The sequence below is a fragment of the Patagioenas fasciata genome, chromosome 1 (assembly GCF_037038585.1).
Source record: "Patagioenas fasciata isolate bPatFas1 chromosome 1, bPatFas1.hap1, whole genome shotgun sequence".
Lineage (NCBI taxonomy): Eukaryota > Metazoa > Chordata > Aves > Columbiformes > Columbidae > Patagioenas > Patagioenas fasciata.
The window spans coordinates 38163537-38307715 of NC_092520.1; the positions used below are offsets into that span (position 1 = coordinate 38163537).

Here is a 144179-nt window from a genome sequence, read left to right on the forward strand (position 1 = left end):
ACAACAGAGGTTCTCCTACCCCTCTACTCTGCCCTGGTGAGACCACATTTGGAATATTGTGTCCAGTTCTGGGCCCCTCAGTTCAAGAAGGACAGGGAACTGCTGGAGAGAGTCCAGTGCAGGGCAACAAAGATGATTAAGGGAACAGAGCATCTCCCTTATGAGGAAAGGCTGAGGGAGTTGGGGCTCTTTAGCTTGGAGGAGACTGAGGGGTGATCTCATTAATGTTTATAAATATATAAAGGCTGAATGTCACAAGGATGGAGCCAGGCTCTTCTCAGTGACAATCAATGATAAGGTAAGGGGCAATGGGTACAAACTGGAACACAGGAGGTTCCACTTACATATGAGAAGAAACTTCTCAGTGAGTGTGACTGAACACTAGAACAGGCTGCCCTGGGAGGTTGTAGAGTCTCCTTCTCTGGAGACATTCAAAAACTTCCTGGACACATTCCTGTGTAGCCACATCTAGGTGTTCCTGCTCTGGTGTGGGGATTGGACTAGATGATCTTTTGAGGTCCCTTCCAATCCCTAACATTCTGTGATTCTGTGAAAACATGGCAGAAGGAAAAAATGTTCTTTTTTTTTTTTTCTGGACATAAGTTAGACTGTCTTCTTTTGATAGTTACAGTAACTCAGGTTGTATAACATAACTCGGCTTGTATCTCCTATAGCAAATAACTAGATTTTTAAGGCAATTTTTGACCTCTGGGTATAATGAAAATGAAAACTATTAAATAATCCAGGTGGATTAAAAACCCTAATAACATTTCACTTTCAGATCATTTGAATTTACATTTAATTTTTTGAATCTACTGCATAAGAAATTCTACAAAACAAACAAACTGAACCAAACATGATGCATTTAACTTCAGAAGAGAACAGAGAATAGCATTATAAACTAAGGAAATGATTTGTCTCCTTTTGGCTACATGGGGAAGCAAAGGAACATTTAAATCACCCAAGGAAAGCTGTTAAGGTAATTATGAGCTAAAATCTCTGCATTTCATCTTTCTGTGATGTTCCTAGTCAGAAAAACATTAGGCTTCAATATTCTGTGATTTCCTCTAGAAAGCCCTATCTTCTTCACTGGGACTCCTCCTGCTCTGCAGTACTGGGCTCTTCGTCCCTGGAGCTATTCCATCACTTCTGTGGCAGCACACCATGCACATCCCTCAGCCTGCTTACACAACAGATTGCAGTAAATCGTCAATTTAATATCCTAAAACTTTTTTTATGAGGCATAGAAATAAGCTTCCCTTCACTATGTGATACTTGCTCAGTTTCCAAAAGCACAACCTAACTTGAGAAATCTCAAATAAATTGTATGCGTGTTCTATAGAAATCCTCTAAACAAATAAAACAGAGACATTTTATAGCAGTAATAATTTGTTACTTGCAAGTGTTTTAAAAGACTCCCACAGCAGCAGGTGTTAAGGAAATATCCATCTGTTCTTGTTTCTCTGCACAGAGGAATATTGAATAGATAGAGTTTCTAAATGTTCAGGGTTGTCATTAAAATGAGTTAGCTGTGATCGTCACTTAAGGCATTCCTGATATTGAAATTAAAATGAAGACTATCTCTGGTTCTGTTGCAATTTGAGAATGAGATCAGTGGTTCCCTGGAGAAACATCCTGTCAACTGAGTACTTTTAAAATTATGTTCTGAAAACCTCTTCAATATTCCTGTGACTGAACTGGAAATGCTGTATCAGCAGCATTACTGTTCTCTGAAAATATGGATCAAAACCCAGCTGTTGCAGATATGTTAATTGATGAACAAGGTTAAGAGATCCAAAGCCTTTATGCTACACTTGAAACTTATGTTTCTATTTAAATATTGAAGGCTTTTCAGCTCCTCCTCCATTGGGAAGTTCTTTGAGTTACTTGTAAGGAAGGCTTCAGAGTCTCTAACTTGAATACTACAGTATGAAGACTGAAGGTCTGGAGCTTCGTCCATGCAGCGGTGGAACTGGAATGAGAAAGGAGATGCACACAAGCTGAGAAACACAATGCACCAGTATTTGCAGAGGTGGAAGAGAAAACGTAGGGTGGGATTCCTGTGAATGAATCTATGCAACATCTATGAAACTTCCACACACTCCAGGGTGTGTTTGTACCTTCAGTATTTATATTTGGGTTACTATATTGTTGTATATTCAGATCAGAAAATGCATCTTGGAAAATCATGTGAAACTGTTAAGAATCAAAGTTCCATCTTTGCTGTTTAGCATTGTACCCCACTAAACAGGAGGAAACAAAAAAGGGGTTTTGCATGTAGCACATATAACAATTACAATAACTTTAGAATTAAAGCTAAAATTATACTAGCTGTGGTATTAAGGCTTTGTATTAGTTTGTGATTTGCAATGGCTGGTAGCTTCCATCCGAAAAACTGCTAGCAGTACTTTACTTAAAGGCCAAAGTTTGATCTGCCCATTATGTTTTCACTTTTATTTCTGTATTCCTCTGATTCATTGTCCTCTCATACAGGCATGTTTCTTTAAGTGGTAGTCAATGGCGTGGAGTCTAGTTGGAGGCCAGTATCTAGTGGAGTGCCTCAGGGGTCAGTACTGGGGCCAATAATATTCAATATATTCATTAACGATTTGCACGAGGGAATTGAGTGTACTATCAGCAAGTTTGCTGATGACACTAAGCTGGGAGGAGTGGCTGACACGCCAGAAGGCTGTGCTGCCATCCAGCGGGACCTGGACAGGCTGGAGAGTTGGGCGGGGAATAACCTGATGAAATTTAACAAGGGAAAGTGTAGAGTCCTGCATCTGGGCAGGAACAATCCCAGGTTCCAGTATAGGTTGGGAAATTACATATTAGAGAGCAGTGTAGGGGAAAGGGACTTGGGGGTCCTGGTGGACAACAGGATGACCATGAACCAGCGCTGTGCCCTTGTGGCCAGGAAGGCCAATGGCATCCTCGGGTGTATTACAAGGGGCGTGGTTAGTAAATCGAGAGAGGTCCTCCTTCCCCTCTACTCCGCCCTGGTGAGACCCCATCTGGAATATTGTGTCCAGTTCTGGGCCCCTCAGTTCAAGAAGGACAGGGAACTGCTGGAGAGGGTCCAGCGTGGGGCAACAAAGATGATTAAGGGAGTGGAGCACCTCCCTTATGAGGAAAGGCTGAGGGAGCTGGGGTTCTTTAGTTTGGAGAAGAGGAGACTGAGGGGTGACCTTATGAATGTTTACAAATATATAAAGGGTGAGTGCCACGAGGATGGAGCCAGGCTCTTCTCGGTGACAACCAACGGTGGGACAACGGGTAATGGGATCAAGCTGGAACACAGGAGGTTCCACTTAAATTTGAGAAAGAACTTCTTCTCAGCGAGGGTGACAGAGCACTGGAACAGGCTGCCCAGGGAGGTTGTGGAGTCTCCTTCTCTGGAGACGTTCAAAACCCACCTGGACACTTTCCTGTGCGACCTCACCTAGGCGTTCCTGCTCCAGCAGGGGGATTGGACTAGATGATCTTTTGAGGTCCTTTCCAATCCCAAACATACTGTGATACTGTTATATTGTGAAGTTCTATGGAACATTTTTCAATCTGTGTGTGAATGACTTGTTCTGGATACCCGGTAGCCAAATATTTTCATTCCATGATGGAGTAATTCTGCCATTGTCAACCACAACTTTTTACAGCTGAATCTGTAAGGCTTCAGGAACTTACCTTTGAAATCATTAGTTAAAAAATAATAATATGGAGCTTTTGCAGAGCTTTACATCTTCCAAAGAATCCTCTCAAAAAAAGTAACAGCTGGCCAGACTCCAGCTGGTATCACAGTATCACAGTATGGGATTTCCCAGATTGAAAATCCAGCCTTAAATGCAGTTATAACTTTTATGGAAGGCTTTTTTGTTGTTGATGTTGTTATTATAACTAAGATTTTTAGATCTATGAAAATGTGACTGGAAGAAACTGTTGAATTTTTTTTCTTAATTTTCTTTTTTTTTTTTTCTTAGCAATTTTTCAACTGATAAGTGGTTAAAAAAAACAAGCACAGCATTTTTACCCAGAAAAAAAGGCTAAATGAAAGAAAAAAAGAGACAACCAAAAAACCCTCCCATCTTACCATGATCTGGAAAAGAGAGCGTGCAATATCCTAATTTGTTTGATGGAAAAGTATAGACAGTGTGCTAGGATTGTTTCAGTACTAGGCATTGTGCTAAGCCACCTGCCAGGTTAAGCCACTCTAATCACGTAACCATGGTAATACTGCTGGCGTCAGCGTGAAAGACTGATTTGTGCAGGCAGTAGGGATTGGGCACCTTAATGCATTAACTGGAGCTGTTAGGAAATGTTTGGAAATAGATATGTAAAATAGGTATAAAAGGTTCTTTTAGATTGTTCAGTGTTTTGCTTCAGGCAATATTTGTTAACAGCAGGCCACCCTTTTTATAAGGCTAAGCGAACGTGGTTGTGAGCACTGAAATAGATAACAAATTGCTGGTAGACTCTGCTCTGCTGCTTTGCTTTTGTGTGCTTTGATGGAAAACAACTGTTTCGTTTTTAGCAGTAAAAGTGTGTTAGTCCCTGTCTGTATATCTGCTGATGTAAACCTGAGTCTTACAGCAGTAATTGCAGAAAATCTGAAAACAAGACAAACCTAGCAAAACTTGAAAGTTTTAACTAGGTTCTATAAAAAATGGTCAGTGAACTGGCCAAGGTGTTGCTACCACATATTATCCCTCTTCTCTCCATCCATCTGTTGTTTTCCACATGCATTTTCTGTCCCTCTCACATTTGCCTTTCATATGCCCCTCAGTTGTGTGTTCTCCTCACACCTCTAATTTGCAGGTACACTGCTCTGCAAATAATGGGTTTGTTTTTTTCCAGAGAGGCAATGATCTGATGATATACTGTCTCCAGCATCAGTGCTGACTTAATTAATTTCTACATCTATGTCAACACAAATGGTGCAGGACTGTAAGATGAATCAGATCAGAAAAGAGATCTACTTTAAAGTAAAAGCCTTGCCCCCTTTCCTCTCCAGCTTGCCTTTTTTCAGTCAGGTGCCTAGTCCACGCGATAGCCCCACAAGCATAACCATATGTAATCATAGTTAAAGGAATGCCCCAGTGAATTTTACAGAGGGTGAAACAGAGTAATGATTATCTCTGATTTTGTGGCCAGAAAGGGGAAAAAAAAAAAAAACCTTATAAAATCTGTATTCACCCTTCATGCCAAAAGGCAATTTGTATGAGAAGAAAAATAGGAGTCCTTAACAATCTCTCTGTATACTCATTTGTTGTGTTTACTTTGGTTTGCTTAGTAGCAGCATTACTTGATGCATTATTGTTTCATGACAAGAAATTATTTTCATTCATTGCATCTTATTTTACTGGTCTGAATTTCAGTTGACACAGGTAGCCCAAATTGTTGCTCTAGGGTGTGGCCCAGTTGTTGCCAGCTTTTCTTTATTGTCTCATTTCTCTTTTTTTCCCATTTTGCTAATTTTTTGTGATGAGTGTCAGTTCTCAATGGTTCACTAATTTGTCATACAGCTCTGTGCTTTCTGGACGGTCTTTGTGTCCCTCAGGCCATCAACTGTTGGATTCTGCGTAGAGTAGTTGCTGAATTAGTGTGTATATTTGCTTCTGAACCAAATCAGGAGTTTTTTATGGGCTATGGAGAAAGTGAGCTTATGCTTTTGTACTGAATTAAAGGAATTTCAGATTTTTAAACAATTGTGGCAATGGGAACCCACTTGTGGATTAGGAGCAATGCAGCTTTTTCGGTCTCTGAAGCTCTTCCCTTTGCTTTTATGCCATATTGTTGTAGGGACTATATTTGAAATATCTTGGGCACTCAGGATAAATATCCAAGCCAGGGAAGTTCAAAGTGTATATTTGCAAGTAATGAGAAGTTGCTTAGGGCTCTAGCATTTCTGTTTCTTCTCATTCTTCATCTTTGAGAACAGCAGAATTTAACCTAAAAGTTAGCTAGAACACGTAGTTGGAAGAATAATATTTTGCTTTTAATAACTTAAAATATGCAAGGCTGCTTTAAGGATGATTCTATAATTCTGTAATTCCCATCATAGTTCTGCAGCTACTCAGAATATGGGGCCTAATTCTCTACTGAAAGAAGACTAAAAACCTACTATGAAGATCTGTTGATTCTTTCACATTCTTTTGGTTTCTTGTATTTTGCTAACAGGCAGGAAACAAGGAGCACTCAGGGCAGAATAACAACTAAAATCAACAGAGACAGAAAAGATACATATATAAAACCAGGAGAGAAAGGAATTGAATCATTCATAAGTGAAGATCAGCAAATAGCATGTCCAGTTATTGCATTTGATTGTTTCAAGTGTTGGTTTTGCTGCTTCTTGAAAGTTCTTCAGAAATTTAGTGAGTTTTCCAAACTGGTTTGGGCCTGCAGACTACAGGGGAAAAGCAGTGGTAGGCAAAAGCTTCCACGTCTGAATAGGAAAGAAGCATGACAGAGTATATTTTCACTGCCAGGAAATAACACAAACACATACTTGCCTGCTTAGTGTGCATTCAATCATGGATAGAAAGTTAACTGCTTAGCTAGAGCCTGCCATAGATTTCCAATAATTTGCTTTTCCTCAAGCACAAACATACGACAACACTTGTGGAAAACCACAGAGTGAATCTTTTATGATCCAAAAATAATCTTTGTAGATTTCCATGAGAAAACAATATTAATTTATTCAGTCTTTTTCTCTGACCTTGCAATCAAGTCAAGTGCTTGCACAGATTGCTGGATTATTTATGCCCCAAACTGTTCATATAGATATGACATCTTCTGGTATTGTGGATATATAAAATTAAAACTTTATGGCTGTTAATAGTAATAATAACAAAACTAATACACAGATTTACTACAAAGCCATGTATATTGCTGCATAATAGGTAGACACTGTTTTGTTGCACAGCTGTGCTATCGAATATAATCTATTTTTATAGTTAAGGTCATATTCTGTTCGTGTAATATACAGGATGATGATGTCTATGTCTGAGTTGCTCTCTTTGGTTGATCTATGGACTTCCATGAGTGGCAATGTTTGGGGTGTTGCTGCCCTATCATGGAGGAACAGGCTTAGCTTTAACACGGGGGACTTTAACATCAGTGGGACTGGACAGGCAACTCTAAGGTGTTCTATACATGCCCACGCTGCAGACATTTAATGTCACCCTGAGAGCTACCTGACACTGTGAGGCACCTATTTGCACAACACTTATCCCTCAAGGCCTTTAGCACATCTTGGAAGACTCTCCAAGTGCCTTCCCAGCTCAACTACTCCATATATATGCCATGATTTCATCATGCAGCCCTTCACGAGCAGTTCTGCCCAGCAGTGTCAATTAGTATTGACCTTAATTGAGAAAAACTATGCCGAGTTCAATTTGAAAGGCAGGGAAAGCATGAGGGAAGCATAAATCTGCAGAGAGGACCAGACATTCCTTACCTGCTCTCCTATTTGAAGATACTGTTGCTGTCTTCTACATCGAGTGACTGTATGGATAGCAGTTGGCCTTCAGCAGTGTCTCCATTGTTATTGAATTTTGTTCAGTTACACCACGTATATTGATTTCAGACATGAACAGACTGCCAATGGGATACTAATTTCTTGATGTAATAGACCACATTCATAGCTCTGGGGTAGGAGCTCTCAGGAAGCAGCAAGCACAGGCTGCCCCACAAGGGAAGGCAAGCCAGGAGCTGAGGGTGACAGTAAGGCAGGTAGGGCAATGATTCTACCCAGGTGGACACAATCCCAGAGTACCTGAGCAGGTACAGTGCTGGTGAGCAGGGTCAGCCCAATATTCAAGAATACTGGATGTGCCTGCAGAGATGAAACAGGTGCAAGGTCAAGCCAGCTAGTCAAATCAGTGGTTCAGGATCAGCAAGGCACATGGCCAGGCACAGGCATCCCTCAGGCAAGTCTCAGGGATGGAAGCCTGGGCTTCAACACAGTTCCCAAACAAAGGGCAGGAGGGCCCCATGAGGTTTTCCATAGCTCCTTCTCACACAGTACTTTCCTCAACAGCCTGATCCAGGGTTACAGCTGCACCACATCAGAGCTGGACTGGGGCACAGGCAGCCATACTACAAGGGGGGAGGCAGAGGCTGCAAAGTCCCTTGGTGCTCTCACAGCCCTGACAGCAGCATGCTTATTTGAAGATTTCCATCCAGTCCAGAAAGCATCAGTATCTTAAAAGTAATCTTGTTAGAGCTGAGGCACAGCTGTCCAGGGCTGGGATGTTTACTGCAGCCTGGTGGCAGTCTGAAAAGCCGTATGTCATTTGATCCTCTGCTCCCTGGCTATTTACTAATTCAGTGTCCAGAGAAGCAGTAGGTAAAGCTGTTGCAGAATCACTGAAAAACATAAGCCCTTCTGCTGGCCCTTGAGGAAACCCACCAGCATCATAAATATGTGAGATTACATTCATAGAAGCATGAAATCATTTTGGTTAGAAAAAGCCTTTAAGATCATTGAGTCCAACTGTTAGCCTAGCACTGCCAAGTCCACCACTAAACCATATCCCCAGCCACCACATCTAAACATCTTTTAAACACCTCCAGAGATGGTGACTCAACCACTTCCCTGGGCAGCCTGTTCCAACGTCTCACAACCCTTTCCGTGAATAAATGTTTCTTAATATTCGATCTAAACCTCCCCTGGCACAAGTTGAGGCCATTTCCTCTTGTCCTATCACTTGCTACTCAGGGGAAGAGACCAAGACCCTCCATACTACAACCTCCTTTTTGGTAGTTGCAGACAGCAATGAGGTCTCCCCTCTGTCTCCTTTTCTCCAGGCTAAACAGTCCCAGTTCCCTCAGCTGTCCGTAATAAGATTTGTGCTCCAGACCCTTCACCAGTTTTGTTGCCCTTCTCTGAACTGTCTCCAGCACCTCAATGTCTTTCTTGTAGTGAGAGGCACAAAACTGAACACAGTGTTTAAGGTGCAGCCTCATTGGTGCTGAGTACAGTGACATAATCACTTCTCTAGTTCTGCTGGCCACACTATTCCTGATAAAAGCCAGGATGCTGTTGGCCCTCTTGGCCACCTGGGCACACTGCTGGGTCATATTCAGCCAGCTGACAACCAATACCTCCAGATCCTTTTCTCACAGGCAGCTTTCCAGCCACTCTTCCCCCAGCCTGCAGCGCTGCATGGGGTTGTTGTGACGCAAATGCAGGACCCAGCACCTGGCCTTGTTGAACCTCATACAATTGGCCTCAACTCATCAATCCAGCCAGTCCAGATCCTTCTGTAGAACCTTCCTACCCTCCAGCAGATCAACACTCCCACCCAATTCGGTGTTGTCTGCAAGCTCACTGAGGGTGCACCAATATGCTCAAAATGGCCTCCAACCACCACATCTCCCACAAGTCCTTCTGTGTTCACAAATACAGGTCCAGTAGGGTGCCCTGCCTAGTTGGTTCACAGACCAGCTGTGTCAGGAAGTTGTCATCCACACCGTCCATGAACCTCCTGGACTGTTTCCTCTCTGCTGTGTTTTATTTCCAGCAGCCACCTAAGTTGAAGCTGTCCACAAGAACAAGGCCTAGCAACTGTGAGGCTTCACCCAGCTGCTTATAGAACATTTCATCTGCGTCTTAATCCTGGTTGGGTGATCTATAACAAGATACCTGCCTGTGGAATAATTACTGAGGGGCAAATTATTGAAACTAATTATCAAAGATACACTTATTGAGAATAAAGTTATATCCACATCTTCAGCATATAAGGCAGCTGTGCAGCAGGGAAGGAATCTGTTTTGTATTGTTTCACCTCCCTACACCTGGGCTGCATTCTTGGATGGTCATGCATAAGGGAAGCCCAGTGTGGTGGCAGCTAAGAAATATGAGGGAGTGGAGTGAAGACACAGCAGTCAAGCCCTGCGTAAAAAGGCAGGTACAGGAATCAAATGGCATAGCTGTTGTCAATTAAAAAAGACAAGGTATAGCTGCTGTCAATTAAAAAGGTTAAATGTTTAATTCCATTCAAAATGGTAGTTACTGAGCCAGAAGTTTGTCTGGTGGATGAAGTTTGTTCATGATAATCTCATTATAATACCAAAACACACCTCCATCTCAAAAGGATACCTGCCTCCCACACACCCACTATTCACTTTCAAGCATGCTCAGTGAAGTTTTTACCTTAAAAATAGAAGCAAGAGTTTCTACACCAATCAATAACAAAGGTATGTATGACTAGAGTCGCTCAATCTCCATCTAAACATAGAAAATAGTATAAAATACCCAGCAATAGGGGAAGGTTGGGGAAGACACCATCACTGAGAAGTCAAGGGAACAGCATAATAGACTTCTGGCACCAATTGATGAGCTGAGCCCATCTTCTCCAGCCAAAGGGATTCTTTTGGGCAAGATTTGCGCACTTAGTTAAACCAAGGATTTCCCCAGGACACTTAGACGTCAAGCTTGTATTTGTAATCACATTAGTAGTGCTATATAGTCATCTTAGAATTTATATATATTTGGTACCAATACTTATTTCTTGCAACTAATGTGTGTTTTTGCAACTAAAGTGTATTTTGCAACTAAAGTATGTTTTTGAAGACAGTGTATTTTATCAACGGCAATCTAAAAGTACTTGCACCTCTTGCCTTAATAAACTTCATTATTCATGGATCTAGTTTTGAGAATTTCTCATTAAATGTGCTCAGACTTACAGTAAACACCATACTATTTGGGAACCTGTGCCAGCCTGTAAATTCAATGATCATGACTGCCCTGTACTATCAGCAAATCCATAAATCGTGCAAATTCAATGTTACGCTGAACCAACTGTAGAGGGCAATTGGACTTCGAGTGGTGACTTGAGGTTATTTGATGTAATTGGGCATCACTCAGGATTTCAGCCCAGCTGCACCTAGCCCCCAATGCACACACTGAGGACAAGCTAGAACTAGAGGGTCTTAACTTCTGCTAAATTAACCCTCTTAACACAATGCCACCATGATATCTGCCTTGCTAGCCTTCCCTCTGATTCTTATTCATACACACTCAACCCTGTTGTCACCATCATTAAGCTCTAGACATTCAAAATTTTCCCTAACACACAGGGCTGCCCCACCACCTCTCCTTCCTTGCCTGTCCATTCTGAAGAGTTTATAGCCATCCATTCCAACACTTCAGTTGAGTGAGTCATCTCACCATGTTTCCGTGATTGGAACTATATCATATTTTTTCTGCTGTAAACGGCTTCCAGCTCCTCCTGTTTGTTGTCCATGCTGCATGCATTGGTGTAGATGCAATTCAGCTGGGCTGCTGATCCCACCACCTTTCTGGGGAGGAGAAGCCCTAATTTTCCTATGTGACCATTCTCAGGGGCTTCCGTGGTTTTTAACACACCAATAACTCCTGCGTCTTTGCTGCTGCATGGACGTCCATCCTCTGCCTCCTTTAAGTTTCAGCTCCCCAGGTCTGTGAGCCCACTGCTGAACCAAGATGATTTGGGCTAGAGTTGGAAGGAGATCAGGTCAACAAGGATGAATCAAGCCACAGGTTGGAACCTGAAGGCCTGCTGCAAAAATTGGCTTTTGCTATCTTGTCCTGTGCACTAGTTCTGTTTGCTCTCTGCTTCACCAGTGCCCTAATAGAGGTGCTCAAGGAAACCAAACATTTTAGGTACTTGCAATTACAGAGCATTGTGTAAATAACCTCTTTGCTGTAGATTAAGTCGTCCCAGGACCCACAGGCAGCAGTCAAGAACTGCACTTTAGGCACATATTTACGTGGCTGTCATCAGCTGGTACTCCATGGGAGGGGCTACCTCCCTCAGTCACTGGATGACACAGTGTACAGGTTGTGGATTTCGTGAAGACATCACATGATGTAGTTATTCTTTGCTAAAATAAACAACAGGAGCTACTTGCTGCCCCTAAATTAGATTTCTGCTCTCAGCCTCTTGCATTTTGAATGAATAAAGCAGATAAATACAAGAGATGTAAGCAAAGTGATAGTCACAGAGCATTAAGTAGTAATACTTTAAATTTTGTTGGTTAATAATCTGAATGTAATAGAAAAATTAGTTGTATCGCATAGTTAAATATGGCTTAGTAGCAGAGCACAGCACAGATGAGGGGTTCTTACTTCTTACCTTGGTCTTCAGCTATATTATTTGACATAGTTGCATACTTGCAGTTAGCATGCTTAAGATGACATATTAAGCAATTTTTCTCCATTTACCTCCTCTACCTTTTTAAATAGCCAGTCCGTACCTTGAACATATATAATACCTAAAATGTAAATTTAATAGAACTAAAACTTAATGAAACAATCATATTGACTTAGGAAGATCTTCTTAAAATGCAAAAAGTTTCATGCATAGCACCTTGAAGAGATAAAGTACTAGACAGTTCTTTTTTTTTTTTTGGAGGAGAAGACCAATACAGATAATTCTCCAGTTTTCCTTGAAAGCTGAAATCTCTTGTACAAGATGTACCAGAGCAAGTTGTTAAACCTCGTGCCCTGATTTTGGATGATTCAGAGACCTGTTTCTTCTTAGAACACTGAGAAACCCATATTCAGAGACAAATTGTGAATAAATGAGTATGTTGCTCATCAGACCTGTTCACACATTCATAAACCAGCAGAAGTGTCTTTTTCTCATTCTGCTTCTAGGAGGTCAGGTAGCTATGTCAGTGAGCTTAGCTGGCCAAGTGCATGGTCAGTTTTGTTGCAAAGAAGACAAAAGTGAGGCCCTGCCTCTCCTTTCCCCTGCAAGCAATATTTAAACAGTGGCCACAGTGCCAGCCCCTGCCTGGGCTACATCGCAGCTACGTCTGTGTATGGGCTTCTACCTCCTCCATCCTGACCTGGACTCAGACCTGGTTTCCTGGCTGCGCTCAGACCTGTCTTGTCCCAGGGGCTGTGCTGAGTGGTCACCAGGTTGTGTTTGACCCTGGCCACTGTTTCTGGCCCCGATTGTCACCTGAACTTGCCACTCCGCGTCCTGGCTCCTTGTGGTGAGGTTACTGTTCCTGCCTGCTGTGTTGCTGCACCCCACTTCTGGTTTGCTGTCCCTCGAGATACAGCCAGCCCTTCCTGCTCCATGAGATTTCTCTGTGTCATTTGTAGAATAATTGCTTGAGGCATTTTTTAAAATCTAGCATGTCTGATTTATGCATGTAGAATTTTTAAATAGGACTGTCAACCAATCATGCATGGAGGTGTATCTGTGGAAACCACCACAATGACTAAGAACTACTTTTTTTTTTTGGTTTTTTTTTGTGGTTTTTTTTTTTTTGTGTTTTTTTTTTTTTAATTGTTTTGTTTTGTTTTGTTTTTTTTTTTTGTTTTTGGCTGGTATTGACATCTTTCAAAGGTATTACCAAAAGTGATTCTGTATCACAAATTATTCTGAAGCTATATATGAAGCTTAATAGTGTTAGTTGTTCCTCACAGACCTTGTTTTCAACCCCACACTTTTCCATGGCTAACGCTTTGAAACAGATGCTTGGGAAGAGAAATTAGAATGAGGCTTTCAACTTCAGTGAAGTATATCAAACTAGACTATGGTTTGGACAGAGGAGTCCACATGAATTTTGTGAGCAGTGATGTACTGATTCATCTTGAGTAACCTGCATTTTTCAGAGGAAGTTATGGACGCACAGAGCCCCTTATAGGTGTGCTGGAGTCTAACCCCAGGTACTCTGATGCTCATTACATTCAGCAATGTCATTTATTCTAAAGGTGGTGGATATGGAGATGTGCTCTAAGAATGCTTTACTGTTAACAGTTGGCACAGAGGGTCCTATCCCTCTAATTTGTAGTTTTCTTCTGCCTGGCAGGCATTGTATCACCTTCTGTTTCACGATGGTGCTAATTATTTACCCCACTGCAGTACAGCTAACAGCAACAAGAAAGAGCAAAGATCAGGCAGAGCCATCTGAGAGTAGATAAACAAGTACTAATGGGGACTTCTCATGTACAAAAGGATGTGTATGTGTGTATATATATATATATATATCTCAGGTTGCACATAATGAATTTGTTAGAACAGATGCTTACAGACCTTTAAGAAGGATAGTGCTGGATACTACATTTTCTTTATAGATGGTGTTTTGTGCCAAGAGGTGCAACAGCGAGTCATATCCTGATGTAAATTGTTGGTATAATTGCCTGGTGATTTCAATTAAGATTTAAGTGAGCAAAAAGCTCTAGTCTTAAGCTAACACGAGGTAACGCATAAAGTCCGTAATTCTCATTATCTTCTCCTAGGTCATATTCTATCCCTTACTAATTGGCTCTACGGGTACCTCTTTTTGAGTTACGATAACATTTACAACCTTTTATTGATAATCTAATGTGCAACCAGGCCAGACTGCAAGTGCAAAGTGCTTTTATTCCGATTTCTTTTGTTTAAGTGTCTGAACTGGCACTTCACTTCCACCTATCTGCTGGTGCTTTTCTATGTCAGCAGTTGCTACGGTTGTTCATTATGTAACAAGTGTGTGACTCGGCCACTAACATTTCAGCGTGGCTCTTCTGCTTTACTTCAGGGTATTCCTCAGCAGTAACTTAAGAGCTTCTTTGGTACAGACATACAGTAGATCTCTTCCAGGGCTCTTATGTTAGTTCTCCTTGACATTATTCCTTTAGGAGCTCATATATATCTGGAGTCTTCTCAAGATATGGGATTGCACAACCTCTGAAAGTCCCAACAAGTTATATGGTTTTTCAGTCTATGAACTATACGGCTGGCTGGGCTGGCTCAGTTTACTGAACTCCGTGTAGATGACTCTGGCAATTGCTCTCTAATAGCTTGCATAAAAAATGTGGGTTTGCACTTTCCCAGTTAATAATGCTCCCTCTGCTATTCTTTGTAATTGACCAGCACAAGGATTAAAACTTCCCTGAGCGTGATACTTGTTTTTGGATTTTGCTAGCAGAGACCACACATATCAGTCTTCTATTTTAAGTGGAAATTTATTATTTTAGAGCTAGAGTATATTATTTCTGTTAAGACTCCAGATCAGAAAAGCTTCAAAGGTTATTATATGTGTAACATACAAGATTGCTCAGATTAATCTAAACAATATAGGTTTTGTTTCCTTTTTCTATATCAAATGTTTTATAATGACCAATTTAAAACAAGATGTGTAACTTGTTGAAAAACAGCAGCCATGCATGACACCATATGCACTGGTGACAAAACCTTTGTCCTAGAGTATATAAAACATATGCTATGAAAGAGAATGTAATAAATAAACAGAAAAAGAAAAAAAAAAAAAAGGTTGAATACTGCCAGCCAGCACAGCAGAAGTCACAGGTTGTTGTGTATAAAACTCACGAGCAATATCCACTTAGTATATAGCAAAGAGAGGTGTCCAGGTGGATCAAAACGCAAAAACCAAAAACCAACAGGAAATTGTTTTGAAGATGCTGCATGAAAACTGAAACATCCCGATGATGACAATGAACAATGAAGAAAAGTCCATCTTTAATGGACAAACATAGCAGGTAGCTAGGTTTTGAAAACTTGGTGCAGTAAAAGAGAATTAACATTTGGCACCGATGGATTACAGAAGTAGCCAGACCTGACTAATGTGAATTGCCAGTGTTTTCTGGAAGGCAGCTGCCCTCATCTGCAGGCAGAAAACCAGAGCATCAAGGCTCAGGTAGGCATTTACTTAACTCCTGACACACTCACGTTACACTTCTGGCAGTTTCTCTGCCTGCAGCAGCATGGATGAAGCAGGAGGACAGCACTCCAGACAGCACTCCTGCTGTTCATTACTGACACCTGAGGTAACCAGGCACCTACAACAGCAATAACTAAACAGTGCTACTCCTAATTCCTATTTAAAAGGCAGATCACAAACCCCAATATTCATGTCAGTGCTCAGCATTCTAGAAAAAAAGGCATTAAAAAAACCCCAAAACATAAAGATGCTAAAGAAACACAGGAACAGCCTTTTACATCTTGTCACTCTAATTGTTAACCCCCACCCTTCTCATCCACAATAGCTATTTTGAGGGCACAGAGGAAACTCTTTTCCTACACAATATTGTTACCCCTAGCATCATTTATAGATCAAATGTGTTTCAAATCATAGAATGTCCTGAGTTGGAAGGGACCCACAAGGATCATTAAGCCCCACTCCGATCCCTGCATATGACAACCCCACAGTTCACACCGTGTGTCTGAGGGCGTTGTCCAGTCTCTTCTTGAACACTGTCAGGCTTGGGGCTGTGACACCTCCCTGGGGAGCCTGTTCCAGTGCTCCACCACCCTCTGGGTGAAGAACCTTTTCTTAGTGTCCAAACTAAACCACCCCGGCACATCTTCCTGCCATTCCCTCGGCTTGGGTCTTTGGTCACTAAAGAGAAGAGGTCGGCGCCTGCCGCTCCTCCGCATCTCTTCACACTGCTACAAAGAGGCAGAGACCCCTTGAGCGCCGTGTGAGACCCCCCCCCCGCAGAGGGGCCAGCCTGGGGGAGCCCGGGGCCCGCAAGCAGCCGGCAAAGCAGTGCCCGCGCTCCGCCAGCTCTCAGCCTCGCGGCGGTGCCTCCTCCTTCTCCTCCTTTGCCCTCACTCCTTCCCTTCTCCGCCATGGCGGCAACAGCTTCCAGGCAGGCGGCGGGACACCCTCCCCCGCCGCCTCCCTCATCCCCGTAGCAGCTGGTCGCGGGCTTTGTTCGTCTCTCCCTGCGCCGCCTCCGCCCCTTCCTTCCCTCGGCTCAGTTCCTCTCCTCTCCCCTCCCCTCCCTTCCCCGCCGAAGTGCTGGCCGGGCTGTGCGCCCGGAGAGGGCCGAGGGGCGGGGGAACGAGCGGGCCTCGCGTCCCTCCTCCGAGCGCCGAAGCTCCCCGCAGCGCCCGGCCGCCCCGCCCCGGTGGCCCCAAGTTCTGTGGGTGAGCGGCGGCAGGAGGCGCCATGGCCGACAGGACGAAGGCGGCGCTCTCCGAGTCGGGCTGGTAAGTGGGGGCGTCCTCGGCTGCACCGCGGCCTGTCCTGGGGCTGGGCCGCCAGGCTTCGCCGAAGACTGCCCGCCACCCCTGCGGGAGCGGGCCGTGGGCAAGTGCATCTTGGCGGGTAGCCCCGAGTAGCGGTGTGGGCTTTGGGGAGTTCTGCCGTTTTTGAAGCTCTTAACGGTGAGGGGACACCCCCGCCTGAGCTCTGTCTTGGAGCCCGTCGCGGTGCCAGCGGGAAGGGGGTGCCGCCCCCCACCGTGCGTTTGGGGCCTGTCGCTGGAGAGGCTTGTGCTCGTCGCGGGGTAGCAGCTCTCGGCCCCCCTTGGTGGCCCTGCGGAGAGGGGCGCTCCCTGGGCCGCGCACCCCGGGGCAAAGCGGCTGCCGCCGGGGCCGTGAGCCTCCCCGGGGCCGGCGAGGCTGAGGTGCGGCCTGCCCGCTGCTCCTGGCTGCCTTTCCCCGAGGCCTGTCTCGGCTGGGTGTCAGCGATAGCAAATGCCAGGTGGCCTGGAGCTTGGCGATAGTTTTATTGTTCTTCGTTACGCTACACAGCCTTTCAGCAGGGAAGATAAGATGCAAAAAGTGGAGTTAAAGTAGGGTAGATACTCATGTGAGTCTTGAACCCGGGTGTTTGTGTTTTCTAGTCGGCCCTAGTCGTTGGGCACACCACATCTGTTTTGGAACAATGTCTTTCAATGAGTTATGCAAACTCTGTGTCTCACTTGGTAGCCTAGAGGTGTTTAGACTAGAAGTTGATTTTTGTTGTTGTTGGCTTTTTTTAGTCTTTTTTTCCTTAACTACTTACTAGTCTTTCACCAAAACAAAAGTTCACTACTAACTAGCAAAACACAAAATAACTGATTTTGGTTGGAATTGAGAAAAATTGCTCAAATTGCAAGAAGCATAGTTATTTCCAGTGGCATTTTAGGGATATTTCTATTCAGCTGGCTATCTTAGTCCTTCTTCTGGATTGTTATGTATGGCCAAGTCATAAAATATTAAAATGAATGTCATATTGCTTAGAACAGAATAGGTTATTTCAGCTGGAAGGGACCGACAACTATAATCTACTCCAACTGCCTGACCAACTCAGGACTGACCAAGTTAAGCATATTACTAAGGACATTGTCCGAATGCCTCTTAAAAACTGACAGACTTAGGGCATCAGCCACCTCTCTATGAAGTCTGTTCAGGTGTTTGACTGCCCTCTTTCTGAATAAATGCTTCCTAATGTCCAGTTTAAATCCTCCCGACACAGCTTTGAACCATTGCCATGAATCCTATCACTGGATACCAAGGAGAAGAGATCAGCACCTCCCCCTCCACTTCCCCTCCTCAGGAAGCTGTAGAGGGCAATGAGGGTCCCGCAGCCACCTCTTCTCCAAACTAGGCAAACCCAAAGTCCTGGGTTGCTCCTCATAGGACATTCCTGCCAGCCCTTTCACCAGCTTTGTTGCCTTCTTTCTCTGGGTACATTCAAGGACCTTCTTAAATTGTGGGACCCAGAACAGCACACGGTATTCAAGATGAGGCCTCACTAAAACTAAATGCAGCGGTATAGTCACCTGTTTTTGACCAGCTGCTTGTACTTTGTTAACCTAGCTTTTGCAGTGTTACTTTTTGATAATACTAACTAAAGTGGGAAAATTAGTGTCTTTAGGCCTACTTCTTTGATAAATGTACTGTATCTTTCAAAAATACTGTTCTAAGTGGTTCTATATCTCAGAATCCTGTGATTCTGCCTGTTAGTGAACTGAATCGTGACTACTTATGCTACTTCTCATAACATTAGTTTACTTAAAAGGATGTTTTGACTGTAACTTGAAACTCACCCCTCTCTCCTTCTATAGTTATTCCCCTTTGTAAAGGAGAAAGCTTTCAATAAAAGTAATTTTTATTTTCATGGTTTTCTTTTCTTGCTTTCTATTGCCTGTTCAAAATTTTATCACACAGTTTTCTATTCTTAATTATTTTACTACTTAGTTAAATGATTACCATTGGTAAATGGCTTTCAGGTTTTGGCGGTACAAATAGGAGGTGCCTCTGAAAAAATCTGTCTTGCTCAGTGTTTGGCTCTCTCCTTGGGGGCAAATACTCTCAAATGGCTAAAAACACTTCCTATTCTTGCAATATTGCAGGGTGTGAGCCAAAGACAGAGACTGAAAGATGCTTGGGCAAATAGTGGGCTCATTATCAGGTGCATTGGAATTGTGCCTTGACCTAGTTGCATTGGGAAGGTGGTATGAAAGATGGCAAAATGAATGCATATACTTTTGAGGAGCATGAGGTGGAGTAGAAAAATAAATAATGAATCAGAAATCTTGTTTAGCTGTGTTCATGCACTTAAAAAAAATAACCTAGGTGTCTGTGCTTTTAGCCGTTTTGCTGTTGCTCTTATGCTTATGACCTTTCTCATATTAATAGTAGACTTTTAAAGTTATTTAACACATGTATGAGCAAGCCTTCAGTGGTATTTAATGTAATATGTTTCTTGCTGTGCTTTACTACGCTGGTGGTTAAATCATGTTATGTACCAAATTAATTACCACTGTTCCTGTCACCTTACATCAAAATGGTATGTTTTTTTAGTACAAAATGAAGCTGAGTTTTTATGTTAAAATCTGTCGCCACTTAAACTGCAGAACTGTTGGTGTTTCAAACCAGGTAAGAAACCATTGTTCTTCCATAGTTACAAATCTGCTAGCTTGTAAGATACTACCTGTACTGACTGACTTTTACTGTAAGTTTTGTAAATCTGTAAAGGTAAGAATGATTAATGTAGACAGTTGTTTATGTGAGTTTCTGCAATTTTTATTTTTTATAATTCTGGATACAAAGTGAAGTTATTTTTCAAGTAAAGTAGGAATGTGATGTGGTTAATACGGTATAGTAATAATATATATTTTTTTCCAAATAGGTGTTGTAAGAAAGTAATCCATTGTACAAACGCATAGAAACTTGAAGTTACCCTACCTACTAAATGGAACAGTGGTAGCTAATTGCTGAGGTGTGGTGTTTGTTTTCTTTTCTTTTTTTTTTTTTTTTTTTTTTTCTCGGTGGTAGCATTTCATGAAAATGGCTAAAAGACCTCTGGAGTTTGTGTGCAGAATTGTAGTTTTTCTGAAGAGATGCCCTTGCAGCCGTCTTCCAAAGTATGCGTTTTTTGAGGCCGATTCTTTTCGTTACACACTACACTGTGCCTTGGAATCGGATATTGGCTCCAACTTTAGAGATAAGGTGTGTTAGTATTATGTTGCAGTGAAAAAATATTCTGTCTTGGAACAAAAGTTCTGTGTTAAGTTTTAATTTAATTACCAGACATTTATGAGGAGGAAGGCAGAGGGTTAGGGAGAGTTACCTTTTTAATTATTATAGTAACATTCATGAATTTTGGAACTAATTTGCCAGTGCTCCAATTAAAATATAGACCTTAATGGAACCTGAGTTACTGAATCCACTTTTCTTACTGGAAGTGCAGAAGGACTGCAGAATACATCCTTCTTATGTAAACAGTGAATTGTGGAATAGTTTGTGTTGGAAGGGACTTTTGAAGGTCATCTAGTCCACACTCCCGGCAATGAGCAGGAACATCTTCAACTCGATCAGGTTGCTCAGAGCTCCATCCACCCTGGCCTTGGATGTCTCCAGGGATGAGACATCTACCACCTCTCTGGGTGACCTGTGCCAGTGTTTCACCATCCTCACTGTAAATAAAAAATTCTTCCTCATGTTGAGCCTGAATCTCTCCTCTTTTAGTTTACAGAACACCTCTCACTGAGGTGCAACACAATTTTTTGTTTGTTTTGGAAGTCTCCTAGGTGGTATTTCACAAGAGAATATGAAAAGCCAGGATCTCTTCAGTGTCCTAGATCTTTGCAGAACTTGGGAATTAATTGCATGGAAATTCCTATAGGGAGTCTTTGGAAAAAATATATAGTCTAAAACTTTACATATTTTCAAGGTTATGTAGACAATGTTCCAACTGTGAAAATTTCCAGAGATTAAGAGGAATTGTAATTGTACTAGTTGTTTGGAATCAAGAGAGTGGTGCTTAACAATCCATGAGAAAACCCGTATATCTATGTAATTCTGGTTTTATATACTTCGTAAGTGAAAACTATAGAGTTGATGTATACCAGACTATTTTAAACTGAATTTTAGGTGTTTAGGAAGTAATACACTGCATACTGGATAACTTTAGATTTAAAATTGGTCTGTTCAAGCTTGTTCTTTTTATGGCTGGTCATGTGATGTGAACCAGTCTCTAAAGCAAAAGCAGGTACATGCCTGGAAACCCCGGTTGGTGCTCACAGGGAGGAATCTAACACTGCTTTCGAAAAGTGTAGCAGGAATTTGGCAAATTAGTTCTTGAGACTCTTTTTGTGATGAATGTCATTTGGGGAGATGGGTTGGTACCATGAAATCTCAAAGTGCCAGTACAAAGCAAAAAGACACATGGCTGCATTTTTTGCTTGCTCAGTTGTATGCCTTACTGGCTGATCTGATCCTTTTGTATTCTTGCTGGATCATGAATGATGGGTAGTTAGAACCTGCAATTCTTTATGTCATTTTCACTCTAGAGGAGCAGAAAAGGTCCAATGTTTTACCTTCTGTGAAGGGAAACAAGCTCAAGAAAGTAATACAGGTACTATTTTTTTTTAAAGAAGATGCTAGATGGTAAGAAATTAGTGGAATCAGATGGAATCATCCTAACTTTTACAAGAAACTGATTTAGGGCTATAATTAATAGTTTAAAGGGTGCAAAGAAGGATAGCTAAAATAAGGAGATAGAAAGATGTAGGGGGTTAATATGCCTGAAAGGAAAAAAGCTTAGTCTACTGGCAACACATCTAAAGCTGAAGGTCCTTTAAATTGTTACAGACCTTTTTTAACACCCAGCTTTTCAGTGGCCTGACTTTTCTTGTTATATTGTGTCTCAGTTTGATTCTCTCCAATCAATGAGTTTTATAGGAGTGTGTAGCCTTTCCATAGCTAGTCTCCTTTTTGGAGTCCTTGGAGATTTTGAATGTACTGAGTCTTGTTTCATAACTTATTTGCTTATAATTCGTAGGCTTCGGCGCCTTTTTGAGATGCAAGTACTTCGTTAGGACAAGTGTTGCTTAACGTGTTTGACTCAGTGATGCAGCAGATTCTTTCTTTCTGCCTCTCTTTGTCACCAGGCTATTTGATTGACCCAATATTGAACAGTGCACATTATCTCTGAAATGAGAGAGGTCTGCTGAGTTTCATATTTTCTGGGAGTTTGTCTGTTGATAAACTGATATCATCACCTGAACATGTTGAATGGGTGGAGCTTGTTACACAGTTGTGATTGACCACTTTGGGCTAATTTTCCTGTTCCATCCCACAAATTTTTCTTCTAAGTGTACTGTAAGAAGAAAATGTAAAAATGTGATTTTGGTAGATATTTGAGAGAAACACTTGGGCAGGATGAAATAGAAGCATACTTGGTTATTATTTGCCTTTTCCGACGAAGCCAAATGGACTACCCAATGGAAGAGTGAGATACTATTGTCACTGATACTGGTAACAAACTGATATATTCAGCAGGTTTTGACATGTGCATATTTTACTTAAATGTTACTGTTAGATAAAATATAGCTTAATGTAAATGATACATGTAGGAATATGTAGAAGTATGAAGCTGTCTTGAAGCTTTAATTAGATAGAATTACTCTTAGAAACATTGGGTTTTAACTATCCAATACATTGGTTCATTTTTTTTTATAGGTTGCTTAGTCTGTGATGGTCATAAGAATATAATTAAAATAAATTTAAGACTAATTCTCCAAACTGTGCATATTGTTCATAGTTTCAGGACTAGTGCATTTTCTACTTCTTTAGAGCAAAAGGAAGATATTTAATTCCAATAACAATAATTCTAATACAGCTGACAGAAGGAAGGAAAGGCTTTCTGGGGGATGAATCACATATACATGTTTCAAATCACATTTTATGTACTTAAATTCTAACACCTCACAGTTATGTATTACATTAAGAAGACTGGACAGCTCTAGGACTGATGTACAACCTTTGAGAGAGCTACTTTGCACATTTGAGAAAAAAGAAAGTTACTGTTTTAAATAATGTTTGTAGCAGTGGTATTTAAAGCATGATGGGTGTTCTTGCATTGGCATCCTTTTGAGCTCTTCACTTTGAAAAATGTAGCATAGGTATTAGAAACGGGAGTGATGGCATTGACTGACAGCAAGTGAAGACTTTGAGTTAGAGAACAGACTGCTGAAATTGCTTCTTTGTCAGAGAGTGCTGTCTGGTGAGCGTGGTCAAGGCTGGCTTTTTCTTTCCTGTCATTTGTCTCATAGTGCTCCAGGAATGGCTAGGAGCTACTTGTGCTGTGTCTTGTCTGAAACAGAACTGTTGAGGAAAGCCAGAGGAAGAAAAGCCATGTGTGTTCAGACAGCTTCAAGATACTCTAAGTGATGTGGCAGCTGTGTCTTTGGCATGGCCCCAGCCTTAGAGTATTTGTGTTCAGTTAAACAGTTTAGGGTGGCTGCCAATCTTTTCTTGGGGAAATGTGGGTGAGAAACAGTATTCACAACTTGTATATGAGCAGAAAAAAACCAAGAATTTCATTAGGTGAGGAAAGAAAACCCTCATTGTTGTTGCTGTTGTATGTTGAATTGTTGTGGCCTGTTATGAATTGTGGAGTAACAAATCTTCTTGAGGAGCAAAGAATGCAAGAGCTGTTGTCCAGTGCTTTTTGACTGCAGGGGCTGTTTCTAGCATCTGCTGTATTACAGCAGTGCCACTTGCTACAAGCTTATCTTATCAAAGTTGGGAGTTAGTGAGGTTATCTTGGGCACATCTCTGTGTGTTACCTGGAAAAGCTTGACATTTTTGCATTGCAGCTATTACTGCGGGATAACAGTATGTGTACTTATCACTAAATCTTTTCTATTAAGTAGTTGTAGAGACTGATGTTAACATTTTTTTTTTCAGTCTCCTGAAGTTTCACTCTATTATATTCTTTTCCTGTTGTAAGATACAGTGTGTTGTTATTGCAGTATTTAAATACTTACATAGGTGTAAATCGGGTTATACCATATAAAAACATGGGCTAAAAGTGTATGTTATCCAGGACCTTTACCAAGTGCATTAATAACTTTGTTTTCCAATTCTATGAAGATATGAAATAATTTACTTAGCTCTGATATTGATGGTGGTATATTGAATGGGGAAAATACAATTTTCAACAGCTAAATCATCTTGTTATGTGGTATTCCTTAATAAAACAATAAAAACAGAAATTACCATTTATTATGGAAGAACATTTAAATTTCTTTCTTTTGGTTGATGTTACCGTAATTACTGTTAGGGTCATTGTACAGTAGGAGTGGGGAGCATCAGGGCAGTTAAGTTTACTAGGAGATTCCAAGTATGTACTTTTTTATTTGTTAATCTGTGATGCTGTATCTAAGACAATTTTAAATACAAAACAGACATGTTGAATTCTGAATTACTTTTAGAATGGTAACACTAGTAAAGCATTATATTTTTAACTTCTTAGAACACTTTCTGTGTTTTACTTATAAGTAATTGCAAGTACTAAGGTTTTCATTTAACTGTTATTTGGAGGAGAGCTGGGCCGGGGAAAAGTCAATGAAGGAGATATAGAGAAGGTGGCTGATTTTTAGGGGTCGGATTCTGACTGCAGAACAGTGATTTCTGAATGAAACACATTTTGTGTTGAAGTATTGAACTGCTCAGGAATGCTGAGAGGACCCTTATGTTAAAAAAAAAAAAAAAAAAAAAATCCATCAAGCTGCTTTTGTTTCAAAAGAAAGGTTGAATGAGCACAGTCATGAGTCTTGGTTTTAAAAACTTATTCGGGGTTATGTTAATTCAGATGTAACTTACGTATACATCTGTGTAATAAATATAATTATTGATAGACAGCTGACCCCAGGTGACAAAAGGGATATTCCATGCTGTATGACATTATGCTCAGCATAGAAAGCTGGGAGAAGAAGGAGGAAGGGGGGAACATTTGGTTTTATGGCGTTTTGTCTTCCCAAGTAACCATTGCATGTGATGGAGCCCTGATGTCCTAGAGATGGCTGAACTCTGACCTGCCAATGGGAAGCAGTGAATGAATTCCTTATTTTGTTTTGCTTGTGTGTGCAGCTTTTGCTTTACTGATTAAACTGTCTTTATCTCAACCCGTGAATTTTCACACTCTTCCAGTTCTGTCCCCCATCCCACTGGGAGATGAGTGAGTGGCTGCGTGGCGCTTAGCTGCAGACTGAGGTTAAACCACAACAGAAGGATTGGCTAAACTGGAGGAAGGCCCCTATCACAGAAATTTATGATTGATGCTCATTATGATCTTGGACACCTAGCAAAAAAATTCTCTACTGCATGATTTTTAAGATGGAAACAGATTTCCTTGAACAATGTTGCTAAGGGTTTACCAGGGTGCAGCTTTCTCTAAGTATGGAAATGAAGAAGAGAATGGAAGAGGAAACGTCTTTCTAATAATTTCATTACTCACTGTCTGTTTTCTTAGTTTACATTTCAGTTCTGAACCTAACAATGTTGCTGTAATAGAAGTGTGTGTATTTTGAGCATTGATGACCACAGCTGTAAAAGAAATTATTTTTCACTTGGCGTTTCCAGTTGAAACATATACTACTTTGTTTCAGTAATGAGTACTCATCTCTCATCCTTGTCTTCTGAGCAGGTTGTAACTTATTTTTTTGTTTGTTTTTGGTCGATGTGAATATGTAGGAGGGAGGAATGTGCATGATCTGTCTTCAAAATTTTTTTTTATTTCGAACACTAGAACCAGTTCTCTAAGAACAGTACCCACTACAGCAGATATTCGTGGGGACTTTGTGTTGGTGATAAAATTCTGGTTTCAATATTTCAAATAAAATTGAAAGTATTGGCTTAGCAAATTGCTTTGTGAGTCAGCAGACACTGGGAATGTTAAGCTTCTATTATTTCTGAAATTAATATGAAGTGTCTTGAAGTAGAAGTAGTCCAGGTCTTTGACACTGATATGGAAGATAGGCTTTAATAACAAAATACCAATTAATATTGTTTCCAAGTTTCATTTTGTAGTTTTATGATTCAGTGTCATTTCTGTGTGGTAATAAAGCTGGAGTTGAGAAATATTAATAGTCTCCTTCATGAGTGAAGTTGATAAGCTAAATTAGGTGATGAAAAATGATCAAAAATTAGTCTACTAAAAATATAGCCTTTTGATACGTATGTATGAATATTGTATGTTTCGTATTCCAGTCTCAATAGGCCAACTTTTAAGTATCCTTACTGGAAAAATGCACAAAATGTTCCTTTGATAAAGGATTTTAATTTTTTTTAAATTTTTTGTATTTATGTGTTATAAAGAAACCAAGTTTTGCTTTGAGATACTCAAAATAACATTTAAGAAAAAAATAGCTTGGATAACCTCTGGAGAGGTGATACTAGTCCCATCCCTTGCTCTAAGCAGGGCTGACTCCAAAGAGGAATAATATGTCTCTTGATTTGCTGACTACAGTCTTGCTAATGCAGCCCAGTGTGTTGTTAGTTCTTACTACTATATGGACACACTCATTTGAGTTCAAATTATTCTCCACTATGAACCCTCAGAGCTGCTTTCTGTCCAGCCATCTCCCAGCCTCAGTGGTTGCAAGGAGAATGGCTTGGCACTTACCTTCGAGCTCCGTGATGCTCCTTTTGGCCAAGGAACTGCTATGGTGGTGCTTCTTACATGGTTCAGTTTTTACTAGTGTATCATCCCCTGCATTCTAAAAGAAAAAAACGAAAATCAGTTCCATTATATTTTTCTTGTGGAAAGTTGTGTGGCTCTTTTAAACGATGAAGTCATTATGTTGATATATTTTTGACTTGCTTATGCTAGCATAAGCTATGCTGATGGTGGGAAAAACTAATGTGCTACTTGATTATAGAAAATGTGATATGTATATATATATATATAAAGTAACTACCTAATATAAACCATTACTAAAATGCCTTTTTTGGTCTGACTGCTATTTTAACTTCTTATTTCTCAAATTTTATGAACTGGAGTCTAAGATGGAAGGTAAAAGATCTCTTCATTTTATATAGAAGTGGTATTTTGAGTTAACTTTGCTATAGATCCAAGAGTCTAAATCATTCCATTCGCCATGCACATCTTCCCTTGCTCACTCTCTACAGTGGATGGTCTTGCGCTGTCCTTTGCTGTGTTGATCAAAGTTTCTGTCCCAGTATGGTGTCTCTAATCAAGTTCAATAACTGATGTCTGCAAAGAAGGCCGAGAGTGTGACAAATATGCAGAGATGATGTCTCAGCATGTTTCTCCAGCTTTTATATTGTTGGGTTTTTTTGTGTTGTTTTTTTTTTTTTTTTTCAGCAATTTCCTTAGCTGGACCTTTTCTTTCTATTATATTAAATAGACTTCTAGTGAATTTCTTCTGCATGTATCCATGCAGTTGTTTTCTGAACCCCCAAAAAATAGTGAATAGCAACTTCATATACTGTATGAAGCACCCTGTTCCTATGTTTGGTGAATTTCCCAGTTGCTAATTAAGAGACAGGGAACCACCAATCTATTTTTCTCTTCAACATCACTTGCAATGATAGATATGTTAAATCTGTCAGTCGTTTTCATGGTGAAAAAGCCTGTTCTGTGTAGCTAATCTTCGAAAGAAAGGTGTTCTGTATGCTTGATCTGCTTTCTTACTGTCAAGTAAAGAAGGGCAGACAGAAGATGCAGGATCCTGAAAGGAAGTGATCTGGTGAGGAGAAAGGAGCAAAAGGAAGATGAAGTGAGATGCCTTCTAGATAATGTATCATTCAGTCTCTGTCATCGTAAAGGAAAGTGCCAAATGACTGGGAAAATCTGACATGATGCAAATATGGTATTATTCGACTCTCTCCCTTCCTTCCCAAAAGGTTAATTAACAGCTTATTAAGCTAAATATAATGCATGATAAATTACATTCAAGTTTTGATATTGGATGTATGTGGCCTTTGAGTGGTGCCTTTTAGCCCCTCATGTATTTGTGAGTTAGAGTAGAAGAGTGAGCATGGGAGTGTGAACAGTCATTTGCAGCTACAAGAAGTTGGGCTTGACTTGCACAGGCTTCTCTTGAAACTTGGTGGCTGGATGTGGGTGTGTTCGTATGTCATTAAATGTGCAGAATAGAAAGGTTTAGTTTTATCATGCCATCTCTCTCTGTGAAGACAGTATGCCTGTTTTACTACTTGGCAGATGAAGAGTGTCATCAGTTCCTGCTTCTCAGCTGAGATATGATTAATTCTTGAAGTGTCTTATCTCAGCTGGTTCTTGCTTGTCTGCCTGTGTCCACTGGAGTCCTGACCTTATTGTGTGCTGTGAATTAGATTTTTCTATGGAATGCAGAAGTATATTTCACTTTGTACTGTTTAGCTTAATATTACTTCCTAAATGTTGTGACACACACTTGATTTCACTGTTTTTTAACCGGAATATTAGGGCACAAACTTTAACTTGCATTAAAAAAGTAAGTAGTCTGGTTTTGAGCCATATCATTGTGTGATTACTTGGCTCTGTTGATGAAATGAAGAAGAAGCTAAAAACAAGCTTTTGAGAGCTATGGAAATCTGAAGAGTGTGGTTGTCTTAAGGCTTGTGCCCTCTACAATGCTGAGTTTAGTTTTAGGATTAAACTTTCCCCTTGGGCTCTGGTGACCATCTGCTGCAGTGTCCTTGGTGCTCTCTCACACTTGTGTACTCTCATGCCTCCTTTTCCTTCTCAGGATCTGTCTTACCCTGGAACGCATTTGGGTTCCTCTCATGTCCCTCTCCGTTTGGCAAGCACCAGTGTGTGTTATGGCTGGTTTGGAGCTGGGCAAGTGCTTCAGTTGACCAGTTGATTGCTGCAGCTTGGAATGGATGAGAGCCAAGTTCTGTTTCCCTTTTCCACAATGGAACTGCTAATTTGTATGTCTTGCTTCTACCCGGCAGCTGATTTCTGTGAAACTTGAGGGAACTCGGTGTCTCTGAGACCTGGTTTCTCTGTCAAATTTAGCTAAATTTTGTCTGCATGGTTAGAATTCATTGGTGTGACTGGGCTGCTGAACAGACTGCATAGTAGAGAATCATTTGCTGAAAGAAAAATGAAGAAACTAGACTTCATGTGAAACAGTTTATCTATTCAATCTGTGAAGTGTTTGCTATTTGCAAGTATTGAATACAAAAGCAGGAAGGAGAAATTTGTTAAGTGCCTGTCTCGTCCTCGTGCTGGTTAGTTCAGCAGCCAGAGTGTTTCAGTATAAGTGAAATGAATACCAGCTCAGGTCCTGGACATTTCAACCATGTATTCTGCCTCTTGAAGGAGAGTGCTTTATCCATGAATCCTTAATGTACGCTGTGGTGAAACAGTCTGTCTTCTTTGATGCCATTCCACCTTTTACGAATAATCAAACTTCCTTGAGAGTTGCTTCAGTGTCTCAGGTGAATTATCCATTAGCATTAGGCTTAGTGAGACAATCTGTGGTGTGTGTGTGTTTTTTTTTTTCCCCCCTTTATCTCTGTGTGTATTTTAACATTTGGAGAAACTTTTAACAGCTAATAAAGACTCAGATACCTAACACTGAAACTGTGGAGAGATGCTAATATTCATGCAGTGCTATGATTTGAATTATAATTTTTGCACACAATGTTATTTGTTGTATGATTATCTACTGCAGTTATTCTTTGGTAGGAAATGTGCAGCTGTGGTAAAGTGTTTTTAATCCCTTCATGTTTTCAGAAGCAGAAACTAAGCTCATCATTCAAGACAGGTTGGAAGGGACCATTTCCCAAAAGACTTGTGAGGCTGATAAAATTTCAACAGGTGCAGAAAAGATTTTATCAGAATTTGTCCAGAATAAAAAAAGGCTAAGAGGGATGTTCTTCTTTTACATTTTAGTTTATAGGGCATATACAGTTATTCACAGAAAATTATCCTGAAAAGCATAAGAGAATAATTTTTGAAGGCGGTTCTCTTCATAGAAGTCAGATGTTTTACTGTGTCTTGCCTTGATTTGGGCCAATGTCTTCAAAATAAGGAAGACAGAGGTCCTAAGCATGGCTTTGCAAATTTTACTTTTTTACCCCTCTATGATGAGACACCATGACTTGTCCTAACTCTGAGCTAGTAGTGTTGGTCTCTTCCCCATGAGAATCAGAAAGCAGAAGTTGTGAGTTTAACTTTTCTATTTATCCTAACACAGGAATTTTGCTCGCTACCGCCTCCTGCCTTACTTGGCAGAGATTAAAGAACAGGTGTGTACTAAGGTGTTAAACTTCTAATGCTTCAGATGGAAGTAGACTGGAATTTAACTGAAAACAGAAAAGAAAACAAAAAGGAAAACAGAATCTGAAGTAGCTGGCGAGAAGGGAGTACGGTGCTAATGAAGGATGACAGAATAACAGGTAATACTATGTTTTTATTAGTCTGCAATATGCTGAATAGATAACAAGAACATGGGTCTCCTGTCACTGTGTTTCCACATTTGCTAACATATTAACTCCAGTCAAATAACAAAAGCAAGAAGAGACAGGAGAAAAGAATGAACAAACAAAAACAAAACAACAAAACCAAAAAACCCAGCAATTTATGGCTGTCATACTAGTTACCTGTTTATGACATTAAAGATGGACTTCATGTTGCTCTGTTCTTTCTGGATATCCTTTGTGAATACTGCTGAAAGAACATCAGACTGTGTGAAACTGAGTTGTCTCACTTGAAATGATATTAGTAAAAACAGCAGAGGCAAGTTCACTTATTTTGTCATTTTTCCTAGCTTTGTTCTTCATCCTTATATTTCACTTTTGTCGTCCTTTTTGTCTGGGTGCTTTGCATTTCTTCATACTGAAGCTTGCAGTTTTCAGTCATTTGAGCAGTTTAAAGAAATTTTTTTTTGTTTGGTCAGTGTGTAAGTGCTGATGATGGCTGGAACTGACCACCTCAAGTCTTAATCCCCGTACATTCCCCCTCTACACCCCATGGCTTGCTCGCTGATTATCCTGTCTCACATCACTGGTAAACATAGGTGGAGCTATGAATACACTTGTATGTAATGTTATATAAGTTTTGATGATATACTGTCGTGTTGCCTCGAGAAAATGGAGCTGGAATTCAGTTAATTCAGACCCATTAAAATTTTCAGACTTAGGAACAGAATGTGTTAACTAGTTAATCTGAAGGATACTTTGTAATATGCATATTACTGCACAGGTTATTGTGAAGTGATTGCAGTTGTTAGGACGGAGATCACAAATTATATCTCTTCATCAGTCGAACATCAGAGGAGATACAAGTGTCTGACACATGTGCAGTTAGACAGAATGCATAGGAAAGGGTTTGCACAGGCTGTGGAAGACTAAAATGATGTCTGGTTCAGGAAAGAGTCTGTGAGTAAAATGGGAGTTCTTGATCACATTTGTATGGACAAAGCAACTTGATGAGATCAGCACTGTGAGTTATATGGCTGTTTGACCACTCTTGCTGAAAGCCAAATTTTCTGTTGTCAAGACATTAACTTCTCTTAACTTCTCAGTAGTAAATAGCATAATAGTCTTGCCAAGTGCAGGCAGTGACTCCTTATCTTTCTAGGGGTTGTCAGTAATGTCAAAGAGATGAGGGCAGTCATGTTTGTGAAGAGGGATGTGAAAGTGGTCTCATGAAGAACTTTTTTTTTTTTAATTTTATTTTTGAGCAGACATTGGCTAAATCCTTAAATCTGTAAAGACAAAATAAATAGTTGGCCATAAAGGGTAAGCGTAGTCTGAGTGTACAGCAAGACAGAAACCCTCACTAAGTTGTTTAGGTAGGCATTTACAGCTTGTCAGTGGCATCTAGAGAGGGGAAAAGGGAAATAAATGACTTCTGTTTAATCTCTTAGTTGATTATATCAAAAATACTTTCCTGTGTTCAGTGTGAATTAAAGAGGTCTAGTATATAAAAAATATTTCTGAACCTTCAAGGTCATGAGGAAATTTTGTAGTATGTACATCTGAAGTCATTATATTAATAGAATACATGGTGCCAAAGTAGAAAAATGGCAAGCCAGATGCCAGGTTGCTTTATCTGAGGACTCATAGCAAAGTACTCTTTACCTGCCTCTCTGTAGATGTTATTAAGTCTCTGTAACACTTTGCTGATGATCTGCTCGTATTTGGACAGTGACTGGGAGAAGACTGCTTTGCATCAGCTACAGATGGCAGAGAAGTGAAAGGGTGGGAATGTTCACACTAGAGACAGAAGCAGAGCCATGAGGAAAGCTGTAGTCAGGATTTTTGAAATTGCCGACCTTCTGACTATCGTACATTCAGAGCATGCCTCTAAACTCACATGAAAATGGTAGCTGCTCACACAGAAAAGTATAGTTGTTTCAAGCAGGGCATTTAAAGTTAATGCTGGTCTTTCTGGTGCTTTTAACCAAAATCTAACTGCAATTAATTCCATATTGTGTAAGAAAGGTAAAGTCATCTTACCTTACAGAAGCCCTTGAAGGCAGGTTTAATTATTTCATATTGTTCATTTGGGTTCTCTGATGACCGTATCCTAGCAACAATAACAACAGAAAAAAATCGTAATGGTGGAATAACATTATATTCAGTGTGAACTGCAAATAGTAGCTATTGAAGATAAGAATGACTACATATTATGTTTTTGCCTGTACCTGAAGTGGTGCGTGTAAATACACATAAGAAAACTGCTTTTGAAACCCCAGTTTGAACGTTTAATGGTTGTATTTTCTCTCTTTTTATTATTTTTGAAACCTTAGTGTGTCTTTAATATAACTTTTGTATAGTAATACATAGGTTTTGAAAGCAATCTGTAGATTTTCGGTATATTCCGTTGGATAAGTTATTGAGAACTTTATTTTTCTATTCCTGAATTTTCTATCTACATGTGAAAGTACGGTTACAAAAAGAAATTTGAGAAAGTTGTGGGAAGAAATGCAGGGTGAAAGAGGTTTTGTTTTGTTTTGTTTTGTTTTTTTGTGGTGGTCGTAGGATGAAGCAGATAGAGACTGTAAGATTTTGCATTATTGCTACTGTTAACTGGCTACATACCACCTGTGGCAAATTTGATTTACACGAAGTAGAAATTTAGGCTGTTGTCTCTTCAATGAAAAAAAAATAGCAATTTTTTCTGAAAACAGGCACACAGCAGCAGATGCTCAGAGGTATTACAATTATGTGCATTATTTGGTTGTCATGAGTTTCTTTGTCTTTTACTTTCTGGTGATAATGTATCCTGGAATGGACTGTGCAGGCAGTTTACGGCTATACCTGTGGGAGCTGGGGTGCTGTGTGTGGTGGGAGGTGACTGTTTCCAGAAGAGATGTCATTCAGCTGTCCTGACTTAACACTTTCTCCCTTTCGCACACTTTTGCAATCTATTGAGCAGCCATTGATGTTGTAGGTGTAAAAATAACAGTGTTTGAAGTAGCAGTTCCTGGATCAATCCATATCATTTTTGTGAACCAATAAGTTCAGTCATCGATGGAGGATGGTAAAATGATTCATTAACTTCTTGGGCAAGTCCTCTACAAGACTTCATCTGTAATAGCTCTTTCTGTATTCCTGTTAGAGAAAATAGTAGGAAGCACAACTGTAATTCCTCCAAAGAAGGACTTTTTTGTCGATATTTGGGAAACTAGGGACTTTATTTTGATTCTCAGGAGATTTTGATCATGCTATGTTGTTTTGTAACATATTTTTGTTATTTCTGAGGAGGGAATTTTCTTTTCCCTAGTGTTATGGTTCTGTCTATTTTCTAGAAGCTTTATATTGTTTTCTGGCATACTGAAAAGCTATTCTGCGGTTGCATTCAAATATTGGGTAAATCTTAGTCTATGCTTTGGAAAATACAGCTTCTGTCTTGATGCCTATTGTCATGAATGTGTAGTCCAAGAGTTATGCTCCAGCAGTAGACACAAGTTTAATTCTCTGTCCAAATTTACTTGTCTAAAATGTAGATGCTTGTGTTGAGCTAGTTACTCTTAAGTCTCCATTAAACTTACAGAAATAATTACTTCCAGAAGGCCATTCATCTTTTTCTAACCTAGATGTTCAAGATAAGAAAGATAAATTACTGTGGTGATTACAAATGGAGCAGAGTAACTCCTTCAGATTCAAATATCTAGCTTACCCTCTGCAGTGAGGGTCACTGTATCTCATCACAACTGTCGTGGATTACTTCTTTGTGTTTCTAGCTATGGTTATTCATTTGTTTACTTATTTATTTACTGAAGTGTGAATCAACCCTTGCTGTGTGCCTTTGAGGCTCTGGAGGTTTGGATGAGGTACTGCTGTTTGCTTCACCTTTTGGTTCTGTAGGCCCAGTTCAAAGGGTCATTGGTTGTTCAGGAAATGTTCTTTTTCACCTGAGCCATTTTTAAAGGAGTGTTTGTTTTCTGGGTTGTTTAGGCATAGTTAAGATGGACGTATAATACAGTCCAATGATTTTATTTATTTATTTATTTACTGTGGTAGACAATATCAATTGTTTTTTGCTTTTTAATTGTAGCAACAGATGTAATAAATCACTGTATATAAAATAAACATGCTTTTTCTTGTGCCTCCTCTGTGGAGGAAGATAACAGAGGAAGGAATGTATTTGTGTGTGTGGTCGTTGCAGTATTTCTGAACACGAGGTATAATAACCACATTGCTTCCTATGTTTAGTTGTTGGTTAAGAAGACTCCAAATTTGCTTGTAAAAAAACAACCAAACAAAAATAATAATAATAATAAAAAAATCAACTTTTTGTCTCTTGAGTGCTTCCTACCTCAAATTCAATTTTCCCTTCAGAGCTTTTGTGAGGTCGAAAAATGTTGTAATGGCTCTTTTACGGCTGGCTGCCGTTGCAGCAGCTTTGCTGTAGTTGCAGGCACAAAGCGCAGCTGCCCTGGGAGCTGAGCACCAAGTCCTGTGGGGGCTCCAGGACGTTACCTGGACAGGCAAGTGTCTGATACTGGTTGAGACATAGGGCTGGCAGGTGTGACACACGGCTTACAGGAGTCTGGTACGGCATCTGAGTTGGGAGCTGGTACTGTCTCAGGTACCTTAACAAAGAGCCTTTTAAATTGACCACATAAGGATTTCAAGATCACTGTAACTGGAATATTTCAATTTTTGGCGTATTCTTGTAGCATTTGAATCCTCCAGCTTCCTGGGGGAAGTAAAATCTTCACTCTGAACTGAAATTTTTGCATTATTTCATTACCATTAGCTAGTGAATTAATTTAGAGTGGGAAAGTTCTAGAACAAAAGCTATTTATACAGAAAGAAAACATAACTTTTTTTTTTTTTTTCCAAACATAGGCTTTTCTCATTTCTAAAACCTATGCAACATACCCTGTTAAAATTCTTGAGTGTTTTCACTTAAAGTATGATAGCTTGGTGCCAAATTTTTTGTAGTTCACTGTGCTATGAGTTGTCATGAGTGATGTTACACTGTTAAAATAGTAGCAGATGTGTAGGAATAGTAAACTGTAATTTAAATAAATATTCGTGTTAGTGTATTGCAGTTCATTTTCACTGCTTAGTTTTTGATATTTTATTTTCTCTCCTGTAGTTATAGAAGACAATATAAGCCTAAAGTAAATGTGAAGATTTCACTTAAGCAGGTGTGGTTGCACTGGTAAACCTTCTGAATGTATTTACACTGTCAAAGTTTGTAGAGGAAAGTTTTGCTGTGGTTGCGACTATTTCAGAAAATACTAATGGTACTACAAAACCTTAAACTCATAAATCCCGAGAAATCGTAAGTCATCTGTGTTACATTGGGCCAAATACTTGGATGGTGTAGTTCCTATTTTACCCTCTATATGGAGAGACATAAAACAGCAATTCCAAAACTCAGGGTTATTACCTGCACTGGGGTTGTGACAGGTGGAAGCAAGGTCACAACAATGAGCATTTTGTGATAGTTTTCAACTCATACTCTGAATTCTCAGCTGTAATTGTATAAAAATGTATTTAATTTCATATTGAATACTGGACATGAAGCTGGAAGTTATAGTTAGCAGTATTAAAATACCAGAGAAGCATTAGAATCTGAAAAATGTAGTTATTTGAGGTTTTTTGAAACCTGCTCTGGTGCTCGGACATCCATTTGTGTCTCTTCCCCATACTGCAGAATATTTCCAGGGGAACTTGGGTAAATATAAGAGTTGACTTTAATTAAATTTCCAAAAATGTTTTGTTTTCTTGCTAGGAAATACCTAAGATTTTACAGTCTCTGCATTTTCAGGTATCAAGTTTACTGTACCTCCCTTCCTAAAGAGGGGACTATTCTTATGTACTGTCACTGAAAGTTCTTCTTCCTGGCTGTCACGAACAGCAAGGGCCTTTTGCTGTCTAATTGTTTCTTCTGGTATTGGATCCATCCCTGTGAAAGTTCTGACTAGAACAGACCTCTGTGTTTTTTCCTTCATCCTGTATAATTTTTTCTTTTTTAATGCTCTAAAACCTTGTATTTTGTTATCATCCATATATGTGTGTATATATATATATATTCCACTTTGCTTTTTTATCTGTATTAGTGGTAGCCATTGTAGATGTGTTTTCTTATTAGGAGGAATGAACTGTAGAAAGAAATGGAAGTTTCTTCAGCAGCAGTTACAGTATCCTGCAGATGGTAGGAAGGGATCAGCTGTTTATAGTGTTGGCTTCCAGTTGAGGAATCAGCATGTTACTGTCAACCTAAAGACATTTTTGAAAGCTATGGAGGAACTTACCACATGCTTTATGTAATTGTTCGTTGTGACTTCATTTATTTGCAGTATCCATTAATTATTGTTTCGTTGGTCACTTGTAGTCTGCAGCTAGTGTATGTGAAACAATGTTATAGCAGGATTTAAGGTAAGATACATTTAAAAGTACTGTGAGAATCTTTTTTGGAAACAGGTGGTCCATGCAAAAACAAATGTTACAATGTATGCATCACTGTCAAGTGGACTTTTTTGAAAGCGATTCTTTTGTTATCTCTACATTAGTAGTGTTACTGTAGCTATGATGGGCCAAGGATAAAGCAAAGCAAGCTTTATAGGAAGAAACAATTTGGAAAGAGTGAACAAGCTTTTGGGCTTGGAATCCTTTCAGTTTTTAACAATGAGCAAAATGTAAGGTAAACACGGATTAATGTAGATACAGTTTTTCTGGATCAGCAGCTAAGCTTGTATACTTCAGGTCTCTTTGAGTGGAAAAAAAGGCATTTAGCACCCAGTTGACAGCAGGAGGAAAAGGTGGAAACAGGGGCACCCTGTCCTTGAGCATCATGCCTGAGATGTTGAGGTGCGTTATTTCATCTATGAAAAAGGTTTTTCTTGGTGCGTGGGAATTCTGCTAATTGATTGCTTGAATTCCTTTTGTGGCGCGGTTAGCTTAGTTTTGTCTGAGAAGTTTTTCTCTGTATGTTGAGCCTCTCATATGTGAATACTCCTATGCTTAGGGTGTCTCGGCCTTAGGAATCTGATAAATCTTCATGAATGATGCATCTGTATGTAAAATTGGGAAATTGTGTTCTGAAATGTTTTGCCATGGCATGATTTTATCTTGTACTTAGCAGAAGGAGATAAACATCAGCATACAGGTGTGTATCTCCAGCAGTGCAAAGCTGTTGCAGTATGCTGAAAATTAACTTGCTTTTAATTTATTCACTTCCTGGTTTAGTAGAGTGAGAATAGGGACAGCCCTTTGCTCTAACACAGCTTGGGCTAACAAGTGAGTATTTGTCTTCATGGGCTGTAAGAGGGCAGGTTAGAACCAGCATGATTCATACATCTTGATAAAAAGCTTCACAAATATACTTTAAGAAGGTTGTGAAGCCCTGTACTTCTAGTAAAAAACAGTAATCTCCTGGGAGTTTGCAGAAACTGGCATTGGGGAAATGTGCTGAATTGCCTACCAAGTTTACAAAAGTGTTTTTACATGATAAGATATTTTATAGCACAAATACACTGCTTTGTTAAGTGAAGGAAGGAAATAGGTTTACCTTTTGTAGCTGAATGTGGTTGTAGCTGCGTGAACTACCTGCAAGATGCTCCTTTGATGGCAAAGCTTACCACATCTCCATAGAAATGATTGGGACTGCCACTGAGAGGTTCCAGATAATCTTTGTCCTGAATTTCACTACTACAGATAGGCGTAATGTCATTCTTCTCTATTGTACTGGTGCAGCCACACAAATCTGTCAAAACACAAATTTTTCTGTAAGATGCTGCCAGCAACTACTTGGCTGCCATCCTGCAGCAAGAAAGCAAGAATAGTATGCATCCAAGTTCTGGTGGCAAATCATGTGTAGGTTTACCTTTATAACCCATCTCAAATCAGTGCACGTTTTCTCTGGGGAGCAAATCTGGCATATTTATAGGAATACTCTACCTGGATTAGCGTGCATGCAAACTATGCAATTAATGCCTCTAGCAGCTGTTGCTGAGAAGCTTCCCTGCTGTGAGGCAATGTCTGTGAGAAACTACTCTTGTAGAAAGTAAATCCTTTTTTCACCTTAAGATTCCACATGAGTGACTCATTGAATATGGAAGTATCAGTAGGGTTTCTGTCACTGAAATAGTGTCATGTGCAGGAACAAGTTACAGTTCATGTCTTGTTGGCTTTCATCTGACATATGACATGAGTGATAACTGGCAACATTCAAGTGAAAGATGTTGTGACTTGTGATCTGGGATGTCATGTGAAGATTGTAAACACCACAAGGCGTACTGTAAGCTGGCGTCAGTCAAATTTCAGATGCCATGCTTGAATGCTCACACTTAACATAGTGTAAGGGTCCAGCCACTAGCAATTAGCACAGAGGGAAAGTTTAAATGACCAAGTGTTCTCCAAGATTTGAACAGTAGGACACACCTTCTGAGAGAAAAGTTGGTAAATATTTTGTGGCTCTTTTTAGTTCCTTCTGTCCTTCCATCCTTCCTCTAAATTCGCTATCACAAGGAACAGGTTAAGGTAGGGATCTTATTGTATGAAGTACTCATCCTTTCTAATGTTATGTGTTTGAGCTGTTCATCTGGATGATCTCCATCCAGGATAATGTTAAGATTTTTGGCCTGTAGCTGGGTGACAAGATTACCTCCAAAAAACCTGCTTTTGCTATATGTGAAATTGAATGGTTCACACTTTTGTAAATGTAGCAGCAGCAGAAGACTCATAGAAAATATTCACAGGCTTTAGCCATTGTTACTGCTTCTTTAGATTTTATTTCCTGTAAAAATGAGAATCTCAAAACACTTGGGCTAATAATTTTTCAGTGTTTTTATAAACAAATATAATGGGATGGCAGGCAACCACAAACAGAAATTTGAGAAACAAGGCATGACAAGTTTTGACAAGGAAAAAGCAGTACTTCTATCTTTAATGAAGCTTTTTTTTTGGTATTTAAGAGAAAAAGTAGTTTACAGGCAACTGTGTCTGCTGTATATAAATGAGAGATTTCTTATAGTACAAAACAATATCTGACCTGAAGGGTTGCAAGCACTTCAGTGGCAAGTCTTTAGAATTTAAAATGAACTTTGAAAAGAATGCGGAATGGAAGGGAAACAAAGGCAATGTATTTCAATAAGTTTAATGCAGATTGTTTTGTGGGTGTAGGTAGGATTAGTCACCTGCATATCATAAGGATTCGTATGAAGCAGTTCTGCAGAAAAATATTTTGAGAATTTTCTATACTTTATAATACACTATATAGAGTAGGATACAGTATCATTCTGCTGAATGGGGGCATAGAAAGCAACGTTCTGGTTGCTAATTAAGTATGGTGTTTGTAAGATACCTGAAAATGTTCTTTCACCTCGGTCACTGCTGTAAGACATTAGCTGGAGTTGGTGTCCGGTTTGGGTGCAGCACCATATGGAAGTTGTGTGGGTGGGAAGAGAGAGAAAAAGATCTTAAGTAGACAACTAGAGAACAACATGACCTTTTAGTGAAAGGCCGAAAGAGTTGGGATAGTGTAGTTTAAAAAGAGAAGCCTAGGAAATCCAAGACTTTATTTAAAAACTATGCTCTCATCTCATACCCTGTTTCCTCGAAAATAACGCCTAAACTGAAAACAAGCCCTAGCGTGATTTTTCAGAATTTTTGAGGATGCTGAAATGTAAGCCCTATTCCAAAAATAACCCCTAGTTACAGTTAATAAAAAAGTCAATTGAAATTATGTCTAGGCAACCGTACATGTAAAAAAGTAAGCATCTTTTGGAGTAAAATTGTATAAGACCCTGTCTTATTTTCAGGGAAACAGAGTAGCTGTTGATAATGCCTTAAGGGCAGTAATAATCAAAGTGAGGTCAAGGAATGTATGCCTGACTTCTACGATTATTTCTGCATATTTGGGTGAATTTAATTTGCTTGTAGGATTAATGTGTGACCATTATGGAAAATAAAAATAGTCTTGGGTAGATAAATTACTATATGATTTCTAAGCTAACACACACCCCATATATGTGAGTGTAATAATACTGCAGTAACATAGAGAAGGTTGTACTTTCAAGGAAATGTATTTATGTTGTGGATCTTCTCTGAGAGTATTGTGAACTGCCTATTTGAAAGCTGTCTTGTCATATCGGTCATAAAGCTTGATATCTTGCATGCCTTCTTGCATAGTGTTACATGAAATCAGCTTACTTTTTTCTGCAGTCCTTCACTTTGAGAGTAAGAAGTGTTTAGATCCATGGGGAGGAAGAAGATTAGAGAAGGGAAATAAATAGAAATGAACCCTTCTCCTATTAAGAGTGCTATTTATGCTTATCTTACAGCCTCAGTTATTTTAGATAAATGAGGAAACACATCATCCTTGTGGGTTAATTGAAAATGTCGACAAATAATGGATATACTTATCATGTCACTATTTGAAGACAAAATGAGCAAAACAAAGAGGAGCAGTCTAGAAAGCAGAGCATTTACAGAGATCCTTGCCTTTGTAGCTGTCATTGGTAAGGTGAAATCTCAAAACATAAAGTTTTGTGGAAGTTTTTTACCCAGTGTTGATGATAAATTCAATTACTTTCCCTGTATTAGCTTTGAGGTTCAGAAGATTGAAATTAAAACATTGATTTTGATGATTAGGAAGTATTTCTAGAAACTATTCATGGACTTCAATAACAAATACTTTAATGATTATTTTATGAGGGAAAAGATTGGTGATTAACTCATATTTGTGTTTATGTTGGAGCTGCTTTTTCTTTGTCTGAATTTTGATATGGTTAATGGAATTCACTTTTTGCTGCCATGCTTTTTGTTTTTTATGTTTTCTTTTGTTTTGGCAGAGAACTAGTTGTTGTCTGATCGTAGAGTTGGCTTTTCTATGCAGTGGAATGCCAGCCGTCACAGCCTCACTTTCTACCTTGCAATAATAAATTAGCATAAGCACTGTAATTGCTGTATTTACCTTCATTTTATAAGCTGGGAAAACATCATTATAAATTACATGAATTTAGAAGGCAGTAACATCAGTTTGAGTGCAGGAGGAAGAGAGAAACGGTACTAAATTGAGTAAAAAAAAAATGAAATAACCAAGGTCGTTCTGGAACTACATATTGACAAATATTAATATATGCTTATGAAGATGCATCCCAAAATTTGACAGCAACATAATGACTTAAAATTCATGGTATTTTATGCCCAATCAAGTCTTTTTTATGTCATTTCTATGTCATGGGGTTACTGCTTGTAATACTTAATGACTTGATAGCCTTACTATGACCCTTCTCCACATCCTAATTCCAATCCTGCCTGCCTATTGTATCTGTCTGAAAAAGAGAATGGTTTCTGTGGGTGAAGGGTTTGTGTCTGGTCAAGTTTTTCAGTGCTGACATCCAATTAGGGCCATCAAAGATGGTGATTTTAGGGGTGCTCTGTGTCAGCAAACTGCAGGCTTCTGTAATTTAGTCAGCTAAGGGGTGTGCTGATATCTTAACTTTGAATGGCTGAGGGTGTTGGTAGACTGGAATGAATTGCTGTGTTCCTCCCAGGTATTGAGCAAAGCGACCTTAAAAAATCCAGCCAAATAAAATCTCTTAATATCAATTGCAAAATTACATTCCGATTCTTAAAAGTGGTTAGAGAACACTTAGAACTTGTAATTGTGACTGATTTGGGAGTGGGGGGAAGGGGAATGATCAATATTGGTAACACGAAGACTCAATTGCCTACATTTATCTATGCAATAGTTTCTTCCAGATCTGTTTCAGTATTGGAGGCATTATTGATTCTCAACTCCTTCCCAAGTCATTAGTTGATGAAAATATGTACTAAGTTCCTGTACAGTAAATTACCACTTCATTAGTTGTATTGTACGTGCTCAGAACTCGTCTTGGTTAATTCTTGTCTGGCTTTTTATGGAAAGCTGAGCTCTATCATCTGTCATGTCATCAGCTTGGTTACACAGAGGCCACATACCTATCAACTCTTTGCTGTATGTCTTGTAAATATTAGTAAATTAGGACATTAAATTATAAAAATATTGTAACATTTGAAGATATATGCCTTGAACCTTTGCTGAGGCAGCAGTATGAACTACAACACTTCATGCTTTCAGAAAGATGAAAAATGTACCACATAGAGTATTAGATGTATTCTGAACTGGGGTTTGGTATCTTTATCTCTCTTTACCAGTATTAACAACTGACTTTAAATTTCTCTTGTACTTAAATGTAAAATGTATATGTTATTTGCCAAAGGATTACCAAATCAATTTATAGAAGCTAAATAGTGCTTACTTCAATGTACAAAAGAAAACAAACTAACCAAACACTGACCTGAAGGGTTCACAGCACCATCTGTGAAATTGTGGCATAATTCCAGTTGAATTTAAAACCATGGAAATAGAAGTAAATATATATATGTGTGTGTGTGTATGTGTGTATATATATATATACACACACATATATATATATATATGTATATATATATAAAAACCCAACGTGGAAACATGAATAAAATGCAGTGACTGAAGTCAGCATAACTTTAAATTGTATTTTATTATGCAAACATATAGGCTTAGTTTTAAATAAAGTTCAGGTACAGTTGCAAATTGCATTGAGTTCTTGAAATAACAGAAAGGTTGATTGAAAGACATACCTGAAAGTTATCTTAATTAAAGCTTTTGCTCCAAGAAGAACTGTAGATCAGGTCTACTGTAGCTTTGCTGAGCTGTATCTTGAAGATGTTCAAGGCTGGAGGTTCAGCAACTATTCTGGGGAACCTGTTTCTGTGCTGCACTGTATCACTTGTGGTGGAAATCTGTGTTAAAAATTAAATAACTTGGAATTTTCAGCTTTTATAGCTGAAAGTTATGTACAGAATCACTGCTGCTTGGTAATTCTGATTGGATTTTTTTTTTTTTAAATAATGTTCTGCTTTGAAAACAGATCCTAGTATTCTTTGTGTTTTGGGCTGCTGTTGAGCCATGGGTTAATGTCCAGAAAATAACCACAACCACATATTTTTTTTAATGCATGATAACTAAATTAGAGCTCAGGACTCTGCATGTTGTATTATGCTTTTTATCTTCTCCTTATGCAGTACTTTGTCTTTATTAATGTTGAAATTCACCTGATGTCTTATCCAATGGTCACAGAGGTCAGTGAGCTTTAGATTTTGGTGTCATCTAGAACTATGTATCATCACCAGTTGCAACCTTGTTATTCAGTCCTTTGTCTTAATGTTTTGGTACACAGTGCAGAGCAATAAAATACATCCACTGTTAACTAATCCTCTAGGAGAGGGACTGTTGTATTCATACCCTTCTTTTCTCGTGTTTTAATACGTGAGAAAGTATTTCTCGTTCTTGTACCTTAACAATTCAGTTTCTTTACGAACCTTTGGTGAAGGATCTTATCCAAGATACTTCAACAAGTCTTTCTACCCCCTCCTCCCTCTGCTCATTTCTTCACCTTTCAGAGAAGTCTGATAGCTGTGGGTGGGACATCTTGTATCTGCCAGAAGTATCATCTTCACCTAAAACCTCACAGACTTCTCATGAGCCTATGAATTCTGGTCTCTGTTGTAGCTTATATGAGTGTGCTCATAAGGATCTATATAACTGCTAGGATTTAATGTGATTGCTCCTTTTAAAAATCCTGTGTGATGCTTTACCATTTTCCATTCTTCTGGTAGAGGTGTTGATTTAAGGCATGTCAGCAGTTTTGTATTTTGGCTCTTGTAGAGCTCTGGGGTGAATACTCACTGGTGCCAGTGGGTTTTGTTGTCATTGCTGTATTTATTCTAAGACCTTTTATCTTGTAATATCAGTTTGAGAAACTTGCTTAGATACTTATTTCAACAGTAACTTAAGTTTGGAAAGCTTCCGAATATCTGTTGTAGAGATTTTTAGAAGTAAATGGGGAAAAAAAAAAAAAAAAGGCAGTTTGCATATTATAGCTTGCTTTCTTTATCAATTTTTTTGCTGCTTGGTCGTTTATCAGCCTTGTCATCTGTCAGATTTCTTGCATCTGCTTTGAAATGTCTTTTTATCTTCTGGAGTATTTTCGGTCAGTCTTTCTTTTGAAGTTGTTGGTATAATTAACCTCGCTTTTTTCTACGAAGCATGTCCATTAATTTGGGGGTTTTAAAGATACAATTCACTACTCCTTTGTTGTTTTGCCTAGGCCGTCACTAATAATGGCTGTGGAATAAAGTTTTCTGGGAAATCACAGAAACATGAAATGTGTTTTGTTTGTGGTTTTTTAATCTTTTTATCATGAAACAGTAATTCGTCACAGTTTAAAAATATTTTAATAGTATCTTAAGTGACTATTTTTTCCAGAGCTTTTGTCTGTTTTCTTGAACTTCATAGCAGCTCAGTCTCTCTGTGTAAGATCCTGTATGTAACTATCTACACAGTTAAGCAAGAGCTATATACATTTTTAATCTTCACAATCAAAAGGCATTATGCAGCCACAGAAGCAGGATAGAGTTCCCAGTTTGACTCAGACACTCCCAGTCTCACTTATACATGGTGGTGAAATAAGTGATTCCTGGGTCTGCATTTTGATGTGGTTTATATTTACTTCTGGGTTATGGAACTTAGTTGGTTGCTTCCAGTAGAGACAGTTACAGTCTGTGTCTCCTGTGTTCACAAAGGACCGAAGAAGTAGAAATACAGTCACGGGTGAGATGGGCAGAAGTTCCTTCTAGATTGATGCTAAGCAGCTGGCGATTGCAATCATTTATTGGGGGAAAATCCTGTTACTTTTCCTCCTTTCAATCCACTTATTTCTCTACTTTCTATCAAGTCCTTCAGATTTTGACATATTAAATATGAAACATTTATATTTTGTTGGATAATTTTTTAATGTAAAACACTTGTTAACGTACTTATCAGTATAGCTTTTGCAGTTGCTTTAAAGTCAAAAATAAAATGGCTGTTTACTTATGTAAACTTTGAGGGTACTTAGCTTGCATATACTCACAGATAATACCCTAAAAATACAGCTGTGCAATTTATTGAAACCTACCACATGCAGATCTCACAACTTTACTTGTAGCTTTTATCCTGTCCTTCAGTGATTTCTTACTCTGTTCACAGTTGCAAATGAAAAGAGATGAGTGTTACAGCATTCAGTGAAGACTGTTTAATTTGTGCTTTGTTTGAAAGCAAAAAGAAGTAAAATCAGCAGCTGCACAGCTCTTTCAAAGGGTTTACTCCCTAGATGTTCCTTGTTGGTTCAAGTGAGGCTTCTCCACATGCATTCCTCCCTTTCTCAGTTGCTTGCTTGGAGAAGAGCGGAGGGTGTCCCAAAACCAGCCTCTTGTAGAACTGTGTCAGGAAACATTCTCTAATTTCTAGGATTTCTGACTCTTGTTCAGGGCTTATTGGAGATAGGTAATGTGGCTGTAGAGGTGTTATAAGTTTTACATTTGGTTCAAGCACAAAGTTTTTCTTAATTTTTCATTTGCGAAATGCTTGTGGAAGATGTACTGCCTGCCTCATAATATAGTTTTAAACCTTTTTGTGTTTATTTTATTTTTTTTTTAATAAAATTGCATTCCCAGCAGTAGGAATTTTATGGAAGAAAAGAGACTTGCAAAAAGCGTATGTCACACTGCGTCTCACGCTGTGGGATGTGCTACTATAAACACCTCACTAACACAAGTGTTGAAATGGCTTAAAATGCATGTTCTCTGTGGAAGAATTTGATGAAGAATATGCTGTAAACTTGATTTGATAGTTAATTTTTGGAACAGAATAATTTCAGGGAGGCTGGAAAGAGAAAAAACCCAATACATGTGCCAGTAATTAAAAAGAAGAGTGGTGTGTGGGTCTAGGGAGGTGTGTGAGAGAATGATGGACTGTCAGGCTAACCTAATAATAGACTAATACTTCTGTTTGCATGTCAAATTTACTAAAGAATTATTCTAGAACTGTCATTGGTTACTCAAGCTTTTGTATAAAAATAGTCCTTGTCTTTTGGAAATGTATGAGAAGCTGGGTTAGAAAAGGTGACTGAAAAATCATGACACAAATACAAACTTTGAAGCACTTGAAGTATTGAAGGGAGTGCTGGGGTGCCCCCTCTGCCTTTGGTAGCCCCTAGCAGAAGCCTTCTTGCCACCAGGTCCTGTCCCAGGACCTACTGACCCACGTATAAGGCAACTGTCGTCTTTTAGCTGGTGGTGTTGCAGGAGGAGGGAGAAACGCTGCTCATTAGGGAAAGCAGTTACACCCAGACCTTTTGCCTTTGTTGGTAGGAGGGGAAGGAACCAGCTCTGCAGCAAGATCAGAGGGGCTGGGTGGCGAGCAGGAGGTTCCTGAAGGAGCAGCTCAGTGGGTACCCACCTTGGGCTTCACCGTCAGATGCTGGACCAATACCATTTATCGCAATGAAACAATTTTTGTGATGTTCGGTGTTGCATATGTTTAGAACTGTAATATTCTTAAACTATTGGTCGTTATCCCATTCCTCCTTTATGTTTCAGATAAAAGTAGCCTAAGAAGAAGCTAATGCATTTGTCTTATTTAAAACACTGGTTGTTTTCTTTTTGTCTCTTTTTTTTCTTTTTTCTTTCTTTCTTTCTTTCTCTTTTTTTTTTTTTTTTCTATTTTTCCCCTTGGCTCTGAGTATTTGCTGTGCTTTCCTTAGGTCATGATTTGACTGACAAAATAGATTTTACTGCTAGATAATTAACTTACGTTTGCTTCCCACATTTGAAAAAAGGGAGGGGACAGTAATGACAGACATTCTGCTTTTAATATGTAATGCAAAAAAAAATTAATCCCTTTTTTGCTTGCTTTGTTCTAAAAATACATTGGCTTTATTAGCTGGTGTTTTTATTGAAAGTCAAGTGTCATGGACATCTGAGAGAGGTTTAGGCCTTATATTCTGTCAGCTAAACGTGTGAGAACTTGAGCTTGGGAATGTATATTTTATGAATTCCTTTCTGGGGTTTCAGCCTGACCTGGGTTGGAGACAGCACTTAAGGAAGTGGTATATTCCCAGGAGGGAAAAGTTTGGTAGCTGTGATGCAAGCTTAACTGCTCAGCCAACAGAGATGCTGTAGTGGCTGTGTGCCAGTTTTAGGAATGTCAGTAATATGTTTAAAGGTAGACATAAGTACCTCGGTGTCTGTTCATGTAAATGCTTACCTAGTTGGCACCAGAATTTTGTAATTCTCAGTGTGTTTTCTGGATAGTGCAAATAGGTTTTTGCTAGTATAATTCCACTTAAAACTTACTGAGTTTTCAGTAGTGATATAATACAGTACATTGTGTTATTACAGCAACTCAGTTTTGCATTTTTAAGGAGTGAAATAAGGAAGCAGTTTAGATTAAGTTCCTGTAAGCCAACTGTAAAACTGGTTTGACTGTACCAGGAGGAATGGTTACAAATGGTTCACTGTCAAAACCAGAGGTTGCATGAAGGCATCTTCTAGGTCAAGTTTTATTTGATACTGTCATTAAACACCTGGATGATGGAGCATGAAGTGTGAAGCTTAAACACAAGATAAAACTCCTTAGGAATGCAAAGCTGTGAGTGCTCAGGGTGAGAGTTGAAAGTGATGTTAACAAATTGGAGAACCGATAGGAGAGTGAAAATACACTTGGATAGCAATAATCATCAGTGTAAGTAGGAGACGTAGAGGAGGATATACCAGGTGCACAAGATTCAGAGCAAGATGTACAATTTGTAGAAAGTAAGTTTTCAGATGTGATGGCAAAAAGGGGAGGTACAGTCTGTTCTCCACAGATGTGGAGAAAACAAGACTCCAGAGAACGCAATGAAGCGAGGTTAGACATTAGGAAAACCTTTGCTTTTCTGAGTGTGAGAATATTAATAGTAAAATTGCCAAGAATGCCACTGAATCTCCATTTGTTATTCCTTACAGACATTTGCCTTGTGGATAAAGGAACATTTGGTCCTGATTTTGGCAGGGTTTTTCAGTCTTTCTAAAATCTTCTCTGTTCTTTTTCACCCTAATTCCATTGTATTTTGTCTGGTAGTTTGTACAATATTACATTTTTCTTTAAGTGAAATAAGTTGAAGGAAAGAACAGTGTGAGTTGCCTTCCCAGTATTGTTATGTAGATTATAGGATATGATTTTTTGTATTTAGCATGATAATGATTTAATGTATGTGGGGTTTTTTTTTGTGTTGGTGTGTTTTTATTTTTTTTTCTTCTTTTTTTTTTTTTTTTTTAAACACCTCAATAAAATTTGTAACATTGCGGTGTAATTCCTTTAGACAACTGAAATTCGGGAGAGCATTTTGAAACCCTGTTAAGAGTACTCCAAGTTTTCAAAATAGCTAATACAGGAGATATGGTTCTTTTGTTATGGAACAATACTGGCACCCAGTGGTGGTCTTGTACTAGTGCATGCTTTGAAGTTGCACTTTGCTTTTTGCTTAAAATTGCTCTCTCTTCTTTTGTGTTATCAAGCAAGAGAAATTCGAAAGCTCTCTGCAATTTATTTTTACTTTTAAAACCTTATTAGTATGGCATAATTGTCTAAATCTGCTTTCTTGATGAAGTAGTAGAAGAAACATTCTGTTTTCTGTGTACATATACTGAAAATAACTGTAGAAAATTTCCTATAAAACTTCAGCATTTTTTCGTGTGGCTTGCACTGAATTACAAGAAGTACTGTTAGCACGGTTTGTGTTCTGTGCTAGTATCATAGTGACTCTGTGAAGAGTTGTGAATCTGAAATACATACATTTTATAGAGCGTGTTTTTTAGTGTTGATTTCACTTATTTACTTATTTCCTTGAAGAAAGCTTCTGCTTAATAAAATGTTAATTCTAGAGGTGATAGGAAAGAATGACAGAGGATTTCTAGAAAAATGTAATGCAGGATAGAAAAAGGGTGGAAGGCTGAAGATTGGTGTTTGTGCATGAACTGTTAATTAAAAACAGACAAAACATGCTTTTCAGGAAAGCTGCTTATGAAAAATAAATTAAATCTACTGGGTAAACTTATTTCCTAATAATTATAGAGTAAGGCTCTTATTTTAAACCTTTTAAATTGTGTGTGTCTGAACACATGCATGTTTATCTGCAGATTGAGTATTTGATCCAGCAATATAGAGCAGACAAACAAAAATGCATCTTCCTTTGATACTGCCTGTTTCTTCAGTGTTTCAGACATAGGTGGTAATAGTGTAGCGGTAAAGAAATCTGTCTATTTAGGCCACGTCAGGTGTAATCTGTTCTTGATGAAGTAAAGCAGAAGATAAAATGAGATAAGTAGAGTCGCAGGTGAGATTGGTACTACAGAGATACAGCCCTTAGCAATGGGAAGCACCAAAAAGGGGGATGTGCCCCCAGAATGTGCAAAAGAGAGTTATTAAATCGATACCATACTTGATATGAAGAAGCAGTGGGGAAACAGCTCTGCCTGTCACTGATGTAATATATTTTTCTTTCTATTACAAAAGAACAATTACTGAAATCCGTTTTTCATAGAAGCTTATTGGGAACATTATGACAGAAAAATTGCATATTTGGGTTTATATGTGAATGGTTCGTGTAGAAAATGCTGATTCATTACTAATGGCTTTGCTTTAATGTTTCATTTGAAGGTAGGGTAAGAATCTAGGTACTTTCTAGGGGATGTTCTTCTGACAAAAGCTGTTGCTAAGAGGACTGTACTGCTACGTGTCTCAGATGAGTGGAGCTGGGAGTGGCGGGGAGGAATAGATGAGATATCCCTCAGGTTTCAGCAAGCATAATGTGGAAGAATTGCAGTAGAAGCATTTATTTTCCTCTCTTCTGGTCTTCTCTCTCTCGAGAATGCTCCACAAATAACCATTCCAACCATTTGCAGCAGTTTTGTGCCCATTTGGCAGTAAACTGCTGATTTTTTTTTTTTTTTTTTTTTTAAATTTGTATTAATGTTCCAAGGCCACAAAATCCCTATGTGACTCTTGCAGCATTACTTGGTGTAATTCATTTGAAATCAATTGAATTGTCTGCGTTGCTTCAATTTATAACTTTTGAGAGTGACTTAAAATGTGCAAGAAAGAAGTCTAGTGAGTACTGTTTTACTTGGAAATTGAAGATACTTGCAATGTACATTATTGTAGTTACCAATCCTCAAAAACTTCATTGTGCTTTTGTATGTGTGTTGGAGTTTTTCTGAGGTGGTGTTAAACTTTTTTTTTTTTAATTTCCTCAAAAATATAATAATCTCTTTGGGATACTTAAGATTTTGGAGGATAAAGCCAAAAATTAAGCTGCCAATTGGAACATAGTTGCCTCCTTCTAAGTCTTTCAGGCCCGTCTTCCAGAGTAGTATCATATATAAAGGAAATACATTAATTTGTCTCATTGCTGTCAGTTTAAGATGTCAGTTGTCAGCTACTGGCAAGCCTTTGTGTTCTTACAGAGCTTTGTGGAGCTTGACTGCCTCTCTATGCTTCTCACCCGTTTAGTTTACCATTTATTTATTTGCTCCTTAAGCAAAGGTGCATAATTCTGAAATATTTGTTTACTGGAAGGACAAAGGGAAATCTGTTAGCAGCAGCAGCAGCATTTCTGTGTCAGGTTATTCCCCATCCCACCTTGCCTTCTAAAGAAAAGATGGGGACAGCTTGGGATGGAGGGATGGAGACCAAGAATTGCTGAGGACGCTGCTTGTACAGTACTGCCAGGTCCCTTTTGGGGACTGGGAGCTTGTGTGCTGCTTGCAGCAGTGTGGTCTGCTTCATGGGTGGTTTAGGATTGCTTCCTACCCCTTGTGTGGGATTAATGTAATAGGATCACACTGTAGTTCACCTTTTGTTGTCGAAGGTTGTGATAGGTCATAATATTTTGCAAAATGAGCAGAATGGGTAATGTAGATGTTGGGAGGCACTGGAATGAAAATAATAAAGACACAGAGCTGCAGAGCTGTTCTGTTTGACTCTAGAGGAGATTTTTGCTGTCTTTGGTGCTCAGGGTCAGATTTTTTTCTCTCATCTAATACAGAGAACAAAAAGATAGAGTGACCCTATGCTGTAAAGGTCCTACTGCCAGCAAATCACCTCAAACACTGTGTTCAGTTTTAGGCCCCTCAATACAAGGACATCGAGGTGCTGGGAAAAGTTTGGAGAAGGGCAACAAAGCTGGAAAAGAGTCTGGAGCACAAGTCTGAGGAGGAGCAGCTGAAGAAACTGTGGTTGTTCAGACTGGAGAAAAGGAGGCTGAGGGGAGACCTTATGGCTGTCTGCAACTACCTGAAAGGAGGTTGTAGCATGGAGGGTGTCAGTCTACAGAATAGCAAGTGATAGGATGAGAGGAAACAGCTCCAGGTTGTGCCAGGGGAGGTTTAGATTGGATATTAGGAAAAATTTCTTCACAGAAAGGGATACCAGGCATTGGAACAGGCTGCCCAGGGAAGTGGTTGAGTCACCATCCCTGGAGATGTTTAAAAGATGTTTAAATGTGATGGCTAGGGACATGGTTTAGTGGTGGACTTGGCAGTGCTGGGTTAGTAGATAGACTCAATCTTAAAGGTCTTTTCCTACCAAAACGATTCTGTGATTCTATGGTTCTTACTAAGAGCAGATAGAAAAGGGAACTCTGTTTCCTTCAGAGCTTGGAAAAAGAATTTCAGATTTAATAATCTCTATATAGTGGGGGAGGGATTATGTGATCTGGAAAGTTAATTTTGCCAGTTGTAGCTCCCTTTTCATACTAGAGAGGTATAGGTCTATATTTTTCTGTATAAATTTGTTTTAAAACAAAGAATTCCCAAAAATATTGTGGTGGGTTTTTTGTTCTCTTTTTCTTTTTTCTTAAATAATTTGTGAGCCTGTAGCAGGAAATATTCAAAACTAAAACTTTAGTTCTTTTGGGAGACTATACAGACAATGAAGAGAAGATAAAATAGTTTATTTTAAACAAGAACTTTCTGTAAGGTTGTAAAGAAAATCTGAACATGTATTTGGAATACTCATTGCTGCATAAAGTATTTGGTAAAAGAGAGCTATTAGGGCAAAATGGACAAGACTGACTTAATATACTCTAATTCCAAGCTTCTATTAAAGAAGGAGAAATCTGTGCTTTGGCTAATTCTGGTGTACTGTGTTTCCTGATTGTGATTTGTTCCCTGCCCAATTCCTGACCATTTCTGATGAAATCTGCAGTTTTATGTTCTGTTCCACACAAGTAACACCTGATGCTTTACTGGAGAGCTCTGCTGATTTTGTTTTTGTCTGTTGAAATTCTTCAGCATAATTTTGCTGACATACTTGTTGATTTAAGTCTTTTTTCTTGAAAGTAATTTTGATCCTGATTTTACACATTTAAGGGATTTAAACTTTCATGTAATATCTGTAAAAACCAAACCAACCAACCCCAAACTATAAAATATCCCCCACCACTTTGATGTTCACAGATTTTGCTTTTTAGAAGACTCTTTTAATAACTGTGTTAATCAATCAATTTTTTTGCTGAAAAGCTTTAGTGTTTGCTTAAATCAAACTAACAGGTGTCCCCAATGGCATTTCATGGCTTGTGCCTTTATGTTGGCAGAGATTGCAGTCAGGTGGGCAATGTTTTCTGCTAAGTGCTGTTGCTCAAATTAGCACAAGTCAAAAATGAGTCTTTTTCAATGAGTTTCTCTTTATCCTTGTGTCTCAGAAAACCTCCAAAATAATGAGACAAACTCAATTGAAAATTTATATATAAACTTATATATTAAAAAGTTATAAACTGAAAATTTTGACTAAAGCAGAGTGGTATTTTGACAGCTGTGGTTCAGTCTTCACTTTAAAGTGAAAACGTAAAACATTACTCAGCAGTGAATTTTCTGATAGCAGAATTCATCTTGCCTTATGTAGGGAAAATTTAATTCTAGGCCAGACTCTTGTTTATTAATTCTTTAAAATCATTATCTTCTTGCTGGAAAACAGTAGTGCTTCCATCTATTGTGTAGTAGTAGGCTAAGCAACTAAGACCTGCAGTCTTGCTAGCTTCAGTTGAATTGAAGAGTGACTTAATGTACGTTAGAAGCAGAAGATCAGTAATCTTTGCAAGACTTGCCTCACAGTCTAAACTCAGGTTATGGATTTTGCACTCCCCATAAGCCCTGTTGTTGAACTTCTGTTATCTTCAGCGTAAAATTGAACATAAGGCAAACTTGTAGAGTTCATGATACTGCTCTTTCTAGGAAGTCTGTTGGTATAATTAAACCACAGTTGAAGCCTGGAAAGTAGGGTGGTGCCTGTAGGATGTATCTGTTCTAGTTTCCTCTGGCACCGAGTGGGAATGCTGTTCCACTTCACCTTCTGACACCAGCTAATGAGATCTGCTAATTCACAGTGCTTACCTGAATCTTCACAGGTCCCAGTACTGAAGCTCAGAGTCGCTCAGCTGTGAAATCTAGCATTCCTGTGCAAGCCACCAAATATTGCCACCATATTCTTCTTAAGTATCTGCCTTTTATATAAAAAATAGGGTTGTTTCTTCCTGTGTTTTTATATATGCTATTTTTTTTTTCCATTCAGTGCATCTGTGTTTTTGACATTTCTGTGTGGTGTGGTTTGTTTTTGTTTGTGCTTTTTTTTTTTTTTTTCTGGTGATGGTGGTCTAATACCTCAGGATTTGCTGGATGTCAGTGTCTGACCTGAACAGTTGGATCCTATCAAATGTGTGGGTGAGAGCACAGCTGGGATCATTAATTAGTCTGGAAACACTGGCAGGGCTGGAAAGGGTGATGTTAATGTTACCTGGGCTGGAATCAGAAAGGCCTGTCAAGTGTACTTTCCTTCAAATGTTTTGCCTTGTTTATATTTTACACCATGGATGTGATTTTCTTGAAAAACAAGTATTACTTATTTTCAGTATTTCTTAATGTATGTTAAGCTTGTTTTCTTAAATCATTCTTTTATTCCTTGGGGAATGGTGGATTCTGGGTAGTCAGCTATTTAAATGTTATTTGGGCAAGTACTGTTTCAGGCTGAGTATCTAGCAAATATCAATTATTTAATGATTGCTGTGATGTATTTAAATAAAATGAAGAGCTGTGCAGAGAGGGCAGATTGCCCGCTATGTAAAAATTAAAGCTGGGCTTTCAAATAGGAGATAGTAGGGAAAATGAATAAGAAATGTCACAATTTCTGACCGCTCAAGTTTTTTTTAAAGTGTTTCTACGATTAGAATACGTCAGCCCTTTTGAATTCATTAGCTGAATCAGTTTAAAACTTACTTAGTTTCCAGATGAGCAAATGCATTGTATGTGCTCAGAATTTATGCATAAAGATACTGATCTTGGACTGTTACCATGAAGGTCACAAATGCGATTTCTAAATATGATTGTGGAGGTTTTCTGTTTTCTAAAACTTTTTCACCCTATTCGACTATTGATACACTGTAATGTGCTTACAACTTTATCAGTTTCTGTGTATCCCAGACAAGCAAGAATCCATTTTACAGGATGGCAGTGTATTATGTGCCCCGGCCCTCGAAGGCTTGACTGTGTGGTCTTGCTCTTCAGAAACAAATGTTGTTGCATTTTGTGTTGTGTGTGGGATGCAGGTTTTTGTTGTTTTCTTCTTTTCCCCCTCCCCTCCCCTCCCCTCCCCTCCCCTCCCCTCCCCTCCCCTCCCCTCCCCTCCCCTCCCCTCCCCTCCCCTCCCCTCCCCTCCCCTCCCCTCCCCTCCCCTCCCCTCCCCTCCCCTCCCCTCCCCTCCCCTCCCCTCCCCTCCCCTCCCCTCCCCTCCCCTCCCCTCCCCTCCCCTCCCCTCCCCTCTTTTCATTGCAAGTGCACAAGTGAAAGTATCCCGCTTACATCAAGTAAATCCCAAGAGGTTCATATTGAAATTAAGTTCTTATAATTTGGGGAGGCAGGAACTTAGCATTGCACTGTTCCACATAATCATCTGTTGTTTCTTTGTAAGTAGAGTGCACTTTTTTTCTTTGTTTAGAATTATGAAGGAAGAAACCTCTCACTCAATCTCAGTGTAAGGAAGTCTATTACATGTCATGTCAATCGATTCATGTCATTTACAGGAGCTGAGAGAATGTCCTGAGTTGGAAGGGACCCACAAGGGTCATCGAGTCCAGCTCCTGTAAATGACATGAAGTTATTTTCCAAGTACTTTTAAATCTATGCTTCAGCACTACAAAAGATACAAAGACAAGACAATAATCTTATATACAGAAAAAAATATTTGCCTGATAAATCATGTGATATTCTAACATCATTTTTTTCTTTAACAGGTATCTTTCAGATGAAGGAATTGAGGCTTGCATAAGTTCCTCTGAAAAAGTTAATACAAATGACATTATCCTTGTTGCCCTTAATGTAAGTTATGATTGTGAAAACTTTTTTTCTAACGTATTATATTAAAAATGATATATCTAGTGGTTCAAGTATGGGTTTGTGTGGCTAATTAAGTGTACCATTGTCTGCATGATTTATGTAAAGGGCAGAGTACCTGTCTCTCTCCTTGCGTGTTTGAGCTGTGAATTTTATTTGGAAATAAAACCTATTCCAAACTGTGAAACCTGGAGGAGAAAAGTGAACACCATTTGCAGTAGTATTTTAATGTTCATGGAATGTAAATCTAAAATCGAAGTACAAGCAGTAACAAAATAGGAGGTGTTGTGTACTGACAAGGCTATGAAATTGTAGCAGAAAATACTAGTTTGTTGGAATGAATAAAACACCTGTATGTAGTTTGACTTCTGGACATGATACTTGTTAAAGCATATTTAAATGAATGGTCAATTTTCCTGTGATGTGTACATGTTTATATAACTACAAACAGTTTTTTTGATTTACTGTAGAAATTGGAATTAGTAGTCATTAGAGCCACAAAGATGATTAAAGGAGTGGAGCATCTCCCTATGAGGAAAGGCTGAGGGAGCTGGGTTTCTTTAGCTTGGAGGAGACTGAGGAGTGACCTTATTAATGTTTATAAATATATAAAGGGTGAGTGTCACAAGGATGGAGCCAGGCTCTTGTCAGTGACAACCAACGGTAGGACAAGGGGTAATGAGTTCAAACTGGAACACAAGAGGTTCCACTTAAATTTAAGAAGAAACTTATTCTCAGTGAGGGTGACAGCACTGGAACGGGCTGCCTGGGAAGTTGTGGAGTCTTCTTCTCTGGAGACATTCAAAACCCACCTGGACACTTTCCTGTGTAACCTCATCTGGGTGTTCCTGCTCCGGCAGGGGGATTGGACTGAATGATCTTTCATGGTCCCTTCCAATCCCTAACATTCTGTGATTATTCTTGACAACAAATAAATATAAAAATATACCTGATGAAGAAACAACTTGAAAGCAATAAAACTTAATACTTGTGAGGACTCAAGAAAGGTGTGCATGTGAATTCCTATTTTTGAGAATCCTAGTATATACATTATTGGTAAAAATTAGTAAATCTGATCCTTTTCAGAAACAAACAAACAGAAAACAGCTACATAACCCATGTATTTGTTGCTTATTTTTAAGGTATTCTGTGAAAACCATGAGGTAGAGTTTTGACAATTTTACATTTTACTGGTTTAAAACTTAGTAATCCACACTCAGAAGTTTTAAAGCTTGTGCATGCTGTGTATAGATTTATGTAAACTCTGTCCTTTGTAATAACTATGTGTACTTCCAAGGGGAATGTGGTCATGGATGGCTACGCCCTTTTCAGGAAAGACAGGCCAGCCAGGCGTGGTGGTGGAGTTGCTCTCTATGTGAGAGAGCAACTGCAATGTACTAAATTCTGCCCAGGAGCGGATGAGGAACGAGTCGAGAGTGTATGGGTCAGGATCAAGGGACAGGCTGGCAGGGGTGATACGGTTGTAGGTGTCTATTACAGGCCACCAGATCAGACTGAGGAAGTTGATGAGGCCTTCTATGCGCAGCTGAGAGTGGCCTCACAGTCACAGGCCCTGGTTGTTGTGGGTGATTTTAACTTCCCTGATGTTTGCTGGAAGGACCATTCAGCCAGCCAGCCACAGTCCAGGAGGTTCCTCCAGTGCATTGATGATAACTTCCTCATGCAGATGGTGGAGGAGCCGACCAGGAGAGGTGCACTGCTGGATCTCATCCTCACTAACAAAGAGGGTCTGGTTGAAGCAGTAAAGGTCGAGGGCTGCCTGGGTTGCAGTGACCACGAGATGGTGGAGTTCAGCATCTCGTGTGGCAGGAACAGAATAGCAAGTAGAATTGCAACCCTGGACTTTGGCAGGGCTAATTTCGGCCTTTTCAAGCAATTGCTGGGGGAAATCCCATGGGCAAGACTGCTTGAAGGAAAAGGGGCCCAAGAGATCTGGATTGCATTCAGAGATTGCTTCTTCCATGCTCAGGATCAGAGCATCCCCACACGTAGGAAGTCGAAGAAGGGAGCCAGAAGGCCTGCGTGGTTGAATAGGGATCTGTTGGGTATGCTCAAGCAGAAGAGGCGAGTTTACAGGTCATGGAAGCAGGGGCTGGCCACTTGGGAGGAATATAAGGCTGCTGTTAGAGGATGCAGGAGGGCAGCTAGGGTAGCCAAGACCTCCTTAGAATTACAGCTGGCGAGAGGGGTCAAGGACAGCAAGAAGAACTTTTTCAAATACATAGCAGATAAAACTAATACCAGAGGCAATGTAGGCCCACTGATGAATGAGGTGGGTGCCCTGGTGGCAGAAGACACAGAGAAGGCAGAATTGCTGAATGCCGCCTTTGTCTCTGTCTACTCTGCTGAAGGCTGTCCTGGGGAACCCTGTACCCCGAGACCCCAGATGAAGCCAGGTTAATGGAGGAGTTTGCTTTAGTCTATGAGGACTGAGTTAGGGAACAATTAAATAGTCTGGACGTCCATAAATCCATGGGTCCAGATGGGATGCATCCGCAGGTGCTGAGGGAGCTGGCTGAAGTCATTGCTAGACCGCTTCCATCATTTTTGCCAAGTCTTGGGAAACGGGAGAGGTGCCCGAGGATTGGAGGAAAGCAAATGTCACTCCAGTCTTCAAAAAGGGCAAGAAGGAGGACCCGGGTAATTATAGACCGGTCAGCCTCACCTCTGTCCCTGGGAAAGTAATGGAACAGCTTATCCTTGGTGTCATCTCAAGGCACATCAGGGATAAGAGGGTCATAAGGGGCAGTCAGCATGGCTTTACCAAGGGTAAGTCATGCTTGACCAACCTCATAGCCTTTTATGAGAATGTAACAAGGTGGATGGATGATGGCAGAGCGGTGGATGTGGTCTACCTTGACTTCAGTAAAGCCTTTGACACAGTCCCTCACAGCATCCTCACAGCTAAATTGAGGAGGTGTGGTCTAGACAACAGAGTAGTGAGGTGGGTTGCAAACTGGCTTAAAGAGAGAAGCCAGAGAGTGGTGGTCAATGGTGCGGAGTCCAGTTGGAGGCCAGTATCTAGTGGAGTGCCTCAGGGGTCAGTACTGGGGCCAATATTATTCAATATATTCATTAATGATTTAGACGAGGGAATTGAGTGTACTATCAGCAAGTTTGCTGATGACACTAAGCTGGGAGAAGTGGCTGACACGCCAGAAGGCTGTGCTGCCATCCAGCGGGACCTGGACAGGCTGGAGAGTTGGGCGGGGGATAACCTGATGGAATTTAACAAGGGAAAGTGTAGAGTCCTGCATCTGGGCAGGAACAATCCCAAGTTCCAGTATAGGTTGGGGAATGACCTATTAGAGAGCAGTGTAGGGGAAAGGGACCTGGAGGTCCTGGTGGACAACAGGATGACCATGAGCCAGCACTGTGCCCTTGTGGCCAGGAAGGCCAATGGCATCCTTGGGTGTATTACAAGGGGGGTGGTTAGTAGATCGAGAAAGGTCCTCCTTCCCCTCTACTCCGCCCTGGTGAGACCCCATCTGGAATATTGTGTCCAGTTCTGGGCCCCTCAGTTGAAGAAGGACAGGGAACTGCTGGAGAGGGTCCAGCATAGGGCAACAAAGATGATTAAGGGAGTGGAGCACCTCCCTTATGAAGAAAGGCTGAGGGAGCTGGGGCTCTTTAGTTTGGAGAAGAGGAGACTGAGGGGTGACCTTATTAATGTTTATAAATATATAAGGGGTGAGTGCCACGAGGATGGAGTCAGGCTCTTCTCAGTGGCAAACAATGATAGGACAAGGAGCAATGGGATCGAGCTGGAACACAAGAGGTTCCACTTAAATTTGAGAAAGAACTTCTTCTCAGTGAGGGTAACAGAGCACTGGAACAGGCTACCCAGAGAGGTTGTGGAGTCTCCTTCCCTGTAGACATTCAAAGCCCGCCTGGACACATTCCTGTGCGACCTCACCTAGGCGTTCCTGCTCCAGCAGGGGGATTGGACTAGATGATATTTTGATCTTCCAATCCCAAACATACTGTGTTACTGTGATACTCTGAAAAAAATGTCCTTGAAGGTATTCTTTCTTGATGAAATTGTACATGAGAACTGTTAGGAATTATTTTACCCATCTTTGAGATTCAACCTCTACTCATTTAAGATGGTATGCTGACAAGAGTATCCTGTCTGCTCCTTGCATTTATTCTTTGAACTATGTGTTCAGTCATTCTTATGTATAAATGCACCAATTCATGTAATTAATTTGGAAAGGAAATAAAGCAAAATTATAGTGCAAAAATGCAAAGAATATACAACAATACATGGAGAGAATAAGCATTAGGTTTCTGGGTTGTAGTAACATGCACAAATTCGTTTATTGACTGTTAGAGACATGTTTCAGGCAGAAGAAACTAAGAAGTCAACCAACTTTTTCAAATTTGTTTTTTGTATGTGTGAATTGCTTAAAAAAGTATGAAATAGATATAAATGTAGCTTCATTCCTTCAGATGCTTTTATTTTGTATAAGATCTTGCAAAGAGTTTGTAAAAGTTGTCCCCTTCCTGCTGCTGTGATTGCAAAGCATCTTGCTGGAGACTTGTCAATTATCTGGATATGGAACATGCTGGAACAATTTATAGGAGCCTGTGTGCTATTCAGAGATAAATAACTGACAGATGACAGATCACTTCCCTCACGTGGGCTCAGGTTGAAACCTGAATGTATGTTCTTCTCACTTTCTGTGGATCTCTTGTGCAATGGAAAGTGGGTTGAGCGTTTATCTACTAAATAGATACTTGGAGTAAATACACTAAAAGAACGTCAGTACAAGTAGTTTTCTATTTGTAAGGTATCAATGTTTGTCACTGAAAAGTGGAGTGAAACACTTGTTTACAGTGTTTTAGATACTAAAATATTGTGTTGCTCAGTTCTCGATGCTGGAACAATAATCCATTGACGTTGTATTAATAGTAAATTAGTGTACAAGTTCCAGGAATAACTACTTTTAACCCTTCTTCTTTTGCAAGTGCTTATGATCATAATAAATGCAGAAAGTTTTCAGGTTCAGTACAGTAATCTGCACCAGCATGTTCTGTTTAAAACAACATGTTTATTTCAAGCAATGGAGTTTAGAAAACATAGGGTTTTAGGATGCACTACTGTGCTTTATTTTTTTCTTAACAAATGTAAATGGACTAAAAACCTTTACACATTGTAAAGTCTAATTAGTTTTTACTCAATTTCCTAATTTCGTATGCTGCACCTTTTAGCCATCCAGTGCATCCTTTTGTCACACGTCAACCTGATTGCTATGCTTGTCCAAACAACGTTAGGTGGGATAAGTGCTTTTGTGGAGATTTGTTCCTTTGATCATAGGAATTCTTCAGTTGGATGTTGTCAGTTGCCATGCTACACAGTTGCTGAATAATGTTATACAGCTGTCTACCTCAATTCTAAAAGAGGTAATCAGACATTTGAGTTAAGAAGCATTTAGTGGAAGTATGATGTAACCTTTTGCTCCAGGTATAATTACAAAAATCATCCCAAACTTTTATGAAGGATTTGTGCATGTAAAAACACAAAAACTAAAAATGATTTTCTCTAAGTGCCAGATGGAGAGCAAAGAAATTAATTTACCTATATTAAACCTCAGAATTGTGTGAAATAAACATTATTTCGTCATTTTATCTACTAAAGGCATTTTAATAATCTTTGAAAATGTGCTTAAAACAAGAGTATCTTTTAAAAGGCAAAAGAATTTCTTTTGTAAACTCCTTTAGTTGATTTTTTTTTTTCATCATATGCAGTTATAGGGATGGGGGTTTTATAATCTGTAAATAGTTGCCATTGTAGAAGAAATACCCTTCTTTTTAATTTTTTATTATGATTTTTTTTTTAAGCAGGATATTTTAGGTTAATATTTTCTTGTCTTCTGTATTAATTTCAGACAGATTTAAGAACGATTGGCAAGAAATTCCTCCCCAGTGACATCAATGGTGGGAAAGTGGAAAAGGTAGACAATACTTTTATCTCACTTTTTCTATGTTCTGTGATTTCTGTGTGATAACAGCTTTCTATGCTGCACTGGTCTGGTTTTGTCATTATTTCACATACAAAAGAACCCAATATTTGAGTATATTATAGGATAGATATATTAACGTATTGGTTTGTCCACTAGGCTTCCTGCAGAGAGGAGTCTTCTATTTCTCAACTTTGAACTGCTTAAATAAATGTGGACAATTCTAGCAACTTAAGATATCACTCAAAAGTAATTTAACCTGTTTGATTGTGACATGATATCAGAAGTTACTTTTTTCTCCTCCTTTATTTTTGGGCAGACAATCAAAGCAGGTTATGAATAAAGCAAAGCAGCTGTATGATTGTGATATGTGTTGATGCTGTATTACTTTGCTTACCAATCTACAGTATTACAGCTATAGACTTATTGTAATTTTCCTGTGACTATGTATCCTAGAAGTTATGTGGATAAACCACGTTAGATAGATGGTTCTGGAGAAACTTTTCACTGCTGTTGAAATTCCAATAGGGATAAATCATGGAGTGTTGTTTTAAGACAGCAAGACTGATAAGAGAGACTGTTAAGAACAGTTAGAATTTTTTTTTTCTGCTGATGCTATTGTCTAAATGGAACAGTGACTGCTGCAGACGCTTTCTTCTACAAGAACAACAGCAGGAACGTTGTTGTCAGATGCGAAAAGCCCACTTAATAGATAGTGTATTGCAGGATCATAGCTTCTACCCAGGCAGCATTCCGTGCATGCAACACATTGCTTAATAAATTAACTTTCTGGGAAAAGTTTTATTAACTGAACATGGAGCTATGTTTTTGCAGGTATTAGTTAAAAAAAAAATTAAAAAAAATCTGGTTGTTTGCCTGTTTAGGTTTCTGGATAACATGCTGTTCAAGATATTTCAGTGCTTAAATAGTTTTTGTACCACCTACAAAAAATTGATTTAGCTGTTCTTTAAATCTATGATTTTAATATTTTTCTTCCTCTTCAGTAGCCTGTTTCTGAAATACTGAAAACAAGCAAAATAATTGCTTTTTATGCCATGGTTTTATACTGTTTATTTCTCAGTTGCTTCATTGGAGTCTTACTGGTTTGTTTGTTTTTTTTTTTTTTTCATTTCAGATCATTTAATATTCACAGAGTCCAAATTTATTTGGTTAAATGCAATCCTTCAGAGTATGAAGGTTGTATGTGTAGTAATGCCTGCCTTATTTAGTTACGCTGTTGAAACATTATTTTAGTTCTAAGTGGCTGTCATTGAAGTGTGTTTTCAGCGTTTTGCTGCATAATGGTAAAATTTCTTTAGAGGTAGTTGTCCAGTTTTTATTCATCACTTGAGAATATACCTAATAACTTGTCTTTTTCCTTTAGAGAGAATGTTTTCTAAATTTCTGTTGTAATTATGTAGTTCAAGTGGTCAATTAAAGGTAAAAGTGTCATTAATGTCCTAAAATCTTTGATGGACACTATATATGAGAAGCTACTTGCATGCTTTAAAATGTTTGTTTCTAGTTTAACTGTTCAAGTCATCACTTGGGTTTTTCATGTGTCTCAGCTCAAACAAGTGAAGGTGCACTTGCGCCGTTTGTTTCCACAAAATATGAAACCTCTGCAGAAAAATGACATGTGTGCTTGAAAACTGGTGGTTAGTGCTTTGAAATACCTGTGAGATAACAGCTACCCTTTCATGGAAAAAACCTTCTGCACTTGCATACACACAAATACTTCTGTATTTTGTAAAACTGAACATTTCAGAAAATGAAAAAGGTGGAAAGGTGAGGAAAACAATCCAATTCTAGTTTAATTTTCAAGGATCCCTATTAAACTTGCTGCTCTCCCCTCAGAGTATGTTCTGCTTTTTGTTACTGTATGTCCTTTTGAGGGTCCTCGTTTGTCGTACTGACAATACAAAACAGTACATGTGTAAGATTCTAAAGAAAAAGACATGAATGAACTGTTACTGAATAGGGTTTCATAAATTTCTGCATGGGATTGTCTCACAGTTGATGGAGATGGAAGACTGGATAATAGGACTGAATGCTGCAGGAATCCAGTCCTATCCAAACTTTCCTTTTGAAACTTTGTTTGAATCAACGTTTTTCTGTTTCCCAGATTATCCAAAGGTTGAGAGAGATTAGTGCTTACAGACTCCTTCCATTTTTAGCGGTTAAAGAGTGAAAATACAGAGCAAAAGGGTATTTTTTTATTCTTGTATGTAATGACTCCTGACAACAGTAGCAAGAATTGCGAGAAGCTGGAGGAAGCAAGCCAGGACAGAAGGAAAACATGGCCCCTGGTTAACGAGAGATGTTTGTTTAACAAATAGTATTTATTAAATCCTAGGGACTTACATATCAGTATTATCAAGTAGCCAAGATTTTTTTACATGTGAACATATCTTACTTTAATCAACTGTCTTTATTTGGGTCGTACATTGTAGAAAATTATGCTAAAAAAGACCCCAACAAACACCTGCAAACCATTTGCTGCAGGATGATAATCCTCCAAGTTTTGAAAAGAAGTAATGACTGCACAGAAAAAGTCCACGTTTGAGAAAGATTCTTATTTATAGTTTTTAGCCTAGACTTTTAGATAGTGTATTAAATCTTTGCTTTCTTAACTGTAGTGTTTCCTTATTTTTGAGTAACATAAACAAAATCTGGCTACTTAATTACTACTGGTATTTAGCTTGCACTATATACAGACATATTATGTTACAGAAACTATGTGTTTATAAAGGAGAGTATTTGCTTTATATGAGTAAAGGATATGGTTGGGATAGGAGTGACTCCTTAATGTTATCTCTCAGAAAGCAGTCACTTGTGGTTCAGAAACGCCTCAGGAAACAATAGAAATTATATATTACTATTGTTCCTCTCATCCAAGACTAGGATCAGTTTTATTTATGTCTTGAGAACACATGATATATTTCCATCTTGCATAGAAAATAACTTTCATTTTGTAGTGTTAGTGTAATAGGCAAATATTTGCATAAAAGCTGGCATAGAGTCCTGGTGTAAAACAACATGGGTATTTGACCATTATAGATAGTCATCAACTTCAGTCATTAATACACAGAAATGTTTTATTCACTCATTTGTGTCTGTGTTTTGTATGGATTTAAAAAAAAAATAATATTACCAGCCTTAACCACAAGATGGCCACATTTGCATAGTATTTGAAAAAGCTGAACCCTTGTATTTCCATCTAGATGACTATATGCCATAAATATAGGTTAAGTATTTTAATGGAATAAAAATGCAAAGAAGACTGTATAGTTATAATGTATAATTTAGTAATGATGTTATGTTCAAGGCATAACTTGTTTTCTCTTGAGTATTTGCATTCCATTACAGTGGAAGTATTCATTCCATGAGCATTCAGAAAGGATTTCATTTCTGAGCTCTGAGAGTTGCTTTTTGAGTACAGACAGATTGATGGCAAGCAGTTAAAACATGAGTTGCCAGGAATTCTAATTCTTGTTCAGGGTTACTCATATGCTTCCCAACTTCCATCTAATTACTTTACTACAACTAACTGTGCTTTGTTGCCTTTAAATGCCACTTCGTTTGCAGATTTTGGTTTCCTACAGACTTTTTCTTTTTTTCTTAGAAAAGAAAGGGGTGGGGGGTGGGAATGATCAGATATGCTGTTCCAGTTACAACTGATCTGCATTTACTAAAACCACTCCAGTCTTGAGTTGCTCATCTTCACCTTCCAGTGAGAGTGATTGCAACATCAGATCTCCTGATGTAACTGCGTTTGAAACTGCCTGTGTCAAAAATTATCCTACATAATTTTAGCCACTTGCTTTTTTTTTTCCAATTGAGATGATTTTGACAAGACTACCAGTGCAGTAATACTGACAGATCAAACTGAGGCATAGTCTTTTTAGAAACAGCTGTTTGGCAGCTTTATATAACCTGTGGGCCTTGAGCTCTTCACCTCGATCAGTGTTTTGATTGTGTTCTCAGCTCCTTATGCCTAGTTCAGGAGCGCTTAAAAAGGCATGATTACCTCCGTGTTTTTGACGAAAAACTATGTAATGTTAGATATAATAAGCTAAATTTTTGTGAGAGGCTGACTGGTTTTTGGTTTCAGACCAGTTTAAGTGTGTGAAAGCCTCTAGGAAGGCAGTGCCATAGTAGGCTTGAAAAGAGTAGAATATTGTCTAATTGCTGTATTGCAAAACTTGTTGAAAATTATTAGATAGGAATTGGACATGGTTTAAAATTTTATCTCTGTAGGGGTCTGAAGAGATCGGTTTATTATAACATGGAGTACTGTGGTGAGCTCTGAGGCCTACAACATAAGGGGGACATGGACCTGTTGGAGCAGGTCCAGAGGAGGGCCGTGGTGATGGTCAGAGGACTGGAGCAGTTAATCCCTTCCAGTCAGTGTGTGTAGATAATGTTTCATGGTTGTGGGGGTTTTTTGTTTTTGTTTTGGTTTGTTTGTTTGTTTTGAACATGACATAATCTAAGTATTTAGATTAGTTTTTTCATATTGGAGAAGCCTATAGGCTAGCTACACATGAACAAATGATAGGAATGTTGTTTCAATTAATTTCAACTATGTCCAGAAAGACGTGAATAAATTCTATTATATGAGACTGTGGATTTTTGTTTATTTTGGGTTTTTGTTTGTTTGTTGTTTGTTTTTTTTTTTTTGCTTTTTTTCCTCAGAGTAATGTGTGTTCTTGAATTAGTGCTAATAGCCTTTATGGCTAAAGAGGAAAGAGTGGAATGTGGTATGTCTCAGTGATTTTTTATTAAACTTCCATTTCCAGTCATACCTCTTATGCCTTTTTCTGCTCTTTCAGTTTTCAGATTCTGAGTTATCCAGTGGTTTTCCCATACATTAATGTAATACCTACACTGTGAATATTATAATGAAATTATATAGTATAAGATGTTATTATTTTTCACCTTGAAGAAGTAGGCAGAGCATTAATTATGGGGTTAATGATGGATAAAGCTAATCTTCATTCCTCAGCTCGTTTAACCTATGTTCTGTACTCTTATTTTAATCCTTTAAATCAGGAGTGTCCTACTTATTTTCATTGGGGGGTCACATCGGCCTCGCGGTTGCCTTCAAAGGGCCGAATGTCATTATTTATACAGTCCTAAAATGACATTTGGCCCTTTGAAGGCAATCATGAGGCTGATGTGGCTCCCAGTGAGCATGAGTCGGATACCCCCGCTACGGACTCTAAGCACTGAAAGCTGTTTATATTACTACTCTGGCACATAAAATGCAATTTCTTTATTTTTCTACTTCTTTCTCCTCTTTTAGTTTTTTGTTTGTTCTTTTTTAAATTAAAGTCATCTGAATTGCTTTTCATAGCATTCCAGCCTTAATATGTGTGCAGTTGTTTGCCCAATTTGTAAATAACTCCTGGAGAGAACAAGCTACAGCTGTACTGTGTGGAACTTCAGGATGAAGGCATTACCTAAATAAAAATATGGGAATGTATACAACAAAACAGTTAGAAGATCACAGAGTGGTTGAGCATGGAAGGGACGATCATATGGTCCAACATCCCTGCTTAAACAGGATCACCCAGGGCTGGGTGCCCAGAACCATGTCCAGATGGCTTTCCAGTGTCTTCTGAGATGGAGACTCTGCAGCCTCCCTAGGCAGCCTGCTCTAGTGCTCAATTTCAAATAAAAATAATTCTTCAGCTTCTAAGAAATACTTCATCCCAGATACTGTATTTTCATTGGTTTGATTTGAAGTCATAAATGATGTAGATGCCTTCAAATTTTTAATTTATTTGAAGGTGTCAAGAATAAGAAAATTACATAGAAAATTTTGTTTATGTAATTTATTGCCTTAAGGTCACAAAAGCATTTAAGATGTGAACTGTATAGAGTGCTAATTTTGTTCCTGTTAGTGACAGGTTTCTTACTCTTCTTAGTACGAATTCATGTTTTAATGGTATTCCAAAGTATTTTCCTTTCTCTTTTGTTCTCATCCTAAATAAAGTTCATGTTTCCTCATCTTCTAATTTATTTAGTTTTACTGCTTCTGTTCTTTTCTTTATTTATCTCACTCTTCTTTATGTGTATCCACCTCCTGGTTAGTTGCTCTGATTTGATGTTCTTCTGGGCTAACTAGGTCTGTTTCTCAAAGGGAAGACGTTGATGAAGTTGTCACTTTTTCATCTTGTCTACTGTCTTAGATGCTAGAGATCAGCTGAGCTGCTGATTTTATTTCTCAGAAGGTTCAGAATGACTGTGTACTCAGCTATGACCTAAATGTGATGAAGTGTGTTTGTGGGGGGGGTTGTGGTTTTTTTTGTGTGTTTGCACCTGTTTGAAGAAGCTGTGTTACTAGTTAGCTTTTATAAAGCAATTTTACTTTAATTGTAGTCATTGTACTCATTGTAAATGAGACCCTGCAGTACAGCATGTGAAATCTTGTTTGCACTCCATAGTGTGTTCAAAGTGACAATATTTGTGGTTTTGCTTGTTTGCTCCCCTCACTTCATTCCTTTCAGTCTTTTCCATAATTGTTATTGCAGAGATGTATGAAGCATCGCAACTGCTTCCCTGAAAAAGCAATTTTTATCATGCTTTTGAATGTACAGTACATGAGCGACAGAAATTGAACATGACTGCCTGGTCAAATTGAACTTCCCTTTGCCTGGGGCCATCTGTTAGCATGTCTAGATAGTATGGTATGTTTGCTTCATGGTGTTAACAGTTTTGTCTTTTCTGTTTTGCATATGTAGCTGGAAGGGCCATGTGTTCTGCAAATACAGAAAATACGCAATGTTGCTGCACCAAAGGATAACGAAGAATCTCAGGCTGCTCCCAGAATGTTACGTTTACAGATGACCGATGGACACACAAGCTGCACAGCTATAGAATACAGTAGCATGTCAAAAATAAGGTGAAGAACTTTCTTTTCAAAGTTTTGCTTTGATACTTAAATATCCTTAATATAATGGAAGTGTCCTTAGTAATATGTGAAAAAATTGCGTGACAGAACAGGTTTTTTCTTTCTCAGGTTTTATATATAAAGGAGAACCTTAAGTTCAGCATGCAGAGGTGTATACGAATGTAATTTACAATACTGTTTATGCTGAAGTACACAATGGAAGAAGGTGGATTTTTGCAGTCATCTGCTGAGTTGGAGTTTACATCACAGACAGCATTTTGGGTGCATGCAAACTTGAGCCAAATTCCCCGTTTTTGGTAGCAGCAGATCTTCTGTCTGATGCTGGAATATCACAGGCCTGACACACCTAACTTAATGCAACTAGTGCTGCTTCACCATGGGCGAGACTTTAACTTGAACTGAATTAGCAAGTATTTCTTCAGTTAAAAACGAAGGATAAGAGAGCTACTTACTGTTGAATGTGGGGATTTTTTGTGTGTTTGGATATGAAGATGCTGAAAATTATCTCTAGTGTTCAGTTTCTGGATCACAGTATCACAGTATGTTTGGGATTGGAAGGGACCTCAGAAGATCATCTAGTCCAATCCCCCTGCTGGAGCAGGAACGCCTAGGTGAGGTCGCACAGGAATGTGTCCAGGTGGGCTTTGAATGTCTCCAGGGAAGGAGACTCCACAACCTCCCTGGGTAGCCTGTTCCAGTGCTCTGTTACCCTCACTGAGAAGAAGTTCTTTCTCAAATTTAAGTGGAACCTCTTGTGTTCCAGCTTGATCCCATTGCCCCTTGTCCTATCATGGTGTGCTTTGCTCTTCACCCTAGTTCAGTTTACTTTGATTTAAAAAAAAGTCTCCTCTCTGCTAGCTGCAACAGTTAGATATAGATATATACACCTCATTTTTAAATGTCATCTTATACTGTTAAGCTGCTCCTTAGCAGGAGACAGCTTGCAGTTTAGAGTGATGCTGTCTTAAAAGGTTGAACACTCAATCATATTTTAATTTTAGCTTAAACCAGCAGAACTTAGAATGTCATATTGCAACATGAATTTAAAGAGAGCAGAAAAGGAAGGGAAAAAGGCTCCTGTGTAAGTAGATTCTAAATCACAAAATACTTGAATTGAAACACTCAGTGGAATACTTAATTTGAAAGCTTTTAGACAAAAGCTCAAAAATGTCAGAACTCATCACTCTGTACTAATGACGTGAGCTCTTGATTTCAAGTAACACAGTATGAAAAATTAATTTGTGTTGTATGTGGTTGTTTCAGGTTTGAGGTTGGATCATTAACTTGGAATAATACGCTGTTTCAGTACATAGTGTTTCTTTGAAATAAATAAATAAAAATCAGAGTTTTATTTTAAATTAGAATTTCTTCATTATTAGGGTTTCCATTTACCCCTCCACCCCTTTGCATAATTTTTATTTTTTTGCTGTATTTTTTTCTTGCCTGTTTTTTATGATCTCATTTTCTTTACTTTTATCGGAACAGTACCTAAAATCCATTCATATTGCTAAGGTTAATGCCACTAATGCTGAAATTGGCTGACTCCACTGTAAATGTTCCTTACCTTCCTTACTGTGTGGTGTGGTCCTGTGATTGTAGCAATAGCTTTAGCATATTTTAAAGAGGTTCTTGCTGCTAACTCTGACTGTATCTTGTTTCTCACAGGAAAAATAATAGTTTCCAGATTGTTATTCTTATCATACCTTTTAATTACGGGTCGAAGATGTGTGATCTTTTATGCATCTCGTGTTATTTTTCATAGGGTAGATACCTTCTTGTGGGAACTGACCACAAAGAGCATCCTAATGTTTTTAAAGGATGCATGTTTTTTTATATTTGTTCTGGTACAGTCCTGGCTGTTTGTAATATATAGAAAGTTTCTTTTCTAACAGCTCTTCATTTTTTCCCAAGTTAAATGTCTAAAATAAATGAGATGATTAACCATCTGGAGTTCCTCTATTTATTAACTATAAATGAATCCCAGGATGAGGAACTTAGACAACTGACTTTGAGACATCTTCTGTTAGTCTAAACAAATCACATCCGTAGTTTGGTATTGTTAAATTGGATTTTAACCCAACAGACAATTTGCAAACATTCATCTCTGTTAGAATCTAATTTGCAATATGGCATTTTTGTGTAATGAGTAGGAAGTGTTCCAAAAAAGCTATTGAAAAGTACTGTGCATAGTGAAGGAATTATTGCAGAGATTTTTTTTATGTGACTATAGTGGAAGTATAACAAGAGTAGAATTTTATGGTTTTGGTGATGGAATATTAATAAACGTATTTCAAGTATTTGGCTTTGTTTCTAATTCTAGCCTGAACACTCCACCTGGAACAAAAATTAAACTTTCAGGAATTGTCGAAGTGAGAAATGGATTCTTGCTGTTGGATGACGGTAACACAGCAGTTCTTGGAGGTGAAGTGGAGCATCTTATAGAAAAGTGGGAATTACAAAGGGTGAGGTAACACCACTGGAAATACTTGTCTTACAGGATGCATGTTACGTTTAATGACATCAAGCTTAATGTGTTGACTGTAAGCTTTCATATGATAAGCTTTTAGAACTGTGGTGTTCCAGTATCGTTGGGGATGCAGCCAAATACGTGTAAATAGGTCTTATGTATAATGTTGCAAATGAGAAAAATGTATTTAGAATCATAGAAACATTTCTGTTGGAAGAGGTCCCCAGGATCATCAAGTCCAGCCATCATAAGCATAACCTAACCTAGCTGTAGCACTAAACCATGTCCCTGAGAACCTTGTCTAAACACCTTTTAAACACCTCCAGGGATGGTAACACAACCACTTCCCTGGGCAGCCTGTTTCAATGCCTGACAACCCTTTCTGTGAAGAATTTTTTCTTAATATCCAATCTAAACCTCCCCTGGTGCAACTTGAGGCCATTTCTTCTTGTCCTATCACTTGCTACTTGGGAGAAGAGACCAACGCCCTCCATTCTACAACCTCCTGTCAGGTAGTTGTAGAGAGCACTAAGGTCTCCCCTCAGCCTCCTTTTCTCCAGTCTGAACAGCCCCAGTTCCCTCAGCTGCTTCTCATCAGACTTGTGCTCCAGGCCCCTCACCAGCTTTGTCACCCTCCACTGCACTCTCTCTCTAGTACCTCAATGTCCTTCTTATGCTGAGGGGCCCAAGACTGAACGCAGTTCAGTATTCAAGGTGCGATCTCACCAGTGCTGATTACAATTGCACACAATATAAGTGATCTTTGCATGGGTCAAACACATGAAATTTACTTCAGTGCAGTCTTGGGTAGTTGCTTTCCTAAACAGTTTGTTTGGTACCAAAATATAGAATGATGCCTCTTAAAATTGCCATCTGCAGACTCTATTTTTGAGACCAAAAAAAATAGTAATTGTATGGAAAGCGTTGAAGTTGGTAACCATAAATATGAATTCTGTATTGCAGTTTTCGTCAGTGCTTTAGTTAAATTTGTGATTAGAAAGATGAATTGGAGGGTTTAAAATATTTCAACAAGCCGTAATTGCTTGTAAACCCCTTTACTCCATTTTAGTCTTGTTCCTGTCCCAAGAGAACAAAAGTTGGAAGACTTTTTCATACATTTCATCACAAATGAGTGGAAGTTCCTAGGGCAGGAAGTTGTGACCCTTCTACAAACAGTCCCAAATACTTACCAGATCAGCTGTCACTAGTACTGCACGCATACATCTCTACATATTTACATCCACGTCTCTGAAACAGAGTAGCTGCTTATGAACACCATGCTGGTGAAATGTCATTTCTGTTTAAAGTACTTGTTTTATTGTTGCTGATGTGAAGTTTGGCACAGCCGTTATTGTTACGAGTAGCCTTCTTCAGTGTTGTTTGCATTTTTATGAATTTGAGAAACTGGGCCAAAATTTATTTGAAATGTGTCCACTCTAACTTCTGTTTGGCATCATTTCTGTGCTTTTATGGTTGAAAATAGTTTTTAAAAAACCTTTCTGGTTTTAAAGGGAGCTGCCTGTTTGATTAAAAAGAAGATTCTGAGGCCAACAGCAGAATCATCCCATTCTGTTGGGTTTATTCATATTTAGTATGAAGTCTTGTGAGTTTTCTCTGCAGTTAAAAAACACTTAAATTCTGAGATTGTTTGAGGTGGAAAAGAGACAAGTAGATGTAACACGTTGTTAAGAGTGCTGTCTAATTGGTAAGAGAAGGGTCAATAGAATTAATTAGCTTTATTGGTGATAATTTGGACAGTCTGTTTTCGTGTTTCTTCCGTCTGGCCTTCAACAAATGAATGTTGCTTTATGAAAATTTGTTTTTGAGGTCAGTGTCAAGAAATAACTTGGAATGTGTTCTGTTTATAAAAAAGCAAGCCATTTAATAACCATGGTCGTGCTGCTGACTACAAGTTTTAGCACTTCTTTTTAGTCACTTTTGTTGGCTTTATGCGGTGTGTTTAAAAGAGAGGTAACTAAGTTTTCACTGATTTACTCTGGTAAGATAAAATATAGGAAGTTAACTGTTGCCTTTTGCTGTCCCCTCAATTCTCTGGTTCCATCTTGCGATTTCCTAAGGTATCATTTTCTTTTTCTCATTGACCAGCTCACAGCGCACAGTCGGGTTCCCATCATAAATGTGGCCATGTCAGAAAAGCTGTGGGTGACAACAAATCAGTCTGGACAGGTGAACCATGACCACTGGAAATCATAGTTCCAGTTCTATATCCGGACTGACAGCCAGACATAGAGTGCTCAAGCAAGTCTATAGAAGCCAGATGCTACTTTCATAGTAGTGTCCTCATGAACTCGGTGTTTCTGTCCTGTTCAGAAAGCTTTACAGAGGAGAACAGTTGACAGCTAAGCAAGATTGTCAACTCTCAAAGAAACTTAAGTGAGGACATTGCCATTCCTTGTCTAATCTTGCCAGTGAAGCTTAAATAAAATGCTGAACTGTGTTTGCATAAAAAGACAGAAAGCTTGTTATTTGTGCAACTATGTCAAATTACTTGTTTTGAAGACTTTTTTTTCTTCTTTCCACTACAATATCTGAGAAGTGTTAATTTGGCTTTTTTGTGTAGATGATAAACTAAGGATTTTTTTTTATAGTTATTAAAACAGCTAGTGCTATTAAGTCAAATAATATTACAAAATTTTAATTCTGAAGTTATTGTTCCTGTCTTAAATTATTGCCCTTGCACCTCTCTCTCAGCTTGTAGTTGCATAGCTGTGTTACCATTTTGTTTTATTCAGAATGGTGTTTGACATTGCTTTTTGGGAGGAACTGAGTTTTAGTAATGGAAAACTCACACTACTAGTGTAGTGTGTGTGGAATTAATGCAATATTATCACACTACAAATGTAGTTCGCGTGGAATAAATATATACTTTGTAGCATTCAATTTTATTATAAGGTAATTCTTCCATAGAAATTTCTGGTTTTTTTAAGTGTTACTGTTTAAGCGATGGTAAATAAATAAGGAAGGAGTAAATGGGATTGTTACTGTGTAGTCATTTGAAAATATAAGCTAGTGTGTCATGGACTTCTTTAGGTGAGAATACTGTTACAAATAATTACTGTTTCATAGTGTTCCCAGTGTCCTGGTTATGACTGGTGTTTCAATCAGTGAGGATCGGTATCTGCAAGACAATTGCTGGTACCCTTTTTATGAAGGAAGAGTACTTTTTATTGCTGTTAATCAAAACATCGGACCGTCTGTAAGTGAGGGCTGAAGCAAATTTTTCTGAGATGATTGGTGAGACTGTTTAATAGGCCCTTATATTTTTAAAATGCAGAATCTGTCAAATTATGGATCTAAAAGTAAGGTTCTCAAGTATACTTAATGATTATTTTTTGATGAAGGTGAGGCTAAATATTGAGGTTACCTGATGAGGGAATTGGAATAGTTTTATGTATACTTCCAAATTCACATTAGAAATAAATGTGAGGGGATAAGAATATATGATATCTAGGAGTTCAGTGTCATATTGTAAACCTTTGTTTCTTAAGTGATTCCCTAAGGAAATATTTTTTTTAATGTCATATTCCAAATACAGCAGAAAGGGTGAAAACTGCATACTGAATGTATTAACAAAAGAGCTTATTGTAAATGATAGTTACTGCTCTGCTACGAGCAAATTTAATCGTAAGTTAGAAATACTGTTCTTGTTGCCACTTTGCTTTTTATTCAATGCAAAGTGGAATTTAATTTCCAAAGCAGTTGTTCTCACTTCTCAGCAGACAGTGCTACTTGAAAAGAAAGTATCAAGGCTGTTATTTACCATTAGGCAGGGTTCTTTCATTCTGGATAATGATTTTATGCAATAAATTGTTATGATTCAGAACTCATATGGCTAAATGTTAATAAATATGCAGTCAGTTTTTAAGTGCTTCTTCAGCATTTGCTAAATTACATGTTTGAGCAAGTTTGCAGCAGTTTTTTCTTGTATGTGTTTCCGTGAGTCGGTTTTGGGAAAGAAAAAACCCCAAACCCAAGTGAGACATTAATCTTAAGCTTGTTCTTCCTGAGTATAGGACATGAAGAATTAAGTTTGACCAAATGTTAGAGTTCTTAGGCCATCATATCAATATTTTTATTATAATTTGAGTGCTGGAGTTCATTTCAGAATTGGCTACATTTCTCTGGATCCAAAGAAACAACAAAAGTGGAGGATTTGTACCTAAAGCACCTGCCCTGGGGAGGCAAGTGGCTTGGCCATGAGATGCTCTGTGTTCTCTGCTGCTTCAGTTAACAGACACGGGAAGGTGTGAGGGTACTATAGGGATCAGCCTCTTGGTTTGCTCTTGGTTTTAAGGCAGCAGTTGAAGTGAACTAATTGAAAATAAACCAGAAAAAACTCGATTTCCGTGCTTTTAAGTGCTGCCTTAGAATTGCCAATGTAAATTATGTATGTAATCATGAATGACTGTCCCAGTAGCACAAAAAGGGACAATAAGAAATGAAGTTGATAAAACAGATGAATTATAGAAAATACAGTTTTGAAGCATTTTAACAGCATTAAGGACCTATTCTTCGTTTTTCCATGTCTGAAACCATTTATTTCTGTGTAATGTTAAATACCTAACACATAACCAAATGACGATTCCAAAGAATTGCGTTCTCTTGCAGGTTGTTGCTGTTGTCACAATTTGTAAAGAAAGAGGTGTATAAACTGTGAACAGATACTTTAATGCTATGTTTTACAAACACATCTTTTACTCTTGTTGACCACTAGTAATTTGTATTATTTGAGTGTGCTTTGTTTTCAAGCCTAGGTCACTGATTGCCTGATTGTAGCTAAGAGTTTAGAGCACTTCTGTAGATATTACATATCAGTAGTTGTTATGCTTTTTGTGGTCTTCCTGGTCCAAAGATCTGCTGATCAATTTAGCATATGTACTTTACTTTTCATGAGACCACAGCAGGAATTTCCTAGAGGCACAGTGTTTTGTTTCTGAAAGTGGCAAAAGGAGATGGTTTTTAGGGAAAGCATGCAGCCTGAGCTCTCATACAGCCTTGGCGTCCAGAATTGCTGTATTATGTTAATCAGGGGATACAGTCTGAACTAATCCTTTCAGTGTTTGCTTGTACATGGGTTTATGAATTTCACAAAATAGTTGAGGTTGGAGAGGACATCTGGATGTCGTCTGGTCCAACCCCCCGCTCTGCTTAAGCAGGGCCACCTAGAGCCAGTTACCCAGGACCATGTCCAGGCAGCTTTGGAATATCTCCAAAGATAGAGACTCCACAACCTCCCTGAGCAACATGTGCCAGTGCTAGATCACCCTCATGGTAAAAAAGATGTTTTCTGATGTTCAGAGGGAACCTCCTGTGTTCCTGTTTGTGCCTATTGTCTCTTGTCCTGTCACTGGACACCACTGAGAAGAGCCTGTCTCCATCTTTTTTACAGCCTTTCTTCAGGTATTTGTGTAAATTAATAACATGCCCCCTGACTCTTGCCTTATCTAGGCTGAATTGGTCTGATCCCTTTTTACACATGCTGAAGCTGTTTTTGCCTTGACAGCCTCTAGTGGCAGCCAGTTCACTAGGCACTATGGGAAGAAACATCTGCTGCCTATTTGTGTGCTGCTTTGTTCTACTAGTGTAGATTTTGGTATACAACTGAGTTTTCTGCATTTGCTGTATGTTTTGCTTTCATGATTTTGTAAATTTTCATTGTTTTCTGTGTCTCCCTGCCCCTCACCCAATCTTCACTTTAAGTTAAGTACTTTGGGATTTTAAGTATATATAATTATGTATGTTATATTAAGTATATAATTTCTGGTTTTTAGGTTCAAATGTTGATCTTGCAAGTTTCATGTGCTTTCTGCAAAAGAGACATTTATCATATAATCTCTTTTCTTTTTGCAATTTATTAATCAACACTTTTCTTTTACAGAGTTTAGCAAAGCACAATAGGAGTAATATTGGAACGGAAGGTGGGCCTCCCCCTTTTGTACCTTTTGGGCAGGTATAGTGTACTTCTTGTTGTCATTTCATAAGAAAAAGAAAAGTATCGTTATATCTACTGGAACTTGTTCCAGTTAGGTAAAGGCCATCGAAATACTTTAGATCATGATGAGTTGGATCTATAAAATGTGCCTGTTTTTAAAAAAATGCGTTGATCCTGTCACTTTGTTGTGCCAATTTATATTTAACATTTCCCTTTCAATTTCAAACTTAAAATTTTATTTGGTATGTGGAGCCTTTGATTCTTCCGTATAGATCTTGTAAGTGCTAACATGGTTCCTTCTTGAACGCAAGAGGTATTTACAAGAATTATATTACCTACATCATGAACTAAGCTTGAAATGTAGAGGTCATTATTTTTGGCCTTTTTAGAGGACCAGAGAAGTGTCTAGATGTCAAAGACATCTAGATGTCTTAAGTGTAGATTTTTACAGTAGTATTATTTATCCAAAGTTGTGCTGCTTTAATGGATTAAGACTTTATTTTTTTCAGATGAGAGTAGGTAGAAAAGTGAATTAAAATTTTCCTTTGGCTTTTCAGAAATGTGCATCTCACGTGCAAGTGGACAGCAGAGAGCTTGATCGCAGAAAGACTTTGCAAATGACAAATACTGTAAAAACTGTTGTGGAGAATGATGAGTTTGAAAAGCAGAGAACAGCTGCTATTGCCGAAGTAACAAAGAGCAAGGAGGTTAGAATGCATGTGTTGCAACATTTTACTTACTGTGATTATCTTCTTATTTTATGTATTTCTCTCTTAAATGACAAATGCTTTCTGATGTTTGTCTGCTTATAATTCTAGTTGTTTATCTATAAAAAGATGAATCAAACATAGAGTCCTTTTGGATTGATGAGTATGTTCTCATTTTAATAAAGGCAATAAACGTATCATAATATTTTATTGTAGATGTGATTTTGATTTGATACCGCTATGAAAAAATGTGGGGTTTACAATTTAGCTGATGAGATTTAAGTAATAAATGCCTGTTACCAGTTTTTATCAGCTTTTTTCAATTCTGAAAAACACATGATTCCCTGCATTCAGTCTGAAGGAATAACTAGGGAGGTTAGTTCCATCATGTCAGGTTTTTATGTCCTCCCTTGGTTTTCCTTTAAGTTTATTTTTCAAATTTGCTTGGTAAGTCATAAAAACTAGAATTATATGCCCTTTTTACAACATCGTTAGAGCATAGGGGAAAAATACCTATCTAGCAAATTAATCTTTTTTCTGTGTGTAAATTAGTGCTTTATTTCTTAATTTATTTCTTCTCTTATAAAATATACATGCATCAAATTTACTGCACTTTTTCTACTAGCTAAATATTAAGGCTTACTTTCATAAGTTCTGTTTACTGAAATGTTATTTTTGTGTTTATCTAAAGACCAAGACATTTGGAGGAGGTGGTGGTAGTAACAGAAGTAATCTGAGTGTGAGTGCTGGAGGGAATCGAAACAGGGAACTGTTCCAGAAAGAGAAGATAATAACAAAACCTGAGGGAAAGAATGAAGGTGTCTACCGAGAACTGGTAAGGTGAAAGACTTAAATGGAACCTTAAACGTGTAGTATTAAAAAACGAAACAAGCAACTCAAAAGCTATGTAACAAAAATAAACCAGAAGACCCTGACTTAAAAAAAGATACCCTTCCACCCAAACAAACACCCTCACAAATAACAGTAGCAACAAAAAACAAATAAAACCCCCCAGCAAAATAAAACAAACCCTGACAACAACAACAAAAAAGAAACCAAAACATCACCAGAAAAACACCACACAATTTTAATTGGGTAGTTGTTTAAAGTATTGTGTTTTCTGTTTTTCCTGTGGGCTGTGAGAAATGTGCATTACATTGCACTGTAAAAGGGCAGTACTTCCAATTTATCAAAACTTAGTATTATCGCACAGACTTTTAGGGATTGGAAGGGACCTTGAAAGATCAGCTAGTCCAGTCCCCCGTCAGAGCAGGAACACCCAGATGAGGTTACACAGGAATGTGTCCAGGCGGGTTTCGAATGTCTCCAGAGTAGGAGACTCTACAACCCTCCCTGGGCAGCCTGTTCCAGTGCTCTGTCACCCTCACTGAGAAGAAGTTTCTTCTCAAATTTAAGTGGGACCTCTTGTGTTCCAGTTTGAACCCATTACCCCTTCTCCTATCATTGGCTGTCACTGAGAAGAGCCTGGCTCCATCCTTGTGACACTCACCGTTTATATATTTGTAAACATTAATGAGGTCACCCCTCAGTTTCCTCTTCTCCAAGCTAAAGAGACCCAGCTCCCTCAGCCTTTCCTCATAAGGCGGATGCTCCACTCCCTTGATCATCTTCGTTGCCCTGTGCTTATGTCATTTAGTATATGTAGGTGCTGTTCAGAAGCAGCAAATATGAACCCACTAAACCTATATAGAAAGCTTTATTCAGTTAGAAGGAATGGATAATTAATTTGTTTTATCTTTTTAGAACTGTGACATCAAGTAGGTTTGATTGTTGCTCATGTATATTGTTGACTTGTGTGTATATTTAGAAACGGTTAAAGGTTTTTAGACCATTTGGTGTGTTAACTTCTGAGAAACCCAAAATGTCGTATCTTTACCTACAAAGTAAGAAACAAAGCAGCGATTTTTTTTTTTTCTGTTTATTTGTAGACAGACAGTAGATTGTGAAGGTAAGTCATCCTCCTCTATTAATAGTCCTTACAGGCTATGTCCTGCAGTTTTCTTTGTCTTTCCAGTTTTGTGTAGGAAAAGCAAGATTTTTGCTGCGTAAATGAAGTTGGAGGGAGAGGTTTTGACATCTGAAGGTACTTAGGATACTACCTCCTTTCTCAAACAGTCTTTGTGCCTGGGAAATTGCCATTCCCTTGGGTCTCAAATGCTGACGTAGCCAAGATTTTTTTTTTGATTTTTTTTTTTTTTAAATCCATAGCTGGCTGTAGAGGTGTATATGAGTATTCATTTCTTACTGGTCTTTGAACATAGCTGTTGTGCACAGAATTTCCGCTGTCAAAAGGAGATGATGTAGCAGTAAGGGCTACAAGTTCTCTTCTCATTGAAACCAACTGCTTACCTACAAAGGGGAGAAGAGTGAAAGGGATTTGCTGAGGAATTTCTTTTCTCTGTTGGACCCTTGTTACCGTTCTAAGAGAATGCCCCAGAGGAGGAGCTATTAAATTCTGTCATTAAAAATAAGACATTATTTAGCCAACTTGAAGTCAAACTTAATTGAGATGATGATTCCCTGTAGACACTGAGGTCATGTTTCTGTCCCACTGATCTTCAAAGACCTTTTAAATTGCTATTCCTTGACGTAGTCAGTTTGGACAGTTAAATTAAGAGTATTGTTGAGTTGAGGAATGAAGAATGCTATATAATAGCATTGGAGTTAACATTGCTGAGCATGTGGGAGTTGTCACCAAGCACTGCAAAGTCATGTCTGACCCATTACACCATAAAACAGGAAAACAGAGGAGAGGAAGGGTTAAATGTTATTTGTCATAGAACTCTCATACAGTTGTAATTGAAATCATTCTAGCAATAAAAGTTCTTTTAAGCAGTGGGACAGAGAGGGGTTCTGTATCTTAGAGGTTAGATTCCGTTGAGTCTGGGTGGTTTGGGTTTTTTTTCTTGGGGCGGGGGAGAGGGGGTCACAGTATGGCTGTTTTGGAACCTGTAGCCAAAATGTTATGTTCATGAGATTCCAGAATGTATTTGGTTACAGCTACTGAAGTAGGTGGGTAACTGACATTGTTTTGGTTGCATGTGAGATGGGGAAGGACAGATGGCCCAGTCCCATTTCATATTTAGTGCTTGTAGGCCTGTCTGCACTGGAAGAGACAGTTCTCTCTTGACTGTGTTGAAACACAGTGCAGATGTAAGGTTATTTTCTGTACTTAATGTTCTGTGATTCCTGCTTTGCCTTTTTGTTTTCATGCTCTATACAGTTTAGAATAAGAAAGCTTGTATTTCTGTGCAAGTAAATTGTTTGTATTTATTTACTTTCTTCTACAGAACCTTTACTGATTATATTTTCTCCATTTTTAAGAAGTGTATAAATGGGTTTTGTATTGTCTGTAAAAGTTGTGGAAGGGTATCTTTGCCTACGAATAAGAACAGTGGCTAGTTTTTATACGAATGTTATTCTGAGAGATTTGTTTTAGTTTTCATCTTGGAGAAAGTATATTACAGTCTGTCATACTCTTCCAGTGTACAACAAAGAAAGAGGGAGACTAGGGCAATTTGTGCTTGAAACCACATAATATTAGAACTGAAAACTTATTTTAATTAAAATTCGTAATAATATTTTAAAAAACCTGTACTGGCTAATTGTTTGGACCTAAGAGAGATCATATGTGATGATTTTATATAAAACTGATATCGTCAATGAAATATGAAATTCAGTTTCAATTAAAAAATTGAGAAAGGCAAATCTGGTGGTTTTATGGAATCTCTGTTGTATTTTATGATTAGGTCTGTATATCTTTCCTTTCAGGTTGATGAAAAGGCTCTAAAACACATAACAGAGATGGGTTTCAGCAAAGAAGCAGCAAGACAGGCACTTATGGATAACAATAACAGTCTAGAGGCGGCATTAAATTTTCTTCTGAACAGCAGTAAACAGAAAACCGTTCAGGGACCACCACCCAGAGGTAAAACTTGCAAAGAAATTCTTTAAACTGGCATTTCTGAGTGAAGGAATTTGTGTATGGTGGATTGCTAATGTAGTTACAGAAGGGTGTATCTGCATGTTTTTTCTGCCACAAGTTAGAATGCACTGCAAACCTGAAAGCAAATACTTAGAAAAGGCCTCTATGTATTGTATTCTTGTAAAAATTTTTTAACTTGAAGTAACAGATTTGAGTATCCTTAAATGAGAAATATCTGTATCTGTTTTGTCCGTGGTAAAATGTTTTAAAGATAGAAAATACAAACATTTCATAAGTGAAACTTAAAAGTGCATACACTCTTATTTATTGCTCACTCACAAATTACTTTTGATGTTTACAGGTAAAGGGAAGGGCCGAGGCCGAGTACGGCCTGAAGATGAAGAAGAGCTCGGAAACTCCAGACCGTCTGCACCAAGCACACTGTTTGATTTTCTGGAATCCAAAATGGGTACTCTAACAGTAGAGGGTAAGTTATTGAATTTAATGTTTCTGGAACCAAGATTGGACAGTGTTGGTGGAATTGTTTTTCCTAACTTGTCATCTAAAGGTGGTTCCTAAAACTTCTTCCACAGTCAGCTGTAAAAACAAGGAGTGCTAGAGAGCTCTTCCTCTCTTTTGGAGAAACAACAAACAAATCACACCATGGTGCTTTGTACTTCTGTCTTGATTCTGGAATAGCTTAGGGTGTTTGTTTCAGGCTTAGATGTCTAAAAGTCAGTAATTCTGAAATAAGGTGACATAAATCCCAGTTTTTTAGTCTGATTTGATAAATGATCTCTTGACTTTAATGAACTTACATATTGTTCAGAAGTAAAGAAAGAAAAAAGCCTCACAGTCCTCATTCCTCAGTTTATAAACAGCACGTTTTTGCGTGCTGCCCAATTAAGAGTTTAGTAATTGTGGTGACCTTAATTATTTTTGTATTCACTCTCTCTGGAGGGGAAAATAATATATTTGGGGGTGCTCTAAAATATTGAACAACTATTTTCTCCAAGTTTCTCTGTTTAATAACTGTAAGGACTGAGGGAAAAGTTAAGTTTTTTAGAAAGAGGGAAGTCAGTCCCTTAGAATAAATGTGAAAGATGTGGGATTTTTCTTCAAGTTATCTTCTAGTTAATTTCTTAAGAAACCATACAAGAATGTAGTCTGTGCACCAGGGTGTCTCTTTAGATCTAAATCATTCAGTACTTTAACAGGCAGATGCATTAAAAGAAACTCCATACATCCTAAGGTCTGTAGAGGTTGCTGTAATATTAAAGTAAAACCCACTATTAGCTGAGTAATAAATGGAGATAATTTTTTCTTTTGGTGATGGCCTTGGGGGTGTTCCAGTGACCAACATAAAATGAAAATACTTGCTTCCATTATTTTAACATTAAGGTTTTGTGATGGACTTGCAATCTTTTTATCCCTGTAAAAAGACACTTTCCATAAAGGGTGAAATAAGGTCATACTAATTTATGTGAACTGTTTGATATTTTGGAATTTTCTAAGGAATGGCTACATTTGCATGTAATTATCTTTTAACTTCAGTTCCAAAATAGTTTTTGACTGTTAATAGTGGACTCTTGCTTTGTGGAAAAAAAAAAAAGGAGTATGGAAAAGTGGAAAACAAGCTTGTAGTAAATGGCAGTGAACAGGTTACCCTGCTGGGAAAAGTACGAACAGCTGTAATATCAGTAGGCACCTGCATCTGAAATCAAGTAGAACATCCCTATAACTCCGGTTAGTTGAGTGAGACATCTTTTGTTGGTTGTATTATTTTTGTTTGTAGCTTATGTATATTAAAAATGTGTAAATATTTTCCCCTTTTCTGCTATAGCAGTGAATTTAAGGTTAGTTTGGTTTGAGAGTCATTATTGAATTAGTAATGAAAACACAAAGCCATATAGACTCTGTCCATGCATCAAAACCTTAGTTTTCTTTGAGAATTATTAGGATTACTTGCTTTCCATTAAATGCGTGGTGTTTTTTGAAGAGTTATTTTTGTTAGATCTTTTGGAGCTTTGTAGCTGTACATTTACAGTTGCTACTTGCATAAGCAGTGTAGCATTTTGCATTAATATGTTTGCACAATTTTTGCGGCCTGTAGCAACTAAGGGTCAACATGATCAGGTGGATGGAAACACAGTAGTCGAGAAGTTCAGTTTTTGGAGCTGTGTAGCGGGTGCCTTTATCCAAAAAGTGGAGAGGGCAGCAAAGAAAAAGAACACACATTTTGTCTTAGAAAACTTGCCTCTACAGATGAGCTCAGGAGTTAGTGAACCTGCTGGCAACTCCAGGGTTCTTTTGCTGCTGCTGGTAGAGTTAGATGCACTGTGAGCCATTTTAGACTTCACTAAACATTTTTGTGACATGCTAAAGTTTAACCATGAACAGAAAGGCATTTGCTTATAAATGTGATAGCATTTGCTATCCAAAGAACTATAAGCTATGTTGTTGCTGTGCCTAGGCTGCGTTTCGTTGCAACAGTGTCTTTTTTGGCCTGCAACATAAGTGATTTTTAAATAGCTACATATTGGTTTTTTATTTTAGTTGGGTCTAGGTCTTATTGAAACAGTTTGCACAAAGTGAACAAAAAAGTTATAGTAGAGTTTCTTATGTGTGTTGTTTATAGTGAGTAGCCACAATCTTTATGAAGTGCAGCTACTTGTAGATTGAACATTTATACCATCAGTCTCCACTGCATTTGTAAGAAATTTAAAAGAAGATATCTTTCAAATATGTAAGCATTCTGCATTAGCTGATATAATTTTGTAAATTGTTCAGGTAATTAATATAATCACATTTTCAAAAGCACATGTAGGGAATTATGCTTGAGACAGAACTTTCGGCAAATCATTTTGCTTATCAAAAATGAGCTAGGTTTTTACAGTGAACAGAAATGAAAACAATTGTAGTGTTTTTGTTTTACATTATGAACATTGTCAGGTTTTTTGGGTAAGTTTTGTACTTATATTGAGAAATTACTGAAGACATTTAAAGGAAAAATAATAGAAATTATCCCTGTGGGACATATTCCTTTCTTATTGTCGGTAATTTTGTAGTAAGTAAGTAAAAATAATTTACCAAAAATTGTGAAATTAACAAATTGCTTTTTTAAAAATGATATTGCTGAGTAATAGTGTTTGCTTAGGGTAAATTCTGTGATCCTTTGTGTTTAGTACATGTACATAGCCAACATACTGTCATGTAATAAAGCATAGTGCTCTGTGAGCAAAATGAATTGTTAATTAGGATGTAATATGTATATACAGAGAGATTTAATAATTTTCAGTATTGTGTTTTAAAGATAAATACACTTTTTACATATTTTTCCCTTTTAAATAAAAACAGAAAGATTCCATAAATGTCATAGGAAGAAAAACATAATTCTATGAAAGCTTTGTAAAGACTTTGTACTCCTTCAATTGCTAAAAATTCTGGTGTATTTCCTAATATGACACACAGGGTTTCTGGTTTAGTGTGTTTTTACACTGTTGGTTATTTTAGCACTCTCTGGATGATCGATATGCAATGTGATGTGCTATTTCTGAGTCCTGCTATTTCTGAGTCGTGCTTTTCTGAAAGAAAAATTGCTAGCATTTTTGAAGAGGTTGGAAAGTGTTCTAATTTTTTTATTTTCTTTTTTTTTTAAAGAGATTTTTTTAGCATGTCTCTTTTTTCCTTCTGAAGAAATAACAATGAGCGTTCTTGTACTTTCTGTTATTCGGAAGTCAGTGGGCTTTACAGCGGTTGCTCAGTTGAGTTTTGTTAGTCTTTACTTTCCTTACTGAATGTGTGTTGCCCATAGGACTGTGCCTCTGCTTCTGTGACAGGTTTTATTTTTATCTTGCAGAGTCTACTTCAAATGGATTTCTCAAGAAATACATAGGCATACACTGAATTGCAGGCTTTTTGTCTCTTTAAAGTGCGTTTTTTCTTTGACAAGTCTCAGAGAACCTGTGCAGTCTGACAAATTCAAACAAATCTTAAAAATCATTTATTGAAAGTGTTATTTTTCTGGCATTTTTATGCCTTTGTGGTTGAAAATAATCTCATTTAAATTCGTAATGACTAGTTGTCTTATTTTTCTGGCATTTTTATGCCTCTGTGGCTGAAAATAATCTCATTTAAATTTGTAATGACTAGTTGTCTTAAGTTCTATGCAAACTGAAATGATGTGAGTGCTAACAGTGTTAGCAGAGTGATGATGTGTCTGCAGTGATTACCACTTGTGAACTCTTCCATCATGAAGTTTTCCTCCAAGTGTTTGCAGAAAACAGTGTGTGTGTCTGTATATATTACTAGCACCTTTTTAATTTCATTTGGTCTTGTCAGTTGTTACTGGTAAAGACATGTAGTTCTCTTAGTATTGAAAAAGTAGTGATCAGAAATGAAAGACACATCAGGGAAACAGCTAGAAACAACTAAAATATGTAATGTTACATAGCCGAGAATAAGGTCCCTTCATTGATTTTTTTTATTTTTTCCTTCTGTGTAGTAATTAAGGAGGGCTCAGGCAGGCAGGTTTTTCTGCACTTACATGTAGGGTAGTACAGCTTCCATTCAGTATAAAAGATTGATTGTTCTGCAGTATCTCTGGCCCCTTGCTGTCCTATAGTCTATAAAATCCGAGATTGTTTTTCATATATTCAGAGAGATATCATTTGTATAGGGATAGTGGTTTGGAATAGACAAGGACACCCTTGCCCTTACGCTGATGCATATGAACAGGAGCATGTGATTACCTGGAATGGACGTATATATCATTATCGCAAGCACTAAGATTCTGCACCCTTCAGACAGGTTGTCTTCAGACTGAGAGTCTATGTAGAAGCAAAATAAAAAGACACATTTACTGAACTGAGATAAATATTTTTTAATTCTGTGCTATGCCACGTTTTCTTCAAAAACTGCTTATGTGATCTGGAGATAAAGTGGCTGACAAGAGGACTTCTTTTCAAGCATGCAGAAGATTTGTTTGCTTTTCTCAGTGTATCCCTGCTAGTTTTTCTTATTTAGTGTTTCTAATTGCCCCTGAAACCTCAGTACTGTTGAGAATGTCTAAATTCAGTTCTGGGTTTGCAGTAACCAGGCTAGGTGGGTCCATCGGTGAACAGGAACTGCAGAACAGTTGTTTAAGTTGTTATCTTTGATTTTGTACCTTTTCATAGTTGGATTTAGACCAAGTAGAAAAATATTTATGAATTAAAAACCTTCGTGTTTTGTTTAAGAGATACTTCTATTCCTTTCTAGAGATAAGACAGTACATTAAGCTTTCTGTTGTGTTCTTTATATATTTGGTTTTTAAAGAAGTATAAATTAGCTATAAGAAAGTAAAACGTTAGTCTTCGCCCTGTCAGTGCTGTCTTGTGAGGTTTTTTGTGTTATCTCTTTTTTCACAGTTAATGAAAAATGATTTTAAGTACGTACAGCGGTCAAAAGTATTAAATACCTGACTCTGTGGTCTGCTAGTTCTTTAATTATAACACATAGCATATAGTAAACATTATCTAAATGAAATGCAAAGAATTGAAACAAACCTGTAGCTTTACACTGCAGATTTATTTATTGAATTTTAACTGTGAATGGTTGGTGATACCTATGGAAGTGTTCCTGTGTTAAAATTAAGTAGTTTGAGTTCTGGTTGGAGAGAGAAACCTGCTGACTGTGAGAGATAACAAAAATAGTAGTGCTGTCAACTAGCTGCTTTTGCTTGCATTTGGATTATTTCTGCTACTGAACACAGAAGACATTTTCCGTTATTTTTTTTTTCATTATTATTATGAAAAACAATACATCAATCTTTGCCAGCTTAAATAAGCAAGCACAAGGATTATCAGGGAGAGCACAACAGTGCCAAGAGCTCTGACTATAGAATTAAAAAATAATAGACAAAAATTATGGGAACCGGGCATGTTCCAGATACTTTTTCTGTTCAGTTCTTAGAGACTGAGCACAGACTGGTGCTTCCATCTCCTCAACATCCAAAGTCAAAGACATATCTGTGTCTTTGAAAGACACAGGCAAATATAAACTTCTTAATTATTTGTTTATTTATAATTAAAAGGAATAGGTGGTAGGAGACATAGCAATGATTTTGGTTACAGTATTGACTCAGGATGTAGGATGTCAGGACCTTCTGAGTTTCAGATAGTGCAGAATTACCTCTTCAGCCCTCCCAAGAGACAGACTGTACTTGAGGTGGACATTTCATGTTCTTCCTGTTAAAATGAACCTTGCGTGCAACAAACTGGAGGAAAAGCAGGTGTTGAACTCTTCTCTTTAGTGACCAAGGACATAACCCAAGGGAATGGCAGGAAGATGTGCCGGGGAGGTTCAGGTTGGACATTAGGAAAAGGTTCTTCACCCGGAGGGTGGTGGAGCATTGGAACAGGCTCCCCAGGGAGGTGTCACAGCCCCAAGGCTGTCGGTGTTCAAGAAGAGACTGGACAACACCATCAGACACATGGTGTGAACTGTGGGGCTGTCATATGCAGGGACAGGAGTTGGCCTCAATGATCCTTTTGGGTCCCTTCCAACTCAGGACATTCTATGATTCTATGATTAATGAGATCACAGAAAAAGCAAGTGGGAGGTAGCATGTCTGTGTAGTCTGTTAATAGGGCCACTTCAGGAGAAGGGAGAAAGTCAAAGGCTGTAGTCTCTGCTTCTTGCTCCAGTAGTTAGGCTTTGACTGAAATAAAAATTTAGATTTGCAGTTTTGTTTTAAGGGTGGTGAATTATTTCTACTCCAAGGGTAATTGTTTCAGAAATTAAAGATCACCATTCTAAAAAACGCACAATTTTTCATCTCTAACCTGAATTTTCTATACTTGGCATAACATTATACAGCAGTTAGAAGCTTTTCTTGCCATGCAGAGAGCTATAAAAATTTCTTTTTCTAGTAGCTACTTGTAAGACATAATGGAACTGTATTTCATCCATCAGCTGTTAGCTGTGTGGATTGAGCTTTTCTAGCTTCTCATCAGGGACTTTTGACCATAGTGCTTTCTCTGTTTTCTCAACAAACTCATTTATGAGTTATCTTCTTCATATGCATCCCATAAATACAAACCGTACTCTTGTGGTGATTTGAATGATGCTGTATAATATCAGTATCACATCGACTCTTGCCTCTGCTCACTCTACATCTTGAGCATCCCACCTAATTTAGCCACAGTTACCATTCTATTCTCTGTACCAGTGTTGTCTGCAGGACATAAGTAGTAAAACAGGTGCTGGCTCTTGTAGGAGGGTTTGCAAACAATTGCCTTGCACAGAGGATTTCTTACTGTCTCGTGTGAACTCTTCATCCAAATGTCCCTCAGTAGAAATAGGACTTCAGTGGAGAGTAACTGTTTATCACCAGCAGGACACACACCCAAACTCATAGGGACCCAGCCCCAGAGATAAAGGAACGGGGCATTTCTACTTAAATTTGAGAAGAAACTTCTTCTCACTGAGGGTGACAGAGCACTGGAACAGGCTGCCCAGGGAGGTTGTGGAGTCTCTACTCTGGAGACATTCAAAACCCACCTGGACATGTTCCTGTGCAGCCTCACCTAGGCGTTCCTGCTCCAGCAGGGGGATTGGACTAGATGAGCTTTTGAGGTCCCTTCCAATCCCAAACATACTGTGATACTGTGATTTCTGTGCTTTCAGATCTTAATATCTATTTCTCCTCCCACTTTATTGTTTGTGCTTAAGGTAAACCAGAATGTATTATGTGTGGAGTTTTTTTTGTTTTATTTTTATATGTTAACAGATTGTTTGGACATTTTGAAGGCTGGAACATCTTGTCTAATTTTAGCAGTCTTTTTCTTCTTTTAGTCCATTATCATATATATTCCCAAAATAAGTTAAAGGTTCAAAATAAGTTGATGATGCAACATAATATAATTTTTAAAAAATATTTAATTTCTTGTTCAGACAACTTTTAAAAATATCTGGGGGTCAGGGAACTTGGGAGGAAAGAAAGAGTCTGACCTTTTGGAGTTAAAGGGAATCTGTAACATTTGGAATTTACCATTTAGTAACCATGTTTTCAACAAACACAATGCACTATTAACAGTAAGGGATCTGAATTGAGAAATAGTCATGTTTATTATGCAGCTTTACTTCTAAAATTGAATTTCAGTCACTGTAAATTGTGAATATCACGAAAATGAAACTAATTTTTGTTGTATTATGTTAGCATTGGTGACATATTAGGAGACTTTTGGGATTTTTTGTTAATAACATCTCTTTAAACAAGAGGGAAGAATAATAGTAGATCTCATGCATTTAGAGAATAATAATAAAAAAAGCTATTTTTGTTTCAGTCCTTTAATCCTATAAATTCAAGTTTGGAGTGAAAGCAATGGCAGAATGTTTAGGGGGTTTTTGCCCCTTCTTTATTAATATCTAAATCCTCCTCAGCTTGTATTTATTTTGTTTCAACAGAAACATGAGCTCAGGTTCTAGTTCCTCAGTGCTGCTACATTTTAGAAAGAATTATATTGATACTTATGTAACTTGACAAAGCTCTTGAGTAATTGGAATTTCACTCCATGACATTGAAGTGTGTGCAAATGTATTACTAATGTCCTTCTAATTTTTTAATCTTTTGTCTAATACAAGACAGAATATACTCTGGGAGTAGCTGTTTCAAAGATATGCTTCCATAAAGTCAAACAGAAATGTAATTCAAGTTGGAAAAAGAAACTCAAATCATTGCCACCAAATTGGGAAGGTCCGCTGTCTTTGAGTTTAACCACAGTATTAAACATGATAAAATCCATGGGAGAGAGTTATAGGAAACAGCATGACTTAAATTCTATTGTGCATGGAGCAGCGCTTTTCAAATTTCCTTGGCTGTGATTTCTAACTGCAGCAGGTCCTGCCGGTTTCTTGTGAGCAAGAGAATGCAGCTGGTTCTGCAGAGTCTTCTTGGGTCATCACATACAAAAACTAAAAGGAATAAAATAACTGACTGGTGGTTTCAAACTGAGAAATGCTAGTCATCATCTTAAAACTATCCAGCAGATGACAGAAGCCTTTGTCATTAATTTTGAAATGGATTTTTTGCAGACCATGTTCCCAAACACCCAGTTACAATGATGATGACCGGGTTAATGCATCTTGCTGTTTGACAGAATAGTACACCAAATCTTCCTCTTAAATGCAAAATTAATATTTTGTTACTACCCTGCAGGAACTGTTACTTTTCTGGGAACGTTAGCTAGCGGTTTGTTGAAGCTGAGGCAAGAAGTAGAAGCAAGGAACAGCAGCTTCAATAGATAATCTATGAACAACATCCCTCATGGCTTAATTTCTTCAATTAAAGAAGCTTTAGATTCCCTTCAGTTTTTTTAAAGATCAGGCCAGACCGCACAAATTCATCTCTAGGTTTTTTTCATTCACTCCTATTGACAAAGTAACATTTACTGTTATTTGGGCATTTCTATTTATGAAAGGGTTGTGCTTGAATGTTAAACAATTCATTAACAAGTCCTGTGCATTCAAGGCTTTTGCATATGATGCAGTCCCCTAGGAAGGTTTTAGCGGAATAACTGCATCTTCATTGTCACGGAATGCACCCCGAGATTAGTTTAAGGGACAACAGGGACCAAAACAACTTTCATTAAACGGGTGAGAAACAGGGTTTTAGCACTCCGAAAGTGACTTAAATATAGGTTCGGGTATCAGTTGAGGAAAATTATTAAGGGGCAGCAACTAGTACAACAGGAGGTCCACAGTGTGCATGCACATGGCTTCACCCAAAACAATGCTGGAACCACCCCCGAGTCCCAGAGGAGTACACACTTGCCTGAACACGGTGCGGGATTATTCTTAAAGAGATACAGGTAAAGCGTACGCTTGCGATTCCGCGAGGGTAAATTTATAATACACTCGCAATCCTGCGAGGATTAATTTACTTACACGTGCGAATGTGCATGGAGAATACTACACGTGCTTATATGGAAGCATGGGAGGAAAATACACTCACGATTGTGCGAGGAAATAAAGTTACACTCACGATTGTGTGAGGAAATAATTTAAAGTACGTGTGCAAATGTGCACAGAATATAAATACACTCGCGATTGTGCGAGGAAATAATTTTATACGTGCTTGTATTAAGCACGGGAAGTTACACGTGCATATGTGCACGGAAAGGATAAATATACTCGCAATTTTGCGAGAAGTTTTACTCACGCCCGTGGCTGCAAGGCAAGCAGAGTCTCCATCCCGGGGAGAGGGGCTCTCAGCGGCAGCATCTTCAGCTCGCGCTCCGAGAGACCGGCGACAATGGGCCCAGTCTCAACGAGAGAGTCCCGTTTTTATAGGCTGATCAGACCTGACTGTAGGCATTCTAGAAGCTTTTCTGCACCCCCACACTGTGTGTGGGGTGCCCCTGAAGCCTCCAAACATCCCCCACACTGATCACAGGTGCCCAGCGGCTCACTGGTGCCTTGGCAATCCCTTCTCCTAATGGCCCTGGCCAGGGTGCTCTGGGGCCAAACAAAAGAAGCTGTTAACCTCACACAGAGAGAGAGGGGGATGTGCCTACTCCTTCCATGATGAAGGAGGGAGGGGGAGAAAGGGGGGTTTGCATTCTGCCACATTCATAATAGACATCAGTTCACTAGATTTTACATGTCTTAAGGTTAGAGGAGAAAAGTGTCAGGTGTTTTGTGATAAGCTTTTGCATATCACTATAAATAGATCTAGAAAAAAGATGCTTATTGTTTACTCTTCTGAAATTCTCTGGTCTTTTTCTGTGCTATCATTTCGTATTATTTTAGTTTTTCCATACTATTTAAAAAAGTCCTGTAACTGAAAGTTCTGACACACTTTAAAGTCAGTCACTTAAGGTAATTTTGTATCATGATCATATTATGTCGAGTAGAAATAATTTATTTGAACATTCAATATTCCTACTTTTGCAATTGATACATTAGAAAATTTTTGTTAAATGGATCTGCAAAAGATGGCCTTTTCTATTAACATACTACTAAAACTTCTGTTACTTGAAAAAAAAAAAAAAAAAGATATATTCTTCCTAACTACTTTGTTCTTGGTGGAACAATTCAAACCAGTGTTTAAATATGTTGATCTTTTTTCTTAGCAGTTACTCTGTTTAGCTTTGCTTCTTTGTGGAACAGTGGGGTACAACTAAATGAAACTTCTCAACAGTCCTGATTTTTTACAGGTAATTCTTGTTAGGTACGTGAATAGCATTTGAGTTCTGAATTATTTCTTTGTAGATTTTGAAGATTAATATTGCATTTCTAAAGACAGAAAATATTGTCTCACATGAGAATGCTTGTAACTTTTTGTTGGAAAGTAGGTCAAAGAAGGGTAGAAAGAGAAGGTCTCTGCAGCTGTGTGACAGAAGTAGGTTGTTCAGAGTTCTATTATGTCCAGATTTTTTGATTTCTAGTAAAACTAGCTATTTTCGTTAAGGCACATAGACATTAGCTGAAATTGTGTATTACATGCTATGAAATTGAGTAGAAATTTCAGTAATTTTTTCCAATTATAGAAGAACATGTACATATTTCAGTTTTTCCTCAAGGCTTTAACAAAAGTATTGTAACTGCTCTGCATGCTTTGGGGATAAGTCTTGCAGTTGTACAGGGTCCTTGTACGTACCAGGCGCTGTCTCAGTTGACTGCCCATCTCAGCTCAGAAAATGTTTCTTCATTTAGGAAAAGGTCAAAGGATAACCCTCGAGAGGAAACACTTAAATTATCGGTCAAACCTAAAATCCTACCAACTAGCGAAGTATTAACATGCCCAATCTAGTCTTTAGCCCATTTCTACTTTTACCATTGGAACAGCTTTCCCCTGTGCAAGTGACTGTTTAAATTCATGTTACTAAGTATCAAAGAGATTATTTATAAGGAAGTATTTTAGAATTTTATACGCATTTGTAAAAGGTGTGTACAAAGCAGTAAACATTCAGAGGTCTTCAAACAGTTCAGTCATTTAATGTGTCTTTAATGTTAGGAAAAGACATAAGAGTTTAGGTTGGAAATAGGAAGAGCGGAAGCCAAGGGATTTTGCTGCCAGAGAAGACATATGAAATAAGAATGTCATGAAGGAAGACTGTTAATTAATTAGGAAAATAAACCTTTCTAGACTATAGGAAATGTAGAAGATTGGTATGTATTATACAGAAATGGGAAAGTGGAATGAAGATACTTACAGGGAAGTTACAGTTATAAAATGAAGAAAACCAATTTTTTTTTATGTTCCATTTGTGAAAGAGAGATAAAGAGGTACTTTTAAACATAAATGATTTCATCTAAAAATATTTTTAAATATTGCAAGATTAAGTCAGGTTTTCATTTTTAAAAAGAAAATGAATATTTATGAAACTCTTGATACTTTCTGAGTAATTTATGTATTTACATATACATGCATTAAACATTATTGGTTTCAGAGTCATAAATTTTGTAGTAAGATTTTTTTAATCAAGATTATGATCATGCTGAGCCTCGTGTGCTTATGTCACTTAAAAAAAACCCACCAAGTCATTTTAGTCAAACCTTTTTTACTTCTAAAAGTTTGAGTAAATCAAGGGTATATAAAGATAAAATTAGATTCTTATTAGCAAGTTTAGTTAATTAAATTGATAAAAATTCTGTGGTTTTGTTGTGATTTTTAAAAAGCTTAAGTTTACGTGTTAATTTTAACTCTTGCCATGTTGCAACTCATTATGAAAACTGATATGTTTGTTGTCAGGTGTCAGCATTTGTTGTTTCTAGCAGTAACACGTAAACTGAAGTTCTTAGTTTTCCCTCTCCATAGGAGTGCACTCAGGGCCAAGCTGCAGAGAGCCCGAGTGGATCATCCACCAGGCCTGTGCTCGCACCGCAGGCTCATGCACACAATATGTACATAGCCAGCTGCTGTGGATGGACACGGGCAAGAGGGTGACACCTTTGCAGGCACCCACACAACACAAAATTGCTCATATAAACATGAATCACTCAAATGGGTTTACACTTTCTGTTTCAATGAGGTTCAAAATCTGGTAGCACATCTCACACCCAGCTGGCCACATGCTCACATGGGTTATACTGGCCCCTATAACCTTGACCTCTAATACCCACCCTAGACATCTTTTGTCCAACTTGCTTGCCACAGAATCATAGAATGTCCTGATTTGGAAGGGACCCACAAGGATCATCGAGTCCAACTCCTGTCCCTGCGTATGACAGCCCCACAGTTCATACCATGTGTCTGAGGGCGTTGTCTAGTATCTTCTTGAACAGTCAAGCTTGGGGCCGTGACACCTTCCTGGGGAGCCTGTTCCAGTGCTCCACCACCCTGTGGGTGAAGAACCTTTTCCTAATGTCCAACCTGAACCTCTCCTGGCACATCTTCCTGCCATTCCCTCGGGTTCTGTCTTTGGTCACTAAAGAGAAGAGTTTAGTGCCTACCATTCCTCCTCCACATTTGAGGCAGCTGTAGACAGTGATAAGGTCTCCCCTCAGTCTCCTCCAGGCTGAACAAACCAAGTGACTTTATCTGCTCTTCATACGGCTTCCTCTCCAAACCTGAACTTTGCAGGAGGGTTATGTGACTGTACTTACATAGGTCTGACCAGCATCTGAGCCCTGGCTTGTGGTCTGATAGATGACCTTCATACCCATGGTCTCTCCAGTATTCAGCTGCCAGGTCTTTCTTGTCCCACTTACTAGCTTATCCTGTCTCAAGTTTGCCAGCAGGTTTAAAAACTTTTCCCCTCATGTACATAATAGAGAACTTGATCACACAGTAGAGTTTTAGAAACAGAATTGAATGAGAACATGAGACAGTCTATAGTGATCACATGCAGGAGTTGGCCTGGCAAGTGTATTGACCAGGAGCCTGCTTACTTTCAACTGTCCTATTTAATCTCATGCCTTCTTTATTTTCTGATGCTTATTCTTCCTGGATTCATCTTGACCTTTCCATTTCTTTGGCTTTTCATCTAAACATCCTGTTAAAAATTCCATGTTTGCCTAAAAAAAATTTATTTCATAGAAGGTTTCACAGATCACTACAATTCCCCTCCTCCTTAGCATTCCATAGCAAATTTACCCTTTCTTATGAGATCCATGATAATCTTGTTTTTATTCTCATCAGTTCAAGTTCTGGTTGAGTCTTCTGAAGGTAATGCTTGAGCAGTTCCTGTTATGGCTCATTGATCAGGGTCTCCAGAGTTTTGGGCTTTGTTACTATGCCTTTTATCTATGGTTTGTCAGCTGTGTTTGTTTTATGACTTCTATTTCTTACCTTTTTTCTGCTGAATAGCTGTTAAGTTATTTTTACAGAAAGTTTCAATTCAGATTAAAAATATTCATTTTTTTTTCTCCTTATTTTCCTCTCTCTTCTTTTCTCCATGTTGGAGTTCTGTTTTTCTGTCTTAAATGGTTGTTATTGAAGTAAGTTACTCATTTCCATAGGGAGAAATGAGTAACCTCCTGGAAATTTATGACTGGTTTTGCTCATACTGGTAGGTGGTTTGGTTCCAAGTACATCCCAGAGGAGTGTATTTTTTCCAATAAATAGAAATTACAGTTCAAATGTCTCTGCTAGTTTTTCTGTGTGCCTTTCCATTTCTGCATCACAGAGGTAAATACTGCATACTTTTCTAAGTAATACTGTTGCTTTATCAGTGAAGGTCTGAGACGCTATTTCTAAAAGACATTTGTGTGAGGTATGTTAATAATTGAAACAATTTTTTTCTTTGTAGAACCAAAATTGCAATTTCAGCCACCGCATCAAGTACAGCACAAAGTTATGAATATGGAACAGAACGGCATCAAAGAGAATCTTTCAAGACACATGTCTCGCAATGACATGAGGCAACCAAGGAATGAGAAGCCCCCTCGTTTTCAAAGGGATATTCAAAATGCAAGGCAGGCTTTGGAAAGTGGTGGGCTACCAAGAAACAGAGGTCCTGAAAGGCACAGCTCTGTAGAACACTGGACAGATGAAAAAAATAAAAGTGACAGATATTATCCTAGAAATGATAGGCCAAAGGATTTGGGTTATCCCGTAGCCACTCACCAGAGTGATATTACTTTCAAAAAAAGGGATAACAATATGCAAAACAGAGTAGGAAAAGGGGTGTCTTTCACAGAATTCAAGGAGAACTCTGCTGCTCAAGATACTACAGACAACAACAACCAGAAACGTGGGAAAAGGGAAAACCAAATACACAATTCTGAAAATTTCTGTGATAGAAAGTCACGAACAATAAGTAGTGAAACCTTTCTGGTAAAAAGTGAACAACATTTTGCTGTCAATAATGATTACCAAAATCCTGGTAGAACTGATAATTTTAATGCTGTACCAAATGGAGATACTGAGCATCATCAGAAAGGAAGACGAGTAGGACCTATCAAATCATCGGGACCCACTACAATCCCATCTTTTGATGATAAAATGTTGTATTACAACACCGGTCCCAAAAGGAGGTCTGGGCCCATCAAACCAGAGAAAATATTAGAACCGTCGATTCACATGGAGTATGCAAAAAGCTGGAGACCGGGGGACGAATGTTTTGCTCTTTATTGGGAAGACAACAAGGTATGCCTTTGCCAAATGAGAAGTACTTCAAATTGTACCTTTAATCTTTTCTCACATACATGTGGGAGATTTAGCCTGCTAGCACAGAGGTGCTGGACATTTTTTATAGGTATTTAGTGTGTTTCTTGGATATCTTCTTGTTCTATTTTTTAAAAATGTATGAGATATGTTGCTTGTATTCATTGTCTGAAGCTTTAAGGCTTAAATTAAGTCATCCTGAAGGTGATTTTTTTTCTCATTTAGGTGGAGTTTAGCATAACTAAGCTCCTAATTGAAACATTTGACTTAAGTGCCGAAAATTTTATGGGATAAATATGGATCTAGGTGCCCATTTTCTTTTCCAAGGAACAAGAAGGAGGATGCTGTGCTATCTGGAATTGTCTGTAATACCTTTTTCTAGGATAAGTCAGCATGCAACCTTTACCAGCACAAGGGAGGACCAGAGTCCAGACAAACAGGCCGTTTAAAAAACTTTTATTTCAGTCATTAGAGAAAGAAAACAGCAAAAAGCTTGTTTTGTTATTATAACTAGTAGGCTATTAGCTGAAGAATTTGTGGAACAAATTAGTTATGCTGCATGATAGTTTTAGTTTACTGAGTTTTTTGAAAAGTTTAAATACTTCCTCTTCAGCTGTTTGTCCTGTTAGTAAGATTTCTCTTGCAGCGAGACACTTCGCTTTCATCTTCTCTTTTGCTAAAAAGAAATTTAGGCTATTTTCTTTCATTTGTCATTATCTCTTCAGGTCTCTGTCACTCTTCTTGGGTAGAGAACTACCTTAAATAGTATTGTTCTTTGAATAGGTTTTATTCTCACCATTTTCTGGTTTTTGTTATTGTTTGTTATGCATTTAAGTTTTTTTCTTTTTTTGGTCCTTTTTACGGGAAGTAGATAATGTTAGCTCAGCAGCATGACTTTATTTTTCTGTCTTCGCTTTGTATGTCTAAAACATAAGGCATGCAAAACTTTTCATAGTGGCAACATATAGTAAGCTGACTCTCTGAAGTAACTATATGTAGTCTGGGTGGTGAATTAGTATGAAATAAAATGGCATATTATGGAATTGCTTCCTGTTTTGAGACACATATTTGCATTACTGTGAGATGAGTTTTTTAAATTCTGGAAAGTATGAAACTTGCTAAATAAGTAGATACGAGGTAATTCCAGGCTTCTATCTGAAAAGCGTTCATCACATTAGAAGGTTGTTTAGGTTTAGTGTCACATTGTGTTTTTAAATGCTGCTTCTCACATCTGGGGCAATTTTGAAATGTGATGATAAAATACAGTGCTGAGCTTAACCATGTTGGGAGGTCTTTGTGTTCAGTAACATGAAAGTGGTTAAATACCTTCAAAAAAGCTGACCTGTGTTTACGTAAATGTGAAAAAAAAATATCAAGTTTTGTGTTTAGAAAAAGGACTTTTTGAAGGGACAGTTTTATAATATTTTACCTTATTTTATTATGTTTTAAAATAGGCATATATTAGTATGTACAGTGTATATGGCTCATAGACACTGAAGTGTATGTTAAGAAAACATTTTACACTAACATTTTTCTGTATATAACAGCATTTGTATTAGCGAAGAATTTGTTCTACCTTCAGAAAAATGAAAACGAGCATTTAAAATGTGCAGTCTAATTTAACCAGCTGCATATTTTCTCCATGGGTATTCTAAATGCATTCTGCTGTGTCCTTGCAGTCTACCATGTGAAAGTTTGATACCTCTGTTTTAGTATCTGTTATAAGTCTTTTACAAAATATAATACTGACTAAGGCTAAATATGTATATATACACATATATATGAAAAGGTAGTTGTTGTTCGCAGTATTTCAGGTAGTGTTTTATGACCTTTGAAAATTTCTCTTTTAAGTTCTACCGTGCAGAAATTGAAGCTCTCCATTCTTCTGGGACAACTGCAGTTGTTAAATTCTGTGATTATGGAAATTATGAAGAGGTACTTCTCAGCAACATCAGACCTGTTCATGCAGACACATGGGTATGTGATAACAAATTGTATTAAAAAGTATAAACTACATAGTCTGTACAAAATATGTGATCCTTCAGATATTAATGCCTACCCATGCAAAGGTTGCTAATTGCATGTGTAGCAAACAGTTAAGCAAATACAGGAGCAAAATCTTGTCTTTTAGTTGTCCATAGGAAACTTCATAAAAGTGTATTATCATGTGATATTCTTCCTGTACAATAAAATTGTATTGTTTGAAAATGAATAATTGACCTGTCAGCCAGTTTTATGCATATTTTCTCTCTAAAACTTGTTGCATACTCTATTAAACACAGTTTTCTGTTTCATTTCATATACATTGTATGTTGTTTTGTAACCGTTAGGAAACAGTCTTTTAAAATACATAGTCTAAAGGTTTTACTATGTGTGTATGTATGGCTAAAAATAGACATCTGTATCACTTTATTTTGTATCTCGATTTTCTTCTTGTTTCAATTATTTATTTTTTGCCAAATATTGTGGTGGAGTTGTATGCCTTGAAATCTGTTTTATGAGGTTTAGAATGTAATAGCCTTATGGAAGCTGGAAATTTCAGAAGGCTTCATTTCTGAATGTCATGGAAATAGAGGTAAATTTTGATTTTTTTTTTTTTTTGTTGTTTGTTTGTTTGTTTTGTTTTTAACGTATCAGGAGTGCACCGTTCTTTGCTGTTTGCTTTTACTAAAGAAGCTGCACACAAAAAAATTCATGTTTGTCTGTTGATTCCATAATTATTAGTTGACTGTGCTTATTTTAATTTCTTTCCTTGGGGTTATTTAGCCGTATTACTCGTGCTGCAGAGGCTGAGCAGTCAACTACTGTTCCTTGCCAGTGGCCTTTTGATATGTGTTCTTGCTGTAGCTCTCAGATGCCCTTATGACTTCTGAGGTGACCTTTCTGTACTTAAAAAGATATCTGAAGATCTTCCCAGCTGATGCAATATTGAAAATGTACTCGTTTTTTTTCCTCCCTGTTCTTTTTATTTCAATAGCTGAGCTGGAAGGTGCTAATTTCTTACCATATGATTGTAATCAAGTGTGAAGAAAAGGCTGATTATTAACCCAGAAAAAGGGTCAAAATAAGTACAATCTTCAGGAGTGTCTTTTATTTGACTGTAGCCCTCTAAAAGTTAGTTCTTGCAGCCTAAGAACTTGAGCTGATGTTAAGAGTAAGCTGATCTAGTAGTGAGGTACCAAACTGAAGCACTGGTCCTTACTGTCTCTGAGCACACATTGGATCATTAGTCACGTAGCCACAGGATGAGGTGGACCATGTTTTCCCCTCCAGTTTCATTTGGTTTATGTCAGAGTTAGTTTGTTAAACCTGACAGAATATGGTGGGACAGTGTACAGAGAAGAGATTCTGCCACTGAAGTAGTGTAGTCCTAACATCATGCTGCACCCTGATGAAGTCATTGAGACTTCCTCTGTTGTTACTGGAGAGAATTAAGGATTTTCTAAGGACCTTTCAGTCCCTTCAGAAATGAGAGATACCTTTCTCAAGGTTCTTTTTTCTCTCAAGGGACCTACGTGAATAGCATAAATTCAAACAACTGACATTAGATTGCTCTAGTTATATAAGATGAATGCCAAGCAACATCTTCACAATAAACAAAGTTTTTATGGTTTCTTTCTGACGTTTTACTATTTTGTTGGTAAAAGGCCCTTGCAACTCTGGGATTTTTGCAGGAGAAACTTGATGAGCACATTGCTTTCACTTTTTTGTGTTTGGGTGCCAACTTTAATCCTCATTGTGCACTTGCAGTTCTTAGTCACTCACTGGAGTCACGTTCTTTGTCTTTTAAGCTGAACACTCTTGGTCACATTTCTTTGTCTCAGTGTTCATATTAACATACCAGTCTAGATAGCACACACAAATGCAACTTGAAGTTTTCATGCTGCTTAATACTTAATTCTTTGTCATAAGATTTAAGTAACTTTGTGATATTTCGTCTTTACAAGAGAACAAAACAGATTTTAAACTGACTTTGGTAATTACTTTTCTTTCATTGATCGGTGTTATCAGCAACAGTGAACTTGTTTTATTAGAAGTTTTATGCTGAGTTTTATTTCAGTCCTTCCAAGTATCTTCCAGATAGCTAGGTCTTTCCTAGCTATCTTCAGAGTTCACATACAGTATATTTCTACATTAGATGTCCTAATATTGCCAGTTTTTCAGACTCCTTTTTGAAAGAGTTGTTTATATTAAGAAAAGATTTAGTGAATTGGCTTGAAGGCATAAATTTAGTCTCTGTGTTAGAATTGATTATTCTTTGCTGTTTTCTCCAGCACACTTTATGGTAACTCGTGTGTTGAATTTAGTATTTTTCCAACTATTATAAACTCGTGGAACTATACCACTGGGAGGAGGAGGAAAAAAAAAAAAAGGGCAAAGCAATAAGGTGTTCAACTAGTCACTTGAAAAAACAACCAAGATATCACAGTGACCTTAATTTGATTACATGACCTATTGTTTAAACACCTGAGCTTCTAGTCAATTTCTAGCAACCTTTATAATGATAAAAAATAGTTAATTAGTGAAAATTCTTAACATTGCTAGTAGGTTTGATATAATTTCATTTTCTCTTCGCCCCCCTGCTCCCCACCCCCCCCCGCCCCCAGCTGGTTAACATTCTGCTCTCTGTTCCTGCTGACTCTCTTACACTGAACCACACTGCATTGCTTCAGCTTGTGTGGGTTTGGTGTTTTTCGTTTGCTGTGTGGTTTTTTGTTTGTTTGTTTGGTTTGTTTTGTTTTGTTGGTTTGTTTTCATTGACTGTAGATCAAATCTGCTTGATGTTCTCAATATATATACTGTGCTTTCCACTTTAATGGAAAAACTGTTACTAGATGATCTTAGACTCCTTGATAATTGATTGTATACTGTCCATCACCCAGTTGGCCCTGAGTCCTTGTAAGTTTTCAGTCCCTCTGACACCCAACATGCTACTATTTATCTTTCTGATGGCTAGAAGTATAGAAAATAAAGCTGTGTTTTACATAAGGTAAATAAAAAAAGCTACTGAGGATTTTTTTTTTTTAATAATCACATACAATACACATATAAACATATGTAAGAACAGTAAAACTGTGTTTTTTCTTAGTGCTTTCAAAGTATGTCTTAGGTATGCAATTCATAAGTATTTTTAATAATGACATTACATTTGGATTCCACTGGTTTAGAGTTCTTCTAAGTATCTTGTATATAACACTACACTACTGTATCCTTCTATGTCCCTCAATGTAGTAGGGATCATTTAATGAAAATACTATAATCCCAATTAAAAAATTCACTGGAAAACCATTGTAGAAATAAGAACTGCTTGCTTTTTCTTGTAAAATAAGTGAGATTATAATAACTGAAAAGCATGGAACGTTAAGGGCCTTCCTGACTTGGTAGTTTGTTCTGTGGTAAAAAAAAAAAAAAAAAAAAAGTCAAGATAATACTCTAAACTTTAAGTCTTAATTTTATTCTCTAACTTGTAGGGTTTTCTTTCCTTAATAAATTATGAAAATGCGTAGCCTAAGTGCTTATCTTACGACATTTTTCCCTGACAGCCAAGTCCTTGCTTTCCCTTTTCTGTTCTATATTTCCTCAGTCACGTGCTAGGCCTTGTTCCACCATTTACACTACTATTACACTTTTTTTGTTTGTCTGTTTTCTATTATTACATGAAGGAAATAAAGATTGTAGTTTTCCCAACTGCATATGCTACGACCTTTTTCTGATTGCTCTCAAAACCAGCTAGAATTCACACAAACTTTTTGCTTACAGTAATTCACTTAAAAATACTAATTACGAAGTAAAGCTTGTAGTTTAGCTCTTCCTTTATCTTGCACTGTATTTCTGCCTAGAGATCTAAGAAGGCAAAAATTATTCTTAAGGTTTCTATACTCTTAGTTTTTCTGTAACCTGTTGTGTTCTGTGGGGGCTAAAAATCCACTGGCAGTTTTCCTCATCTCATTCCTCCAGTAAAGGATGAGCTGAGGCAAGAAAGTAGCAAAGGGTCTTGGGTTACAATTAATTCATGCCAGCAGACATTTGAGAGCTCAAATTTGGTGATGTTATGGCTCTAAGAGCTTCTGCAGGTGTTGAATTATCTTAAACTGTAATTCAGGGCTTTCTTATACTTGCCCCCTGTTTCAGATAAGTAAAGAAGGAAACTCCTGTGAGTTTTCTGAAGGTGTTCAAACCTCTCTCCAACATTGTGAAGAGCAACATTGAAAACCACTAAATGGTAAAGGCTTATGGCTGACTCTTGAAAATAGAGAAGACTTTTGCCTCTCTGTTTTATGGAGGTTTTGAACCCATTCCAGTGTCTTGATTCAAGACAGGCAGATATTACTTGAAGGATTGGATTTTTTTACGGCTCTACAGCCTAGACAGCCTTGGCATCACACTGTGGTCTTTTTGTGTTGTGTGTCAAGTGAGAAGTCTTTCCCATTGAACAATTAAGTAAGTGCAGTAGATAAATCTGTCTTGGTTGGATCTCTTATTTAGGTCTGTCCTCACTGACTCTACTGGAAACAGTGCTCTTTAGAGAGAATTGTACAGTCTACCTAACTAGTTCTAAGATTACTCTAGGAAAAAATGTCCCTAAATAGTTGCATCAGATAAGAATTTGATTTATTTCATTCTTTGGCTTCTGTACAATTGGGAAAATCTCTAGAATAGTTTTACAGTTCATAATTATTCATTGACTAAATGAAGTGAATGAAGGCTGAGTATTTTGGACTACCATTCTTCCTGAGTGGTGGTGCATATTTACTTATTAATTTAAATATAAAAAGTTACTAGTCTGGATTTAGCTTCCACAAAAGGCTATCTTTCTGCTTTATTAAAACGCTTCAGATTTAAGAAGTTATTTTGTTGGTATGTGACTCATTTTCCATCTCACCAATGTGCGGTGATTTCAGTTGCCTCTGTCCTGCCAGGCTGAAAGATGATTTTTCGTAGTCTATCCTAAACCTTTATTTTTATTTTGTAATTTTTTTTTCTTACCAGAGGCTTTTCTATTTACTGGAAATGTTAGCTTAAATTCTGTCACTTCTTTGGCAGAGTACCGTCATACATGCCTTTCCTCACAGAACCTGAAGGTTAATTTTGTGTATAATTCTTTATGTAATTTATTTGTTTCCCAAGCCATCTTATAAGACGCGGTATTTAGAGACAACTGTTGTGGAAAGCATTTATCCTGGTAAACTACTACTAAGTACTTTTCTTTAGTGCCTCTATTCTCTGAGAACCTACATAGTTTTTCAGGTGTTAGGTTGGTGTATCCATGTTTGAGTATAGACAGATGATCACAGCTTGAGTTAACTATTCCTCTGAAACTTACTGGCCCTTAGCTGAAATGTAATAACTGACATTTAAAGGTGGTTAAGGAACTGCATTTTATGTTTTAATATACCAAAAGCAGGCAGATTTCAGTTGAGAGGAGGTAATTTAGACTGAGTGGGCATGAAACAATGGCTTTCAATTTTCTGTCTGTATCATTAGGCATTGCAAAATATGTTTTGAGTGTTCCGCTTGAGCATTTCATGTTCATCAGACTGTGAAGTATCATTGCAAATTATTGCCAGCTGTACAAATCAGATTAAAAACACATTCTTCTTGGAGTTTTTGTACTTATTGGAAAAAGTTGTAACAGTTAAAGCAGGATATTTGGAGCATTACACTGTTCGTCTCTTCCTTCCCCCTCTCCCCGCCCCCCAACCCTGCCTCTTGTTATTAAATGTAATTGCATATGATGGTGATTCATTATTTGGAGACTGTGTATCAGCTCCTTAGTTTGTTTATTTTGAGATAAACTGTTCCTCAGTAAACACCTTCCTCTACCTACAGTGCCTTGCAATTTTGTTTTGAGATGGCATAACGCATCCTGTTTTAGATATAGGTTTTAATCCTGTTGTCTTGTGATAGAAGTTCTTAAGATTCTGGTTTTGAGACTTCCAAAGGATTTAATGCTCAGATTTCTCTGTATTGTCTGTGGTGAGGCTGAACATGTAAAAGAAGTTTGATGTGTAAAAATGTCTGGACTGTTCCCGCAATTGCTATTGTCACCGTGCCTGGAGGCATTTAAAAGGTGAATAGACAAGATTCTTAGAAACATGGTTTAGTGCTGGAGTTAGGTTATGTTTAGACTCAATGATCTTGAGGGTCTCTTCCAACCAAAATGATTATATGATTTCTCTTCCAATTTCCCTGTCTCTTTCATGTTTCAGTATTCTGAGTTTGTTCACATTTAATAGATTAATTCAAAGGATTTTGATTAAAAGGAAACTGGGGGAATTGGTGTAGTATTCCTGACTGATTGCTTTCTAGGGAAGACACACATGACACTGTTGGCTAGGTATTGCAGATAAATGATTCCAGATCTTGCTCCCTCGTACTGTATACAGTACATGTTGAATAGACATGTTATTTAATGTACTCCATATCAAAGAGGGAAAGGAAATACTGTGAACATGAGTAAATTGGTGTCTGGAGGGTTATTATGTAGTGTTTTTGCTTTTCTTACGCATGGGAAAGCTTTTTGGTTTTGTCTTTTAATTTGGTCCTAACTTACTGACTAATTTGTTTAAGATTAAGTTTTAGAGCTCTGTTATATCCTGTAGCAGTTTAAAAAGTTCCTGATGTTTATACGCATTTTTTTGCCCATCATAATATTTTGATCTTGTAGAACTTGCAGAATAACATGGTCTATTTACTTTTCTAAAGAAGTTAACAATTGTAAAGGTTAATAATTTAAAAATAGGTGCAATTGAGCATATTTTCTTTCAAAATGTAGGCATACAGCATATGTTATGTAAAGGTCCTGACTTCTAAGTTAAAATACTCTCTTTTTATGGGACTATTCCAAGTAACTTCATGGGCAGTTTCACTTTTAAGACTTTCTTAAATTGTGTCCCTGCATCACCTGTAAGCAGTTTGGGTTTGTTTTCTCTTTAGTTAGGAGTTGGGTTACATTTGTTGGTTTAAATTTTTTCTGTATATTTACTTAAGTACATTTTGCCGTGTTTTACTACTGTTACAGGTTTCATGATGTTAAATTGGTGTTTTGTTGAACACATTCCTACTTCCAGTTTGTAGCTTTTTTCTTTTGCTGAATTGAGAAAGCTCAATATGTGCTGGTTGCGTGTTATTTATATAGCAGATCTCACTTCAGTGTATCTACTTTCCTTTTAGAAATTATTAAAAATAAACATTTAAGTATTTATACTTTGATATTGCTACTACTCTGTGAAGAAGCTTTTACAAATAGAAGTTAGTATTTCTATTTTATTGGGGGGATACAGTGTGAATGGCTTAAATATGTATTAATAAGGAAGTTTTAAAATTCATTATGTTTTTTCTGTATTAAGAAAATGGTGACAACATGCAGGAGGGAATGTTTGTTTCAAGCACAAACCTCACAAGAAGAGTTCCACATTTATTTTAATATGTGGCATGGGGAATGGCTGCAAGTATGAATAACCTGTACAATATCCATAAGGGGGAGAGATAAGCTTGCAAATATCTATGGGATAATCGTGCCGCAGGTTTACATTATCCTAGTTTTATGGAAATGGAATGTAGTCTATGTAGAAAATAAGTGAGTGCTTTGTTTTCAGAATTGAAGATAAGCAATGAAGTACAGTGATACATCTGATTCCAGGTTAACTGTTATGTTGCTTTTAGTGGTCTCAGATGTAAGTATGGAATTATTTTCCTTGTAATCACTTTATTTTCTATTTTTTTTATTTTATTTCTGAAGAATCTACTTTTTCTCTCATTTGTTATCTAATATTTATTGATTCACTCAAAACTCAAGACATATATTGTAGTAACAGATTAATTTAAAAATTAGCTGTGTTTAAAGTTCAGATGCTTTTGTCACAGCTTATATTTTTCAGCAAAGAAAAAATGAGTTAAATTAATATTCACAGTGTATATCAATTTTTTTCAGGATTTCTGAAACATTATAAATTTAGTGTCTTTAATGTGTATCAAGGTTTTAGTTGATAAGCTGCTGGCCCTGAAGACTGCTTTGTAGAATTTTTACAAAAACTGGCCAAGAAACTGTCAAATTATTTGACATCCGATGTTTGGTTAGTGAAAGTCAACAGAAAAGATTTACTGTTGTTATTTTATTTCTGGTGCTAAAGAAAAGACTGCTCAGGGAAGAGTCATCTTGAAATCTTTAGTTCGAAAATGAAAAAAGCAACAGCTTTTATGATGTAGCTACATGCCACATGATTTTATGTACCATGGTTAGGAACATATTTACTCATGGCAAATGTGTGTTCAGTGAAGACAAAAAACTGCCCTCATAAGGATCAATTCCTTTTTCTAAATGTATATTTTTGTTTGTTTTTAAACTGGCAATATAGCAAGTTTCTTTTAGTGAACTATCAGTAACTTTTCAAATTAACTACTGCATTAGGGGAACTATTAACTGAAATTCTCTGCATAAAAGGCTTTGTACAGAGCTTGAATGTAGAATGTAGTGTTTTATTAATATAGTACATCAAAATCTCATACAATTTAAGAAACAGTAGAAGAGAGAAAGATGGCTCTAGTATAGTAGGTTAAAACATTATCTAAATCAATAGGAATTACTCCAGCTGTGTGTAGAATGGCAACAAATAGCAATTGTGTAGTTGTAGTTCAAGCTCTCCCGGGGGGCTTAGTAAATAATACAGTACTGTATAGCAAGTCACTTGTATGCCTTTAAAGACAATTTAAGTGATGATAAGATTTTTGCAGAAAATCAGTAATTTCCATAATATTGTTATTTCTGTTCACCACTGTCTTGTATCTGATAATACTTTACTATAGTGAAGCTGGAGCTAAAAACTTCAGCAAAGCTGTTGATGGTTTTGATGTAAAAGTCAAGTGTTACACATGGACTATGACACATGTAGTGTATACATGTTCATATACATGTGTCATCTGTACTAATTATCTAATGTTAGTAATGTCCCATATGTAGCTTGATGCTTATGAGGTCATGACTTTCAAATGGGAGAAGAATGTATATACTCTATAAATCCCGTACAGTTGTTTATCCTTCATATCCTTACAGACAGAAAATAATGCCAATGTATCAATGCAGTCACCAAGAAATATCTTTGAAGTCCCCTGTAGTCCCTGTTGGTGACGGAGATGAACTTCCCTATTGGAAGTTACCCAAGTCAAATTTCCTCAGGCGTTGTACTATTAGAAGAAATTTAAAGTTTATTGTTTTTAAAAACATCCATTTAGACAATAAGGCCAAACATTTCCAGTGTGTGCAATCCTTTTGTTTTCTTCCTGTTTTGTTTGTTGTTGTTTTAGAACAACGCAACTGTTTCCATACATTACAATAAATCCTGGTTAGTCTATTGATTATGTATCCCATAGTTCACAACTTGGTTGTATCCAGGAGTCAACACTAAAACAGTACTTTCTCAATGGGTGAGAGAAAAATTTGAAAAAGCGCATTTAAATGTTTTCTTTGTATCTTTGGATTTTTTTGGTTTGCATTTATTTGAATAATTTAAAGATGTAGTCTTGTTCAATAGGTTTTCTGTAGTCTTCTCTGGAGATATTATAGATATCAAAAAGTTTCTCATCCAATACACAAGATAAAGTGCTTATTTTAGCTCGCTCTATGTCCCCTCAGTAAAATATATCAGGATACCTAGGAATATGTGTAAGGAGAAATACAGAGGTAGAGACAGTGGGGACGTATGAAAGAAAAAATGTAACTTATTCTGGTTTTGTGAGCTAGAAAAAGGTGTATGGCCTTTCATATGTCTGTTGAATTTTTTCCTTTTCATTTGTGATTCAACATTGAAGAAATATCTGGTTCTTGATTTTTTTAATTGTCTTAGCTTTTCTCTCACTTTATATTCACAAGTTCCATGTAAAGTTACCAGTTGCATTAGAAGTTAATGGTTTTGGTCTTTAAGATAATATAAAGTTAGTTCGAAGTCCGGACAATCTGTTTTAAGTTCTAAATTTGCTTACAATCCATCACAATTATTTTAAATTTAAAAATTCTGATACTGTTTAAGTTTTAAAAAATCGGAGCAGGTTATGTTTACTAAGAGAATTAAACCATAAAACAGAAACAATGACCTTTGTACTGTAAAAATGGTTCTGTATTTGAAGGACATGGACGATAGTGGGGGTTAACGTAACAATGAAAAAGTGACTTTGGGACCATTCTCTCTGGAAAGTGTGAACAGAAACACACACTCTGCTAAGAAAGGTTTAAGTTCCACTTCAGCTCATAAGTCATTATCCTCCTCAGAGGTACTTCTAATAGATCTTGACATTTTAAGTACTTAATTAAGAGCAGTTTCACACACCCATGACATTTGAATAAGAACGGTCTAATTGCCCATTCCATAAGATCGTTTTAATGGGAGAAGAATTTCTGATGAGTGACTGGAAGTGTGATTTCATGGACTGAGCTGATGAGCAGGGGTCAGCTCTGAGGCAGGGAAGCAGTTTGTCCTCCCTAATCCTGGCCATCCTGTCTTTGGAACCTGCATTAGATGCACATTTACAACTGTGTACACCTAAGCAAGAAAGGAAAAGTGGAAAGAGAAGTGATGAAAAAGGTGCAAGAGAAGAGAAGTGAAAAGAGTTTGAACAGTAGCCAGACATTACTGTGATGCAACTCTCCATGGCACTAGAGCCATGTCAGAATTACGTTGTAAATTTAAGGATGTTACATAGTTGATTACTTTACTTAGTTATTTCGCTTATAAAATATTTAATTGTAATGTGGTTATACACTTCAAAATATCCAGGCAAGAGCTAAGCAACAATAATAATTGTGGGTCTTATTGCTAACATTCTAAACCGGTATATTATAAAATTAAGTTATTAGTTATTAAATTAAAAAACTTTAATGTATATAACTTTTTTTATAAAATAACATCTTTTATTTAAACACAGCCATATCCTTACAATTAGTTATGTGCAATTTCAGTCATCAGTGATACATTACTACAATGTCTTACATGACATGTGTGAGCATACTGAAAGTACATCTTTCTAAAAATGTATAGTGCTACCCTGACTCTTCTGAAGTCACATTATTAGGGCTAAGAGTTCATTTTAATTATCTGATAGCAGTGAGGAGTCAGCTCTATGCAGGTCTAGCAGTATAACCTCAAATCTCACTTGCTGTTCTCACTTATAACTTAACTCAAATTTGTATGGCTGTAGGCTCAGTCTAATATGGATGTGTTGTGTACTGTGAAAAAACTGTGAGTATCTGCAGACTCACAGAGATTACTTTGTGAGAGGAGCTGATATTTTAAGTAACAGGCATAACTTGCAAAGAAAATTGATCAAGAGCAAATATGTTGAATTATTCTATAATATGCACTTCAGAAGTGTTCTTCTCACAAAGTCAGTGCCTGGTTAGGATACTTCAAAATCTACATTAGTGGTAATTTCTCTTTTACTTGAATTTTCATACCTCATTTGATAGGAATTTTTGAAAATATGCCCCAAAGCTGGTCTAAGATTGTATAACTTAAACCTTATTATTTTATTGAATTAAAAAACCCTTTTTTTTTTCATAAAATACCATTTTCTTTCTTAGTTGTCATGGACTTCTAAGAATCCAGTATTCAGATAAAGTAGAATCATAGAATGTCCTGAGTTGGAAGGGACCCACGAGGATCATGGAGTCCAACTCCTGTCCCTGCACAGGACAACCCCACAGTTCACACCATGTGTCTGATGGCATTGTCCAGTCTCTTCTTGAACACTGTCAGGCCTGGGGCTGTGGCGCCTCCCTGGGGAGCCTGTTCCAGTGCTCCACCACCCTCTGAGTTAAGAACCTTTTCCTAATGTCCAACCTGAACCTCCCCTGGTACATCTTCCTGCCATTCCCTCGGGTTCTGTCATTGGTCACTAAAGAGAAGAGATCAGCGCCTGCCCCTCCTCTTCCCCTTGTGAAGAAGCTGTAGACTGCAATGAGGTCTCTCCTCAGTCTCCTCTTCTCCAGGCTGAACAAACCAGGTGACTTTAGCTGCTCCTCACACGGCTTCCTTTCCAAACCCTTCACCAATTTTGTGACCCTCTTCTGGACACTCTCCAGTAGCTTAACGTCTTTTTTATCCTGTGTTGCCCGAAACTGCACACAGTGCTCCAGGTGAGGCTGCACCAGTGCAGGGCAGAGCGGGACAATCACCTTCCTGACTGGCCAGCAATGCTGTGCTTGATGCACCCTAGACACGGTTGTCCCTCTTGGCTGCCAGGGCACACTTTTGGCTCATGTTCAACTTGCCGTTTACCAGAACCCCCAGATCACTCTCCACAGAGCTGCTTTCCAGCGTCTCATCCCCCAGTCTGTATGTACAGCCAGGGTTGCCATGTCCCAGGTGCAAAGTGTGGCACTTGCCCTTGTTGAACTTCATGTGGTTGGTGATTGTACAGTTCTCCAGTTTGTCCAGATCCCTCTGCAGGGCCTCTCTGCCCTTGAGAGTGTCGACAGCTCCTCCCACCTTTGTGTCATCAGTAAACTTACTACGCAATCCCTGAAGTCCTGAGTCTAAGTCATTTATAAAGACATTGGAGAGTGCTGGCTTAAGGGAATACTGTAGATACTTTAGCAAATAATTTATGAATACACGATGTGTTATATATTGCAGTTTAACCATTTAAGTTTAGCTTTTTCTAGGAAGTTTGTGAATTTTTACAATATGGCCATAGTGTAGTTGGATTTTCTCTTTTTTTTTTTTTTTTTTTTTGTTGTGTCTTTGATATGTCTGGAAAATCTTATAGTATATATTCAATTGATACAGGCAGGGGTAAGAAGAAACTACAAAAATCAAAGATTAAAGTACTGAAGGAGGTCAACACTGGATGATTAAGCAAAAGAAGGAAGTTTTAAGAAAGGAATTTAAGCAGCAAAATGAGATCACTTGGTGTGCTAACAGCAGGAGACAGCTGTTGTGAGCATAGTAGGCACTGCAAGAGGCATTAAATCTGGACCGGGAAATGGGATTTGAAATGCACATGAAAGAGAAGTTCATTTTGCAAGGAAGCATGCACTTTCTCTGTACTGAGTCCAAAAAGTTTTCCATGTCTTAAGTATGCGGGTTAAGTTAAAACTACAGCTTAAACTGGAACAGTGGTTTGAGATGCCTGAAATGGAAAACGTCTTCTCTATTTTTACCGCTCTTTCTTCTTTATCCTATGGTTCCTGGCCTCATGCTGCTCCTTCATGCCTCCTTGTGCAGACTCTGCTGCTTATCCCTTGGTAGTCCACAGGGAGCTTTAATTGAAAAACCTCAGCAGAAGGGCCCAGTGAACAGAGCAGAATTTTCTGTTCGTAAGCAGGAATAGACAGTAGGGAGCAAACTGTTGGAGCTGCTTGGCTGTGCCTTGCAACTGCATCCTAAATACATGCGAGCAGAACATTTGGCAAAGCTCTTGTGTAATGCATGACTTCTGTCCTGCTCTTTACTGTCAGCCACCTATTCATTGTTCTCAGAAGCTATACTGGAAGCATTCACTTTAAGAACTGTATTAAAAAAAAAAACACACAACAACAATAAAAACCCACCAAAAAAAACCCCACAAACAAACACAAAAAACAGGTTTTAGACTTATTTTGAATGCGTTGAAAGAAGTCTTGCAATTGAAACTCAATGAGAAAGCTTTTGATGAAATATAAATTTACTCTGCTCTATTATTGTTAATTTTAAGAGCAAATTGGTTATTAAAATATTTTAAATGCTGGATTGATAACATTATTCTTCAGCTATAGAATCTGTGTAGTTTTTTCTGTAAAAGCATGCTGGTAGCAACTTGACTGTTGCAAAGTTATGGATTCACTAAGCTCAGCTGGTAAAGTATGGTGGCGGTACAAGCTTTTCAGAATATGTGGGTCCAAAATAAAACTACTTAGTGTGCATGTATTCTCGTTTGACACTTTTTTAGTTCTTGTCCATCTTATGGAACAGAAGTATCAAATGTAATACCAGATTTTTGTGGCAAAATTTTGAATAGAAGCTGAAATTCACAGTGACTTATTCTTCCTTGTTTGCCTTCTTGTTTTAAGTACCTGAAGAATGGTGGCATCCTCCATCTTCTTTCCCACATCGTTCTCACCTGTTACTGCTGTAATTTTTTTGTGCATTCCATTGTTTGCATTTTAAACCTTGCCTTGCTTTTCCCTATGAATCTGCCAGTTTTTGCCATCTTTTGCATGTGTGCTCAGTGGTATCTTTTAATCTCAGGGTACATAACTCTAGGTAGCATTGTGCAAGTACTACAAAACTCAGTCCTGGATCCTGGAATATTAGGTAAATAATAAATGATAAGCTGAAGGGTGGAGATAATAAAATATATACATTTTTGGAGTATTGTACTAACATGAAACCTCTGCAAATAATAGCAGGAGAATGAAAATGCTTTAAGAGAGATTTGTGACCGCCTTTGCTTTATGAAATGTAATCTGGATCTGACATGGATAATGGAGTAGGAAATGGAATAATTTGGAATTAATCACAAACAACTGATAAATTGAAAAGAAACACTGGAAAAATAGACCTGGTAGCAAGATGTGTGACTTAATTGACTGCAGAGTTGTAATGGAAGAAATATAGACAGCTGAAGTTTTTAGAAGAGCAAAAACAGCAAGGAAGTGAAGATCAGAGATACTAAATTTTGCTTGCAAAGGATGGATACTGTTCCAGAAGAGAGGTGGCAGTTTTTGAGCATTTAGTGGAGAGATTTTAAAGTAAATTAGGATAAAGATGAACCTAGAAAAAAAATCTTTTAAGATTGAAATAAAATAAAATGACACTACAAAAAGGATAAAAGATCAGCTGTGGTGAATTGAGAGTCAGTGATCAAGAACTGGTGGAGCAAAATAAATGCCATTACTTGCAAAACAAGAAGCAGTGTTTAATAAAGATATGGCTTGACAAATTTGTTAGATCCAATTAGGATCAAATGTGAATAGGTAAGACCCAAGAAACAAATGACAACGTGTCATTTGACATTAAGATGGCAGAATTCAACAAGATGATTGACAATCTGTGTTGGGAGTCACTGTGCATAGAGAGGAATGAGGGAACGGTTGGAAAGTGTTCTTTTCCTCATTTGCTCTTATTGTCATTTACTGCATTGCTCACTTGCATTCAGAGCCTCAAGAAAGTGAATGTGATTTCACATTTCACTTTTGCCTGTTGTTACAAAACCACGAATTGGAATGCATGGGTCTGAAATTTTTCCTTTTATGTGTAAATACACCAAACAGAAATGTGTAAGACGCATTCTAGTTTTAATTTGATTTTACGGAATTAAAAGGATCAAAAACATTAACCTTGAGCTAAGACTACCAAGGTTACAAAGAAAAGATTCATGTCTAATTTGCTACAGTCTCTTGAAAACACCAGTATGCATTGCAAAATTCTCAGTCGTGCATATAGGCTATTTATTTTTTCAGTTTTGGAGAAATCCAGATATCAAGCACGTGGAAGTTCACCAATTTGTTCTTGAAGAGCAAACTCTCTTGTGTTAGATTGAAGCTTTGACAAAGAATTTTAAGAAAACTTGCAATTGCATTTTTCTTTCATCTTTTGGCACATAATATGAAACTCTTTTCAGCTCTTCAGGTGTCTTGGAGTGCGCTGAAAGCACTAAAGGTATTTAGACCACTTCAGGTATCCAGGTTACCTTTTCACATTTTGATGATAGTACAGCTTGTGTTGTCAGTGGTGGGAGGTTACATCCTATACTAAGTTGAGTGTTTGTACTAGGGCTATCAGTATTGCAGACTCTGTGGATTTTTTGGGTAGACATCTGCTTTTCTATTTTTTTTTCTTATCTTCAGTTTCTCTGAACCTCTTTATATGAGGGAATTGATAGTGCTGCAAGCAGTTACAAAGGTACACAAAGAAAAGTAAGTTTTATGGCAGAATTCTGTGGCTAGTTTGAAACTAAAATGTATAAATCAATTGACCTGTGTTCAATTGTGCTGAAAATCTGTTTTCTTCTACAGTTATTGCACACTCTCTGTACTTGACCTTAATCTGTTGTTCTGGAAATACAGCTATGACTACAGATGTGCCCTGTAAATAGGAGACCTTACCATGAGGAATGTGGTTGTCTGTAACTGATTTTTAAAAAGCGTATTTGTTATTCAGTCTGATTCAGAAAGAAGTGTTTGTTGAGTCAGATCTGACTTTTCACAGCAGAAACAAACTTCGGCTGTAGATTTTCCTTTCTGTCTCTTGCAGTGAAATATTTTACTACTGTGAAATACTTTCTGTTATACGTGTGCTGCACTCTAAAACAACTCCTGGGTGTTGGAATTGATGACGAAGTTTTAATGACTCATTCAGTGTTCTTGGTTTTTGTTCCTGTGCTGTGAATGAAAGGGAATTAGGAGTTATCTACTCAGTACTTTTTCCCAAAAGTGGTTTTTTGGTTTGTTTTGTCTTTTCACAGCATGTTCCCTCTGGACCTGGTGTCTTCTACAGTGTAGCATTAGGATATTAAAGAAACAAAATTATACCTGTCTCCCTGAGACACCATTTCACAATCATACTCATATTCAGACACTTTTTTATTGTTTTCAGCCTATAATTTTTTTGTCTATTTCTTTGTTATCAACTCTAATGCTCTTAAAATTCTTCTCTGTCTTTAATGTGTACCACCTTCAAATATTCCATCAGAATAATGTTTTTCCTTTCAGTATTTCTTGAGCAAAGTAAATATGTGGCTATTTTAATCTTCCTTTGTAAATTATTCTCTAGTCTCTTGACTTTTTTTCTCTGAATTCCATCTAATTTGTCAATATCTTTCTGGGATTGAGATGCCTATAAGTGAATGCAATATTGCAAATGTGTAATTACCTCTCTTCTCTCTATTCAGAGCTTATGTTTATTAATGTTGCACATAGAAGATTCGTATCTAAATTGCTATCCACTCTGCTTGTAGGGTTTTGTCATTACTGCTGCATCACAGATTTTTATCTACTGTTTCAGATTTGTTTTTCTAGTATGCATGTTGCCAGATACTGTTTCTTGCATTTCCATTTCGTAATGCTTTTATTTCATTCCACACACATTTCTAAACCCCAAAATCTGATATTTCTCTTACTCAGGCAGGTTATTCAGGTAATTTTGCTTCATGAGTTTCTTGCCTGTATGACTCTTGGAAAATAATTTTGCTTTAATACATACTCTTTTTTCTGCAAATATTTAATAACTTCTAGTGCTGCCCTGGGGATTCAGTTTTGAGATTCTCCATCTTATTTTTGTTAGCTTTCCTAGGTTTGAAAAACTCACTCCCATGATCTCCCTTATTTTATTAAGTGGTTACCAGCACAGAGGTGGCAGTTCCTGTATGTGCATGAATTCATTCATACGTGTGTGTGGGGTTTGTATGTATGTATGTGTATACCTACTCATGTATAATGTGTTTATCTACTCTTCCATTTAAAACAATGCTGTCTACCTGCAGGAGGAGGAGGAAGAAACATATGAACAAACTCTAGAATTCCGCAGAGGAGGGGACGGTCAGCCAAGACGGTCCACACGGCCTACTCAACAATTCTATCAACCCCCAAGAGCTAGAAACTAATTAATAAGAAATAAAAGGTAAATATATGATATTGGCATTTTTTAATGGTTTTAGATTTCAATAAATTTTATCTGAATTGTTCTGTGTTTCAGTGTTCTTCAGTCTCTGTGAAGTTCATGAAAGAACTTCCTTGACCTTTACTGGTATTTGGCTGTAATTGACCTCAGAATTGGGTTGCAGATCACAAATATTTTTAACAAATAAATTATTGTAATCACCATTTTACAAGCAAATAGACAACTTGAAATTCCTAGAAAAGACTTGTTTCTCTTTTGGAAAAAAAAAATAATTAAGCAACAGCACATGTATGACTGACTTTGTTTAATAGTGGTAATCTGCAGGCGCAGAACAGTGATTGCTGCATCTATGGGGAACTATGGATATTAAATAGTGCCTCATTATTTAAGTGAAACTTTTATGGTTGTGTCAGTTTAGAAACCACTTGTTGCAATCACCTATGTGGCAGATAATGTTCGGCATATTGTTTCTAAATTGTTTTACAGATATTGGTATACTTATTTTAGAAGTCGGAGATGCATGTTTCTCTCGATTTTGTGGCTGTTGGAAGAGCCTTAATATACCTGTGGCAAGAGGCTAGACAATAAAACCACTTTGGCAAATAGTGCTTTAACTTTGCTTTATGTAAGGACTCATGTGGTCTGAGCAATCTTTTACTTGATACTTCTGATAACAGCAGTGAGTTTCGTTCACGTACGTTGGACCATCTTCTTCCCTGAAATAAGTGGTTGCAGTCCCTGCTGAACTTAATACTGTCTACACCTGTCCAAAATCCCATATTCTACTTACTATGAACCATTTATTTGGATAAATATTCTTTCTAAGGTTCTTCTTAGCATGGAAAGGATAATTTGCACACTGAAATCTAAAATCTGTGAGTTCACCATTGAATGGGGAGGTCCAAGACCTAAAAGTATTTAGCATCCTCTATATCTTGAGGATATACTTGCACCTATATTTTATTAATTAGCAGAAATTAAGGGATTCCATATCATTCTCAAAAAATACACCTGATCTGTATGTTCAGAAATCTAGAATGTCCAGCCAGATAAAAGTTATAATTACTCTACTGAACAAATCAGGTATACTTCACTGCTTTCATTTTACTTGTGGATCTTCTAAATCTTTAATTTCCAAATGTTGATTAAAAATCTATCCTAAAGAAGCAAGCTATTTGATATACAGCTACAATATATCTTTCTCTTGAATCTGATATTTTTATTTTTCCTGAACTCTTTTTAGTTCCTTCTCTTGTTCCAGTCCTTCATCTTCAATTGGCTTAATGGGTGCTACTAATCTCTGCAGCTGTTTCTGACATGCAATAACACTATTTTATTTTTTTTTGGTTATATGCTAAAATACCTTTTTCATTTTGGGAGGTACTGGCAATAGAAGACCAAAATTTATTCCTGACTCTTGCCAAGGTGGTCATTATTCTATTTTTGCCCATATCATTGGATTTTCTATTTTAAGTGCGTGCATCAGTCGTTATCAGTAAACATGTAGTGAGATAATTTATGCAGGATGCATTGGCACATGCACCGAGCTGAGTTCTAAACCAGCTCAGTCGGTTCAGAGGAGTCTCAATGTGATGAGCTGAATGAAATGTGCTCAGTGTTGATGAAATGAGGTATTTCCTGTGTCCTCTTTTGGCCCAGGACTGTTTACTTCAACATCTGCTCAAGTTAGAAAAGTTGTGCCAATTTGTCATCCAAAACTGAACGTATTAACCCAGAGCAGTGTACAGTCAGTGGCACCTTAAACCTGGTAAATTTTGGCTACTTTTGTAAGTCTCTCTCTGTTGGAATATTATGCACTTTGCCTTCTACAATACAGATAATAAATATCGTAGGAGTTATACATGCCTTAAATAGTAATCACTATGAACAACAATTCATTATGAGAAAATACAATTTACTCCTCAATAAGAAGATTCGTTCCCTCCAGATCAAAACATTCAATACTATCTTCTTTGGCTGCTGTTAACTGAATTGTTAGAAGTTTAATTAAGTGGAGACTGTCTCCAATGGCTAAAAGGTAGTCAACTAGAATATTTGTGTATTTTATAATAAAATTATTTGCTTTATCTAGCTATTTTAATTAGCTACATTATCAGATTTAGGTTTGTATTTGGACAATTTCCAGTATTCATCTCAACTACATTTCAACATAAAATAATGTAACAGGTATTGGATGTTAACACCAAAAAGAGGTTGGCAAGATATGAAATTAAATACTTTGACCTTAGATTCTTGAAATACTAGGATCACACAGGTAGAAAAAGAAAACAGAGAGGCAGGAGATGTCTCCTATATAGAGGTTGAGTGGTGCTGCTTAGGCATAGTTAGCTTCTGTATTAGTTCCAGTCAAAACCAATCCTTTATTTTGTCTAGAATTTGCAACTCCCATTTTTATCCTCTGCCACTGTGTTCTAGTGAATATTTGGAAAACTAAACATGGTGTTCCTTTCTTTTCAAGAGTGTGACATTCGTGGCCATCTCTGAATAGTGTCAAAAAGTGGCAATTCTTCCTCAGTTTAAGAACACTATTGCCCGTCTTTCTGACGATAGAAATATGGTAGTGCTGTATCCAGAAGCTTCTACTGTGTGGTTCAGAGTAGCTTTCACCTGCTAGATTTGCTTTCTTAAGCACATGTGAAGTCCAGTGTAGCTGCCCTCATTTGCCTTGTTTGGTAGGTAAACTGAAGTGAGGAGGTGTTTATTGTAATACTGTGGTGGAAATATTTTTCAGGTTTGGCTTATGGCTCCCCATAGTACATCTTGTGCTACCATATGACTTATGCTTATGTTGCATTTTGAAATGCACTACACGTGACCTAAGGAGTGGAATCAGAGAGAAACCAGTAAAGATAATCTATTAAGCTTTAAAAAAAAAAAATTGGTGGATGTGATAAGTTCTTATCTGATTTTAAATATAGGCAGAAAATTGAACATAGTCCTTTTCTAAATGACTTTCAGTTTACCCAGACTTCTGCAGCAGTGTTATTTTAATGTCTTGACATGTTCAAGAATATTGAATGTCAGTTTCTAGAAATGGATTTCTATGCATTTTTCCTGCTTTTTATTTCTTAGAGCTTTTGAGAGCGTGGCATATTGTTCTTATTTCAAGTTTTTTATATTCTTTTAGAAGAAAATATGTTTTATCAGGGGAGGTTTTAAAGGATATAGTGAGATAATTTTACCACAACTTTTCACTGAAGAATGCTTTACCTCTTCACCCGATCCTTGATGATTTGGACCTTTACTCCCTGAGAAGGAGTACCTCTGTATTACGTAAAGTAACTTTTTCCTGCAGAGAGACCTTGTTGATGATTATTTTATATTATAAACTGGTAAATTCTGGAGAATTTTAATGCTGCAGTGGTGTTGGACTAGATAATCTTTAAATGTCCCTTCCAATCCAAATCATTATATGATTCTATGATTCTGTGATCCGTCTGGAGCGCCACACCGTTACGTGCTTCGAGCATTAGCAACAATTACTACAGCCTTGCAGAAAGTCTTGCTGTGGTGATTATTATGAAGACAGAGCAATAAAATAGTCATGTTAAGGTGAAGTAACAGAAGTATGGGGTAGTCAGTACCTCACTGTGGTGCTAGAAAATGGTTGTTTATTAATATCCAGCAGTGTGAAGCAAAGAACACTAATTCAGAGTTTTTTCAGAGCATTCTATTGAGAGTCCTCAAACCCACTCTTAAGTTGTTTGGGTGCATGAGTCAAATACTAGCTTTAACAGGTCTCTAAAATAAGGTGTTCCTCCTAGAGAATCAAGATATAAGAATTAGAATCTATCAATAATAAAAATACATCCTGAGCTTACACTTCCTGTATAGCATGTCTTGACAGTATGAAAAAGAAGGGGAAAAAGTAATCAGAAATGAACGTTTTGAAGGATCATAGCTTTTGGTAGAGCTTGAAAAAACCTGTGAGTGTAAACCTATGAGTGCTTGGTCATTATCTGTTTCTTGGGTATTCCTTTGCTCTGTGGCAGAATTAATCTGCACCTTGTCAAACTGGCTGTAAAATCTGTATTGAAGTCCTTACCAATGGAGAAACTGCGTTTTTGTGAGAAGTTACTGCCAGAAAGTGTTATTTCCTTGTATTATACCAATCATATTTATTGCATTGTAAGTGCAACCTTCTGATGTATTCTTTTCAAGACATATATCTCTGTAAGTACTGAGAAGCAGATATCTACTCTTTTGGAGGAAGAAAATGAAATAACAGTAAAGTGTGTGTTCCACAAAGAACAGAGAGTTGGTTTTATTTTTATCTATTTTTTTTTCTTTTTATCATTTAGAAACTTTCTTGGGGTGGAAGAAGATTCACTGGCAGCTCCAGCTTGCTGAAGAAATTCTTTCTAGAAGAAATTCTAGCTTTTCCCAAATGACAGAATGGAACAGAGAAAGCTCATGTGAGCAGAAGGAATGTAGACATGACACCACAATAGACTTTTTTAAAGTTCTTAATTATACGAAGCTGAATACTTTTTACATATGAAAGAGGCAAATTGTCATTGCTGCCATCAATAAAACCACAGTGCACTATTCTATTCTTTGCCTTGTATTCTTTTTACTGAGCCTTCATTGTTAGTCAACATAATACTGATGTATCATGATTTTTATTAATTTTGAATTGATTTTGGTTCTAATGTTGTTTCTAGTAAAGTAAAAGTAAAAGATATTTTCTCAGAAGCAGACAGGATTTGGCCTTTAATTTAGATTTCAGGCTAGCATTAGTGAAACATGTTAAAAATTTTCAGCTAATTATTGTACAGTGAAATTCTGTGTTGTCTGTGTTTATTTTCCAAAGTTGCTGAAGGCCAAATTACAGATTTGCTTGTTCTGTTTTTCATGATCTGTGACTAAAAGGTCGAAGGGGGAAAAATAATCATCAGTTACAATAGTCATTTTCTAAATATTTTAGGTAAATATTTTCTTTTTAGGAATATTTATATTACAAAAATAGAAACATTTCTAGAAGGTACAGGAAAGTAGTTTAAACAAAAAATACAGAAAGGTGCATATGAGTATTTTAAACGTAAATATGTGTATACATGCACAGATGTGCAAGCTGTTGAATAGTAGGGTCTAACTTTCTTGTAGCTTGAAACTCTGCTTTATTGCTTCGTACTATTAGAATTTTTCAATTATCATTGGCACTTGAAAGAACCTTGTATCAAACTACGTTTAATTCTAAGCTGTATCTTTGAATCTTATGTGATTATGACAAATAGTTGAAATTTCACTATTTCTTTAGCTGAGAAGCACTCAAGATCTATGTACCATGCAAATTCCTTCTAAGCTTTATTCTGATTGAAATAGCACATACGTTTTGAGGTAATTCTTTAAAGAGAGAATTTTACCCGAGATATGTTTTGATGGTATAAATTGTACACTTAATTCTACTGAATTTCTCTCTGAGTGCTCATACAAAACTCTGTTTGGACAGAATCTGTTTATTTGGATGAAAATGAGTTTTATATTGATGATGTAATTGAATGTATTTGTAGTACATAATGTGGATTGCTGTCCGAATGCAGTCATATCTTAGCAAGCGCATAAATATTTTCAGATTATTAAGGAACAAAATGTTTTTCTGCCTTAATGGATCCTCCACAGCTCCTTGAGAATTATAATGCAACTCACTAATAATTCCAAAGAAATTTGGAGTCTTAAAACTTGAGCTGTATAATGTTGAAGTTCTTCACTACCAACTGGCACACAACAAATTTTATGAGGTCTGTGAAATTTAAGTTAGAAACCACTTTACAAATACTATGAGTCATTCTGGTCAGTTCTCCTAAATTGTACCAGCAAATAAATAAATTGTAGATCTTAATACATCGGATGTTGGATGCCTTACTTCCAGAATTATCGTTAAGACCACTGATAGCTGTTTTGCTTCATAAAGCTATGCAGCTGTAGCATCGTTTTAAAAAGTAGTTTTTATTTTTCTTTACACATAGACTGTGCATTAAATGAAAGCCCTAAAATCAGTGTACCAAAGCATTTTCTGAAATTAAAATAACTTCTGTGTTCTTTTGAGCTTTCATCCTTGCTGTGAGCCAAATCATAGAATTCAGAAAAGTGCAGTCTTATTTAGTGAACGGTAAAAAATAAAGCCTACTTGTGAAAATTTGAAGATTATAAAAATAGAATGCAGTGTTCCTCTGTAGCGGTTGTGGCATTCTGAAATTATCACATGTGTGTGCAGCTGTCTATAGGCAAATTAAATATGTTTGAGAACTTTGGTTTTGTTTGTAAAACAGTGAAGACCACATCCTGATCTTTTCACTGGTGCCAAGGAACTGGAAAGCCAGAGTTAGCAAACAGCTGGAGAGTCTTCTTGAAAAGACATGTTGTCTTTGTGTGTTCTGTGATTCTTTTCTGTTTTGCTTTGACTGAAATAAGTTATTTTGAAAGCTCTGCCTGTTCAGGATCTGAAGAACCAGTGACTGAGTAGATAAAAACTATTTCCACCAATCTGTTCTGTAAAGCAAGAATTGAGATATTTATGCTCTTTAATTCCTATATCTGGAAACAACATGATGATAAACTAGGTATGTATATATAATCTTTTTTTATTTGCATAATTCATCAAAACCACAAGTCACAATGTAGTAAAGCTTACATACACATGAACAACATTAATTTACCGAGCTTTTATGTTCAGAAAAAGTTATCATGACTAAGTGGGTCTTCAAAACTGATACAAAGGTTAACTTTGTCAAAAGCAACAGCAAATGTAAACTCCTAAACTTTGTGGGGCTCCATCTGTGCAGTTAAATGAAAAAGGCCAATAAGGAGCGCTGAATCCTGATCATCCACACTATTTATTAACTAACTTGATTCTGATTTTTGGAGTGTTCTTGACTAGCTGTTTCTAAGACAAACATGTGACAAAGAAACTTTGCTCTTTTGTCACTGTTTATTACAGGACAACAATAAACTGGTAGACACTCTCTTGGGAGGAAAAGGGAGAGAGACTTACAAGTTGGAAAGTTAAAAATTCTTTACTAATAATAAGAGAGAAAATCCTGCAAAATATACAAAATCAATATTGAATTTCCCAGTATAGCTGGTGTCACTCCAGTGGCTGCAGGGCAGGCACCCAGAAGTCCTGGGCTGGACATTGCAGCAGACAGGAACTGGATTTGGGGATGCACAGACCAGGCCTAGGAACCAGGCCTAGGATCGCAGGCAGAACAGGCATGGTCCTGTTTGGATTCTGGCCATTAATGAAGAGAGCGAGACCCTTGTGATCTTCCACTCTTATAGGGTGTATGACGTGGATGGCATGGAATACCTAGTCGATCGGTTTTGGTCATCTGTTTTGTATGCCCCTCTCACTTATGGGACATACAAAATTTATCAGCGACCTTGACTGCCACAGCAAAAAGAATAAGCCTGGACCTTTTCTGCATACCCTTCCTACTGTTATCAGCTCTGAAGCAAACAGTGTCCAAAAAACATGCAACCAGTTTCAGAAACATGCAGTTACTTAGAGGAACTTAGCTGAAAAGAAAATTCACCAAAAGAGAATTGGTCTTGTTTTGAGCAAAACCAGGACACCTTTGCAAACTGGACATGAGCCAATCTGTGCCTTTTGATCTGTGAACCAGTAGGTCCACAGTCCACTGCCCTGCTTTTCTAGGGTTATAGAAATAGCTTGTGAGAATTTCTGTCTTGAATTTTAGAAATGCAATTCAAATGACATGTTTTCCTTGACATGGGTTTGTATATAACATTTTTACCTAAAGGAAAATTTTAAAAGTTAGAATTTCTGGTTGAAACTATTCTAAAAGGTATCTGCCAAGTTGGCGTATAATTGAATAAAATTTTATTTTACTTTTTTTCCCCCTTCATATTGTTGAGATACTGAATCATTATGAAACAGTGCAAATGTTCTAGTTTTATCTTACGTGTTTTTAGAGTTTTGTAACAAAATCTGACTGAAGTCATGTTCTCATTTAAAGTTCTTCCTTGATCTAACATCTTCTGGTAGATATTAATGTGTATTTAATATACATGTTAATGCAGCTTTTTCTTTTGTCGCTAACAGGTACTTATTAAGTTTTTGGCAGCACGTACAGAAAGGATTTTGGGGATCACTTGCAAAGTCACTCTTTCAAGAAACACGTCTGGAATTATCACTGCAGAATCTCTCTATAATGATTTGAGCCTTATACAGATGAAACTTGTTGGGAATGTGGCTTTCTAAGGCAGTATTAACAACAACGCATATTTCCATTGGGTGGCAAAAAGTTGATAGCACAGGAAGGACAAACATTACCCATGAGATGCACTTTTGTATTAGATGCAGAATGAGTAAAAGCTTAATGGAAGATAATGATTTACCTTGAAGTAAATCTGAAGAGACATTTCCAAGAGAACTCCCAGATGACCAAACTGACTAATGAAAGTTGGTCTAGTGTTACCCACATAGCTGAAAGAATCCAGCAGTGTAGGGTAAACAGTCCCTTTCTAGCATTATGGTTAGATGGGACTTCATACAGTGAAATATCTGTTGCTTTTGTGCATACACAGGAACTTATTGTTTGGAAAGAATGTCTATAGATGCTTTCTTGAAGGAGAATCCCGATTTGACTGTCCTTTCATCACATTACTTTTTACTGCAGTGAAATCTTATAATTTTCTTGAGAACTCTATAAGCATCAAGAATGACAAATTATGAAAAGCTTCGTGTATTAGTAGTATCTGTCAAATCAATGATAGAGACTCCTAATTATTTTTTTTTTCTGCTATTAATTTCATATCAATTGCTTATGTTGGCCTGTTCTGGCTATAAACTACAATTTTGTTTTGGGGTTTTGAGAATGATTCCAAATAATTTAAAAAGAGAGAAACTACATCAATATTTAATTTTCCCACGAGATTGAGAAACCGTGAAAAGTCAGTTTCCATACAAACGTGCAGACTGTTGATGGACATAATTATATTCTGCAAATTATAGTGGTATGAATGAAACCAGAATCTAACATATATTAAAAATAAATCTTACATATATTCAAATAAATAGGAAATGTGGGACAGCAAATGATTAGATGTAAAATAGCAAGAGGGCACAATAGATGACCTAAAAAAAACCTCTGCAGCTGCTTCTAAAGAGAATGTTTGCAATGATATTACAGTGCCTTGTAGTATTACATGCAACTTGATTATGTCTGTGTTAAAATGGATGCAGAGTTAAGTATTGTGCAGAAAATATTCATGTCATTATCAGGCAGTTTAGTATTTCATGGGATCTTGAATGCTTTGTTTTGCTTTTATACCATGCCTATATAAACCACGGAAGTTAAAGAACATAAATAATATTTTATATTTGTTTTGCAGTCAAAATATTCTTAAGTATATTTTGTCAAAATATTCTTAAGTATATTTTGTAAGTCATTAAATAAATGGCTATGCCTCTGCTAAACCAGTGTAATCTTACAAGATGGTGCACACATTCATGTCTTAATTAACCATCTATTTTGTGTTGATTATTTTTCTGTAGCTATTTAACAAAGGAACTTGGTTGGTTTACAACTATAATAAAAGCAAAGAGCAGAATAAATAAGGGATGCTCTATCATTTTGACATGCCACAAGTGAAACAGAGGGGTTTTTTTTCGTACTGGGGGACTAGAATAGCATATACAGTATTCCATGTGCTATTTGAATGAGTAAAATAGCTTTCTTCAAAATTGAACTGGTTTTTTAATGTAAAAGTTTTCTATTTCCCTCTCCCGCTTGCTGATTAAAAAATATTTCATCTGAGTTTAACTGATGGGATAAGACAGATGATGTACTCTGGCATTTCACTGCCCTTGCCGTATCAGTCCCTGAGTATATTAGAATCAAATGCTCCCAATAACATGTAATCTTGATGACCAACTACTAAGTGTGTGTTGTTACTCCAATTGGTTGGATTAAAATGTATATCAAAACTTGAGATTCAGCATTGTACATGGCAAAGTTCAGATGTGTCATGGTGACATTAATCAGGAATAGGAGCTATAGCTAGCTACGACTATGAAAATGACGGCAGAATTCAGCCTGTTTTGGTCTGTTTTAGCTGTTTGCTTTAACTTTGAATTCTCTTTTTCAAAAGGAGAAATAAAGAGTGAATTCTTACAGCTGTACATAAAACACTGAACATGTGATGTAGTAGGCATCACCTTCTTGTTTTAATTTCCATTTTCAGAGAGAAACAAAAAGTTGTAAGAGTTTTGAAATGTGAAAATGTGCCATGCACATAATCTAAGAACCTTTGTGCTCTGTGGCATCTGGCATTTTTTTCTAAAATATTGACGGTCTGAATAGTTCTGATCTAGAATAGTTATATTTGAGAACAACCTTACCCCAGCCCTTCATTCAGCCCTTATACCTCATGAAGAACTTGGCTTCGGTTGCCTCTGGCACTCCAGCTTCCTCACAGCACTTTGCAAGAAGCCAGACAAGAGATGAGTGTCTCAGATGAAAGTTGATAGAGAGGTTAAGATAGTTATGTCAGTTTACGAGTTCCTCCTAATTAACGTGAGAGGCTGTACTCTGTACTTGGAAAATACGGAAGGAACTGGGACACTGGCTAAGTAGTTGTTGGGGATGAACACTGTATTTTTAACATGTTACAAGCTGCAGTTGTGCATACTTGCACAAGACGGGTGGAAAAACAACTGGTTAAATGATGATATAGTAACTTAATTTTGCTAAATAAGGTATGCCATCTGCAAAGTACTTAGCATCCTGAAATGCAGCCTCTTGTGGGTAGAATTCACAGAATTTACAGAAAGAATCTCAAATTTAAGATCCTTTGTATGTGTCATCCATATCGGCACCTTTTCCTTGACTTTTCTGTTTTGCAATAATGTGATTATGTGGATGTTAAGAAGGCCTTTAACTACTGTTTACCTTACGTGTTGGCCAGGTGCTCTTATTTTCTAGAATGCAAATAAAAGTGTTCAGTCACTAGATTATTTGTTTTCTCTTTTAATTGGTGATTAGAAATTATTATAGAATCATAGAATCATTTCAGTTGGAAGAGACCCTTAAGGTCATTGAGTCTAACCATAAACTCTAGCACTAAACCATTTCCCTACGAACCTTGTCTAAACACCTTTTAAAGACCACCAGGAATGGTGGCTCCACCAGTTCCCTGAGCAGCCTGTTCCAGTGCTTCACAACCCTTTCTGTGAAGAATTTGTTCCTAATAATCCAATCTGAACCTTCCCTGGCACAACTTGAGGCCACTTCTTCTTGTCCTGTCACTTGCTACTTGGGAGAAGAGACCAACACCCTCCATGTTACAACCTCCTTTCACATATTGTTGTTTCCTTGATACTAATGGTGACCGCTCTTTAGGAAGAGCAGGCCGTCTAGCCTCCTGTGGGAGAATTGTGGGTCATATGCTGAAGTCCAACCAATCTGTATAACTGAATTCATGTCCTCATCTGACCAAAACGTTGTTTGTTTTTGTACCTCTTACTGTAGATTAACCATTAATGAATGATGAGTCACACTGTTTCTTTGTTATGTACAATTATGTTCTGTTTGAGCAATAAGTGCACATGGGATGGTCCCTGTATCTCTCAAGAAAATCTGTGTGCTGAGTGTTTGTCTGTTCCACACTGTTCAGTTGGGTCATTTCTGACCTGCAATCTGTAAGCTGTTAAGCATTGTGTTAGTCATTTTTGTGACTTTTCCCTGGACAGCGTAACACCTACAATTCAAAGCCAGTGTAGCATAGAATAATAACAATATTTGTTTTGGTTTTGGTATGTTGTTTTTTCCTGGCAAAAAATCTATTGTAAAACAGGGCAAAGTATTCTGGTTTGGGATTAACTAGGCAGGAGTAATACTGTTGTGTACTGTTCTCTCAGATCCTTTCATCAAAGACTAGTTATCAGTGCTACTTTATGTTTTAAAATCACATTTTTAAGGCAAGTTTGACTTTCATCACATAGGCTGTAGACTTTTACCCGAGTATTTTTTCAGCTTAGCTAATAGGAATCTCTTGAGTTCTTTGCATATGAGGGCTTTGTTATTTTTTTTGTAGACATTGATTAACTTAGGCCTTTGATAAAGCTCCTTAGTTTTTGCAAGCGCTTCACTCTGTTATTCCTAATTGCTTGTATTACCAGGTTGTTCCAGAATTTAATTCCTCAGAAGGCCAACAGTCTTCTAAATACAGCCTGAACTTATTCAGTTACGCACACTTGTGCTTGTGTCACCATTGACATTGAGTTTAAAGAGCTCTCATGTAACCCTAGGGGTATTTGTGGGCAGTTCTGAAACTGCGCGGAATGAGGGCATGGGAGAACAACATTCTGCAAATTCTGTTCAATAAGGGTTTGCAGTGTGGTACCGTGCTATCGCAGGAGGTTACGTGACTCACATAGTCCTTCATGCTTCTAATTATGTGCAGTAATTTCTGTTCAGTTGTGTATGCCTTAATCAAATTGATCCGTTCTTTCAACTTGTAGTTTCATGTGCTTTTCTTGTAGTGATCAGGGAAAAAGAATGCATAGTATTACAGAACAGTGCTGTTAGAAGGGACCTCAGGAAGTGTGTGTCTGGGCCAACCTCATACTCAAAATGGAGTCAGCTATGAGATGATGGCAGGGGAGGTTTAGGTTGGACATTAGGAAAAGGTTCTTCACCCAGAGGGTGGTGGAGCACTGGAACAGGCTCCTCAGGGAGGTGTCACGGCCCCAAGCCTGACAGTGTTCAAGAAGAGACTGGACAACATCCTCAGACACATGGTGTGAACTGTGGGGTTGTCATATGCAGGGATGGGAGTTGGACTTGATGATCCCTGTGGGTTCCTTCTAACTCGGGACATTCTATGAAATAAGGTTTCTCAGGGCTTTATCCAGTCAGGTCATTAAAATGTTCAGGGATGCAGATGCATAACCTTTCTGTGCAACCTGCTCTAATGTTTGACTCTGTCATCACAGGAAAAAAAGTCTCTCCTCACATACGGTCTGAACCTGTCCTATTTCAATGTGTGCTTGTTGTCTTTTGTCCTGCCATGCACCGCTGTAAAAGGCCTGGTTTCGTGTTGATAGAGCTCCCTATGGGAATGCTGCTGCTAGGTCAGAAGGATGCTCGTCAGACAGTAATGATTTGTGCTTCAGAAAACAAGTGAAATGTTTACTCAGTAGGAGAGATTTGCAGTGAGGCTATATGGAAGGGCATACCTGTTACTACAGCATACCATGTGATATTTATTGTTTTACTTACAATTTCTATGCATTTTTTTACATCTTAGAATGTCTCATGCCCTTGTAAAAAAACTAGGAAGATCCAAAAGTAGGCTATTTTAAAAATAATTTAAAGAAAGCAAAGATATGGATATAATCGTGATAGAATGTCTTACATTGTAAAATCTCTAAGCCTGACTGATCTAATGCTGCTACTGTGAATCTGCTCTATTATGTTTCTAAAATATTTTGATTAATACTCCTTGTATGCCAGATGACTGTTGCTCAACAGAACAAAACCATGCTCTGCTAACAGATATTGGAGTTCTGTGTTGACCTGCTGATGTTTCTTGACAAGGTGTTGACCTGACTGGTTGTTAAACTTCCTCCTGAATATAAAGACAGGCCAAGAGTTGAGCACACATGACACACAAATTCAGGCAGTAGTAACTGAGCCTGAGGAAGGAGAGGTTGCTTTTTACATTGTTGATATTATTAGTATGAAGCAACTTTTTTATCTTAAATAGGCTGTTCAGAATGCTTTGAAGTAGGGCAGGGAGGCCATCTGCTGACAGCAATACATTATGTTATATGGTAGGACCCAGAAGCAAAATAGCCTGATGCTGTCAGAGTAAAATCTCCATGCCAGCTACTTGTTTCCTATGTGGAACAGATGTGAGTGTCTTGGACAGTGTGAGGAGCAGGGCTAGCCTAGGGTGCAATTTTAACAAAGTCTGACGAGCACTGACTTGACAACAGAGAAGCTGGATTAATGTTTCTATTCCTAGCAGCAGGACTTGAGGAACAGTTTGCTCCTGGCATGGACTCCAAACTGCCTCCAGAGAAGCTTGGTACTGTACAAATCACAAGGCTAGGCATATCCTGAAGAGCCCATTTAATGAAAAATAAATGTTATTTTCCTCCAGGACTTACTCTCAATGGATATGTTTTATCACTAGCGGTTAGGAGCATGAGCTGTAACATATATCTTTTTATCCCATAAAACTTGGAATAGACTGTGCTGGTCACAGTAATCTGAAAGATTAGAGTATCCTATTTCTATTAGATTACCACATCACTGTAAGTATGTTTCTTTCTCTATATTTGCTTGTGGACTGTAGAATTAAGGCTACATGTGAGGATTTATGCAAGAGTGGATTTTAAGAGTCTACATTTATTGAGCCTTTTTTGGTCCAGTTCCTCCAGCTGCTTATTTAAATGTACCAAGTATGAAAGTTGCTAGCATATTTAAAACTTTCCTTTGCATGGAGATTTATACTGTGAGTTAATTTATTATAAGCTATGATATGCTGTAAGATAGATAATTCAAAATATGATATAGAAGTCAACATCTATATGTGATTAATTGAAGGAGTTATGGAGGGGAGACCTCAGCTGTGCTTGGCAAATTCAAAGAATACTTCCAATTTATCTAATGCCAAGTAATAAGTAATGAACAAGATCGAATTATGCTATGGTTCATTGAGCGTGGTTGATTAGGATCATTGTTCATTCACCTAAGGCCTGTCATTTAGTATTTACGTTGTTAGAGAAACTCATGACTTGGAGCCTAGCAGTGCTTCCCTTTTCAAAGAAGAAATATTTATAGAATCATAGAATCGTATCAGTTGGAAGAGACTCTCAGGATCATCGAGTCCAACCGTAGCCTATTCTAACTCTAGCGCTAAACCATGTCCCTAAGAACCTCGTCTAAATGTCTTTTAAACACCTCTGGGGATGGTGACTCCACCACATCCCTGGGCAGCCTGTTCCAATGCCTGACAACCCTTTCTGTCAATAATTCTTTCTTAATATCGAATCTGAACCTTCCCTGGCACAACTTGAGGTCAACTTATAGAACATCGTTCATTATATATAGCTTAACACAGGCAAACCTGGGGCAAGAATACATTGAAATGTGTTCTCTGTGTAGCAACTAGATCATAGAATCATAGAATACGGGGTTGGAAGCGACCACAAGGATCCTCTGCTTCCAGCCTTTCCTGGCAAAAATGTAAGGGTATAGTTTTTCCTTCCTGAGCTAAGTATACTGGTAGAAATTCTCCTATAGCAAAGATTTATGATAATTTAAAGGGTCATTTCCTTGCCCTTATGGAAACAGATTACAGTAGTATAAAAACTATGAATGTACCAGTATAACCAAAGCGGAATGTTTTGGGGTTCTTTTTTTATTCATGTCCTTGTGTGTGTGTGTACATGTGCTCTGTCATATGAGCACTGTAAGGACCTGCTCTTGAGAGCTTGTTGGGCAATGTTTTACCATGGGTTGGCTCACCAGCTTCAGGAACTGCTAGAAGATACCTGCACCACATGGCAGGTGTGGCTGCTTCTGCCCTGTAGAAAAACAAGGGTGTGTGCTACTCTGCAACACAGAGACTGTGAATGAAAATCATATCTTTTTCCTCCTTACTGTGTAAACAAAGTAAGCCATGGGAACTTTTTCCCGTCAAAATTCTGCCCGTGCTTCACCCCGCATATTTTTGGCTATGTGGTAACAGCAGTCTAAGAACAGCTGCCATCTTTCTATCTGTCTTGTCCCACTCATGCTGTGTTTCATAGTGTGGATTGTGCTAACCTAGTATGACATTTATTTATTATTTTTTTTTAATAATTATTCTACACAGGCAAACAATCCTGCAGTCAACAGAGCCTATTGTGATCAGTAAGCCTTTTTCCTGGTAATTCTTATCATTTTCCATTGCAATTAAGATCTAACATGGCAACAAGTAGGAGTGAATGCTGGCAATATTTCATCAATTTTCTAATTGAGAAAGAAAACAGAGAAACTGCTGCTACTTTATGGCAGTTAATGGTAAATATAGAGCAGCCAGACTTGAAATATCATTCATCTCCCTGTACTCTGCACATTCTTGATTTGCTACCCTACTTCTGTACATTGCCTTTGCCCACTTCTGTATTTTTCTCATCTTTCAGGAATCTAGATTTTCATTAATAGGTTTAAGTGCTCTTTTTAAAACTGTGCGGAACTGCATTTCTTCTAACTAGCACTGAGGATTAACTTTTGCACTAGAGAAATGCTTTAAACCTCTATAAACAGAACAGATTTTTGAGTACCTGGGAAAATTACTGTATTGGATGTCTATATAGTCTGATGTAAAAACATACTAAAGTTACAAATAAGCATCTGTCTTGAAACCAATTTAAAAACAAATATATTGTTGAAATCATCACTTCTTTTGAGGATAAAAGTTGTTGCTTTCAGAAATAATATTGTTTTGGGTTCTAGCATCAGTTTTAACATTATTTTTGCTGTGGCTTCATACCCTTGTTGTGAATTCTGACTTCTGTGTTCCTCTGTTATAGTAATTCTGATATTCACTGTGGTTTATATGATACTTTTCTAGGGAACGAGATTTCTCCACATGCTCCAAATTTCATGCTTAAATCTGTTAAAAGTAGCACAAATTTAGGTCTGTCCAGGATATACAGAAGCACTAATTAGTTTGGTGGTTTTGTTTTGTGGATTTGGTGTGAGTTTTTTTTGGTTGGTTGATTTGGTTATTTTTGTTGTTTGTTTGTTTGTTTTGTGGGTTTTTTGATGCTTTTTGTTGTTGGTTTGGTTTGGTTTTTTGGATTATTATTATTATTATTACTGTTTGTCTAGCACTTCATTCTGAAAGGAAATGTTAATGACCTCTCTTAAGAGAGGTCAACTTGAATTACGTGAAGCTCATGAAATTTTTATGTTGAGCTAGATTAGCTCAAAGCTCACATTTCTATGATGCAGTAACAAGCAGATAACTTGATAAAACAAATAAACAACCCCTCCGAAAAAAAACGCAAACCAGTTTACAGCGTTGTCCTTTTGTGGCTTCTCCTTGCCTTTGTTACTTGTAAAATGCATGCTGTAATAAAACATTTTAAATTAGTTTTCTGTTTGTGCTGTGCTCAAAACACAGTTAAAAGGTATCGCTGATTATGAGTGTCGACAGATTCACTAGATAAACTTATAAAATACAGAAATATTTATCTCTAATCTTTTACTTACAAAATAATATTCAAAATGACTGTTAATAAGAGGAGAGAAGCACTTCATGGCAGTTTATTTTTAAATATTTGAGTAGGAAGTGTTTAATCTAAACATAGAATTCCTTTCTCTTTTTTTTTCCTCTCTGAGATACGTGGGAAATTGAGAAATAGTTTCTCATCCTAGTTCTCAATAACCATTCTGTCAGTATGTATTAAAGACTAGAATGATTTAAAAAAGCTAAAAAGACTAAACATAGTGTCTATGTATGCATTGCCTATTGCCAAAAAGTGTGGTTCCCAGGAACTGGAGGAGAATCTTGCATGTTCCTATTAACACTCCTTAAACAACAGCAGGGTTAAGTGAACCGCGGTGCACTTTACAGGTTGCATGTATTATTTTCCTCATATGGTTAAGGTTTCAGTATTTGATAGCTTCTTCGGCAAAGCTCCATTTTTAAATGCTTAATTATTCCCTGTTACGTTGGAAGATTTCATAACCTGAAAAAGTTATTGTAATCCTGGATCCCTTTGAGGGATCCAGACCTAAAATTCATTGTTACAGAGCACTTTAATGCTGCATAATGAATGCCATTGAATCTGCATGTAATGAGAAAAATCTCTTTGCCCTTGACAGCTGAATCATATTAAAATGAGAGTTTAGGATAGCTCAGATTTTCAGGGTAAAAGAAAGGGGTGATTATGTTTATTTGGACAGAAAGCACTTATATTCATGCAAATACATAGGTTTTGCCTCAATCTTCTCAGCATGAAATGTTTCACTTTCCTATCTGTGAGGGACAGGGAATTAATGGACTTCCAGGAGTCAGTAAAAACTAGATCTAAATACTTCAGTGATACAGTAAGAATATCTAAGATTGTGTTTCTGATGTGTGTTCCTCAAAGTGTTTATGTTGTTTGCTCAAATTTTTAGCACCTCTTGACAGAGTTTTGTGATTCTCTGGTAGTTACTTTGAGAAACATCCAGGCAGTCTTTCAAACTGAATCTCTTCAGTTGTAAATGAAAAATGTCTAAATCAAAGCTTTTCAGATTGTGTAAAAATTTAAGAATATAACTTGTTCCTTTAGGGATAATTTCAAGCAGACGCTACCCATAACTATGGAGAGAAACATGTCTGATAATTGTGATTTCCTTTTTTACGTTTGATGTTATGTTACTGAATTGGTTTTCTGTAAAAGCTTCTGACTTGTAGAGCAAACTTATTTGAAGTGGGAGGTACAAAAACATGAAAAAAAATCAGATTTATCACCAATTTCATTTATGTTTGTTTACATTAGTGAATCAAATATGTTATACTTCTGTCCATGCTCACTAAAATTGCACTGCTCTGTATTTTAACAAGGGATGTTCACAGTTCAAATAGTGATCTGAGTAGGCTTGCATCTGTTGCTGTGTAAGAAAGCTCCTTCCAAATTCTTGTAGCCTATGTTCATGGTATGTCTAAACATAGTCGTATCCACTGCATCACTAAAAATACAGTAGCTGTCTTTTTTAATTGGTTTTGATTCCAACATTTTATTTTCATGGAAATTTGGTATCCTTTGCTGCATTTAGTAAGCAATTGTACCAGTTTGTTTGCAAAGATGAGGTGGAACTGTGAGGCTACGGAGTATGACTGCATGGCTACCGTGAGGGCCATCTGTTCTTCCTCCCTACTTCCCATCCTATGGCGGGAAAATTAAAGAGTGCAAGCCAGTGTTATAGATCTTCCTGACAGAGAAATGATCCTCGAAGCGTCCACATGGAGATGATTAATTGTAGAGTGGGAGAAAAGCTTGGATTTTCACAAATCTATCATAGCCTCATATTGACTGAGTGAATCTCTCCAACTTTTAAAACAGAATTCTGTGAAATTCCAAGTATAAGAAGCTCTAGCAATATGGTTTACACTGACTGACCAGCCAGAGACACTAGAAGTGTGTGGTGTTTTGTGACTTCTGCTACTGGTACACACTTTTCCATGGGAACTCACTGGTGATTAGTATTTGGAGGCCATACATTCCCTGACCATTCAGAGCAGAATGGCTTGGCGGATGTCCACAAGGCAGATCTTACAAGAGATTTTAGTGGATTTTCTGCTTTACACTCCTCGTGTTCCTGTAACCAAGCCTGTTGTTACCCTGAAAGCTAAGATGAAGCATTGGAGGCTAATTGACTTCCCAGCATGGTTGAGCCTCTGATTGTGGAAGACAAGATGGTAGTCACAAACAACAATGGACAAACTGGTGAACAAATACTTGCTCTGGAGTGTCCTTATGTCCAGCTGAGGTATGTATTACTGCTTTGGGGTCTCAGTTTGGATGGTCATTTTGCATTTTCATAGAACATTTTCTTTTCCTTTGTCTTTTTTTTTTTTTTCAAACACTGTTTCTATTTGTGAAATGATGTAAAGGAAGCGTAGTCCAATGTAATTGCTAGTTGCTTTATCAATCCTGTATGTAAGATCACACAGAATCACAGAATGTTAGGGATTGGAAGGGACCTCGAAAGATCATCTAGTCCAATCCCCCTGCTGGAGCAGGAACACCCAGATGAGGTTATATAGGAATGTGTCCAGGCAAGTTTTGAATGTCTCCAGAGAAGGAGACTCCACTGAGCAGTCTGTTCCAGTGCTCTGTCACCCTCACTGAGAAGAAGTTTCTTCTCAAGTTTAAGTGGAACCTCTTGTGTTCTAGTTTGAATCCATTACCCCTTGTCCTACTGTTGGTTGTCACTGAGAAGAGCCTGGCTCCATCCTCATGACACTCACCCTTTATATATCTGTAAACATTAATGAGGTCACCCCTCAGTCTCCTCCAAGCTAAAGAGACCCAGCTCCCTCAGCCTTTCCTCATAAGGGAAATGCTCCACTCCCTTAATCATCTTCGTTGCTCTGCACTGGACTCTCTCCAGCAGTTCCCTGTCCTTCTTGAACTGAGAGGCCCAGAACTGGACACAATATTCCAGATGTGGTCTCACCAGGGGGGAGTAGAGGAGAAGGAGAACCTCTCTCGACCTACTAACTACCCCACTTCTAATACACCCCAGGACGCCATTGGCTTTCCTGGCCACAAGGGCACAGTGCTGCTGTCTTTTCTACTAATAGAGCAGTAGCTCTCGCTCCAAGAGTATGGTTAACTTTCTTTGCTCTTATTATTTTCAGTTATATACTGTTTGGATAACTTGCTGGTTTTCTGTTTCACACAATTTTCCCTTTCTCTACATTCATTCTCTGTCCTCAGAGAGAAGGTACTCCTCACAGAACAGTGCGGAAGTTTCTGGTTAAATGAGTTGCACAGAGGAAATATATCTGTCCTATTTCCATTTTTATTGCACAAGGAATCTATTAATCTTTATTTTTATTGGTTTATAAAAATAGAGTGAAGTTCAACACTAAAGGACTGTTTTTCCCATTGTCTCTCTTGTTTTCATCTAAAAATTGTTTGTTCAAATTTTCTTTGATATTGTGGGGAAAACCTTACCTTCTATTTAATTTGCCTTTTTTGTCTGCATTCGAAGGGAGAGAATTTATTAAATTTTAGAGCTAGAACCAAGTCGAGCAGATGGATTTGAGTAATCCTAAGAGAAAATTTGCTAAGTGGATTGTATTATATTAGTGTGACTATCACTAATTGCTATGAGTTTCCAGATGTTTAATTAGTGCCTCTAGCAGCATATTCTTTTCAACTCTAGAGATAGCCTTCTGCTTTGCAAAGTGGCTGTAGCAGCTCCACTGCCACGAGATGGTTCTCAGCTCCTTGCTTTCTTACCTGTGCTCTCCCACACCAGCCCAGATAATCCTTTTCAGAAACACAGCTATCTTGGGAACAAGGCAACCATCAAGTGTAAAAATCTGCACATGGCAATACTTGTTAGTCTGGGTAACACAGCACATAGAGTTCCTCAGTTAGAACACAGCATCGAGATGTAAAGATGTGTTTTGATCACCCTGCTACCTAGCTTACCGCAGACAGAAAATAGAACACAGGAACATGAATGGACAAGGAATATCATCAGGTAGAAGCCACATACCCAGAAATTCCTTTGACAAAGAGTCCCCCTGCAGACTGGGAGTTGATGCAATTCCAATTTAAAGAGATTTACATCAAGGATAACTGTCTAAAGGTGCAAGTTTATGAGAGCATTAGGAAAAAAAGAAATAGTGTCAAAGAGCGTATGTGTGTGAGAGACAGATTGACTTTCTCATATGACTAAGTTGAGGATTACACCTGTCCTTAAGTGCTATGGTGAGTGGAGTCAGGGTCCCTGGTGCTGGGCTTGGACCTGCTTGCTTTCCATCCTTTTTTTGTTTTCTTCTGCTTCTCTCCACCCCACAATCCCTTTTGCTATGTGCAAACTCCATATATATGTGAAAAAAAAAAAATCCTACCCTGATTTTTATGGATGTACCTGTGCTAACAAAAAGAGGCTCTTAACTTGCAAGCTTAGTTTGGGACAGTACCAGCAGAGAAAGAAAGCCCATCCTGGATTGAGTCAGGAAAGTGATATATGGCTTCTTCCTCCAGGAACAAAAGGAAAGTTCCAGAGAACCATTATCTTGGAAATTCTTTCCAGAGCAGGATCATCAAAGGTACCAGCTCTTCCCAGCTCTTTTTATGTACTGGCAGCTGTTTGCAGAAGCAGGCTATAGTGTCATGCCTGCAAGGAGAATTGTGTGATCATGCATTCGTGTTCCAGGTCCATCACAGATATTGCCGTTCCTGAGCTAACACAGAGAGCATACAATTAATTCAGAAGCATTTGGGAATGACTGCTGATCAAGTCCTTATTCTTATTTATTGCTACAGCTACTGCCCAAGGATAGCCTTCTGTGCCCCAACGTGCCTGTCTCCACATATACACCTAGGGTGGTGCTGACAGTCACATCCTCCCCACACTGGGGGCAGGGTGACTTCACTGCCACCCAGCTGTAGGGGCAGGAGGGGTGGGACCCCTAGTCAGTTGACAGGGTCCTCAACAAAGGAGGTGCCAAGAGAAGCTGTGAAGCTTCTGGACCATGTTGTAATGGCCAGAGCCAGATCTGACCAGGCTACAAAACAGGGTCCCCGCAGAAGACCCCCCTTTGAGTGGTCTTAGAGTAGTGGTTCTGTGAACTGGAGCCCTCCCTTTAGACTGGGATACTGTCTAAGGAGACTTCCTAAGACTGAGAGCACCTCACCTCCTCCTGTGGTGAGTGGTTATTTACTGGGTATATCCTTGAATGAGCCTTCACACATCGTTCCTGTGAGGGTGACTGAACATGGGCATAGGTTGTACAGGGAAGTTGTGGCATCTCCATCCTTGGAGATATTCAAAAGCTGCCTGGACACAGTCCTGGGCAATCAGCTCTATGTGGCCCTTCTTGAGTAGACATGTTGGGCCAGGAAATGCGATTGTTACAACTGGATGCTGGGCCCAGAGATGGCAGCAGTACTGATAGAAATGCAGCTGAAAGTGTAACTAGGCAGCAGACCACCAGAAAAATCCAGACCCTAAGGCATTTTACTTGTAGAAAAGCAGATTTACACATTGAGACCCTCTCATCTGCTTTTTGTCCACACAGAAACTGAAGCATCTCTTTCCCATTTGGTTGTTGGAAGCAAGTTCAGAGGTGCCATCTCATCAGGAAGGGCAAGATTTGCCATCAGAAAAGGAAGGGTCTGTAATTTTCTTTACCCCTTTGGTACGGAGAACCAGAAGTTTAGAAGCTATCCCTGCCATAACTTGGTCATGCTTTTGTTCCTTCCTCAGCAACCAGGAAGAAGTGGTGAGCCAGCAAGGGGATGTGGCGCAGAATAGCAGGAAAAATTTAGGTTCTACAATTGAACTCCAGGGAGGTGTTTCTTCAAGAACAGCTTCATCTTTGGGGTCTGTGAGAGCAACAACTTGTGACTGCAGATGGAGGCCCGGTAGGCAGAATCCTGAGGAAGGCTGAGAGATGTTGAGGAAGGCAATTCTGTACACAAGTAAAGCTTGAGAGAGCACCCTTTTTTTGAACATACAGAATTATTTTCTCTCTGTCAAAATTGACAGTTGATGGTGTCTAACTTGTGGGTTATGTTTCTTTTCAATTACTAAGTACTCTTTTTGAATGGGTTGAGATGGAGAATGATAAAAGGTCCCATCATATAATGAAACCCAGGCAGGCTTTTGAAATGTGCACTGGCCAGGTGGTTCCATCACACTGGGACATTAGCACTTCAGGTGTTACTGACAATAGCGAACTGGAAAGCGTTTAATTGCTTTTGACAGCTTTTAATGAATACCATGAGGAAAAATTCCTGGTCTATGAAGCTGAATTTCCTACATATATGTTGCCGTATAGCTTTTCATGCCCCCCAATATGGTCCCTGTTAAACAGCATTGCTTGTTTACACATAGAAGTGGAAGTGTATGCTCCCGTTCTGAGAGGAAGGAAAGAAACCTCTGAAATACTTATCTAATAGGCTACATGGCCCTTCAAAAATCCAGGAAAATATCTAGAATTGCTGAATAAGCAAAATTGATAAAAGCAGGGAGAATATAGATGGGTAAATATTTTACAAGTTTCAATTGTCCATTTAGGAAAGAAAAAGAAAGGTTTCATAAAAGAATCACTCATGTAGAGACTCAAGTTCAATCTCTCATGATTGAGCAAGGACTCCTATCTTCCAGCTGTTCTGGTCTTTATTCTCTGTTCAGTTTCTGAGAGGACTTCATTCTCTGTGAACTGGCCCAGAAGCTGTTCTTGTTCGTGTGACTCACCCGTATGATTTTTCTGCTTGTGTTGGAATTTAGAAGCACTGAAGAAGCTTTTTTTGTTGTTGTTTTGGATGTGGGGGAGGGTGAGGGTTTTTTTGTATGAAAGGTTTTTTTGTTGGTTGGTTGTTTAAGAAAGATCCAATTAGCTGAGTGATGCCTAAGGTATTAGCTTTTGGTCTAGGAGAAGGCTCTGAGTCAGTAACTGTCTATATCATTTCTCTTTGCTGTTGATCTGAAATGAAGGGCAATTCAGTATGCTTTGCCTGGCTCTATGAAGTATTCTTCCTTGCTTGCCTATGGAACAAGCATGATCAGAGGAAGCAAGGCAGCAACTGTGCTGCTGGATATGGGCTCTTGCCTGCAGCCTTTGACAGCCACCAGTGAGTGGTACTCTTGTGCAGGGCTCTGTGTGGCTCTGTTGCAAAATAACCTTCCCAGACTGTAAAACCCACACAGCCCCTCCATTTGGTTTAAAGAGTTCCACAGGGTTATTGGTGTGAGAAGCTGATTTTAATTGCATAATAATTTGAACATGGGCATAGCGATTTCTGTATCACTGGATCATTAGCTGAATGCAACAACAAATTAATATAAATTGGCTATGAGTACATGTCAGCTGGAAAACAGGACTTACCTATGTTAGGTTTGAAACAGCGCAGCAACCTACTGTTCTCAAGTTCATTCTAAGCCCTGTGAAATTTGCCAAGAACTACCACAGACCCCCAAACTTTTTTTATGTTAAACATACAATTAATCTTGGCTCCAAGGCTTAACGCTAGAGTTTATTGTGCCTTTCCTGCCTCAGGACTCATCTAAGCCATTCTCCCTCCCTGGCAGCATCTTTCAGCTTCAAGGTCTGCACAATCCAGTAAAACACCTAGTTATTTGGTCTCTACCCCTCATCTTCATTCAGCTGAATGCCTAGACCACTAACCTTGGATGAGGACATCAATAACCATAACATTGATTCTGCCAGCACCTTCTTCATCCTAGCCATGTTGGTCTTGGAGGACGTAACCTTTTTTTTACTCTCAGTGGCCCAAGTCCTAATCTGAGTTTTACTTAATTCTAGCTAGATTTTTGGCTAGAACACCTCTCTTATTATAGACTCCTGACTATTCCATGGCCTGGATGAATGATATCCCCTCCTGGTCCAGACACAAATCCTAGCCACAGTCCTGACCATAATCTGAATATGCTAATTTTGTTATCTTTATGTAATAATTCTGCAGTCCCCTGAAGAACCTTGCATAAGGCATGTATGTTACTCTCTTTCTATCTGGGTTATCCTCAAAGTTTGCACCAGGTACCTAACTGTTCCTCAGTACAACTACCATCACCAAGTGGGCTGATCTGTCCCAGAGTTAGTTGTCCGTGTTGGTGCTGTAAATCATCTTAGCCCTGGGTTCTGTGAATGGATTCCCTAGGAAATCTAATTCTTCCATTCCAGCCTTATAAAAGCCTAACCTCACAGACTATCAGTCTCATGTTTTCTTGACTAGGATCAAGGCAAAACCTGTCAATATGCCATTCAGGTCTTCTCTATTCTTTGATGTGTGTATCCCACAAATGGATAACATCTCCAGTTCCTTCGATCCCAAACTATTACTGAGTTTCTGCTTGAGGCTGGAGCTAAAGCTACAGTCCAGCAAACATGGTCTGCCTCAAAAATAACCAAAAATCATTACTTTTTACCAGCTCAGACCCTTATACGACAACAAATAGTCAACATTAAAGCTAGTTTTTCAGACTCTTCTGTCTCAAGAGCTGGACAGCCCTACCCCTGCACTTACCTGGGCATCCCTACCTGGCCCAGAATCAACTGCCAGTCAGCATCTCTCTGACAGCAGGTCTTGCGTTATCCATTGATAGTCTTCAAAAATTCATCAAGAAATCTCTCTTCACACTCCCTTTCCCCCTCTGTTTTATTTCTTTCCCCGAACCTTAACTTCCCTCTACAAAATCCAAACCGATTCTTCTTCTTTGCCTTAGTGTATTACGTCTTCTAAATCTGTTGAGAAAATCAACAAATACATAAAGATCATCCTGTATACACAGTGTACATGGAGTTCAAACAAACTTTTAACCTCATTGTTAACTGAAAGCTTTTTCAAAAATCTAAGGTGCTATCAGATAAAATTGAAGCTACTCTTCAGAGAGGTTAGAAGATTATGAAATGAAAAAGAGGTATGATCAATTTTCCAAAAGGGGAAATGTAACTTAAAAAGCGCTATGAGACAGATATGTACTGTTTAACATATCCATAAATAATCTGGGAAAAAAGGGATGACAGGGAGATAATTCAGTCTGATGCTGAAGAATTATTTAAGGTAATTATAACCATGAAGGTATAGGGAGAAGAAAAATGGATACTGGCTCCTCAGCTGTACTGCAGGAGGATAAATTGGACTAGGATACCTAGTGAGATAATGAGCTAGAATCAGCAAGAGGGGAATCGAGGGGACATGTCAAACATTTAAAGTCAGTAGGTCAGCTCTGATTAGGGTAGGTGAAGTGAAACCACTTGAAAAACAACACAGGACAGTGAACAGAGGAAGGTGGGTAGCAGAAGTGAACCTATAGAATATAGGAGAAGGAAAAGTGTATGAGGAGAGCTAGCAAGTGACTTAGAATAAGGTTTTGTGATGGGAACAATAACAAGAGGGATGGATCCAAGAAAGAGAGGTGCAGATCCTTTCTTTCACAAGCACTGTGTAGGCATCAGGCAGTCAGTGCCATTCAACTTCAGAGCTATAGATCAGGCCCCAGACCTCTTTTCTCCATAGCAATGTAGGCTTCACCTTCATATATATGTTTACATGTGCACACAAATTTCTGCTTCTGTATCAGATAGATGTATATATGTGCACTTTTTTGTTTTTTAAAAAAAATTGTTTGTTCATTTTTTTTTTTTTTTTTTTTTTAGTGTAAGGTGTGACTCTTCTCTGTAGTTTGAAGGAATCACAGAGTCACAGAATGTTAGGGCTTGGAAGAGACCTCAAAAGATCATTTAGTCCAAGAAGTCCAAGGAAGGGGGAAATGCAGCTATTGCATGAAGAGTAGGAAAGGACCAGGCCAACTGAGACATTCACTCTCTCCTGGGACCACGGTGTCCTGGAAGTTTGGTTTACCCAGAATTCTAGGATAAGGGTGGATAAGACATCTGACTAGGCCTGGGCTTGACAGGAGCCAGTGTAATAGTTTAACAGTCAAGGCTGGAATTGAGATACCAGAATCTGAAGAGCTTGATTTATGGGTGGATTCTGTGAGCTTTTCAGGGTTAAGGTGGAGTCATATTCTAGTAAGGCAGAGTTAGCTCTGGGATG

General features: G+C 37.9%; 1 protein-coding gene across 1 annotated transcript; it reads left to right on the top strand.

Annotated features, from left to right (window-relative positions):
* The first annotated feature begins 16606 nt into the window (after positions 1-16606).
* On the top strand, positions 16607-121449 carry TDRD3 (tudor domain containing 3). Its single transcript, XM_065839187.2, has 14 exons — positions 16607-16934; positions 55616-55700; positions 61628-61693; positions 68449-68609; positions 70939-71080; positions 76985-77056; positions 77596-77745; positions 78437-78580; positions 81538-81694; positions 82053-82178; positions 96427-97265; positions 99135-99260; positions 116739-116875; positions 121198-121449. Exons 1-13 carry the CDS (start codon positions 16894-16896, stop codon positions 116856-116858), a joined length of 2229 nt encoding a protein of 742 aa, XP_065695259.2. The 5' UTR covers positions 16607-16893; the 3' UTR covers positions 116859-116875; positions 121198-121449.
* The last annotated feature ends 22730 nt before the right edge of the window (positions 121450-144179 follow it).

Bases quoted from the DNA above. Each gene is read 5' to 3' on its own strand.
- TDRD3 (XM_065839187.2), top strand. From the start codon at position 16,894: ATGGCCGACAGGACGAAGGCGGCGCTCTCCGAGTCGGGCTG. The intron at 78,581-81,537 runs GTAAGGTGAAAG...CTTTCCTTTCAG, and splicing joins AAGGTGTCTACCGAGAACTG to GTTGATGAAAAGGCTCTAAA. The intron at 97,266-99,134 runs GTATGCCTTTGC...TTCTCTTTTAAG, and splicing joins TTTATTGGGAAGACAACAAG to TTCTACCGTGCAGAAATTGA.